This window comes from Grampus griseus, assembly GCF_964374135.1.
Source record: "Grampus griseus genome assembly, chromosome: 20".
In the NCBI taxonomy this organism is placed as follows: Eukaryota; Metazoa; Chordata; class Mammalia; order Artiodactyla; family Delphinidae; genus Grampus; species Grampus griseus.
Genome location: NC_139014.1, coordinates 29,980,504 through 30,124,682, shown reverse-complemented (window position 1 = coordinate 30,124,682; position 144,179 = coordinate 29,980,504). Strand labels below are relative to the sequence as shown.

The 144,179-nt window shown below is 43.7% G+C and overlaps 4 protein-coding genes across 6 annotated transcripts in view; all 4 read right to left on the bottom strand.

Moving 5' to 3' along the window:
• The window catches only part of RNF43 (ring finger protein 43), a gene marked incomplete at its 5' end in the record, with an annotated part of 60,096 nt that extends 12,609 nt beyond the window's left edge, over positions 1 to 47,487 (bottom strand). The window contains 2 exons of the mRNA XM_082679144.1: positions 2,950 to 3,072; positions 47,236 to 47,487. Coding sequence (XP_082535270.1) covers positions 2,950 to 3,072; positions 47,236 to 47,487 — 375 coding nt within the window. The remainder of the gene's footprint in view (positions 1 to 2,949; positions 3,073 to 47,235) is intronic.
• Positions 47,488 to 55,448: 7,961 nt separating this feature from the next.
• On the bottom strand, positions 55,449 to 104,680 carry HSF5 (heat shock transcription factor 5; the record flags this gene model as incomplete). Its single annotated transcript, XM_082679776.1, has 6 exons — positions 55,449 to 55,565; positions 82,743 to 82,920; positions 85,782 to 86,303; positions 88,963 to 89,057; positions 98,675 to 99,049; positions 104,035 to 104,680. The coding sequence occupies 6 exons, from the start codon at positions 104,678 to 104,680 to the stop codon at positions 55,495 to 55,497; spliced, it is 1,887 nt and encodes a 628-aa protein (XP_082535902.1). The 3' UTR covers positions 55,449 to 55,494.
• A 1,006-nt stretch (positions 104,681 to 105,686) lies between these two features.
• On the bottom strand, positions 105,687 to 129,605 carry MTMR4 (myotubularin related protein 4; the record flags this gene model as incomplete). Of its 2 annotated transcripts, XM_082678034.1 has the most annotated exons (19): positions 105,687 to 107,917; positions 108,135 to 108,223; positions 108,443 to 108,553; positions 110,239 to 111,640; positions 116,665 to 116,819; positions 116,970 to 117,140; positions 117,231 to 117,416; positions 117,656 to 117,851; positions 118,350 to 118,461; positions 118,976 to 119,104; positions 119,342 to 119,538; positions 120,745 to 120,858; positions 121,061 to 121,157; positions 121,272 to 121,432; positions 123,424 to 123,506; positions 124,021 to 124,137; positions 124,495 to 124,584; positions 128,280 to 128,318; positions 129,488 to 129,605. In XM_082678034.1, the coding sequence occupies 18 exons, from the start codon at positions 128,280 to 128,282 to the stop codon at positions 107,740 to 107,742; spliced, it is 3,591 nt and encodes a 1,196-aa protein (XP_082534160.1). In that variant the 3' UTR covers positions 105,687 to 107,739. The 2 variants fall into 2 exon arrangements, with proteins under 2 accessions (XP_082534160.1, XP_082534161.1); XM_082678035.1 differs by lacking the exons at positions 128,280 to 128,318; positions 129,488 to 129,605 and adding an exon at positions 126,010 to 126,471.
• A 2,387-nt stretch (positions 129,606 to 131,992) lies between these two features.
• On the bottom strand, positions 131,993 to 143,414 carry SEPTIN4 (septin 4). Of its 2 annotated transcripts, XM_082678835.1 has the most exons (12): positions 143,302 to 143,414; positions 138,071 to 138,364; positions 137,634 to 137,727; positions 137,112 to 137,198; positions 136,485 to 136,608; positions 133,687 to 133,821; positions 133,456 to 133,573; positions 133,266 to 133,367; positions 132,972 to 133,068; positions 132,716 to 132,878; positions 132,457 to 132,556; positions 131,993 to 132,185 (listed from the first exon to the last, which is right to left on the bottom strand). In XM_082678835.1, the coding sequence occupies exons 1-12, from the start codon at positions 143,302 to 143,304 to the stop codon at positions 132,126 to 132,128; spliced, it is 1,377 nt and encodes a 458-aa protein (XP_082534961.1). In that variant the 5' UTR covers positions 143,305 to 143,414; the 3' UTR covers positions 131,993 to 132,125. The 2 variants fall into 2 exon arrangements, with proteins under 2 accessions (XP_082534961.1, XP_082534962.1); XM_082678836.1 differs by lacking the exon at positions 138,071 to 138,364.
• Positions 143,415 to 144,179: the final 765 nt, after the last annotated feature.

The following is a 144,179-nucleotide window of genomic DNA, read 5'->3' as shown; positions in this document are numbered from 1 at the left end:
TCCCACCCAGGACTTCAGCCTTCCAAGTACCTGGTTAGCAGGGAGTGTTCTCTGTGGTAAGAAAGGCAGGCCTTGCACCCAACTTTTTTGCCTCCAGAGCCAGCTCCTTCCACCAGGCAAAAGGCCACTGCTCCAGCCCATGCATGAGGGGCTCAGGGCCTGGGGAATCACAAGGATGGCTGTGGAGTTGCTAATAAAGAAACAGAAACCAATCTGGGTGACTGGGTAGGGGGAGGAAGGTGGTATGCTGACAAGAATGAGAGTCCAGAAGAACTACAGTGAGGGTCAGAGATCAAAAGAGGGAACCATGACAGAAAAAGGCCAACCTTGCTAACTATGAAAGCATAGGATGATGCCAATGACAAGGACAGCAGTGACAGCTGCAGTCATTTATTGAGTGATTGCTGTGCGCTTGGCCTCTGTACTGTCTCCTCAATTCCTCATAACTACTATAAGATATGAGCCCTGTTACTGTTCCCCTTTTACAGATGGGGAAACAGAGGCTCAGAGAGCTGAGCTAAAATGTCCAGATCACACTGAGGGGCCGTGGAGAAGCCAAGCTCCAGACCTGCGGCTGTCTGGCTCAAGAGCCCCAGTTCCGGGGATGGGGACACCACCGCTGACACTAATTGATTGGCCAGAGCAGAGCTGACTGAGGTCAGTGGTTTTTGAATTTCCTCACCAAAGACCCACCTTTCCCCTATGCCTCCCACAAGCCCTATATTTAAATATGTTTTACCAAGCTAACTGCATTTATTATGCACAATTCATTTTCCTATGAGATAACTTGTATTAACACATTGAACTGATAGAATTCAACTGAAAGCAAAAAAAATGAAGAGTTCAGTTAAGCCTGTGGGAAGTCTAAAATATTGGAAGTAGCCCAAAGACCCACATTACTACCTTCACAGACCTCCTTCGGGCCAGGGGATCCCAGGTAGGAGCTACTTGGTGAGGTCACAGGATGAGAGAGCCGAGGGATGCCTTGGACCTGACCCGCGAGAGAGCTTGGGGCCAGAGCAGTTCCGCAGAGTGATGCGGGGAGAAGACGGGCGAGGGGAAGCAGGGTGAGTGTGGTGCAGGGGGAGGGGGTGGGCACGGGAAGCTCAGGCAGTGACCTCAGAAAGAAAAAAGGTCACAGGGCAGCAGCCAAGGTGCTTCCTCTGAACTCCTGACGGGTTTTTGACTTTGTGTTTCATTTAGCTCAGGGACTGTTTGGGCACTTGACGTACACTCTTCTCATCCTCACCATGATCACTGGGGTAGGAAATAAAAGTCCCATTTTATGGTAGAGGAAACAAAGGCCCAACAAGGTTAATCAAGTACCTCAAAGAGCACTGACCATGTTCCTTGTCACCCAGTGTCTGTTCACATGGTTCATTTCTCCTACAGGAGAGTGGTCCTCTAGGGGCGAGAAGAAAACCCCTGTGTGGACACAGCCCGGCGGGTTGCCGAGCGCCCACACGCATGTGAAATCATACGCTGCTTCAGAGGGACAGTAGAGCTCTCGGAACTCGTCCTCCTCCATCTGTCTGTCTCCCTCCCCTCTCTCTAACTCATACTTACCTACCTAACACTGGGCACTCATCTACCAAATGAATAAATGAATGACATTTGCCCATATTTTGTCAAGCCATGGAAATGAAATGGTCAGAGGTAGGGTAGCTTCAGCCTAACAAAATGCTGCTGCCAGTAGGACGCTTACCGTCCTGCGGAGACACCACACCCTCCAGCTGCTCAGGTGTGTCCTGGACCCCATCTCCCACCTCCCCAGGGTCCCTTCTGCATCAGCACCAGGCTGGGAGAATATCTTCCCCTATCCGTGGGCACCACATTCCGAGTCCTGCCCGAGTCCCTGCCCCCTGGGGGATCACGTAAGAACCCAGGCTGTTTCCTTGAGACTCATGGCCCAGGAAACAGCTCTCGGGAGGATCACAAATGCCCTGGGCCAGAGTTCAAGGAGCAGGCGCATAGGGCGGGACTGTCACCCTCCTCTTTCACCACCCCTGGGAGCAGGACCCCCACCCCAAGTCTGCCTGACCGTGCCACCCACAATCTAACCACACTCTGGCTTGGGTCACCATGGGACTCTTTTCACGTATGTTCAGTTTTTCCAGCCAGAATGGGAGGTAACAGAGCGCAGAGGTTAAAAGCTCAGGTTTGAGAAGTGGACAAGGCTCGGTTCAAATCTCAGCTCTGCCCCTTCCTATCTCTGTCAGCCTGGCAAGTTACTTAAGCTTTCTGATCCTCATTTGTCTTATAGGTCAAATAGAGAATAACAATGTCTAGTTTTCCTGATTGTTGTGAAAAGTAAATGAGAATTGATATATAAGAAGTATCTATCCCATGTCCCACCTGGCACATGGTAAGCACAAAGAAAATAGTAACTAATGTTAAAGCAGGGGTCACGAATGCAAACGTTTACAGGCTCTATGAGGTAGCAGGCCAGTGGGGAGCATGGCACACCAGAAAGCCCTTGACAGTGGGAAGGTGGCAGCTGCGGCCGGCTCCAGACAAAGGTGCCCTGAGGAAGTGTGGGGCTGCCGGTCTGCGATCTCGGAGGAAGAGTGTTTTAATGGCCTCTGTTTCCACTCTTCTTGCATGGTGCTCAGTGAATATTTCTGAGAGATGGAAAAGCCCTCCAGCTGACCCCCTCTTTGCTCTGATGCTAGGCAGGGGAAGGGGTGTAGGAATGTCCAGGTGATGGGGGAAGAGCTAGGATGGGGCACGTGCTCTAGATGACAGCCAAAACGTTCTGCTGGCACATGGCCGGTGGGGAGAGGACAGTGGCCTGAATTTCCACGTCTCTCAGACCAGTCATGGGTTATAAAAACCTGAACTGAGCACACCACTCTCAGGAAACAAGCAGACAAAGAGCACAGGACCTCTCGTGGTCCAGAGCTGGGCGCGCAGGGGCTCAGGGTGTGCGGGGGTCAAGTGCGAGTCTACCTTGCTGGCCAGTGACAGGCAGGGGCGGGGGGCCCGCTGGGGGCTCTCCAGCTTGACAATGCTGATGAATCCAGGCTCCAGATTGTCGTCGTCGCTGGCATTGCACAGGTACAGGGGGTGGGACTGCAGAGAGAGAGGGAGAGACAGGTTAGGGGGCTCTAGGGAGCAGAAGCCACAGCTGGGAGAGCCACGCATGTCCCCACTGGTCTCACAGGTACCTGGCGGGTCTCCTGCTGCCACGAAAGAGGGGGCCTTCTTATCAGATGGCCTCATGGTAAGCCAGGAGCCACCAGCTGTCATTTCAGGGGTGCCAGGGCCAAGGACACATGGAGGTGGGGGCAGATGGGAGCAAGGGGTGTATAAATGAAGAGCCTGCTGCAGATCCGTTCCAACAAGCCTCAAGCCCTGCTTTTCCAAACTGGTCAGCTGCAAAGGGCTCTTCCCCTGGCCCCAGCCTCTCTCACCTCCTAATTCTGCTCCAGCAACCCCAGGCTGCGAGCCTATATCAGTGGCTTCAGAGTCCTGCTTCCCTCCTCGCTCCCCCAGGGCGCTGCTGGGTGCTGCTGGGGCCTCCTGTCTCCCCAGCAGCTGTTGTCATGGAGATTCCCATCTCTCCTGCGGCTTGGGTCTTCTCACTTGGTGCCATCTTGCTCCTCTCAACAGCCCCCTTTGCTTATCCTGGGATTAAGCAGGGTGCTGATAGGGAGGAGAACTATTTTGGGATGAGGCTTGGCTAAGCTATTGTGCTATTAAGCCTTGAATAGCACAATTCCTAGGAGTCTGTCCTGTCCTCAGCAATGATGCGGCCCGCTCAGCCCACCTGCTCTGAGGGTATGGCAGGTCCAGTCCGAGACCCTGAGCCTCTAGCCCGGCTGGTGCTGAGCAACGACTGAGGGGAAGTGGGCCTTATACATGCTAACAGAGACCAGAGGGCCCCTCCTCAAAGGGATGAGACTGCCCTTCTATACACACTCTTCTCCTTCAGGGTGATCCTAATACGCCCTTGTATCTAATTTTCCTAGAGTCCTGTTACAAAGGATAATCCTATGGGCCAGGGGTTCCCACATGGTGGAAACCCAGTGTATTCTGGCAAGAAAGGGAACCTCCTACTAGGGAGCTGCCCACGATTCCCTGGCTACTGCTGTTAGACTAAAGGACGTCCAGAAAGAACCATCAGAGGAACCAGAGAGAATTTTGAATTTACGAAGATGTTTACGAACATGATAATGTCAATGATGGACTGAAAAGCACAGTCAGGGCTTCCCTGGTGGCGCAGTGGTTAAGAATCCGCCTGCCAGGACTTCCCTGGTGGCGCGGTGGTTGAGAATCCGCCTGCCAATGCAGGGGACACGGGTTTGAGCCCTGGTCCGGGAGGATCCCACATGCCACGGAGCAACTGAGCCCGTGCTCCACAACTACTGAAGCCCGCGTGCCTCAACTACTGAGGCCTGCATGCCTGCAGCCCGTGCTCCGCAACGGGAGGGGCCACCGCAATGAGAAGCCCGCGTGCACCACAACGCTCCCTGCAACTAGAGAAAGCCTGTGCACAGCAACAAAGACCCGACACAGCCAAAGAAAGAAAGAAAGAAAGAAAGAAAGAAGGAAAGAATCCGCCTGCCAACGCAGGGGACACGGGTTCGAGCCCTGGTCCAGGAAGATCCCACATGCCGTGGAGCAACTAAGCCCATGCGTCACAACTACTGAGCGTGCGCTCTAGAGCCCGCGAGCCACAACTACTGAAGCCCGCGCGCCTAGAGCCCGTGCTCCGCAACAAAAGGAGCCACCACAACGAGAAGTCCGCACACCATAACGAAGAGTGGCCCCTGCTCTCTGCAACTAGAGAAAGCCCGCGCACAGCAACGGAGACCCAACGCAGGCAAAAAAATAAAATAAAATAAATAAAAGCACGGTCACTTTTTGAAAGCACTTTCAGGCTATTTCCTCTCACTGTATCACTGCAGTCCCTTGACCATAGTAGGTTCTCAATACATATGCACTACCTCACTTTGAACTGTATCCTTGTGAATAGAAATCTTTGGGCAGGGGGTGATGAGATGGGAGGAGTGTCCATTCTTGCTCCCAGAAATTAAGGACTATTAGTCTGGTGGTGATCGAGGTTTCGTGTGGGAGAAAGGTTATATATCCCCCTAACCCCCAGAAATGGGCTAGGGCATGAGGTTGGGGGCTCTAGTGAAGCTGTAGCCCCCATCTCAACAAGCTCCATTAGTCTGTCTGTCTGCCCATTCATTTCTTCATTCTACCAACACTGAAGGCCCTCTTGGTGCTAGGCACTGTTCAATGCAACGAGGAGTCAACAATGAATAAGACAGGCTCCTTGCCTTTAAAGCTCAGAAGACAAGCGTGCGAACACTGTGTATTGTGATGTTACAATGCAGGTTCATTCAAGGGCCTGGGGGAGGGCCTGAGGAGGGGGACCAACAATCCCATGCAGGAGGGCAGAGTGACCTCAGTGCTTCCTTGGGGACTAAATAGGTATGTGTTCACCCAGTGGACCCACAACCAGGGGGGAGGGTACGCTCCTGGCAGAGCAAGCGGCCTGCGCTGAGGGTTGGGGGGGGCAGTTAGGTCCGGCATGAAAGGTCGGCAAGAGCAGGGACCACAGATCTGTGTTTGAGAAGGATCTCCCTGGTGACTGCAGAGGACAGGCCGGTGTGGTGAGATGTCAGGAGTCAGCTGCTCCAGCAGAACAAAAGATGTGAGACCTCCCTTCAGCACAGCCACTGCTGTGCGTGCTCCCACACCCTACCCATGGTCCAGCTTTCTCAAGATAACTCCAAGATGCCTCTCGCTAACCAGAGGGTCAGTGGAGATGGGGAAAGTCACTGTGGAGAAGAGTAGTCTTTAGAGAAGGATTTTCAAATACTTCACCACCATGCTGCCCCCAGGCCTTTGCGGGGGAACCAACGTGTACCGTACTGTAGTGCCACATGGTAGGATGCTGAGATAGAGGGGAAAAAACGTGGTGCAGTCACCAGACTTCCGTGGTCCTGAGCTAACTACTATGGAAGAAGGAAGAGGAGGAAATGAACCATTAGTAAATGCCTTTGGCATGCCAGAGCCTGTAGATGTTATCTCATTATGAGGTAGGTGTGCTCATCCCCACTTAAAGAAGAGGAAGAAGCTTGAGGCTCAGAGAAATTAAGGTCACACAAGATTAGAACCCAGCTCTGACTCCACCCTCTGGAGTTATGCAACTCCAAATGAAACACATAGCAAACCCACCACTGTCCATGCTAATGCTGCTGCTGCTGATGAGAGTGTACATTTATTGAGTAAATATGGTGGCCAGTGAGTGTTCCAAGCGCTTTTGTGTATTACCTCTTTTTATCCTCATAACAACCCTATAATTGTCTCCATTTTAAAAAAGGGGAGGGCTTCCCTGGTGGCGCACTAGTTGAGAGTCCGCCTGCCGATGCAGGGGACACAGGTTTGTGCCCCGGTCCGGGAGGATCCCACGTGCCGTGGAGCGGCTGGGCCCGTGAGCCATGGCCGCTGAGCCTGCGCGTCCGGAGCCTGTGCTCCGCAACGGGAGAGGCCACAACAGTGAGAGGCCCGCATACCCCCCCTCCAAAAAAAAAAAGAGGAAACTGAGGCACTGAACAGTTAAGTAACATGCCCAGGATTACACAGCTGAGAGCAGAAGATCAGAGGAAATGGAAAGAAGTAGGATAAAATTAAAAAAATAAAAATTAAGAACAATCTCCATTTGACTTTGAAAACACGATACCTTCCCCCAATTCATAACCAAGAAAATTTGCCTTCCTAATTATACATTCCTAAAGCATACAGGCCCAAACACAAGTCCCCGAAATATTGGTGGTAACTTCCAGGAATGTCTTAGGCCCTCTTCTCTTTTCACTTTCCATGGTCCCCCGGGTGACCCCAGCCAATCCCACGGCTTTGGTTTCCACGTCGAGGTGGTTAATTACGTATGTGCAGCCCAGACCTCTCTTGAGTCCCAGACCCCAGGAGGGGCCTGGATGTTTCTGCCTGAAGAACCTTAAATGAGACACCTCAAACTCAGCATGTTCAAAATTGAACTAATCATTGTATCCCTCAAAACCGTTCCTCCAGTGTTCCCTGTTTGAGGGACCTGAACCACCATCCACCTATTACCCAAGTCAGATGTTATCTTCCTCCTCTCCTCGGATCTCCTTCACGCCCTACCGCTACCACCAACAGCCAATCACCGAATTCTAACAATTCTATCTCCTAAACATTTCTCTTATTTGTCCTCTTTCTGCCATTCCCACCACGGCTACTCTGACACAGGTCACCATCATTGCTATCCCAATTTACTGAAATAACCGCTTAACTAGGGTCAACCCACTCCCCAGCCTCCCCCTGCCCCCAGTTCCCTATACTGAAGCCAGAGGGGTCTAAGATGCTCATTTGGGCGTGTCACTCCGAGGCACTGAAAAAGCTCCTCAGAGCTCTTAGAGTGAAGTCTGCACTTTTGTTTTGGTTTTTTTGTTGTTTTTTGCGGTACGCGGGCCTCTCACTGTTGTGGTCTCTCCCGTTGCGGAGCACAGGCTCCGGACGCGCAGGCTCAGCGGCCATGGCTCACGGGCCCAGCCGCTCCGCGGCATGTGGGATCTTCCTGGACCGGGGCACGAACCCGTGTCGCCTGCATCGGCAGGCGGACTCTCAACCGCTGCGCCACCAGGGAAGCCCGAAGTCTGCACTTTTAAACACAGCTTAAAAGACCCTGCCTGCTCCGGTGCCGTCATGGCCCGCCTCACGGCTTACCATCCCTGTCAGTACCTCTTCCCCCGGCAACCCACGCTCCAGAAACACCTTGTTTCACGTCCCCAAACACTGGTGCTTGCTGCTCTGTCAGGGTGGGTTGGAGGCCCTCAGCTGGGCCACCCTTAGTACACTGTATTTCCCCAGTCCTATACTCACCCCAGCGTGTTTCAGTTGTCTGCGTACATCCCTCCCTCTCTCCCCCAGCTTTGACAGACCTCCACTGCCCCTCCAGTGCCTGCTACACAGGTTTTAAAATTAAATATTGAATGTCTACAACCAAATACCTATAAAGACAGCACAATGCACACCAAATCCTGACAACCGTGGCTTTGGGAGAGGAATTACAGAGGAAATGGTGAAGAGACTTTGGTGTTTTGCTTCGAGTACTTCGATCATAGGCTAATATGTGGAGATATTAACTTGAGTTTCATTTTGTGCTGTTGTGGAAGACTTAAAAAGAATGACAGCTATTTATACGTTGTTCCTGTCTTTTCCCTCCTCCCGTTCCAAGAAGAGAGGCTCGCCTTCTATTTCCTTGCCTCAGGGGCACTGGCCAAAAGCAAATGTTGCTAAAGACCTATCTTCCTGACTTTCCGTGAAAGACTGAACTCATTGAGGAAATGTGAGTGTCCTGAAAGCAGAAAGGAGAGGCTGCTTGGGGGTGGGGGTGGGGAGCGGCGCAGGTGGTCAGAGTTCCTGGAGTCTTGAGGGTGGGGGGGAGGAGCCTGGAGATGTGCCAAGTTGTCGGAAGCTACAGCCTGTGCCCCAGAAGGGGTGGACCCCAGGAGGCTGGACCCTAGCAAAGATGCTGTGCCTACCTGGATTGTGCTCGGACAATGGGCATATTTGTGGAGACCAGAGTGAACAAGTATCAGAGATGTCCCTTAGCTATTTCAGTTTGGCTGCTCTATGAGGGGAGTTCCCATGAAAACAAATTTCCATTGACCTAGCGGGATAGGACCTTGAAGTCAGGTTTAATTCAATTAAAAAAATAATAAAGTACCATGGTATTTCTTGTATAGTCATATCTGTGGCATGAAAATCATGCTCACTATACTTCTGTCTGGTTTCTTTTACAATGAGAGCTTCTCAAGTACATATTCTCAGATTAAAAGCAAAAGCCAAGAAAAGGCCATTGAACCCAGGGTGCTGTGCATCACCTAGCAAGGCAGTGTTAGTCTCCCTGGGGTGTAACACAGGGGCTGTCTTTGCCCCCTCCTCCAGGGAATTTTCAGCTGGGAAGAGGGCTCCTGAGAAGAAAACAGATCGAAATGCATCTGCCTCCTTAGGATGCAAGGTGCCCTAATAACAAAGATGCAAACGTGATTTCTACATCGGCCACCCGTCCTCTCAGTGACACTAGGAGAGGGCCAAGAGAAATGGGCTTGCAGGATTCGGGGTGGGTGTGGCTGGGGAGCGTTCCTGGAAAGTTGGTGAGCTTAAGGATTGGTTATTTGCATATTCCTAAAAGGCCAGGAGATGCGACACCCCGTTCCAGATGCTGCTATGAGAAGCAGATTAAGAGGACTGGCTCACAGTGTCCAGGCCACTCTGGCTGAGAACTCCGCTTTGCACACACGTTAAACAGCTATGTAAAGATGTAGGTCTTTAGTGGTGTGTGTTATATTTCACGCTCTTGTGTCTGTTCTCTCTGTCTCTGTCCTCCTCCTTAAACTTATTGGTTCTGATTTTTCCCTTCCCTCCCCAAACAGACCTTACGTACATTTTCTGACTCCATCATTTACCTGTGTGACCTGGGGCAGGTTGTTACTTAGCTTTTCTGAGCCTCATGCTCCTCATCTTCAGAATGGGATAAAAAAAAAACGCCTCCTGATTATCACGAAGACCGGATTTAATGGCCATAAGCGCCTAGCCCAGAGCCCGACACTCAGTAGGGACTCGTTAAAATGGTAGTTGTTTTTATTATTGCATCTGCAATGGTAAAATCCCTCCTTATTCCTGGAAGGGACAAAGCCCTTTCTGACTACTTCTACCTTGGCAGTCGTCACAGCGCCTCTGAATGCCAGTGTTCCACAAGGCACAGTCTGGGACAGCTCATTATCCACGGTCACTTCCCTCCTGGGCTCAGCCCTCCGAACCCCACTGAACAAGCTCTTCCAGTTCTCAGCCTGCCTCCTTCCCATGAAGGAGGCCATGTGATCTCATTACCTCCTCACAAAGGGCATTCCAGGGCTCAACTGAGCCCCGAACTTAACGCTGGTCTTATTTTATCCGTGGCATCTCCTCCTCTTGGGGTGTGTGCATTTGCAAGCAATTCTTTACTGTCTCCTGTTTCCCAGCCCAGCTCTGCCGCAGTAATCTCTCACTTCTCTGATTCCACTTACAGACCTTCACCCAGGCCTTGGACAGGTAACTTTACTGCCTGCTACAATTTTGCTTTTGTAATCAGGAACATTGGCCAGGCATCAAAGGCACCTTCTGCCCATTTCCTCTTTTCAGATTTTATAATCATCCTGTCCTGTGCAACCTCCATTACCTGAACTTGGAACTACCTGACTTTTATCTCAGGCGGCAGGACACACCAGCTTCATAAAGTCAAGCTCCTGTAGCTGGGGGGTTGGGAAAAGCAGACAGGCCTGGAGTTGCTGCTTCTGGCTCCCAGTACCAGAACAGTCTCTGAGGTCCAGTTTGGTCATCTTGCCCTTTAGTTAAAGAGGTCAACGCTCACATCTACAGGTTGATCCTAATGGCAATTGTTTAGGCTTTGGAAGCTTCTAGACCTCATTCCCATCCATACGTTAGCCTGCATCTCTACCTCTTTGGGATGGCTGAGTTTCTTAATCAATTAAGTTGGGAGGCTGGGGAATTGTCAAGAGAAGTTTCCCTTTATCGATTTTGTTAAAATGCTTTTACAAGGAAAATGTATTCCTGCTTAACTGTGTAACTTTTTTAAGGTACAAAAGAAAATAATGTTGGTGGGGTGAGAGAAGCATAACCCTGATGGAAAGGGACTAGCAAGAGAGAGGATGGATGACAGAGGCCTCCAGTATTTCTAACCTGATCCGGAAAAGCTTCCTGGGGGCAGGGGCACTGGTGAGCAAGACGGCTGTTAACAGAAGACCTGAAAGGACCCGCCAGCTTCCAACAGAAGGCAGGGCAACCGTCTGCGTGGAGGAGCTGAGCCCACCAAGGGTCCCGTCAGGGGGCTTTGCACGTTGTAGGCCCTTAGTATTTGGTGAAAGAATGAATAAGACTCAACTTGCATCCAATTGTCACACAGGTTATAAAAGAGATGTGAATTGCTAACAGCTGAGCCTGGTCCAGACCTGTAAGGGACCTTTAAAACTTGCTTTACGCAGATGAGGAATGCGAGCCTCACCTTGCAGACGGCCCATGGTTACATACGGAGGCGCTCAAAGGAAGCTGAGTCCTCCTAAATTCAATCCCAGCTCCCTGACTACTCCACCACGCCACCTCCAGGTCTACGCGTCGGGAAGTATTCCGTGTGGTACAGCAAACACCAGCCGAGTACTACAATGCCTGAACAGAAGGCTTCAGGGGGGCCTACGTTTCTAGAATTTTCAAACTTGAATCAGTCTTAGCAACAAGACAGGAGCCAAGTCTGTCTGCTCCTTCTCCCTCTGGGCCTAGGCTCTCTCTGCCCAGCATCCTCAGCTTCCTTCCTCTCCCCTAGAGCTTATCTCATCTCTTCTAGCCACAGCAAGGCAGCCAGACCCAGACACTGCTCAGAGGTGCTTTCCCAGTGAATAGTCCGTGTTTGTCTAGAATAAGAAAGGTGTGTCCTAAAATTAGAGGTCACAGAAGCTCAGACCCAGATAATGGACATTCAGCTAGACTGCCATCTCCCTCACTGTCTCCCCCCCACATTAGAGCCTCCATTCTTCAAGTTAAAAATTCACCTCTGCTTGTCTCAGATCGTGTCCAGGCTCCTTGATGGAACTGGGCCTCTTTACCCTACGATGGCCCCGTGGTGGGGCTTTCCTGACCGCACACTCTGCCTGCTGTCTTTGTAAGGGTGGGTCACAGGGTCCTAAGCAGAGCCACAAGCAGGAAGAAGAAAGGGCGGAGAAAGAAGAGAAAGCTAACCATCTGAGCTGCTTTTTTTTTTTTTGCTGTACGCGGGCCTCTCACTGTTGTGGCCTCTCCCGTTGTGGAGCACAGGCTCTGGATGCGCAGGCCCAGCGGCCATGGCTCACGGGCCCAGCCGCTCCGCGGCACGTGGGATCCTCCCGGACCGGGTCACAAACCCGCGTCCCCTGCATCGGCCGGCGGACTCCCAACCACTGCGCCACCAGGGAAGCCCTGAGCTGTTTTTGAAATAAATTGATGTCAGAGAAGAAACCTTATTTGGCAGTAACCAGAGAGAGAGAAAGAGAAAAGTGACAACTACCCAAGAGGTGGACCTTTTGTCCACTATCTTCCCATATAGAAACAGGTTTTGTCCTGACTCAGTCCAGAATGACCTCTAGTTACAGGGGCACCAAGAAGCTACTCATGAAGTTAGGAGCAAAGGAGAGGGAGAAGCCCATCAAATACCATTTTAGTTACGTCAGCACGCTTTGGAGGGAAGGCTGTGAAACAGAATGCCAAGGCTCTGAGGCCCACAGATATCAAGACCTTAGGAGACACGCCAGTCATGTGGTTTGGACTCTTTCCCTCCACCAGGTGAGGCATTTACCTTGCCTCAAACTGCCAGGAATCCTACCAAGAGGTCCTGAAATGTCAGTTGAGTTCTGCACTCCGTGAGCGACCACTGTCGTGGGAGATGCTGACGCCCGCCCTGACTCCATCCTACGGGAGGCACTGCTTTTGAGGCCCCTCATTTAGCCGGGTCTCGTTCAGAGAGGCCCCTGCAGAAAGGCTGAGGTCTTCACACAGGTGGCAGCATGGCGAGGGCTAATTCCTGCCCCTCACGCTTCCAGGGTAAGGGTCTAAGGAGGCTTTGGACAGGGCCCTTCCCAGGCACGGCCTTCACTCTTACCACAGTGAGAGAGTTCACTGAACTCTCACATTTAACCCAATGTGCTGTTTGCAAACAGCCTTGACACAGTTTGCTTTATTATTTTGTTATTCTTGTTCTAGCCAAACTCATGCCAGAGATGGTAGGAATTTAGAAACCTGCTGGAAGCAGGGACTGTTTGTTTTTAAGTAATTATTTAGGTTCAGATTTTAATGCTGAAAAGGCCAAAGACTAAAAGCAGACAGTCCTTGTGAAAAAGACCAAAGAAATGAAACTTGAGGAAATCAGATGATTCATTTAAATACGCCAGAGGTGTACCGGGACTATCAGCAGAGCTACTCAAGCGTTGCTAAGTTTGGTGATTTCAGTGCCAGAGTGTGAAATGGCTACATTAACCTGGTTGTTTCACACACACATTCCATGCCTTTCTGGCCTAGTCTCCTGCTCAGAGGTTGTAGGGATTTCAAGTTGCCCTGCAAACTCTGCTCCATACTGCTGTCTGCCACGACTGGCTTAGAAGCCCTTGGAGGGCAGATACTGTATCCAAACGGGCCAGCACAACCAAAGCGATGCCCAGGTTTTAACTGTCCCATTGTGAGTGGGGATGGGGTGAAGCTATAGAGTTTGCTTGGCTGGTCACAATCCCCAGCTCCTGGGCAGTAACATACTATTCCATTTACATTGCAAAGTGGAAAAAAAAAACATGGAGCACGGGCCTGTGCTTCAATACAGAAACGACGGAGGAAATACAGGGATAGCTGCACTTAGAAATTACATCAGGAGGAGGAGGACAAAATGATGCAAGCCACAGCCAACACAGATGCCCAGAGTGTCTCCTCAAAAGCCACTGGGGTTTGAGATCAGGCCAAGGAGGCTTCTGTTCAGAAGAGGCAACTGTCAGGGGAGGCTTGTGCTGGAGACAGCCCAAGGGCTCCAGCCTGACTGCTGACAGCCCTTTGACCACAGGTCTGAACCCCTGTCCATGGGGTGGCCCTGGGGAAGAGGCCTGCTTTGGGGGGGCTGTTTAATGATTTGCCAGCAAAGAACAAGGCAAACAGACTGCTGGCAGCTGCCTGGATGCAACAGGAGAGTAGATTTTTATTCCCACCCATGGTGCAGCCTTCTAGGCAGGGGATAAAAGAAAAAGTAAGAGTTAGTGTTGTGAGAACCTAGGAGGTACTACCATTTGGGGCTCAGCATTTCACTGGGTCTCTATGGATGGTGCCTGGATATCTTGGCATTTGTGCCATTGCTATTTCCATCCTCTGAATACTTTAGTAACTCCTAATAGCAGCAACTCTTGAGCTCCTAGGAACTAAAAAGTAAGACATCGAAGTGGCCTCCTATGGCAGAGTTCTAGGCATTAAAGAGAATGAGACCAGAAAAACACTGTCTTTGCTCTTAAGAAATCTTTTACAGGAAGTGTATAAGATGGGAAGCTAGTTTGGTTCGCTGCTATATTCCTTTTACTTTCTCTTCCTATGAACCTTTCCCCTATCTCCTTGGCTCTACAGAGAGAAAAGTGGCACCTCCCCTTCCCCTGTGAGCCAGAGACTCCAAGATCTAAGTCCTACAGCTCCCCACCCCTTTTTGCCCTTGACCTCCCAGCCCAGCCCAAACCGGGTCCTTCTCTAATCCTCTCACCAGCCTTCAGTCCCCCAAATTAAATGCTTTCCCCCATGTAGTCTCCTAAAGTGATATATTCAAAAGCCTTAAATGACACTTACCTTTTACAGTTAGTTGTTTCAGTGTTCCACTGTGACCCACTCTCTTACCCATTTCCTTCAGGAGAACGCCTGGTTCTTAATAGATGTTCAACAAAACACTAGTCCTTTCCTCCTTCCTGTAAAGTAGATCCTGAGCTTCTTCAAGTCAGGGACTAGGTATTATTCATCCCTTAGTACACGGTAGATGTTAAGAAAAATATGCATGTTGAATTATCTGTTTTAATAAACAGATCTGAGATAAATAAGTTTGGTGGTTGCCTTGTTATTTGATCAGGATATGAATATTTTCAGATTTCTGCTTTCTCTTCAGAAACCTGTATATTCCCCCTAAGTTTTAAAGTCAGCTTTATAGTATTTTGACCTCTTAGCAAGGGAGAGGTCTCTTCCTTCCCTTTTACATGATGTCTAAATCTTCTCCACAACCCCGAACAAAACTCACTTATTTTAGGAGGAACTTCCTACTTAATAACCCATACCCGGATACTCTTATTTATTGTCTTTCCTCAGTATCAATGTGCAAAGTCGAGCATAATCCTTAACACATTTCCCTGCCAAAAAAAAAAAAAAAGGGAATAGCTCCTGCCCTCAAGAGACTAGAATCTAACAGCAGATCTATAGTCATGCATACACCCGCTCATGTAAAACATGTAAAACAGTCCTAAGACCATCTGTGAAACAAGACATGCGGAATGCAAATTCACAGAGCACAGCACATACATACTAGGAGAACATGGAATGAACGGGTAGACTAACTTACTCTTGCTATGTCGCTTTGGAAGTGCTCTCTTGTCACTTTGGGTCCTTTAGTCTATCTCCTAGCTCTGATGGGGAGCTCCTTCAGGGCAGGAGCCATTTTGATACTATTAAAACAACTTTATTTATTTATCATGCCTATAGAATTGACCCAAAGAAAGTCTTGCTCCCCACTGGCTTTAGGCCATAGTGTCGGCTGAGTGTCTCAGGTGAACTTCAGTCCCTACCAAGATGTTATGAGGACTTGCACCAGTGATCTGCACGGAACAATTCAGAGCTGATTTACTCCCAACAGTATTCCATGCTTTTTCTGAGTGCGTTCTTTTAACTTACCTTTAGTGGAATGAGCGATGAATTATATTTCTTTTCTCCATTCTTTATACCCTAAGAAGTTGATGTGTCTGAAGCCCAGAATTAAAAGACTTCAGTTGAGGGGCCATTTGACGTCATCCCCTTGCCTTTGTTTCAGGTTCCCGGCAGCCTGATCAGCTCGCCAGCCTACCCTGCCCTGAGTAGGATGTAGGGAGGCTACCTCACACCAAATATGACTGTATGCTCAAATATTCCAAACATCCCTTGACTTGTTCTTTGTGAACTATGAGTTCTTTGTTACTTCCTAATTGCCCAAACCCCTTTATTTTTCTTGCTAAGCGCAGATGGTAAGAGATACCAAAAGATAATCAAAGTGCTGATAAATGGAAGAGGAATCTTCTCAGTTACCAAGTTAGTTCTGCTGAATAGAAGTTCCTGTTTGCATTTGTCAGGAGATTCAGGGAGGTACCATCATCAGACTTAGTGGGTGAGGGAAGTACTTAGAGAGTTAGTGAGGGGAGCCAAATTCCTGGGTTGAGAGTTCACAGGGCAGTGAGGATCGATAGCAGCACTCTGTGATTGGTACACTGTTATCAAGGTACAAAGCGACACTACCCTTTGTCCTTTTTATTTTTACTCTGCTAATGGAACCCTTCACCCGAAATTAAGACTATTATTCAGCTTTGATGTTGCAGTTTGTATTAGCAAAGTGCTTTATAATCCTTCATTAGCTATTTTATTCTCCTTTATTAGTACTACCCATATCACAAATTAGGTTGAAGAAACAACACAATGCATATTGGGCTTGCAACCAGGAATCCTGAATTCTGGGTGTGGATTTCGTGTACTAAATATAATGAAAGGAGACTGGATGGATCATAGGAAGAATCACAGAGTCAAAGAACAGAAGCACCAAAATTACAAGAGCCTCCTTGGGAATTAAACCTCCAATGATTTAGTGCAAGTCTTGAAATTTTTTACTTTACTTTGCTAGCACAAAAATTGAGAGCTTTCACTAGCTTCAATTTAAAATGCGACCACCAAACACATCTTTAATAGACAGTTCTCTTGATTTCCTGATTTCCTCCATAACAGAGTTAAAAGCAGGGGGAAAAAAAAAAAGGACATATCTGAACTTAATGGTGCCAGCTGTTTCCTAAGAAAAGGGACTGAGGCTAAAGGAAGACAAATATTCCTAAATTCCTTCTGATTTGTTGAATACCCATTCTTGACACCCTCCTCACCTGCGGTTCATGACATAATGCTACTTCTCTGACTGTCCCTTATCTGTTGCCTCTTTCTTTTTCTTCTCTTCTTCCTCTCATTTAAATATATTCATATTCTCTGATTTCTATTATTTCTCTCTGGTATTCTTAGCACCCCAATATCTTTGATGATAATTCCCAAATTTGTCTCCAAAGTCAAATTCTCCTGCACTTCAAAAGGCCTATTGGACATTATTTCTTTGTCATCTTACTGGTACCTCAAACTCAAATATTGCAAACCTACAGACCATCTTCGCCCTCTACTCTACCCTAAACCAATAAGCCCTCTTACCCTTACCCTTTTTGTTAATGGGGACATCATTTTCCTAAAGATCTAGCCTGAGCATCTCAGAGTCATTATGATTCCTCCTCCCCATATCCAATCACTTAAACTCCTATTTGGAAACCAACCTTCTCTATGTCTCTGGAGTCTGAACAGTTACAATAGGCTTCTAACTAGTCTCCAATCTCTCACTATTCTAAATCTCTGTATATCTCTGCAAGAACAATCTCCTAAAGATAGCACTGATCATATCACTGTCCTGTTCAAATACCATAATGGCTCTCCACTGCCTTCTGAATTAAACTCAGACTCAGCCTATCAAATCAGGGCTTTAGAATCAGACAGCTTGGTTTCACATTTCAACTCTTGTCACGTACAAGATGTGTGTGACTTTGAAGGGTGGCCTAACCTCTTGAGTCTTGGTTTCCTTATGGGTAAAAAAATGAGGGTACCACCATCCACCCAAGAAAATCATTCTACAGATTAAATGAAATAAATGCAATGAAAGTACCAGCCATTCCTGCACATAGTAGGCACTCAAAAAGTACTAACTCCTTTCTCTTCTCCTCTCCCTTTTCAGCTTTATCTCCATTTCCCTCTTAAATGTACTATACTACTTGTCCAACCAAAGTGTATTACTCACTATTCTCTTACATTCTCTTGGAATGCCTCTTAACTCCTATCCTGTCACTTTAAAACGTCCTACTTATCTTTCAAGGACAAGCTTATATGCCACCTCTTTCATGAAGAATCTCTTCTTCAACTGAAATGTCCCAATCGACTTGCTTGTATTTATTGTAAGGCACTTTTCATCTTCTGCTTTATATCCTCATCTAGTACATTGAGGTCAAGGGGTTTCTTTATATCCCACGTAACCCAGTGCCCTACCGTAACAGGCAATCAATAAATGTGTATTGAGTTATTACTTGAGCTTGAGCTTTTGGTCTCCCGAGACTCCATTCATTTGTGATTCATACTTCACACTGAGAACTCTTTAGAAACAATCTCTGGCGGGATATCAGAATTCCAAACAACTTTAACAGAGAAGCTGAGTCAGTCTAGGATTAAGTTCAGCCCTAGTTCAGCCAACAGGAATTGTCTGGACCCTGTTCCTGCTTGAGATATCATAATTTGGCAAACTGTGTGAGCCATAGGGGCTCATTTGAATACATTGAAATGAAAACATACATTTGTCTTAGGAAGAGGCAAGCAAAAACGTGTGATACCTATAAAAAGCAAACACTGTTAGGGTGACAATGACAATCGCTCCACTGGTATAGAAAGGAGTCCCGAAGAGCCATTTGGCTTCATGGGTTTCGAATGTGGTTCGGCTAAGAGATTACTCTACCTTACTCTGGCTTTCATCCAGTCCATTTCCTCTTGGCTCAGTTAGTAACTAGGTAATTCTAAAACATCAGCCACCATGGGGTGGCTGGAGCATAAGGTGGCTTCATGGTGCCATATAATGTGGCACCAAGTTTCTGAATCACTAACCACAGGTGCATCAGCTCCTGCCCCCACCGCCCCCCCATAAAAAACCACCTTATCTGATATTGCTGTTGACACAGTGACTACACTGAGGTCCTGGGCACTTTCCTTTGCTGCTTCTTAGTGTCTGTTCGGGTGGGTACCTCTGGGCAGATGCCTATAAATGAGTTCTTACACTGCAGGAGTCATCGGGCCCCCAGTCATCGGGCCACGCTTTTGCCTTTAGGTAGGTTTACCTCAGAAAGTAGCAGCATATCTAATTGCTAAGCCCACACCTACCCGAAACGCTTCAGACGCTGAACTCCCTTCCTAGCCAAATACCTAACTAGCGGAGTTGCTGTCTGTCACTAAGTTTATTCTTAGCCTGGACATTATCAAGCCTGTTTCTGGAGACATCTTTCTCCCTAAAATATAACAACTGCTACAATTCCCCCCAAAACGCTTTATAACAGGGAAGATCAATAGCTCCCCAATGTTCCTTGTCAAGATATAGAGAGTCACGCGATGTCACTATTGAGTAGGAGGCTAGATGGGGACTCATGGAGATTTTCCCCATGGGCACTTCAGAATGGGCCTGAAATACGGCCTCTTAGTTGGCAAGTATTTGTAAACACCTATCTCCCTCCCAAAATTGTTAGGTCCTTCCCAAGTGTCACAGTTTTCTTGGGGAGATAATACACACATATACACAAACTAAATGGTGGTACAAAATGATTTATCATCAAGTGTCACATGGTGTGGTACAGCCAATAGGTCCTGTGGGCTTTGCGGAGGAGACAGATCTTAAGCCAGCCCTTCGAATAGGAGAAAAATAACTACGTAAGTAAAATAAGCAGGATTCTGGTCCACTGGCATCTGTCAAATGGATTTGGGGAACTTCCCAGCTACAGCCTTGAGAAAAAAACAAGGGTCCAAGTGAGAGGAAAAGTAGGGTCCTTGACCAGTTTTTCTCAAGTCTTCAAGGTACATGACTTGTATGACTAAAAAACAGATCTGCAGAGATGGTTTGGATAGCTGAGGTAGGGTGTCCTTGTGAAGGCCAGTGAGTGACAAGATAGGAGTTAGACCTTTTTGGCCATCTGTGAAAAAGGAATCATCCTAAACTCTGAAGCAAGGGGAGCTCATGATCAAAACAGGATTCTAAGCAGAACAATATAGTATCAGAATAAAAACTACAGTGGAATGAAAGGAAAACTGGGGGTAGGAAAACCAATACGAGAGCTGTTCCAGTAACCTATTACTGGCATGATGAGAGTGTGAACTCTGGTGCTAACAGTTAAAAGGCAAAGGGATGAATCACAGAAATTATGAAGGAAGTGTGGAAAGTACTTGCTGACAGATTGAACTATAGGGATGAAGGAGTTAAAGTTTCTAAACCTGGAGAACTGGGGGGAAATGTTGCATCAACCAAAAGAGGAATATAGGAAAAAGAGGTTCATTTTGAGCAGGGAAAATTTAATTCAGTCTCGGGAAGGCCGAATTCGGGATGAACATGTAAATCCTACAGGCAATTCGAAACAAGAACTGGAGTTTGAGTCAAAAGACGGGGCTGGAGCTACAGATTTGCCAAACACTGTTTATATCTTCAGATATAGTACTATTGACGTAACACATTAAATGTTAAGTGTAATGCATGAAAGTACTTAAGGTTAAAATGGCTGCATAAATGAATCCTATTAAAAGTAGAGTTTGTGGCTGTTGGTTCACTTGAGCAGGTCCCACTACAATAAATCCAGAAGAGAAGGTGCTGTGCAGGCTGCTACACTAGAGTGAAACTCGAATCACTTAGCTTCTGAAATGATCTAATGTACAGCCTAAGGGGTTCTGTAGTTCAGGGAAGTGGAAGGAAGAAAAATGAGAATTCCTAAAGACAAGGCAACCTTGGAATCTTCTCTTTGAGGATGACACAGAAACTAATCAAAAGCACTGGTTTTATTCTCCTCATGTCATATTATTAGTTCTGTAGCCCAGCTAATAGGTTTTCCAAGAGCGAGCTCCCACCTGCTACCTGCTACCTGCTGCTTAAAAGAGTTGGTAAGCCATTTGCCAGGTGCCTGTAGGTAGATGACCTAGTCTTCCGGCCACTTAATCTCTGCAAGTAGGACAAAATCTCTTGTACCTAACTGTCCACTTCCAGACAGTAAAGCCTCAGTCACTTCAGCACAAGTTGGATACTCTGGCCCTGTGAAGATGGTCGGTACCTGTTAAAGTCATCATGGTTATAAAGTAGGCAGTAACCTCAAGCACTGGATCTCAAAATGTGGTCCCGAAGACCCAGCAACATCAACATCACCTGGGAATTTGTTTAAAATGTAAATATTCAGGGCTCACCTCAGTCACACTGTATGAGAAACTCTGGGGACAGGGCCCAGCAATCTGTGTCTTAGGAAGCTTTCTAAAACTGATTCTGATACACATTAAAATTTGTGAACCACTGATCTAGAGGGACCAAAATAATGGTAGGCAGCTTCCTTACTAACATGTACAAGGAAAGGAATGAGGGTGGGGAGCCAGAATTTAAGACTGATCATTTCCCAAAAGACAGGCTGTATTCAGGTGGAAGAGCAGGGCTTCCTCTATTATTCTCCATCATATTAAACCTGTAAACGACCTCAAAATGAACCAAGGCATTGAATTGAGTGGATCAGATAGCAGGCCTCAAAGCTTCCTTGTACAAGTACCTTATAAATTCTGCACTTCTACAATCCTGTTGTATAAATGTGATTTAACACATCCTTTCAAATAACCACTATGTTTACCATGAACAAATAACAATGCTGAGCAATTGGTAAAAAAAACTTGATTTTGTTTGCTCTAGTGACTCTTTTCTTCTAAAGGATTTCATTTCTTGGGGCTTCTCTGGTGGCACAGTGGTTGAGAATCTGCCTGCTAATGCAGGGGACACGGGTTCGAGCCCTGGTCTGGGAGGATCCCACGTGCCGCGGAGCAACCAGGCCCGTGAGCCACAACTACTGAGCCTGCGCGCCTGGAGCCTGTGCTCCGCAACGAGAGAGGCCGCGATAGTGAGAGGCCCGCGCACTGCGATGAAGAGTGGCCCGCGCTTGCCGCAACTGGAGAAAGCCCTCGCGCAGACACAAAGACCCAACACAGCAAAAATAAAATAAATAAACTAAAGGATTTCATTTCTTTCTTTAAGATTGAGCTGCTTTTTTCTATGAAGTATGGGAAAGCACTGTCATCCTAGGTAAAAGAAAGGATTTACTGGAGTTCATCCTCAGCAGACTGGTAAAGCAGACGCAGAACACAGGATGGAGTTCAAGCTTGCACATCCTCAAGCCACGCCTTCTTTTTTATTTTATTCATGCTCTTCCAAAGCTACATTCAGAATCAGCACAGAAAACTCGGATGGCAGGACAGAGGCAAACCCCAAATCCCAAATATGAAAAGGGGATGAAAAGGTGACCCAGAAAGCTGAGCAGAATGGAAAATGAAACAAAGAAAATAAGAGGCGTGAGGTCAGAGCTTTCTAATAAGTCATGAGGACCCCAGTCAAGTTAATTATATAAGACAGCTCCCTCCCACCCCTCAAAACTCCCTTTTTTTCCTGGAAGAATGTCTTACGGCTCTATCATTTTCCTTCAGTTGAAGGAAGTGGGGCAAGTGTTAAGATATTGCTTTGTAGAGGAACAGAATCTAGCTGCTTTATACTTAGGATTCTGGTGTAAGGGGCATAACCTGGGGCTTTGATGCTCACCTTCATTATGGTGAGTATAGGATTTTATTTCACTTGTTTATTTAAAACTACAGCCTAATCTAAATTTTGCTCCAGTGCTATGTGGAACAAACCACTTCAGCAACAGTAGCCTTAAAACTAATCTGAACAACTGTAAATATATTCATCAATAAAGGGTCCTCTGCAATTAAGATGCTTAGAATAAGTTGTGCTTGGTTTTCCTGCACCATCTTCTGGTAATTCTAAAAGACACTTGCTGATTTCATTCACCAAACACCTACAACACCCAGTATGTGCCTAGCAAAATTAGCAATTCAATGAAAAAGGCAAAAGACAATGGATGAGAAACATGAAGGAAAAGAGGTCGATTTTTTAAAAGTTACTGAAAAAAGTTTTCTCACAGAACTGGAAAGGAGTTTCCCTGATCAGCCTTGTCCACACCGCTGTGACCTCCAGTAGAAACTCAGTGTACACCATATTTGGCACTTATAAATGCTCCTGGTGGTACTTATCTCCAGTATATGCCTGGTATTATCTTAAAAGTCTCAATTAGTAAGTACCTTGAGGGCAGGAATGTTTGTAATCTTCACGTTCCTTCGGGCTCAGCATTGTGTCTTGCACTTCGGGTCTAGTAATACGGAATAACTTTAAAGCTGGTTGGAGGCATGAGGTACCCTGAGGACCAATCTTAAAATCAATTTGGAGTAAAGGGACAACAAAAAGGTGAATGGTTAGGTTGTAAAGCTTTCAAAACATGAATGTGGGTAGGAAAATTGAGCTGAAAAATGAAATTTCCGATCCCAGGTGATATAATTCCTTCCCCACTACTTATTCCTGGTCAAGGTTTCTTGGGTTTTCTTCTCTTCTTTTTTTTTTTTTCCTTCCAGCATCTTCCAGGTGCAGAACAAAAGGAAATGAATGATTTAGTTATTGCTCCAATGCTGAAAGTTTGAAAGGCAGTCACTGGAGCAGGTTCCACTGTCCATCCCAGTGTGGCTCAGGCCTTGGTGGCTGTGCAGAGAGCACCGTGGCTCCAGTGGCCCCAGTAGGGGCCAGTGCTGGACGCCTGGCTGCTAAGCAAGAGAGATGAAAGGCTTCTTCTAATATAATAACTGACGGCCTCTCAGTGCCGTTTGAACTGTTTACAGACTGAGTTAACGATTACAGGCAATGTGTGTCTTGGCTAGGTGCCCGAATTTGTTACCCACCCATCAGATATTATCAAAGAGCCCTTCCATGCCTGGTTGGAGTCCTTCCAAATCACCTCACAGAGATGCCGACACAAAAGCAGGAGTGTTCAGAATGTGCTCTCTCTCCTGAGGCCAGAGCAAGAAAGTTAAGAGTATCAGACATGAATTAGGTGCTGAGGGGGCTGAGTTTCCAGGAGTGCTCAGGACTGGGAAAGGGTCAAGGTCAGCTCTGGGGCCAGGAGAAACAGATTCTTTTCTAAGCAGTTTAGGAGGTGTACAGCTGACAGCTAGAGGATAATGGCGTAGGGAAACAAGGCCTTGAGATGAAGCAGAAATCTGCACTACTACACGATACAGAAGCCTCAAAGACAGAAGATCTGTAAGGCTGGATTTATTATTATGGGGTAGCACACAGCGGAGGGAGGACAGTGTATTGTTTTTTTCTGAGAGCAATGTACAACTTGAAAAAGAACATCACCTAGAGACTAAGATAAAATGAGAGACTTCAAAAATGATAGTAAATAAAGTTAGGGGGAGCTAAGGGTGACCCTCTTTATTAGGGTGACTCCCAAGAGACTGGCATCTGTTTGAACATTATCAAAATGTTTTTCACACAAGTACGTATGAGTTTCAATATGAGTATTAATCATGAAATACAGTGGGAAACCAGCTAGCTTATGATAGAGAAATAGACTTAACACCAATAATGCCAGAAAAGCTTTTTAGGGTCAGCATATATTAAAGAGCACTCAAACCAGGGAACATTGAGTCTAATTATTATTTAATTATATGTTAACTTATGGACTCCAAAGGAAGCGAGTAGAAGTTTTGACTACTTCTTTTCTTTTGTTATAAATAAATTTATTTATTTTTGGCTGTGTTGGGTCTTGGTTGCTGTGTGCGGGCTTTCTCTAGTTGTGGTGCATGGGCTTCTCATTGCGGTGGCTTCTCTTGTTGCGGAGCACAGGCTCTAGGCGCGTGGGCTTCAGTAGTTGTGGCACGTGGGCTCAGTAGTTGTGGCTCGCAGGCTCTAGAGCACAGGCCCAGTAGTTGTGGCGCACGGGCTTAGTTGCTCTGCGGCATGTGGGATCTTCCTGAACCAGGGCTCGAAACTGTGTCTCCTGTATTGGCAGGCAGATTCTTAACCACTGCTCCACCAGGGAAGCCCCTTGACTATTTCTTTTTTTTTTCTTTTTTTAATTTATTTATGGCTGTGTTGGGTCTTCGTTGCTGCGTGAGGGCTTTCTCTAGTTGCGGTGAGCAGGGGCTACTCTTCGTTTCTTATTGCGGTGGCTTCTCTTGTTGCGGAGCACAGGCTCTAGGCGCACGGGCTTCAGTAGTTGTGGCACGTGGGCTCAGTAGCTGTGGTTTGTGGGCTCTAGGGCACAGGCTCAGTAGTTGTGGCGCACGGGCTTAGTTGCTCTGCAGCATGTGGGATCTTCCCGGACCAGGGCCTGAACCCATGTCCCCTGCACTGGCAGGCGGATTCTTAACCACTGCGCCACCAGGGAAGTCCCTATTTCTTTATTAAGTACCTGTTGGCCTCTGAATACACTTGAAAGTAGAATAAATGGCAACTAAGACCTATAAGTCTAAAGCCAATATATGATAGTTGCCCATTCACCCCAAAACTATTATCATTACTACAACTCTCTCAAAGAGGAATACCTGTCTTCAAAATCTAAGGAGGGTTATATGGTTTTTTATTTCCATACATGGTCTGACACTGAGGGAACAGACATCATAAAACTTATCACAAAATGCTCTCACAAGAAAATTTGGGGACAGTGGATGCAATTCGTGCTCTTTTATCCATGTATAATATTATATACACATATATACATACACGTATATATATGAAATCATTATTACGTTGTGTTTCCTCGAATTCCTTTGCTGCTTCTGTTGGCTATGGCTGTTTTCTTCTCCTGTCCTAACTTGCTGGTAATGTTGCTATTATGGAGCAACGAGTGACCCACCCTGTGTAGTGGAGGACAGGTCTTCATGTTCAAAGACTACTCTTCAGACTACCTACCTTGAGGTGGAGATAAACTTGACATTACTATTTTGATTATAGTGTAGGTCAGGAAACTGACTGATTGGATTTTTGAGATTCATTGTAATGTTTTACATTTTCTACAAGACCACAACCCATGTGCATTTACTGGCACCATGCCTTGAATAGAAACACAGTTGGATATTGTTGGGTTGCTCCTACCTACTGGGGACACCCTTCTCTCCTAGGGAAAGATTAGAGTTCATTTTGACTTTTGAAATACAAATCGAAATCTTGGTCGCACTGAAATTGTAGAAAGAATATGAGTCAGTGGTAACCTTGAGAGGTAACACTACAAAAGTAAATCCTCTCAATTGATGGTGAATTTTATAAAGAAACTCCAGACAATCCCTTAGAATCTAGCCCCAAACACTTCTAGAAAAATAGCTTCAAGAGGAAAGAAAATATGTCTCTAGCCTCTCTGTATTGATGGTTATCAAAGACTTGACATCAGCTAGAATGAAGAAAAATAATGCATTGGATATTATACAAATGGAGAGAAATCATTTACAAAGTTATTAGAGAAACAGAAGAAATCAAGTGAGCAAGAACTTAGAGTTCTTTGGCAGTTTTGAAATATGCAGAACACGACAGTGCAACAATCCTTCTCACACAGCGTGGGTGAAAGTCTACCTAGAGTGTTTACTATCCCCTGCTTAGAGCCCTTGCTTTGTAAAGGAGATGAATACACAAGAAGTTCAAAGCAGCCAACAAAAGGAAAGAAGGACTTGAGGAGATGATTCACAGTGGAAGGGCAAGGGCCACCTAGATGAACACCTTAGAGGATAACAGCAGGAAGGCTATAGTGCAACAGTTACCTCTCCAGGAACTGGGCTGCTCCAGATGCACTGGCTCCATGGAACCCCAGAGCTGCATCTTTGAACTTTAGGACTCTTTGAGGAAATGGCCCCCTTTCATCTTCCCAATTCCTCTCGCCTTCAGGGTTTTGAAAATCTATGGAGGCTCAATAGTTCAGCTATTTTACAGATATTCCACCTTATCTAGAGAGCTGAAACTCTACCACAGGGTTCTCCAAAGTGGGGTATGGTGAGCTGAGCAGGCAAGTATATCAAGAGGGAAACAATGTTCCTTATCAGGTTTCCATATAGTGGTTTGTTTGGACAGACTGACAATATATGGAAAATAGATAAGAAACACTGATTTCCTTCTTCACGGAGAATACTACTACTACCTCTCTGCCTCAGTACCTAGTAAAACTAGCAAATATTAAACAGGAACTGAAATTCCTTTGGGGAAAAATATAAAGTAACGGCTCTGAGGGAACCAAAGAGTCTGTCATGGCATGACCTACCTATCCAAAGATTATGGAAAGGGTATTGTCAATGTGAGGCAATACGTGATGGTAAGTTCCCTAGCTTTAAACATACACATGACTCAATTATTTCAGAGGTCTGGATCCAGGGTAAGACGCATCCAAACCTACTATCATAGCAAGAGCTATGAAATTATTCCTTCTTTTGAGGGATAGTTTTTTACAGTGTACACTTGAACTCCTACAGATAGTCACAGTTCCCTGATAAGTACATCGACCATGGCAATGAAATCAGAAAGCTACAAAACACAAAAATCTGAGAAACATCCTTTTACAAGGAAGATCATGTAACTTAGTCTCTCACCATAAAGACCAAGTGTTAAACTCAAAAAAAAAAAAGGAAAAAAAAGATGAGTGGTTTTGCAGCTTGAGAAAGAAAAGAAATGTGGTTTCTCTAGCTAAAAGTTTTCTAGGTGATGCGGGAACTGCTGCTTAGAAACTACTTTCTAAACAAACTGCAAAAGGATGACTATAAACATTCCATCAACATATTACAATAAAATCCTCTAGGAAGCTGCCTTGCCATTAAGGATAGAGAAAACCGCAGATGCTGTGATTTCAGTTCTTCTCTTTCCTTTTCTGTATTTTGTAATTTTCTCTAAAAACTAAGCTTTCATTTGATAGGCAGGGAAAAAGGATCATTTTCTGATGGGAAGACACAGCTGTCAGCATGTAATCCGGCACGCAGTTGCCTGTTAATGCAGCCTGCAGAAAACAGATGAACAATGGCAGCAACACACCAACTTGTTCAACAAAATGATGGCTAGTTGATGGCATTCACTGAACACATACAGTGAACCTGGTGCAGTACATGACATAGAAGGGAACAGACCTGGTCATCAAAATCCCAACTGAATAAGACCAACGTAACATGGAGGACACAAAAGTGGTAACCTTTCATAGTGAGAAGAGGCATTTTACCTGACAGTGGGCACAGACTTTTTTGGTGGTCCCAAAATGAAAATGAGAGAAAGAAAACAGAAGGACCATCATGTAGGTTAAAATTCTTAAGGAGAGAGACAGCCAACACAACTGAGGTGAGATGAGTGAGCAGAACAGAAAAGAGAACTCAGCTCCAACATGCTAAATCTGAGACAAGTCTGAAACAGAAAGAGTTTGTGAAGAGATCACAAATAGTAATTTTTTTCTGCTAAGTGATATTAACTAAAATTATAAGTGAAAGAGGAAGCTCCAGGGAAGAGAATACAGAGGGGGGACTGTCCTAAAGTTATCCATTTTGCATGTGACCATCCTCTCAATAGGCAAAATTTCAAAGGCCAGATAATTAATTAATTTGGCTTAAGGGTCTCCAAAGGCAGCTGTTTTCAGAGATTGAGCCAAGGTTTGCTTAAAGGAAGTAGTTTCCCCTAAAGGACTGAAAATGAGTGTTTATGTGTATATCATACAAACATATACATTACCATAGTACTTTCAGGGTGGTTGCTTTTGCATAAAGCTAAACGTGATGTCAATGTCAAATAATTTTGTATTCGTGGTTAACATGATATATACCACCCTCATCTTCAATTTCTGTTGCGTTCCTTTGGTTCTGATGGAAAATTTCAATTTGTTTTCCTACTTTACATTTATTTGGTGACATCTAAGCTGAGAAATAAAAAAATCTGTGCGCCTAAGTAGAGATGCTGAAATTGGGGTAGGAACTGAAAAAAACAAATTCAGTTGAAAGACTAGAGGGGAAAAATACATGTGTGTATGAGCAAATGTGACTGTAGGTTAAGCATTTAAAATCTAAAACAAATAAACAATTCATTAACTAGAGTTATGAAGAATGTGCCCACTTTTTTTTTTTACAAAACAACACAGTAACCCCACAAACTCAAAAAAAAAAAAAAAAAAAAGCAGCAGCATTAAAAAAAAAAAAAAGAGTAATAATTCTACTCAATTCTCAAATAGAACTGCCAGTCAGAGGACAGGATATCCTGATTAGCACAAGTTCTTGAGTATAGAAGGCACAAAATAAAACTTTGTGATTTATTCAGACTTCCAAAGACCAGAAGGAAGTCCTTTTAAATTCAATCTGTACTATTGAAAACCTTTCTAAAATATATTGGTACTGGGAATTCTCTGGTGGTCCAGTGGTTAGGACTCAGTGCTTTCACAGCCAGGGCCCGGGTTCAATCCCTGGTTGGGGAACTAAGAACCTGCAGGCCAAGGTGCAAATAAGTAAAATGGATTGGTACACACTATCACTTAAATACATTATACTGAACATAATTTAGCCTTTATTTAGTATCTTTGGTATCTTGTAACACTACAAGGATATCATTATGGTCATTTTTAGCATGAAATAATTTACATTCTGACATACAAGAAGCTGGAACTTACCGTGTCCCTAGGAAGTACTTATATTATTTCCAGAAGTTCTTACAGTATTTGTTTTTTAGATCCTTTATATCTGCTTCATTCTTTCAATTTATCTCTAATTCATAAGCATAGTACAGAAAAAAATCCTAGTTAATTTGTTATTTATTCTATTTAATGAAAATTTTCCTTTAAAACTCTGGTTCCAAGGTAGGGAATAGAATTGGAAAAAAAAAATCAAATGATCAGATACTAAATTAAGTTTGCCACCAACATTGCCAAACTTGAACAACAGGTATCCAAAGATAGAAACCTTACTGCTCATTTTAAACACATTTTCAGGCATTCCACCCATAAAAAATGGAGGCTAGCAGTCATTCATTCTTAACACCATATTGCTTAGGATCTCAAGACTTTGTCCAACAGCCTCAATAAATGTATAAAGATATCAAGAGGTAAAGGTCAAAAAAGGAACTAAGAACATCAAACAAGACTGCTGGAAGTGACCCAAAACATCACATGCTGGGCTTTCCTTTTTAATGATAATGACAGTGATACTGAATGTTTATCCATGTCTTTATTTCAAAGCGCTTCAAATGCTTTGCAGACATCTCTCACTAATCTTTATTAGGCCTTGAGAAGAAAACAGTTTTCCCCAAGAAGTACCTTCAGAGAAGAAGGATGTTTCCCAAAACCAATAGAAGGGAAAACATTTGCCTCTCTCCATCTTCCCCCATACGCACTTGCCTCCTGACTCCCACTATGTCCCACTGTGATTGAAATGGATTATAATACCATGCAAGCGTTGAAAGGATAATAATGGTAATTGAGTTTGTTTCTAAAAGAGTTATAAGCTATGTGTGTTTAATCATAACAGGGAACAGGTAAGTAGAAAAGATGAGAAAATCCATAATTACCTTTATCCCACTATTTACCTTTTCGGCGGGGAGGATTCAAATTGGTAAAGTTACAGTATGGAATACAGATTTTCCACACAGCATAATATTAGTCCCTGAGACGACTCAATGATCTTTACCTGCAAATGATTCCCAGGCCACAAATATTTCATAGGTGCTATGACTGAAACTACTTATTCTCATTTTGATCTAATACTTCTCAGATGGGGAACTGGGAGTCTCGGGGACTTGTGGGATAATCTCCAAGCAGGCTACAGAACCTCATCTGCTGAGCTTCAAAGAACAACGTGTTGAGACCAGCACAATACAAGTATAATGAACTGGGTGCATTAGCTGCCTTGATAATCCCAAACTCCTTCCCTTCTAGCCCTTGGAAAATTGCTGCAAAGCTGGACAGCTGAAGCTTCAGCATTCTGAGCAATTGTTTCAGGGTAGCAGCCGTTAAAAAAAACACTCCAAAATTTCAAAAAATGAAAATGTAAAAGTGATGTGTAACATGGCTCTAGGATCCCTCTGACTCTGAAAAGTAGAAAGTAGCTGTTTTGCGTTGTGTTGGTGATTACTACCTCATTGACCATGGAAGGAAGGTAATGGCCTTACCAATGTGCAAAGGTCCAGGGAGGGCAAGTGATTCACCAGAGCACAAACAAGGCAGTTACAGAACTTAAGTTCCCACCCTAGAACCTCTACACTATTAGTCATTCTCTAAGTCACCAAGGCTACCTGTTATTACATTATGGTTAATTTAATCAGCTTTTTGGCCCACAAAATTTTTAATCTAAAGCTTTGTCTTCTTAGCTACATAAAAAAACAAATAGTTTTGCTTAGTCATTTTAGGATAATGCCAAATTGAATTCAAACAGGTTAACTGAGCCTAAATCAACAACCCTCAAACTTAATAATATTTCTTACAGCAATTAGGTGAATAAGAAAGAGCTTGGGACTTCCCTGGTGGTACAGTGGTTAAGAATCTGCCTGCCACTGGAGGGGACACGGGTTCGAGCCCTGGTCTGGGAAGATTCCACATGCCGCAGAGCAACTAAGCCCGTGTGTCACGGGCTTAAAGCCAGCGAGCCACAACTACTGAGCCCATGCGCCTAGAGCCCATGCTCCGCAACAAGAGAAGCCACCACAATGAGAAGTCGGCGCACTGAAACGGAGAGTAGCCCCCGCTCACTGCAACTAGAGAAAGCCCGTACGCAGCAACGAAGACCCAAAACAGCCATAAACAAACAAACAAACAAATAAATAAATAAAAAGGAAAGCGCTTAAGGGACTTCCCTGGTGGTCCAGTGGTTAAGACTTCGCCTTCCAATGCAGGGGTGCGGGTTTTATCCCTGGTCAGGGAGCTAAGATCCCACATGCCTCGTGTCCGAAAAACCAAAAGATAAAACAGAAGCAATACTGTAACAAATTCAATAAAGACTTTAAAAGTGGTCCACATCAAAAAAAAAAATCTTTTTTTAAAAAAAAAGAAAGAGCTCAAGTCTAATTACTATTAATAACAATACTACCTTACATTTGCAATTTTCAAAGACAGTTCTCATACATTACACTTCATTTCAGGTAGGCAGACTGTTTATTACTATTATCCCCATTTTACTTATGAGGACACAGACTCAAAGAGGTTAAGCAATTTTCCTTAAGGTCACAAAGCTAAGAAGGATCAGAGCTGAGACGGAAATACAGGACTACTGAGAGCTCTTTTCACTGCAGGATGCTGCCACTCATTTTACAATGCATTTTGTGCCTTATTATCATATCATCATATGTGGATACTGTACAGAGAGCACTATTTGGCGGGCATATTATCTTCAATTACCTGACTGGTGATAAAAATTATGAGCTTAGGCCAGAAGGCCTCCAGCTACATATAAAGTTAGAAGATAATGAAGTAACTCTACCTTAAGGGAACCCAAGAAACACTCTGATAATTCAAAAGGAGAAAAGTCCTCATCAAGGAAGTTAGACTGCTTCCACAACAGCTGCCTAATCAGAGAGCATTCAGCTGGCGGCCCATAGGGTAACTGACATTTCTGGGAAAAGGAAAAAGAAGGAGGAACAATGGTGGCTTCTCACTCCTGGAAACGCTGCCTGGTGTTCTGACTTCAGAGATATGTTCCTGATCTCCTTTAGGTAGATCATACTCTCCTTCATGCATACGAGGTGCATAACTGCACAGGACAATTTCCAAATAATAAAATACCAAATGATTCATCATCATTAACAGAGTCTCACAAAAATCTTGAAAACCAAGTGGACCAGAAAGTTTCATCTCCTCCATTTGATAAACAGTAAAATAATCATTGAATGCGATGCAAAAGACTACCTTTGAAGTCAATGGGAGGGTTTCCCTGGTGGCACAGTGGTTAAGAATCTGCCTGCCAATGCAGGGGACACGGGTTCGAGCCCTGGTCTGGGAAGATCTCACATGTCGCAGAGCAACTAAGCCCGTGTGCCACAGCTACTGAGCCTGTGCTCTAGGGCCCGCGAGCCACAACTACTGAGCCTGCATGCCACAACTACTGAAGCCCGTGCACCTAGAGCCCGCGCTCTGCAACGAGAAGCCACTGCAATGAGAAGTCCGTGCACCGCAACGAAGAGTAGGCCCCGCTCGCCGCAACTAGAGAAAGCCTGCGTGCAGCAACAAAGACCCAAGGCAGCCAAAAATAAATAAATAAATAAATTTATAAATTAAAAAAAAAAAAGTCAATGGCAGAACTAGTACTAGTACTGAACTAGTACTGAACTGGGACATCCAAGTCCCAATTTGGGTTGTATGCACCCACTGTTCGGGTGCCAACTACTATAGTTTCAGGGTAGAGGTTGGCAACAGGAGAAAATCAGATCTTCTGGCAGCACTTACAAGGCAGGTGCAGTCATAAAGAACTTGACTTTGGATTCCATTGTCTCTGCCAGGACAGGTGGTTTGGTAGAAGTATGGAATCCTGCCAGACAGGCTCCAATTCAAAATTCCCTTTAGAAAACAAAACAATAAAAATGGAAGCAAAACGCCAAATCCTGTTCCATACCCTGAAGATTGTTATTGCTTGAAAAACTAGGGCATTTTCTATAATAACGTTAATTTGGTTCAAGAATACACCAACTCAGGAGAAAGGAGATGACTAGAATGAAAGGTCAGTTTCAGGTTGTGCTCTTCCCTTATAGTCCAAGTCCCTATTTATTCCCGTATATAAGTTAAAGGGACATGCTTACATTTCAGTGAATTTTCTCCATATACTCTTAGTGTTCAAACAACCTGAAAATTACAATCTCATATTTGCATAGGAGTAGCACAGGCAAGTTAGTACTACTGAGTGGAATAAAAAACTTTGGCAAATCCTGCCTCCCCCACACAATCCTGCCTTACGTTCCTAGTACTATAAACAAGTGCACTTAAAGTTTTGTGAGCATCATCAGTTGATGAGTCCATCCAAGAGACTGTATTCGTCTAAAAAAAACTATAGCATGTTAGTTCAGAACACAGTAAAATATAAAGGATTGTTTCTGGTGGCAAGGACAGAGAACTGACATTTTTACCAGGTTTGTCTTCAGTACAAGCCTTTGTGATTGATGATGTAGGCTCCTAACCGCAAGGACACCACAAGAAGGCTACGAGGAAGAGTACTCAGAGAATCCTTGCGGGGGCACTATTGAAACTGTGAGCATTTTTGGTGTTCCTGGAATTGTACTTCCAACCACTACTTTGTGGTTGCTATGAAGGGATAGAAAGAGATTGGAAGTCTTCTAGAGCACACACTCTTTTCTGTTCATAACCACAGAGCCAAGATCAAAATAACAAGAATGTTCGTTGCCCAGGGCATAATTCTGCCTAAATCTGCCCTATCCATCACTTTATTTTTCCTAATTCTTGTTCTTGCTGCTGTTAATCTGCCCTAGGAAGGAAAGTTAGATAATGTATAAGTGGATTCCAGAAAAACTTGAAAAAATTCATAGATTCAGAGAAGGATATTTAAGAAGGAGCCATAATCTGAGAACAAGGCCCTATAAATGTCCCGAAGTGCAAGAACCAAAATATCAAGTGAATCATTGTTCTTACCCAGAAAATAATTTTTTAAAGTTACAGTCTTCATTCTCCCTAACTGATAAATTCTTCCTATTCGGGGCCCAGAGGTAAGACTATGAAGCTGGTACTTAACATGGTTGTGCCTTTTTACGCCTGACTCAACCAAACAGTTTAAATCCAGAAGTAAGTTCCTCCTTCATTTACCTGCCAAGACCTGAGTTCAGGCCCTCAGGGTGCTGAGGGTTTCCTTTGTGGGAGAAAATGACACCAACAGCACCTCGGAGACAGTAGGGAATGTAGGGAATGTGACTCTCAACATTGGTTATATATTATCAACTGCCCTGGGAGAAGCCCCAAATTCCCAAGAGTTGAAGTATTGAAGATTAAAAAAGAGGTTTTTTGTTTGTTTCAATAGATTTTGATGTGCCCTAATATCAGGTTTTAAAAGGGTAGGTGGAGTACGGGTACCTCTTCCCTTGGTAAGAACCTCAAGAACCAAATGTAACAGGAGTTAAGTCCAGATAGAGCTGCTCAACTCATTTGTATCTTACCGGGGTATATGCAACCAAGGAAAAATAGAGACTTAGTTATATTAGGCTCTCTCCCAGCTCTGAAATGAGTATATTCTTTGGGGGACTTGCTAATGTTGCAAGTTTGCATTCAAAATAAATTCTAGGCACTCACATAATCCCCCAGTCTCCTCCAAACTTTCTTTGATGTCCAACAACTAAGGACAAGGATCTTTGATTATAAAACAATTTCTTTGGTTGGAAGAAAATTCTTTGCAGGGCGTGAACAGCAGGAGAAAGAAAAGATTTTTCTGAAGTGCAAACTAGTTGGAAACCCCCTGGGGAAAGAATCTGATTCCCAGTCTTTGAGAGGAATGGGCCTGCCTGTACAAGCTGCCTCTGCTGCAGGCCTCTAAGAAGGCGCTTTTGTGTCTACTGTATGGCCCTCAGCAACAGCACGGCAGCCCTTCTCTTTTTTTTGCCAGCGGAAGTTTTCCAACTCTGGGGATACACAATGCAGAAAGTCACGGTTTAATAACAAGGCACAGTTACTAATCAGATGGCCCCGTTTCCACTCCTCCCAGATGCCTCCAGATGCTTACTTACTGAAGCTCCAACCCTCAACTCCACACATGAACACCTATCAGCTTTTCTGAAATCTTATGTCTAATGTAACTATTCAACTTATTTCTAATAATTCCACTTTACAAATGATTTTAGGATCAGATTCATCATCCTCCTTCTACGACTACAGCTCCAGGTTACCTCTGGCTTCTTCAAGCCTTTTCAAAGGTTCAGATTCACTTAGACGTAGGTTCGTGATTGAAGTCAGTGTGGTTTGGTCACTGGGACAGCCTTGATGAAGGATTTAGAATAAGGGTCCTCAATCCACTACACATATTTTGAAATATAAGACTCCAGAGAAAAAGTCCTTTTTGTGTGTGTTAACCGAATGTAAACATAGTATAGGACCGAAGGACTAGAAGTGCGACTGAGTCTGGTGCTTAGTTTTCCTACTAATTTGTTGTGTGACTTTAAGGAATTTGGTCAGATTTTTTGTACCACCTACCAAATCAATTTTATCTCAGGGAAAAGAAATAAATAAGCAAGTTACACGTCCCTTTTGTAAAATAAGACTATTTCTGAAATAAGTATAACCTCTAAATGTCTACAGCTGGAAAGGAACTTAAAGATCATTTACTTACCCCACCAACCCTACCCCAACAGATGAAAGGTTAAGTGACTTGCTTTTACCTTTTAAATGGTCATGAGGCACCTACGGACTTTTCATATATCCAAAGGGAGACAACTAAATTTCAAATAATGTCCAATGACAATAAAAATATATGACGTATACCATACAGTAACTTCACAGCAGGTAATAATCTAATGTTTTTGTCATAGCAGACAGGTATATTCTTCTTGAGTTGGTCTCTATAGCCCTCATATTATACATAACCAACCCAAGAGAATGGGAATAACAGATAATAATGACTAAAGTCAATAATGATAATAAAAATCTTGGTACTGAAATAAGTTTTTAAAATAGAGATGATATTCAAATACTTTTCACCTTCTACATAGTCCTAGTGTTTATTTCTTCCTTTATGCAGTTTACAAAGAATTAAAACGAGCCAGTTAGATTATCAATTAAAACAGAACTCCCAATGTGTTCAATTCTGTTTAAAGCTAAATTTTGTTTTAATTTTACTGCAACTTAACAGAAACTTCTCGTACATTTTAGAAAGTCAGTTTGCAATTTGAAAAGAAAGCCATGGTGTTTAGTTATTTGGACTTCTACAGAAAATGCTACTGATGAGTATTATACATACAGGAATATTTTTACAGGCAATATTATAACCTATACTTAACTGATAGAAGTGAAAATTAGAAGGTATGACTGTTTGGGGTGTAGTTGTCCTCTAGATTTAAGCTCCTTGAAGTTGCCTGGGTTAAAATTTTACGGTTTTTGTTTATTTTTTCTCCAGTCATAGGGGATCTTGAGACAGAATCACCACAGTCATTTGAATGACTCCTGAGAAAATGAAAATTGGCACGCTAACGCATTTGTGCGTGCACTTCTTGTTTGGCATTCATCGCATACTGATTTCCGCTGTCGAAGGTATAACTCCTCAGTTGGACTAGGCTGGGGTGCTGTTCTCTGTATTCCCACAGGACCTGCCACAGCGTCTGGTACACAGTAGGAGACCCACAGTATAAGACATGGGGAGACTCCAGTGCACCCCCAATCTCGGTAAGTTTCCTGGCCTAGACTTTGTAAAGAGCCTCTGTTGCTTTGAGGAGACAATCCAGGACAAAAGGCCACCTGGTGCAGTGAGTCTATGGCGTAAATTACTTTATGCATATGCACCATGTAAAGTAATGCTAAATTGCAGCAAGCTATTTTTTTGTTTGTTCCTTTGTTTTACACTATGCCTTCTAGTTGACTAGGGATCAAAGAGGAAAGAGACCCTACGGCACTCCAGATCTTCCTAATGGAATGTTCAGGGGGAAAATCTCTGCCAACATCTTCTTTTTAATCTTCCTGCAATGACCCAAAAAAGTTTAAAATAAATAAATAAGGTTTGCTAAAAACGCTGGCCAGTAAGATATGGTAGTAGATTGGCAGTTCTTTGACTGGCAAACCACTAATCTCTCTGGGTTTACTTCTTCATCTGTAAAATGAAATGATTGGATTAGGTGTTTTTCCTAGCTTGAAACTTGATGATTATATTTTACAAACGGAACAGCCTGTGCCTCTGCCCTCCCACCCAAAACTGTATTTTACCCCAGGTATGGAAAACTGAAGAGGACCTAATTCCAGTAAAAGGACAACAAAGTCCTTCACAAAATTAAAAAGAACTTGGCCACAAGATTCTTAAAGTCAGATAACCAATATGATTCTAAGTAGAAGATATAAAAGTGAAAGAACATGAAACTTGAACCATGTAAAAGATTTCTTTTTAAGAGTGGATAATTCATAAGACTGTAGAAAATAGTTTAGGTGATAAAAGAATGGAAATCTGTAATCATTTTTTAGGAAATAGCAAGATCAGTAGGCATAAAACATAAGGCCTTCAGTCTCATCCAAATTATTCTACAGAAATAACAATAGCAACAGTGTTTCTCAATGATCATAAATTTATATACGCACAATAGTACCCTTTTGATATAACAGCATGCACAGAATTGATAGGTACATGATAACTGAATATGCTACTTAAAATTACAGTAGTATATGGTTGATTTCCATCATAACAGAAGTACTCTAAATTTTTTAAAAACGAACAGGGGTCTTGAAGATAGATAGGCTGCCATCTTGAACAAGGACCACTGCTTTAGATTTAGGGATCAGAGTATCTAAATAATCTAATTATTATCCAGGAAAAACGTGACACATTGTGTTTACAGTTTTAAAAACCCTAATTTAAATCACTTTGATTATTTTGGTGTTTTTGAATATGCAATTTAAACACAGACTCTAATATATTAAAAAGTATCAAACAAAACAAAATGAACTGTAATGTTTAAAACCCAGATAAAAATAAGAGTATGTAAAGTAGCTTATCTGTTATTTAAAAACAAACAAGCAAGAAACAATAAACTTTTTAAAAGAGATTCAAAGTTTTCCATTATAGCAAATAGAAATTGAAGGGCCCAAGGATTCCTACACCTTAGGAAAAGCAATGGAGTCTAAAGGACAGAAGAGAAACTGATGGTAAGTAACCAAAGTTAGCTCATTTTACAGCCTCTGTTCTCTGACTTCAGTAACCAAATAAACACATAAAGCCACAATTGTTCTACTTATGTCAAAACAAATTAGGAAAATATCTTTTATTCTTGTGGGCCTTTCAGTGAAACCACCATGATGAAGGGCTGTAAGCATTTCTTGAGTTGATGCAGTTTCACCTGATATTTGGAGAGCACAATCCCTTTACTACACTATATTTGAGCAGATCTTTGTCAGATACCAATTTTTATATCTAAGGTCATCTTAGGTCAGGCTAACCTTCTTATAATTGCACTGTAATACTGTTGTCTGTTTGACTTCTAGTAATGTACACAAATACTTTTTAAATTAAGTAAACTGAGGGTAAATTAGTTTTGAGAATTTGGTTTCATTTCTTGAAATAATTGGGATTATTCTAGGATAACAGCTCTTAATCTGGAGTCCTTAGATTACTACATGTGTCTCAGAGATTCTCTCAACTCACTGAGATTTTATGCAAAACTGTACGTTAAGTACATATGGTCAATAACGTTCAGCACATTCTCAAAGGGGCCAGTGACCCCCACTCCCACCCCACCAAATAGTTAAGGGGAAAAAAGAATGGAAAAAAAAAGATTGAAAACCACTGTGTTAGGGTATCTCAAAATTAGAATTGGGAATCACAGGCCTAAGGACTAAGAAGGTGAGGTCCTTTGGATACATGCTAATATCTTATAATCACAGATTTTAAATCAGTACTCCAATCCATTTTTCTTGGAAAATCAGAATTTTCTTTGTTTTGTTTTTTAACATCTTTATTGGAGTATAATTGCTTTACAATGGTGTGTTAGTTTCTGCTGTATAACAAAGTGAATCAGCATATATCCCCATATCTCCCTCTTGTGTCTCCCTCGCACCCTCCCTATCCCACCCCTCTAGGTGGTCACAAAGCACCAAGCTGATGTCCCTGTGCTATGCGGCTGCTTCCCACTAGCTATCTGTTTTACATTTGGTAGTGTATATATGTCAGTGCCACTCTCTCACTTCATCCCAGCTTACCCTTCCCCATCCCTGTGTCCTCAAGTCCATTCTCTATGTCTATGTCTTTAGAATTTTCTAAAAAGTAGGGGTTGGGCTAGTTATTAAACTAAATAAGTGCTGGGTAAAGGAGCTCCTCAAACATACTGATTATAGCCATATTTATAATTTGAAAATGACAATCAAGGAGACACTATGCTGTCAGTAAGTCAGAGAAATAAAGGAATACAGCATGCTCTATCAAACCCAAAGCACTCAAAATAATTGACTTCACAATATACTTTAAAAAATGTGATGAGATATAAATAAATCTGCTTCATCCTAGAGTTATGTCCAACCTATCACAGCCACTCAGCACCACCATAATGTTCCTTATATTCATTCTATAAATATTTACTGAGTACCTACTGTGTCAAAGGCACTATCTAAGTAATACTAAAGCCCTAGTCCCAAAAAGCTCTGAACTAAAGAGACAAAATCCCTGCTTTCACAGAGCTCATAGTCTACTGAGGCGAGGCAGACAACTATAAAAGTATGTCACATGGCAGTAAGTTTATAAAGAAAAATAAAGCAGGGAAGGAGAATATGAGCCCTAGGGGGAATAGGAAGAGTCCTTCGGAATTGGATGGTCTAGGAAGGCCTCACTGAGAAGGTATATCTGACACGGGGTTGACATTTGAGACTGAGAGAAGAAAATACCCAGGTTGTAAGTGGGACTAGTAAGTGGAAAGGCCCTGAGGTGGCAACAGTCTTGGTTTAACTGAAGGACAACAAGGAGGTCAGGGTGACTGGAGTAGAGTGAGCGGGGAGGAGGTAAAAGGTGCAGGTGCCAGGCCAGATCCTGAAGGGCCTTATCGGTCACTGTAAAGACTCTGCTTGCTCTCTAACAATTCTCAAAAGAACAATTAATGCAGGTCAGAGAGTTAGCTCAGAGGGCTTTTTGAGACATAAAGCTGGCCAACTGCTTCACCAATAGCTTTTAAACTGAACTGTCAAACTGAGCAACATCGGTCCAAATAGAGGATATCTCAGCCATGGACAATATTTTAGCTTTTGAGGATTTCCCTGAGAAACCCACATCCTTGGATAACTGAAAAAGTGGATTACTAGTCTATCTCCTGCAAAGCACACTGGGTCCATCTCTATGCAACTTTCTTCTAAGATAATTAACTTGCTTTCTCTCTCCCATTAAGTTTCTTTTTCTATAAAATGGAGTAAGTATCACCTGTATTTGGTTTGCAAGTATTTGTGGATCATTTCAAGCTTCTTGGAAGAAAATTGCTACATAAATTCGATGGAACATCATCAGCACACACTTCTCTGACAATACCCTGCTACCAATTCTGGTTCCTGACAGAACATTTATAATCGTACATTGCTCATTTATAACCTCTTTTTTCCTCTACTGTACTTAGTAATTTGAAGGGAGTAAAAGGAGGGAAAAAAAGCACACGAAAGTTCCAATAAACACTTTCCAGTGAATGAAATGTAAAGTTTTTTTTTTTTTTTTTTTTTTTTTGGTACGCGAGCCTCTCACTGCTGTGGCCTCTCCTGCTGTGGAGCACAGGCTCCGGACGTGCAGGCTCAGTGGCCATGGCTCACGGACCCAGCCGCTCCGCGGCACGTGGGATCTTCCCGGACCGGGGCACGAACCCGCGTCCCCTGCATTGGCAGGCGGACTCTCAACCACTGCGCCACCAGGGAAGCCCTAAAGCTTTTTTATTAAAAACAAAAACAAAACCTTGAGCCCCAGGGATATCTTTAAAACTGTATAAAAAGCTAACTATGGCTAATTTGTAGATAAAGAAAATTACAACACACACAGAGTTTACCACAAAAACCAAGGAAATGCATACCCCTAGAATCCGCTCAAAGGACACTAAATAGCCTGATAGGGGCAGTAACCAAGGGCACAGCTCATTCATTACCTCCGATTAACCACAGAGATTAATGAATTTGAACTTACAACAATTTTGCTGGATTTCCACATGAAGTACGGAACTATTATATATACAAATTTGTCTGATAGGTACTTTTATATAAATGAGATATCTCCTTAACTTGAAAAGTTATCATTAAAAATATTCTGCAGCTTCCTTCTCTCTTCTGGGTGCCATGCTTCTAACAACAAAGCCATATCAAGAAGGCTCTGAGCTGGGATCATAGAAGGCAAGCACCTAAGATTGCTTGTGTGCACAGAGGATTTACATCTGACGGTGTACTTCTGACTACATTCCAAAGTCAATTATAAATTAACTGAATTTTCTGCACCGCCATTAACATAAATAACCAAGAGTTGACTGTACCTTGAATATTTATACTTCTTTTAAAGGCTGGCCTCAAAGCAAAATCACAAAATCTTTGAAATCTCTGCTTCCAAGGAATTCTAACAGTTAGATGCACACTATGACAGTTAGATGCATACTATTTCAAAGTTTATTATTTCAGGTTCCCATGTAAGATAACTTACCACAGACTGTTATAAAATGAAAAGAAAGGTAATGAAAGTTGTTCCACTCAAACGGAAATACTAAGTAAATAAACATTCTGATTTGTAAATATCTTTGTAAATGTGTAAATGAAACACAAATGAGAGAAATAGAAGAAATACAGAGATTATTAGAAGTTAGCAGGATATTATATAGTTTGGATCAATTGCAGAGAATAGTAGTCATCAGTTTCATTCCTTTCTATTCTGGAAATAAATTCATCATTTAGACAAAGCCTACACTGGTATTTTGTTCATCTTTGGCATTTGTAGATGTACAGAATTTTATTTTTTTTAAAGTCTCTATTGAATTTATTACAATATTCCTTCTGTTTTATGTTTTGGTTTTTTTCGCCGTGAGGCATGTGGGATCTTAGCTCCCCGACCAGGGATCAAACCCACACCAACTGCATTGGAAGGTGAAGTCTTAACCACTGGACCACCAGGGAAGTCCCTGTACAGAATTTTAGAGTTAGAAAAGCATGAGCTCTGGGGTTCAAGTTCCAGCTATGCCCCCTACTATTAGATCTTAGCAGATAGCTTTGAGCCTCACTTTGAGCCTCAGTTTCTTTACCTATAATATGTAAAAATAAAAGTACTGTACTTCTACTGTATGATATCACTTGTATGTGGAATCTAAAAAATACAACCAACTAGTGAATATAACAACAAAAAAAGAAGCAGACTCACAGATATAGAGAACAAACTAGTGGCTACCAGTGGGGAGAGGGAAGGGGGGAGGGGCAGACTAGGGGTAGGGGATTAAGAGGTACAAACTGCTATGTATTACAAAATAAGCTACAAGGATATATTGTACAACACAGGGAATATAGCCAATATTTTATAATAACTATAAATGGAGTATAACCTTCAAAAATTGTGAATCACTATATTGTATACCTGTAACTTATATAATACTGTACATTAACTATACTTCAATTAAAAAACATCTGCCCTAATCTCAAAAAAAAAAAAAAGTACTGTATTTCTCTCATGAAGGTATTACAAGGATTCAATGAGTTAACACATGTGAAGTGCACAGCACAAGTTCAGTTCTACAGATGGGAAATCTAAAGCCTAGAAAGGTAAAAAACTATTTTGTCCCAAATCACCCAACTACTTAGTGGCAGAGTCAAAGCTAAAAGTCAAGTCCCTTTAGTCACAGTTTAGGCACTTTGTCAACTACAGTTTGCTATAAAGCATTGTCTCTCTGGCTTTGGCTAACACTTTACTTACAAAGTTTTCTCTTCCTCCCCAAATAATTCACTTCAGGCCCTGACTACAAATAAAGTGAAAATGGAAAGATGGGATAACTATGTGTTGACTAATAGGTAAAATGAAGGGGCAAGCAGAGACATTGTGCAAGGGGGAATTTGTCCAGGAGGTGTTCACTGCTACTGGCCAAATGCTGCACTACCACAGCTCCCATTGTAGGTCTGAAGCCTCAGGGCAGCACATTCTAATCTTGATCATAACTTTAACCTGGAGTCTAAGAAAATCCAGGACAACCAGCTGAGCAGGAAGAGTGTGATAGTTAAAGAATCGGTGACCTCTCCTGCGCTACACAAAGATCCTCTTGCTCTTTTGCTTTGAGAAGAAGGAAGATTAATTTGAGTTGTCCCTCTAAGTAACATTTATTAATAAAGAACAAGAATTGAGAAAGAAAATAGGACTGTAATCATTTTTACAGTGGTAAAATGGTAGCAACATTATCACTTAGAAATAATATAAACAAATGTTGATAAGAGGTAAACAAACCAGAAAACTGGACAATGAGACAATGCATAAGCTCCAGCTCATTTTCCTTCTACAATGGTATAAACCAGGAGAAGAAGAATTAGTCAAATGAACAGTCAAAATAGTAAGAATAATAGTAAAATCACTATCATTTAGTCCTCTTTATCAGTCACTGCCAAGTAATGAGGAGATCCTTGAAAGTTTCCTCGACATGGATTTTTTTGTGTGTGTCTCCCACATTCTCTCTTTTTTTTTCTTATTGAGATATAATTGACATATAACACTGTATTAGTTTTAGATGTATAACATGATTTGATATATATATATACTATATATATATAGTGAAATGATCACCACAATAAGCTTAGTTAACATCCATCATTACTCATAATTACAAAAAAAATTTTTTTGGACATGGATTTTTGAGGGCTAGTTAGGGAAATACTGAGGCAGAATAGTGGTGGAAGGTTATCCTAAATATAAAATTTCAATGGGCAACAAAGATTTAAAAAGTAGAAAGAAATCAGAGGAGAGGGAGAGACAGGATTTTGGCAAATGTAGGGGAAACCTAAGAAGTAGACACTTTAAAGACAATGACAAAGGCGCACAGGGATTTGAAATGATATAGTCGTGCAAAGAAGCAGCTCTTGGGCAAAACAGAAAGGAAAGCAATATAATTTGGTCAGGGCTAAGATGCGGAGTTTTGAAATGGAAAAGAGAAGACTTGAGAAATGAAAGGAATACAGCCAAGGCAACATTTCCTCTTCTATTTTGACTTTCTCCTAGTACTTTAAAGAGAATATTATAATTTAAGACTCTGAACATATCTTGTACAATGGATATAACTGTTGGTAAAGAGAAACCTAAGTACAAAGAGTGAGGAATAAGAATCAGGACAAAAATTCACCAAGGCCTGGCCTTGTACATACAGCCATCAGATGAAGCTGAGACAAGCAAAATTATTTTAGAGACAGTTCTACGGCCTATTTTATTATTAAGCAAATTGGGGGCACATTGTCATGGGATGTTTCTCTTTGTCTAAGGAAAATTAAAATTGTAATACAAATGAAAGTCCAGTTAATTTGGTCCTTATGAAAAAGTACATACCCTGAAATAGTTGAGCAAAATGTAAAGAAATGTCAGATTTTCTGAAACTCTCTGGAAATTCCAGAAACCACAACAAGGTCATTATGATTTTTGTAAATCACTGTTCTCATAACTTTACATCTCCCAATGCATAGCATGCCCAATTTTACAAAGACCTGACTGCATCTTTGAAGATAATCAAACTTAACAGGCAACTAGAATGATTCATAGGTAGAAGGATACACAGAATTATCCCAAATTCTGCAAAGCCAACAGAGAAGATTGCCTTTAGATCTGTGACACCAGGGAACAGATATCCATCAAGAAAGCTAAAGTGCAGCAAAGCACAGCTCTAGGACATTTAAACAGAACTTCAGTTGAGTGGAAGGCTTGGTTAACCACAGTTGAGTAAACCTGTGTTGCAGTGTAATCTGATAAGGAACAAACAGCATGGATTCTGCAAGTGTAAACCATGTGTCCCTAACGTGCTAGACTTCTTTGAAAGAGTTAATCAAATAGTGGATAAAAATGAACTGAGGCATATCATCCAAAAGTTTCTTTTTTTTAATAGTCTCTCATAAGAGGTTATTAAGAAAATTTAGTAATTACTGTAGATTAAAAACTGATTAATAGAAAATAAACCAGGACCAATACTGAAAGTCTCCAGAGACTAATACTAGGCTAGTGTACAAATTTATTAATGACCTAGAAGAAGCTTGTATGGAGAGAAAAGGTGAAGACAGACTGAAAATTGCCAATGATGCAAGCTATCTATTGGAAAGCCCGGAAGGGCCTTGCTAAATAATAGATACAATGAAATTCTCTCTTCACAAAGTAAAGAATCAGTACTTAAAGTACACTGATAGATTCAAAGTTAATAGGTTAAAAAAAAAAAAAAAAGGATTAAGCAACACTTACCAGAGTGAGAAAAAGGGCAAAATAAGAGAAGATAGGATACAGACTGACAAGGTAATAAATGGCAGAGAATGCCAGCTAGTATCTCTCATATACCTTTTCCTTTATGAATACACAGAAACTTTATGTGGAGCTTTATGATAATAGAAGGCAAAACATTCAAAATAAAAGACACTATTTTAAGCAGCATATAATTAACCCATTGAATATGCTGCCACAGGACATTAATAAGACACAAAACTTAGCATGGTTCCCAAAGACCTCAGAGCCTCCAGAATATGGTTCTATAGTAAAATTACTTAGGGCAAAAAATTACAATGGAGCACATACCTCATGCCTCAAGGTATTAACTAGGCAAGGTCAGGATGGAAGTTTCCTTTCCAACTGTTGTATTCAAAATGATTTATGGTTTCAACTTTTAAATATTCCTAATTCTATCCTAAAGTTCAAATTAAGTGAATAGACTCTTATCCAAAAATTCTTACACTCTTTTTTCCAGATATATTCTTTTTGCCTGTTTATTTTTCTAAATAGCACAGCCTTCCTTTTCACCCAATTCTTCTTCCACCTCACTTATCCCAGCTTCAAAATATTGCCTAAGAAGTGATCATGAAGAGCCAATAAGTCATATATGTAAAAATCCGTGTTTGGCAAAGAGAGTTCTATAATTTGTTAAATTTTCTCACCTTTTTCCTCTCAGTGGACAAAAATTTAAATTCATACAATATTTTGGTTCTGTTCATGTTACAAAATAAAAATCTGAGCTTAGATGCTGAGATGAATGATATTTAACATTTTTCACCTGTGACTAAAAGCTACAGTAAGAAATGTCCTTTTATAAAATGAATTTTAATCAATAAGCAACATAATTTTATAGAGTAAGACACTAGAATGCCACATGAAAAAGGTAGGGCCCTCAAGGCTCTATCTTCGCCATGGGGAATGAGCAATTCATCCATGAAATGCTGTGGCTTCAGTCAGTTCATACACTAAGCACATAAAGAGTAGGCTATGAATGAGTTATAGGCAAAATCCACAACCTGAAAGCCTAAGAGACTGTGTCTGAAAAACTTTGTGGGTCGATAAAAAACAAGTTAAATTACAAATTTTTGGAAGTAATAAAATTATGTGTAGACAAGGCCAAAGTGATCAGGAGGCAAGTTTATACCTTGTGTCCATTTTGTAATCCAGTCCTCTCCATTTTGGGCTTAGCAATAGGGTGCCACACGTGGTATAAGGCCAGCCGTAGCATTCAAGCTTGACTGAATTTTAAAAGTGACACGCTGATCAAATCTGCTCCAAGGACATTCTAGAATTTCAGGGTGCTACTGACCATTAAAATCAACCTCCTCGGAGCTCACTTCAAATCGAAACATGATGCAAAGTACAATCCTCAGGTTCATTAAATACAAGCCCATATATTTCATCTATAAAAAAATAGTGTCCAAAATATATCACTTGCAAAGAAAGGACTTATTATGTAATGCAGTGTAGTACGAGAGTTAAAAATAAGCAGATGATCTTATAAAATACAGGATTTATACGTTTCTTCTCGAGTATGAAATAAGAATTCGCTTTAGAAGGCCAGTAAGGTAATATACTTAACAAGATGAAACACAGGAAGCTAAGCAGCAGAGCCCTTGTATGGAATTTGGTTCGGCAGACAAAAGAAGAAAGGCATATTTCAAACAGATGGAAAGTGAAAAAAAATAAAGTCATCCTTACCTGCATTAATTTTCCTTCTGCTGGAGTTATTTCAGCAACACCAGCAAACACACCTTCCAAAGTGAGATTCAGTTTTTCTGTGGGGTCCATTTTCAAGGGGATCACTCTGATAATAGCTTTCTGCTCAGCTGATCTTTCAGACTCCACTGCTGCTGCCAGTACCAGTCCTGTGCGTCCAAAGCCTGCCTGCAGGGTAGCCATCAGCAGCCAGGGCCAGAGGGCAGCCAGCTGTAGCTGGTGGCCACCACTCATGCTACCAGCTGCAGCAATGCACTTCGGCCATACATACTGCTTCCACTAGCTAATACCAAACACAGGTTCCTAGATCCAGACAAACGGAGGAAAAGAAACTTATGCTTCAGCTTCAGAAAGCCGAGTCGTAGTTCTGGTCCTTCCTTTCTCTAAAGTATATTCCCAAGAACAGGTGGTATTCCTGATCTGGCAGGGAAGAAGGTATTTTCAGCCTACTTCTGCTTCAGGTATGTCATTTTCTCCCATCTTCACTATGATTAGTAAAGATATCGCCGCTTCTCTTTGGAATTTTCAATTTTGCTTGAGGTTGAATGTCACATCCTGAATTTTAATTATGTCAGATCACTTGGTGCTGGTCTTCCATATGCATCAAGTTCTCGAGCCACTAAACCCAATGTTAATGAACAAAACAAGGCAAAGTAAATGACTAAGGCCATGCATCAAAGGTGAGAGTGAAAAACTCCAGCTCAGAGAATGAAGAGATGGTCCTTTAAAGCCACAAAATTTGTCAACGGTAAAAGACTAAAGATCACAGGAGAATTTTTTCTTAAAAAATGGGGAAGGAGAGGAAACACTATTTCAGGCCACACCTTGAGAGATGTCCAAAGATGCTACAACATGTATTCATAAAAGTTTCAACATTAAACTGTATTTCATTGTAGCCAAAGTTCCAGGCCCATTGAACTTACAACACTTTTCATGAACTTAAATATACTATGATTTTTAGATTTTCTACCTAGATTTGCCTGTAAACTAGGTGCTAATTTATATGTCTTCACATAGTCACAGGATAAACCTGAGCATCACAAGCTTTTCCAACTTTCACAATTAGAAGAATATTTGAAAAGGTTGGCTTTCCAACTATTCTTCCCAGTTGACATTCATATTTCTATCTTTATTTTCCCTTCTCTCTTAGGGATTCCAGCTTTTATGCTCCTGCTTGAGAATGCCAAGCACTTTGATTTCCCATGAGATGCTTTTGGAAACTACTTTATTATCCAGATCTTATAATCTGTAATTTTCTAGGTTCATAAGTAAAACAAAGGACTATTCCTAACACGTTTTCAAATTCCTTGAGGGGGTGGGGAATAAAAGGGGGAGTAAGGAGGTGATTAGTCTACAGCCTCTAAGTAGAAAACCCTGAAAAAGTAAAAATAAACCTGAGTAGAGTAGATCTGTGCTATTTCTAGGCACACTTGAGAATTTGGGTCTTTGTACAAACAACGTCTTATTCTAAGATTTCAAAATGTGCACCCTTAAGTAAATACAAATGCACTTCAACCACAAAGCCCACTGTGTTCAGAGGTCAAGTTAAAAAATCTTATTAAGTCTTCAGAATAAATGCTGAAAAGCCAAGCAATGGAACATGAACCTGTGATATAGATTCTTTTCTTTTGCTGAGGCAGAGGGAGAAAAAAAAAAGAATTTCGAAAGAAATCTGCAAACCTGTTGTGCTGTCAGGCCCACTGGAATCCACGGGGGTGAAACAAATTCAATTATGCTTTTAAAGATCCTGCTCAAAAAAAAGGTTTCAACTGCTTAACCAAGTACAGCTCATTCTTCCACCTTCTTACTCTGCAACCAAACCAAGTGCCCCACACTGCAGCTAGGTGCCGAGAAATTCCGCAGCCCGAAAAAATAATCCGTGCAGGTCAAAGGCAGAAACTTACTCCAAGGTTAGAGCTACTGTCCCCAAGAACTCTAAAAACACTTCTAGAGGATCCAAAACCATTTCTGAAATCTCCTTTCTAACAAAAGTCCTTTTTCTCCCCGAACAGCATATAAAAATGATCAAATCTTGAAAGAGAAAAGAAGCAAAGTAGCAAATACATCAGCAACAATTCACTACCAGGAACATAGAAAATCCCAGAGGGCAATGTCTCTGCATCATGGATAGACTTGGAAAGTTCGGAAGGATTCGAGTGCTTCCCTTCCAGAAAGACAATTCTGGATCAGCTCCCTAGAGGAGGAAGCCTGTGGTTTGTAACTGGTGTTCTAGCTCTGGCTCCCTCCCCTGGGACTGCAATCACGCTCTCTACCTGCTGACACAAAGTGAGGGTGGAGCAGCTAGAGGCAACCACCCCCATCCCGCCCCTCCTCCTCCTGGCTGGCTGGGGCCTGGTGCGCGCACACTTCACCAGACACGTTCCGGTGCTGAGAAGAGAGCCTCTCTCGGCTCCTCGACTCCCTCTATTGAGCCACAGCCAAACTGCATCCAATTCAATCTTCAATACCTTTCTCTGGGTAAGCAAGCTACCACATGTAAATCAGGGCCACACAAACAGACATGTAAGCAGCTTCTGCCCCCAAGAGACATAGATGGTGGTATAGGAAATAAAGACCAAAAAAAAAAAAGGAAACCCAGAAGATAAAATAATGGACACAAGGTTTTGCAAATATAAATTCAAAGGCACTTCTGCTCTTTCCAGGTTTTAGTGTCTGTAAATGCCACAAAGCCAGAATAAAGTGATCCTGTGCTATAGTTCTTACTGATTTATTGCTGTCTTAAGTCTGCTACCCTGGCAAGAACTCTGTCCATTTTATGCATAGTTTTTCTTCAGCCCTTACAAATTTAAATTCAGTAGCTCTTTTCTAAACTGTGCCTGTACCAAGCTTTTAGATTAGGTGATGTCAGAGGTCTGGAATCTGTTATTTTCTTCTCACATCCCTGGGAGGTGAAATAATACTATGGATCAGACCTGGGCCTTCAATGTGAGACTGCAAGTAAGTCTATATCATAAATACAAACAAAGTGGTAAAATATATATGCTTAATCAGAATGTAGGCAAAAAGAAAACTAATTTTTGGTTAATTACCACACTCATGAACAATAACCCTTCTAGTAGCCCTGTCTTTAGAAATAATGCAGAAGTTTCTAATATATGTTTCTAAAATTTGAATTTTCATGTCGACCAGATTATATTTGACTGTGCCCAGACATTTTATTTTGACCTGCTGCCAACAGTCTTTCCAAATTGTACAAATGAACAATGATGTGAATATGGTTAACGTTGCACTTGAAAATGGTTAAGATTTATGTTACATGCTTATTGTGGTAAAAATCACATTTTAAATTGTGGTAAAAAACACATAAGAAAATTTAAAACAATTTTTAGTTTGTACAAAAAAATTGTACAAATTGATCACTTGTAAAACGTGGAGAATAATAATTGCATTGTAGCTTTGTTGTAAAGATTAAAGGATATAATGCCTCTGAAGGCAAAAAGTATGAGTGACCTAGCCACCTTGAGAATTTCATCCCTAAAGAGGGTCTACAGTCCAATTTGAAAAGATACATGTACCCCAATGTTCACAGCAGCACTATTTACAATAGCCAAGACATGAAAGCAACCTAAACGTCCATCGACAGATGAATGGATAAAGAACATGTGGTACATATATACAACTGAATATCACTCAGCCATAAAAAGGAATGAGGGACTTCCCTGGTGGTCCAGTGGTTAAGACTCCACGCTCCCAATGCAAGGGGCCCAGGTTCAATCCCTGGTCAGGGATCTAGATCCCGCATGTTGCAGCTAAGACCTGGCACAGCCAAATAAATAAATAAATATTTTTACAAAATGAAATAATACAATTTACAGCAACATGGATAGACCTAGAGATTATCATTCTAAGTCAGACAGAGATAGAAAAATATCATATAGTATCACTTATATGTGGAATCTAAAATATGACCCAAATGAACTTATTCATGAAACAGAAAGACTCACAGACATCGAAAACAAATTTATGGTTACCAAGGGGAAAGTGGGTGGCGGAGGAATAAATTAGGAGTATGGGATTAACAGAGACATGCTACTATACGTAAAATAGATAAACGACAAGGACCTACTGCATAGCATAGGGAACTATATTCAGTATCTTGTAATGAACTATAATGGAAAAGAATCTGAAAAAAATATATATGTATATGTATATCTGAATCACTTTGTTGTACACTAAAACTAATACAACATTGTAATTCAGCTATACTTCAGTTTAAAAAAATTAATAAAAAAAATTTTAAAGAGGGTTTATGGGGATAGTTTTGGCATTTTAGGCCTAATAACACCTAGAGCAGAGAGAGAAATTCTAAAGTAAATTCTTAATTTAGCACTTTTTCTTTAGTGGTTGGACCTTAAGAACATAATGCAAGTATAGACCTTTCATAGCTCTTTTCCTAAAGAATAGGAGTAGCTCTAATTCTTCTGGAGAGAATTTTTTAAAAGTCTGCTCTGGTTTTACATTTATTTAAAAATATTTATTTATTTATTTATTGGCTGCATCGGGTCTTAGTTGTGGCACGTGGGATCTTTCATTGCAGCATGCAGGCTCTTCTTTGCAGTGCACAGGCTTCTCTCTAGTTGTGGCGCCCGGGCTCCAGAGCACGTGGGCTCTCTAGTTGTGGTGTGAGCGCTCAGTAGTCGCCACATGCAGGCTTAGTTTCCCGGCGGCACGTGGGATCTTAGTTCCCCGACCAGGGATTGAACCGGCGTCCCCTGCATTGCAAGATGGATTCTTTTTTTCTTTTTAATTAAAGATTTGTTTTAAATTAATTTATTTATTTTTGGCTGCATCAGGTCTTAGTTGCGGCATGCGGGATCTTCATTGTGGTGCACAGGCTTCTCTCTAGTTGTGGCACACAGGCTTCTCTCTAGTTGTGGCACACAGGCTCCAGGGTACATGGGCTCTGTAGTTGTGGCGCTCAGGTTCCAGAGTGCGTGGGCTCTGTAGTTTGCGGCAGGCAGGCTCTAGTTGAGGTGCGCGAGCTCAGTAGTGTGGCACACGGGCTTAGTTGCCCCGCGGCATGTGAGATCTTAGTTCCCTGACCAGGGATCGAACCCATGTCCCCTGCATTACAAGGTGGATTCTTTACCACTGGACCACCAGGGAAGTCCCAGCAAGACGGATTCTTAACCACTGGACCACCAGGGAAGTCCCTGGTTTTACATTTTTATTTTATGTATGCCATGTAAAAGTATAGCATAAAATGTGTAAAATATACATTATTATATATCTGATATATGTAAAAATATCTTTAGTGTTAAACTAAACAAAAAGTAACCTACTAATTGACTTTGCCTCACCTATTACTGCTTGAAACTTGCAAAGGAATTAAGACACACAAACCTGAGACTTAATACAGATACTTAGCTGAAAGGAAAAGAATATAGATGTGGTTGCCCTCTCTTGAGCAAACTCTGAGATCTGAGCATGACGATAATAGGTATCATGAGTCTGGGTACCTTGAGCTACTCAGGATCAAACCAAACAGCTCTATATAGCTTAGTTCACTGATATATTGTGTTTATTTAAACAGTATTGACAAGCAAAGTCACCAGAATAAATAAGCAAGAGAAATTATTCTCTGGCTTCAAAGTTTTGGCGTTATCCCTCAGGGATTGACAGACCACAACTACCATAGAGATGTCATAAAGATGCCATCACTATGGTAATGAATCGCCCATCTCACTGACACCTACTACCTAACTTTACACGAGACAGATCACACCTCAGGATCTACTTTCACATCTGCATTGACTAAAGTTACTGAAGACCTTGATCCTTTTCCAAAAACCTAGGTTTCTATAAACATGTCCAAGAATCGTCCTTATCCTTAATGGCATTTTAAGGATTCAATCTCTATTCAAGTGTAAAAGAAAAAAACTCAGGATTTTTTTTTTAAAGTCAGATTCTTTGGAAAACAGAGCACATTTTCTTCTGAACTTTACTATTATGATTAATAGTTATAATGACTGAGGTTTCTATTGATCACCACACAGTAAAAACAAGCAAGACAACAAGTCTAGTTGAAACACTTTATTGTTGACTGACTGAAATTTATCATGCTTAAGGTGCTGAAATACTTAGGCACTAGTCAGGAGCCTTGTTAGCATGTGTCAGACCCTACTGACTAATTCACACAAAGATTTTATTTTATCTTTCGCCACTTTGTCCAAGACAGTAATGATAGCTTTAGCTGATAGGTAGCAGGCATGTGAGTATAGCAGTAGATCCAGCTCCTTGGTCTGTTGTATTCATATATAAAAAGAGGTTTGGAAAGCTGATAAAGGTATTTCATTAATTAAGCCTTAAAACAATTGAAACCAAATCCATGCCAAGGTTCCTGCTTGACACATGTTCCTCAAAAGATATTATCTCTTTCAACATATACAAAGCCAAGAAAGGCATATTTAAGGGAAGGAATGAATATCACCTACATAGTGTATCAGCTTTTCAACCTGACAGAGAAAAGGCAAAGTTCCTTCATATAGAAACTGGGTCTCCTCTTCACATACTCTGCCAAAATACACAGTCTGACCAAAAGATGTAGGAGTCTTGATAATCTGTTCCTCTTTTAAACCTTGCTAATAAAGATGAATAAATGTTCATCACATGGACATCGTCTAGTCTAATCAGATGGACCAAACAGGTCACTTTTCAGAACCTATTTTCATATCTAAACTGAGTCACTGCAGACCAATATAGAGCTCATCCTTTTCCAAAAAACTACTATCTCTGTAATACTTCTGGGGAAGTACATCATTGGGAAGGCACAATGCAATTTAAGAAATGAATTGCTACATCCACCGTGGCTTGAATAGTACTTATGTCACATCACTAAGGGCCTTTCCTTTTTCACTAGTTTCATATTCCTAGGCTTTCCTTTTGTTTCTGCAGTGCTTATTAGGAAAACTGAGGCAGAATCTAATAAGAAAGTTCTAGTCAATTTAAAAGACTTTAAATCAGAAATTTTCTGCTGTCATTGGATTAGCAAGTGAGGGATCAACCACAGAAAGTGGACATCCAAGATACCTCTCCTAAAAACCAGTCCCATAATCCTACTATTTGAATTTAGGATCCTAAAGAGGGGATAAGATAAAAATGTTATAGTCTATCCCACTACCCAAACTTCTCTCAGAAGCTTAAACCATACATAAACTATTAAAAATATCAGAGGTATAGCTTCTGTTAGGTGACTACTAATCAGCTTCTCCCAAAATTTGCACACTATCTTTTATAGATGAGAATTTATACTTACTGAATGTAAAAATCTAAAATAAGAAAACACTGTGTTAAATCTCTTAATGGTTTTGTTCACACATTGTACATTCCCATTTCAAAATTAAAATATTATATATGCATCCTTTATCCTTCTACCCCTCAATATTAATAAAAATATAAAGCCTTAAAACTTAAAAATCTACCAACATTTTATAAATACAATTATATTAAACAAGCTAAATACTTTTCTTTAGAAGATATATTAAATAAGTGATATATTAACAAAACCTTCTTACCATTTATGATAATGTATCATTAAAATTAAAGAAAGATATGAAAATAGAAGAACGCTCCCGTAAATATAGAAGAATCAGGGGCTGTTAAGTGTGATGGATGGTCCAAGTCCGGACGCCTTGCTTTTGAAACAGAATGCTGGGTTAGGAAGTAAGAGCATTTCCTGGTTAATCACTTAGAAAATTAACTCTTTCCCAGGGTTTCTCCCTGGAATTCCTGACCCATTTAGACCTGTGATCTTGGTTACCTCACAGGCCTTTGTTTCTCACACAATTTTCTCTAAAAGGATCACACTGTGACTTGAAACAGCTAGACTGAACTCCCCACTGGAGTTGTGCTGACTACTTTTGAGAGTGGCGAGACGACAAACCAGCACACCCACACAGATTATTCTCCGGTACCATAGATGCAGCTGTTTTTAGATGCTTTTTGACTGTAACAGAAGACCAGGAACTTTCATTTGAAAGGGATCTGGGCAGCAAAAAAAAAGACTGCTAGATGGTTGGTAGTTTGTCCAGGTAAACAATCTGAACTGAACAGCTGTAGTAAATACCAAATTCCCAATTCTCAATTAACAAAATTCTCAATTAACAAAAAAAAATACTTTTTTTCCTTAAAGAACTGAAAGAGCCCCAACAGTGTGTCATGTGCAAGGCTAGTCTGCCTCCAGCTACAGCCAGTGCACAATGTCACGTTTGTCATCCATTCTCACTCTTTTAATTCTTCCTCCTGTGGAAAGTGCTCCTGTTTGCAGGCCACATCCACCAGCAGATGAAGATCTAGAAAGAAAAAAGATTTGTTTACTCACTCTTAGCTTCTCGAACTGGAGAGTTCAATAGACAAATCTTTAGACAAGAAGAACAAGTTGCTATGTTTCACTTGTAGAATGGGCTCTAAAATCACATTACCTCATCAGATTCTCAATTTGGGGGGCATTCCCGTACCTCTAAAGCACACAGATGCAGCCCAGTTGTTAACCCAAAGAGACTAACAAAGTTTAAAGTTTCTCTCCTTTTAGTGATGTGGATAAGCCTCTTTCCAGCTGACTTGTATTATAAGTGAAAAATTAAGGAAAAGTGCCAAAAAGATCAAAGTGAAATAAACACACACAAATGAAAATTCATTTCTTCGATGCTATAAAAATAGATAGGTGGGTTTTGCGAATATGAAAAAGTAATGCCTTCAGAAATACAATGTTAAAATAAGTAATCACTACCTTTCCAAAGTTGATTGCCTCCAAAAAATTTCCACTTATTGACTAACACAGCTGATTCTCTTATAAAAAGGTCTACCTGAATTGTCTGTTAAAAATAAAGTATACCCTTCAAGGAGGTCAAGAAACAAAGAGTGGTCATTAAGACTGGAAAGAAGTAAAAAAGTGAGCTCTCAGTTCAGGCACTAGGTTCTTTAACATAAAAAGCTAAGACCATGTACAGAAATAGAGTTAAGTGTTGTATGAAAGGAGAGAGAAGGTTAGCACTCCCCTTGACAAGGATGGAAAAGGCCTTCGGGCCTGACAACACGCATGCGGTTAAGGCACTGCCACCTACTTCACGGCATCTAACCACTGTTTTTAGCAACCTAAGTGTCCATCGACAGATGAATGGGTAAAGAAGATGTGGCACATATATACAACGGACTATTACTCAGCCATAAAAAGAAACGAAATTGAGTTATTTGTAGTGAGGTGGATGGACCTAGAGTCTGTCATACAGAGTGAAGTAAGTCAGAAAGAGAAAAACAAATACCATATGCTAACACATATATATGGAATCTTAAGAAAAACAAAAAATGGTCATGAAGAACCTAGGGGCAAGACGGGAATAAAGACGCAGACCTACTAGAGAATAGACTTGAGGATATGGGGAGGGGGAAGGGGAAGCTGGGACAAAGTGAGAGAGTGGCATGGACATATATACACTACCAAACGTAAAATAGATGGCTAGTGGGAAGCAGCCGCATAGCACAGGGAGATCAGCTCGGTGCTTTGTGACCACCTAGAGGGGTGGGATAGGGAGGGTGGGAGGGAGGGAGACGCAAGAGGGAAGAGATATGGGGATATATGTATATGTATAACTGATTCACTTAGTTATAAAGCAGAAACTGACACACCATTGTAAAGCAATTATACTCCAATAAAGATGTTAAAAAAAAAAGATGTGGCACATATATACAACGGAATATTACTCAGCCATAAAAAGAAATGAAATTGAGTTATTTATAGTGAGGTGGATGGACCTACAGTCTGTCATACAGAGTGAAGTAAGTCAGAAAAAGAAAAACAAATACCGTATGCTAACACATATATATGGAATCTTAAAAAAAAAAAAAAAAAGGTTCTGAAGAACCTAGGGGAGGACAGGAATAAAGACCCAGATGTAGAGAATGGACATGAGGACACGGGGATGGGGAAGGGTAAGCTGGGACAAAGTGAGAGAGTGGCACTGACATATATACACTACCAAATGTAAAATAGATGGCTAGTGGGAAGCAGCCACATAGCACGAGGAGATCAGCTCTGTACTTTGCGACCACCTAGAGGGGTGGGAAAGGGAGGGTGGGAGGGGAGGAGATATGGAGATATAGGTATATGTATAGCTGATTCACTTCGTTATAAAGCAGAAACTAACACACCATTGTAAAGCAATTATACTCCAATAAAGATGTTTAAAAAAGAAAAGAAATAGAGTTAAATGGCCTATCTGAATAACATAGTCAGAAATGAAGGAATCCTAATGTGGCTTCTAGATTCAGTCTAATTAGTTTGCAATTTCTAGAGCAACATGACCAGGGAGCCTTTTTTAGGTTGATTTTTAGGTTTACAATTTTGTCCTAGTAGCATTTTGGAGTTAAACTAAATTATACAGAATGAGTCCTTTATTTCCTACTAGACATACAGAGACTTTTGTTACTATATTTGTAGAACACAACCTTTGTAGGATTGATCAACAGCCTGGGCAAGACAGCTGATACAATAAAATAATTCTACCACCAACTATGAGTCAATCTAGAGGGCATTTGGAACAGTATCTAATTTTTTCCATATTTTGTGAAAGGAAGACCAATCACTAGGAGAAGGTACTAGCTCATCTGGTGAACAACACTACAACTTATCCATAAAGAACAAGCAATTTCAGAATTCCCTGGCAGTCCAGTGGTTAGGGCTCCAAGCTTCCACTGCAGGGGGAAGGGGTCAGTCCCTGGTTGGGGAACTAAGATCCTGCATGCCATGCTGTGAGGCCAAAAAAAAATTAAAAACAAACAAACAAACAAAAAACAAGCATCTATCCAGATAAGCATCTTGTAGAGGGAGAACAGACATCAGTTTATCACTTAAAAGTGGCTTCTTGTACATCCATGATCATGGCAGCATTATTTACAATAGCCAAAAAGTGAAAGCAATCCAAGTGTCCATCGATGGATGAATGGAAAAACAAAATGTGGTAGCTACATACAAGGGAATATTATGTAGCGTTAAAAAGGAAGGAAATTCTGACAAATGCTACAACATGAGTGAGCCTTGAAGATACCACGCTAATTGAAATAAGTTAGTCACAAAAGGATAAATACTGTATGATTCTACTCATATGAGGTAGCTAGGGTTGTCAAATTCATAGAGACAGAAAGTAGAATGATGGTTGCCAGGGGCTGCAGGGAAGGACGGAATGGATATGGAGTTTCAGTTTGGGAAGATGAGAAAAGTTCTGGAGATGGAAGGTGGTGGTGGTAGCACATAATGTGAATGTACTTAATGCCACCGAATTGTACACTTAAAAACGGTTAAAAAGGTAAATTTTATGTTATGTATATTTTACCACAAAAATGGCTTCTTTACAGTCTAAAGAACAGTGACAATGATTACAGTAATAATTTATATAACATCTTTTTTTCAAGTAACTAAAATGCATTATTAGAAGGTCATCTAATTAATCCTGAGGAGTGAAGAGATGACTGAAAGAACCTCTACACTATATGGCTAATAAGCAAAGCCAATGGTTTCTAAATCTTGCTGCACATTGGAATCACCTGGGGAGCTTTAAAAAAATACTGAGATCGAGGGCTTCTACCCCCATACATTCTGATTTAATTGGTACAGAGTACAACCTAGGCATCAGGACTTTTAAAAGCTGACCAAAGGATACAGAATGAGTAATACCTAATTATGATCATTCTCTACACACTTCAACTCCATATCAGAATAAGAAGGAAAGGCCATATGGTGACAGAAAATACGAAAATAAGAATTTGGAAAATGAACAGACCCAACTGCAACCCTGCTTTGAAAGCAGAGTAGGAATTCTTGATACTGACAAAGGTAAAGACTATAAAGCACCTACAGAGCTCTTATGGGGAGGCAGACTGAAGAACAACAACAACAAATCCTCTTTTTTTCAGTGAACAAATGTCATTTATTTAATTGACACTTTATTGTATTGAGAGGTTCAAATAATGGACAACAGCACATCACAAATAGGCATGTTTAAAGAAACAATAGTCTGTATGGCTCTGTAATAGTCTCAGAATGAGTTATGTAGTGAGTTATGTATGAGCAACAAATCCTCTTAGCCTTAATGATTGGGCTTTAAAACAGCATTTGTCAGTACTTCCCTGACAAATGGTGGTCAGGGATGTTGGTGGTCCACCATGTTGGTGGTCCAGTGGTTAAGACTCTGCGCTCCCAATGCAGGGGGCCCGGGTTCAATCCCTGGTCAGGGAGCTAGATCCCACAGGCTGCAACAAAGATCCTGTGTGCCACAACTAAGAACCAGGGCAGCCAAATAAATAAATATGTTTTTAAAAAAAGCATTTGGCACACAGCTTCTAAGAACAAGCATCTAAACACAATAATTTTATTAAAGTGAGCTTCCTTCATTAACAAAGCTGCCAATCAAGGAATTAAAGTATAGAAACCAATAAAAATGCAAAAAGACAGAGACTAGCCTGATGTTACTAGAGGTTTATAGGACTTCATTCAGAAGAGAACCATGATCCGCCAGAGGGCAGACAGCAGAAGCAAGAAGAACTACAATCCTGCAGCCTGCAGAATGAAAGCCACAACCACAGAAAGATAGACAAAATGAAAAAGCAGAAGACTACATCCCAGATGAAGTAACAAGATAAAATCCCAGAAAAACAACTAAGTGAAGTGGAGATAGGCAACCTTCCAGAAAAACAATTCAGAATAATGGTAGTGAAGATGATCCAGGACCTCGGAAAAAGAATGGAAGCAAAGATCGAGAAGATGAAAGAAATGTTTAACAAAGACCTAGAAGAATTAAAGAGCAAACAAACAGAGATGACTTATACAATAATTGAAATGAAAAATACACTAGAAGGAATCAATAGCAGAATAACTGAGGCAGAAGAACGGATAAGTGACCTGGAAGACAGAATGGTGGAAATCACTGCTGCAGAACAGAATAAAGAAAAAGGAATGAAAAGAGATGAAGACAGCCTAAGAGACCTCAGGGACAACATTAAACGCACCAACATTCACATTATAGGGGTCCCAGAAGGAGAAGAGAGAGAGAAAGGACCCGAGAAAGTATTTGAAGAGATTATAGTTGAAAACTTCCCTAACATGGGAAAGGAAATAGCCTGCCAAGTCCAGGAAGTGCAGACAGTCCCAGGCAGGATAAACCCAAGGAGAAACACGCCGAGACACACAGTAATCAAACAGACAAAAATTAAAGACAAAGAAAAATTATTAAAAGCAACAAGGGAAAAATGACAAATAACATACAAAGTAATCTCCACGAGGTTAACAGTTGATTTCTCAGCAGAAACTCTGCAAGCCAGAAGGGAGTGGCATGATACATTGAAAGTGATGAAAGGGAAGAATCTACAACCAAGAATACTCTACCCAGCAAGGATCTCATTCAGATTCAACAGAGAAATCAAAAGCTTTACAAACAAGCAAAAGCTAAGAGAATTCAGCACCACCAAACCAGCTCTACAACAAATGCTAAAGGAAATTCTCTAAGTGAGAAACACAAGAGAAGAAAAGCACCTACAAAAACAAACCCATAACAATTAAGAAAATGGTAATAGGAACATACACATCAAGAATTACCTTAAACGTGAATGGATTAAATGCTCCAACCAAAAGACACAGGTTCGCTGAATGGATACAAAAACAAGACCCACATATATGCTGTCTACAAGAGACCCACTTCAGACCTAGGGACACATACAGACTGAAAGTGAGGGGATGGAAAAAGATATTCCATGAAAATGGAAATCAAAAGAAAGCTGGAGTAGCAATACTCATATCAGATAAAACAGACTTTAAAATAATGTTACAAGAGACAAGGAAGGACACTACATAATGATCAAGGGATCAATCCAAGAAGAAGATATAACAATTATAAATATATATGCACCCAACATAGGAGCACCTCAATACATAAGGCAAATGCTAACAGCTATAAAAGAGGAAATCGACAGTAACACAATAATAGCGAGGGACTATAACACCTCACTTACAACAATGGACAGATTATCCAGACAGAAAATTAATAAGGAAACACAAGCTTTAAATGACACAATAGACCAGATAGATTTAATTGATATTTATAGGACATTCCATCCAAAAACAGCAGATTACACTTTCTTCTCAAATGCACATGGAACATTCTCCAGGATAGATCACATCTTGGGTCACAAATCAAGCCTCAGCAAATTTAAGAAAATTGAAATTGTATCAAGCATCTTTTCTGACCACAATGCTATGAGATTAGAAATAAATTACAGGAAAAAAACGTAAAAAACACAAACACATGGAGGCTAATAAACAATACACTACTAAATAACCAAGAGATCACTGAAGAAATCAAAGAGGAAATCAAAAAATACCTACAGACAAATGACAATGAAAACACGATGATCCAAAATGTATGGGATGCAGCAAAAGCAGTTCTAAGAGGGAAGTTTATAGCAATACAATCCTACCTCAAGAAACAAGAAAAATCTCAAACAATCTAACCTTACATCTAAAGGAACTACAGAGAGAACAAACAAAACCCGAAGTTAGTAGAAGGAAAGAAATCATAAAGATCAGAGCAGAAATAAATGAAATAGAAACAAAGAAAACAATAGCAAAAATCAATAAAACTAAAAGCTAGTTCTTTGAGAAGATAAAAAAAATTGATAAACCATTAGCCAGACTCATCAAGAAAAAGAGGGAGAGGACTCAAATCAATAAAATTAGAAATGAAAAAGGAGAAGTTACAACAGACACCGCAGAAATACAAAGTATCCTAAGAGACAAGCAACTCTATGCCAATAAAATGGACAACCTGGAAGAAATGGACAAATTCTTAGAAAGGTATAACCTTCCAAGACTGAACCAGGAAGAAATAGAAAATGTAAACAGACCAATTTCAAGCACTGAAATTGAGACTCTGATTAAAAATCTTCCAACAAACAACAGTCCAGGACCAGATGGTTTCACAGGTGAATTCTACCAAACATTTAGAGAAGAGCTAACAACCATCCTTCTCAAACTCTTCCAAAACATTCCAGAGGAAGGAACACTCCCAAATTCATTCTATGAGGCCACCATCACCCTGATACCAAAACCAGGCAAAGATACTACAAAAAAAGAAAATTATAGACCAATATCACTGATGAAAATACATGCAAAAATCCTCAATAAAACACTAGCAAACAGAATCCAACAACATATTAATAGGATCATACACCATGATCAAGTGGGATTTATCCCAGGGATGTAAGGATTCTACAATATATGCAAGTCAATCAATGTGATACACCGTACTAACAAACTGAAGGATAAAAACCATATGATCGGGCTTCCCTGGTGGCGCAGTGGTTGGGGGTCCGCCTGCCGATGCAGGGGACGCGGGTTCGTGCCCCGGTCTGGGAGGATCCCGCATGCCGTGGAGCAGCTGGGCCCGTGAGCCATGGCCGCTGAGCCTACGCATCCGGAGCCTGTGCTCCGCAACGGGGGAGGCCGCAGCGGTGAGAGGCTCGCATACCGCCAAAAAAAAAAAAAAAAAAAACCATATGATCACCTCAATAGATGCAGAAAGAGCTTTTGACAAAATTCAACACCGATTTATGATAACAACTCTCCAGAAAGTAGGCATAGAGGGAACCTACCTCAACATAATAAAGGCCATATACGAGAAACCCACAGCAAACATCATTCTCAATGATGAAAAACTGAAAGCATTTACTCTAATATTAGGACCAAGACAAGGATGTCCACTCTTGCCACTATTATTCAACATAGTTTTGGAGGTCTTAGCCATGGCAGTCAGAGAAGAAAAAGAAATAAAAGGAATACAAATTGGAAAAGAAGAAGTAAAACTGTCACTGTTTGCAGTTGACATGATACTACACATGGAAAATCCTAAAGATGCTACCAGAAAACTACTAGAGCTAATCAATGAATTTGGTAAAGTTGCAGGATACAAAATTAATGCACAGAAATCTCTTGCATTCCTATACACTAACAATGAAAGATCAGGAAAAGAAACTAAGGAAACAATACCATTCACCATTGCAACAAAAAGAATAAAATACCTAGGAATAAACGTACCTAAGGAGACAAAAGAACTGTACTCAGAAAACTGTAAGACACTGATGAAAGAAATCAAAGATGACACAAACAGATGGAGAGATATCCCATGTTCTTGGATTGGAAGAATCAATATTGTGAAAATGACTATACTACCCAAAGCAATCTACAGATTCAATGCAATCCCTATCAAACTACCAATGGCATTTTTCACAGAACTAGAACAAAAAATTTTACAATTTGTATGGAGACACAAAAGACCCCAAATAGCCAAAGCAACCTTGAGGGAAAAACACGGAGCTGGAGGAATCAGACTCCCTGACTTCAGACTATACTACAAAGCTACAGTAATCAAGACAATATGGTACTGGCACAAAAACAAAAATATAGATCAATGGAACAGGATGGAAAGCCCAGAGATAAACCCACACACCTATGGTCAACTAATCTATGACAAAGGAGTCAAGCATATACAATGGAGAAAAGACAGTCTCTTCAATAACTGGTGCTGGGAAAACTGGATGGCTACACGTAAAGGAATGAAATTAGAACACTCCCTATCACCATACACACAAAAAAACTCAAAATGGATTAAAGACCTAAAGGTAAGACCAGACACTATAAAACTCTTAGAAGAAAACATAGGAAGAACACTATCTGACATAAATCACAACAAGATCCTTTTTGACCCACCTCCTAGAGTAATGGAAATAAAAGCAAAAATAAACAAATGGGACCTAATGAAACTTAAAAACTTTTGCACAGCAAAGGAAACTATAAACAAAACAAAAAGACAAGTCTCAGAATGGGAGAAAATATTTGCAAACGAAGCAACGGACAAAGGATTAATCTCCAAAATATATAAACAGCTCATGCAGCTCAACATCAAAAAATCAAACAAGCCAATCAGAAAATGGGCAGAAGACCTAAATAGATATTTCTCCAAAGAAGACATACAGATGGCCAAGAAGCACATGAAAAGCTGCTCAACATCACTAATTATTAGAGAAATGCACATCAAAACTACAGTGAGGTATCACCTCACACCAGTTAGAATGGGCATCATCAGAAAATCTACAAACAACAAATGCTGGAGAGGGTGTGGAGAAAAGGGAACCCTCTTGCATTGTTGGTGGGAATGTAAACTGATACAGCCACTATGGAGAACAGTGTGGCAGTTCCTTAAAAAACTAAACATAGAATTACCACATGACCCAGCAATCCCACTACTGGGCATATACCCAGAGAACACCATAATTCAAAAAGGCACATGCACCCCAATGTTCATTGCAGCACTATTTACAATAGCCAGGTCATGGAAGCAACCTAAATGTCCATTGACCGACGAATGGATAAAGCAGAGGTGGTACATATACACAATGGAATATTACTCAGCCATAAAAAGGAGCGAAACTGGGTCATTTGTAGAGATGTGGATGGATCTAGAGATGTCATACAGAGTGAAGTAAGTCAGAAAGAGAAAAACAAATATTGTATATTAATGCATATATGTGGATCTAGAAAAATGGTACAGATGAACTGGTTTGCTAGTCAGAAACAGAGACACAGATGTAGATAACAAATGTATGGACACCAAGGGGGGAAAGTCAGCGGGTGTGGAAGAATTGGGAGATTGGGATTGACATATATACACTAATATGTATAAAATAGCTAGCTAATAAGAACCTGCTGTATAGCACAGGGAACTCCACTTTTTGTGCAGTAGAAACTAACAACATTGTAAAACAACTACACCCCAATAAAAAAATAAAATAAAATACATAGAGAGAGGAAAAAAAAAAGAAGAGAAACTTGTATACTCCTCAGAGAAGATAAGTGTTTGAGAATCACAGTGGCTGAGTTGATTTGAGAGCTGAAAGGCCTCCAGGGACAGGAGCATTGCATCTACTCATTTGGGATTGTTTTTTTTGGCCGCACCACACAGCTTGTGGGATTTTAGTCCCCTGCCCAGGGATCGAACCCAGGCCCTTGGCAATGAGAGCACGGAGACCTAAGCACTGGATGGCCAGGAAATTCCCTGGGAATGTTAACTCCTACTAAGAACACTCTCTAGGATTTGGAGGCTATTACCTTAACGAAATCTCATCCATAATCCAATAGCTACAGAATGCGAAGTCCTTTCTTCAGGAGTGGACTGAACTTTGCTCTTAAACATTCAGTTTCCCTTAACTATAAAGTAACCTATCAGAACATAAGAGAGTGTAGCTTGCACAATAAGACTGATATCTGGGTGTTATTAGGGTGATTAATATCTGGCTGATATTACCCTATCTTGGTTTAGGGTAATATCATTGTAGAAATTGGAGCAGCATTATTGAGTCTAATTTTCTGCACCTCTTGATGTTTTTTTATCCAAAAGGTATTTTCTTAAGTCAACACGTGTTCAAAAGGCCTACACACAGCATGCAATGACTGTGATTAACAACCTCCTTCTAACAAAACGCACATCTATTGAAATCAGTACAATCTGGATACTTAACCAATTTGAAGTCTCCTACTTGAAAAAAAATTCAAAGAAAGCTTAAAGTGTAAGAAGATGCCCTAGGGAAGACAAATTTTCAAACCAATTCAGTTACAGAAGGGCACTGATAAGTTCTGGGATACAGGAAACCCCTGTTCAGTGGGATACTGAGCAACATAATAACAGTCCAACAGTTAATGGTGGAATCATAGTACTTCAGAATTTGGGGCCAAAGGACTCTTTAGAGGTGATTTCAAGAAATTCTCTTATTTCTACCATAAATAATGGGAGAGTTGGAACTTTATTGAGGGGAGGTACTGCTAATGATAGCGACAGTTGAAATTTAAGTGATATTTTAGAAATTTTACATTTAGTTCCTACCTTTAATACTTTAAAATTGGATTTAGTATACATCATCTACAAGAACTAAACTGAATACTAGTTCATTTTGAGTCCTCCCACAAGTATCTACTGACTCTTTTTTTTGTGTATGTGCTGAAACCCGGGAACAAACCAGGGACCCCTCCTGACTCTTAATGGCTTCTCTGGCCATCAATGATCAGGACTGTGAAAAATTAGAAGCTAAGAATGAGGACTTTCTAATACAGGGTGTAACAGTCTGCATGTTTATATCTCCTCAAAATTCATGTATTAAAACCTAACCCCCAATGTGATGGTGTTAGAAAGTGGGACTCTGGGGAGGTGATTAGGTCCTGAGGGTGGAGCTCTTATGAATGAAATTAGTGTCCTTATAATAGAGACCCCAGAGAGCTCCTCTGTCCCTTCTGCCATGTGAAGACACAGCAAGAAGACGGCAGTCTATGAGCCAGGAAACTGGCTCTCACCAGACACTGAATCTGCTGGCACCTTGATCCTGGATTTCCCAGCCTCCAGAACTGTGAGAAAAAGTTCTGTCATTTATAAGCCACCTAGTCTATGGTATTTTTGTCATAGCAGTAGAATGAAGTAAGACACAGAGTAGGCAAACTTTTTCTGTAAGGAGCCAGATAGCAAATACTTTAGGCTTTAGGGGCCACATGGCCTCTACTGTAACTACTCAACTCCGCTGATGCAGTATGAAACCACAGATAATATGTAAATGTATGGTATGGTTGTGTGTTCCAATTCAACTTTATTTATGGCTACTGAAATTTGAATCATTTTCATGTGTCATGAAATATTCTTCTTTTGATCCTCCCCCCCCTTCAACCATTTAAAATGTAAAAAATTTACTTAGCTTAGCTACATGCTTAGCTTGCAGGCCATATAAAAACAACCAGTGAGCTAGATTTGGCCCATAGGCCATAGTTTACCAACTTCTGCTCTAATAGCACACACCACAGCTTTAACCAAGAGAAATTTAACCAAAATAGGAGAATATTTCATCAAATCGAATATTATTATACAGTTGTCCAAGAAATTATATTTTCTCCAAAGAAGATCTACAAATGTCCAACAAGCACATGAAAAGATGCTTAACATCATTAGTCATGAGGGAAATGCAATTAAACCCACAATAAGATAGATACCACTTCACACCTACTTAGCATGACTATAGTGATAATAAAAAGCGGAAAATAACAAGTGCTAGGGAGGATGTGGAGAAATGGGGACTCTTGTACACTGCTGGTGGGAATGTAAAACGGTTCAGCCATTATGGAAAATAGCTTGGCAGTTCCTCAACAGTTAAACATAGAATTACCAAATGATCCAGCGATTCCACTCCTAGGTATATCCCCAAAAGAATTGATATCAGATATTCAAATACATGTACAATGTTTATAGCAGCACTATTCACAATAGCCAAAAGGTAGAAACAGCCCAAATGCCCATCAGTAGATGAGTGGATAAAAAATTGTCATATATACATACAACATAATACTATTTAGCCATAAGAAGGAATGAAGTTCTGATATACATGTTACCTTGTGGATGAACTTTGAAAACATCATGCCAAGTGAAATAAACCAGACACAAAAAGGTCACACATTGTATGATTTCATTTATACGAAATATCCAGAATAGGTAAATCCACAGGGACAGAACACAGACTGGTGGTTGCCAAGGGCTTGGGAGAGGACGGAACGGAGAGCAACTGCTTCATGAATATGGGGTTTTCTTTTGGAGTGATGCAAATGTTTTGGAACTAGATAGAGGTTGCACAACATTGTGAATGGCCTAAGTCCCATGGAACTTTTCACTTTAAAGTGGTTAATTTTCTGTTATGTGAATCTCCCCTAAAATGTATACTTTCCTATCAGTTTGAAATGATGGGACAAAAAGAAGGGGAAAGCAGAAAATGGCCATAAAAATAAAACTCATAATCAAATATATCTCAGTTTTCAATGTCAGAGCATAGTAACGAGATATAGGACGGTTATCTTTAGTAAAACATATGCAATTCTTAGTTCCAGCAGAATAAAACTGTACAGGACACTACCTTTGTATCCCTAGTGTACCTAGCACTGTACCAACCCCAGAGTAGTTGTTAATAAGCACTCATTAAAAGGAACCTATGGGTTGAATTTGACTCCCCAGATGTTCAAAACTTATCTTTTGTTGGCTAATTAAAGATTGTTCATTGAGACAGAAAGTAAAATAGGTTTTCCAGGGTCTGGGGAGAGAAGAGGAATAGGAATTGTTTAGTGGGTATAGAGTTTCAGTTTTCCAAGATGAAAAGAGTTCTGGAGATGGATGGTGGTGATGGTAGCAGAACAATGTGAATGTACTTAATGCCACTGAACTATACACTTAAAAATGGTTCAACTTTATGTTATGTGTATTTTACCACAATTTTTTTTTAAGATTGCTTCTTTCCAAGGATCTTTTTTGAAAAGTATATTAGTAAGATAACAGTGTATAAACACTGAGTGCCACAGGTAATACTCCAGGTGCTGGAGATACAGCAATGAACAAAACAAAATCCTTGCCCTCATGGAACTAACCTTCTAGAGGGGGAGAAAAATAATAAATATAAAATGTCAAGTAGCGATGAACATTATAGAAGAAAACCAAGGAAAAAGAATAGGGACTGAAGGAGGGCAGGACATGGAGAATAGGGTGCTATTACAGACAGTAGGATCAGGAAGATTCCTATAATGAGCTGGCATTTGAGTAGAGAATTGAATGAAATGAAGGAGCAAGCCATGTGAATACCTGGGTGAAGAACATTTCCGGCAGAGGGAACAGCAAGTGTGAAGGCAGGACCATGCTTGGTGAGTTCAAACAATAGTGAAGGGGCTGCTATGGCTGGAATAGATGAGAGAGATAGAAGGTGGCAGGAGATAAAGTCAGAGCAGTTACCAGGAGCCAAATCATAGTAAGGATTTTTAGATTTTATTCTAAATGTGATGGAAAACCACTGGAAAAATTTAAACAGGGAAATAATTTTAAAGTATCACTCTGATTGCTGTGTGGAGAAAAAACTGTAGGGGCACACAGTGGAAGCAGAAAGATCTAGGCAAGAGATGTAGTGGCTTGGACCATGGTGATAGCATGTAAAGGTGATAAGAAATGGTCAGATTCTGGATCTACACTGAGATAGAACTGACAGAATTTGCTGATGGGTTGGATGTGAGATGAGAGAGAAGAGAGTCAAGGAAGATTCCAAGACTTTTGGTTGACTAGAGGTGACTAGAAGTATTTCCTGAAATAAGTAAAACTGGGGAAAGGGTGGCATTATAATGCATTTGGGACACTACTGGACATCCAAACAAAGAAGTGGCAAGGGGAAAAAGGTATGCACACCTGGAGTTCAGAGAAGATAGAGGCTTAGATGTAAATTTAGGAGTCATCACCATTTAGACAAAAGCAGTGAGACTTGTTGATATAACCTAGGAAATGAATAGAGAAGGAAAGGGGTCCAAGAATTGCGCTCTGGGACTCATCAATATTTAGAAGTCAGGGAAGATAAAGAAGATTCAGTAAAAGAAACTACGGAGTGGCCAGTGAGGTTGAAGGAAAACCAGGAAAGGGTGATGTTCCAGAAGCCAAGTGAAGAAAGTATTTCAGGAAGGTTGAGGTAGTCTGTTCAAATGCTGCTGAGGTACAGTCAAGTGGGACTGAGAATGGACCACAGGATTTGGCAACATGGCAGTAATTGGAAACCTTGACAAGAGCAGTAATTGGAAACCTTGACATTGAACAGTTTCAGCTGAGTAGCCGGAATGAAAACCTGATTGGAAAACCTGGTTGAGATAAGGATAGGCTTTCAAAGAGCTTTTCTCTAAGGGGAAGAGAAAAACGGAGGAGTAGCTGGATGAAAATATGAATGAAGGGAAGGTGAGAGGAATTTCTTTTAACATAGAACCTATGATGGCATGTTTGTATGCTGATGGGAATTATCTAACATAAAAGGTAAGATGTAATTACTGAAGAGTAAGGGAGGATAACTGTTCAGGGCTAAGTCTGTGAGTACACAAAAGGGGACTGTGTACACATATGGGAGGACTGGCTTTCTTCCATTATAATAGGAAGAAAAGCAGAGTGTAGAGTTACACAAGTGGTAGACTGATAAATTTGTTGGTGGAAAGATATGAAAGTTCTCTTCTAGCTGCTTCTATTTTCTCAGTAAGAAACAAGGTCATAGCTGAGAATGAAAAGAGAGGAGTTGTGTTGGAAGTTGGAGCAGAGAGAAGATATGATAAAGTGGCTTTGGAAAATGGGGAGTGTACTGCCTAGGGAAATATTATAGAACTGCTGGCAACACTAAGAGCCCACATGAATTTAAAGTGAGACCAGTCATTTGAAAAGCATTTGACAGTAATAAACATCAAAATAGTAAGTATTATGAAAATAATAATTTTGCTAAAATTCTGTTGCTACCATGTACTTACTATATGCCAGGCACCATACTAAGCCAGTTACATGTTTTATATAAACATATGTTTTATTATTATCTTCATTTTACAGATGAAGAAACTTGAGGCTCAGGGAAGTTAAGTAAATAGCAGAATCCAGATGTTAATTTAGTTTTTTCTAACACCAGAGGCTTTCTTCCTGTTGACTGTGCTGTACAGCCTCTAATAGATAGTATATAAATTTTATACTGACTTTGGTTAAAATCTTTTAATGTCACAGGACCTTATATGTAGCCATGTTTTCATAGATCAACTGTTTGTTAGGCTAAGTTCTATGAAGGAAGAATAATTTGCAACTTCATGAATTGTATTTCTCCTTACACTTTCATTACAAAAGCTAACTTTTTAGCAAACAGGTTCTAGTTTAAGCATAAGTTATTTGCTCCCTGCCCCTAATAAAATGAAAATGTGATTCGATGTCATAATAATGCCAACATTTCACAACTCCTCTCTTTCACAGCAGGAAGCCAAGGTCAGTTAAGACTCACCTGCCAACACCACTGACCAAAGGATAAGGCTTAATTTAAAAAAAAAAAGGAAGAGTTAAAAAAGATAATTAATGTGCTAACTACTTTATCAGTTACACTTAAAACCATAAGAGAGGTTTTTTTTTTGTTTTTTTTTCTGCGGTACGCGGGCCTCTAGCTGTAGTGGCCTCTCTCCCGTTGCGGAGCACAAGCTCCGGACGCGCAGGCTCAGCGGCCATGGCTCGCGGGCCCAGCCGCTCCGCGGCATGTGGGATCTTCCCGGACCGGGGCACGAACCCGTGTCCCCTCCATTGGCAGGCGGATTCTCATCCACTGTGCCACCAGGGAAGCCCACGAGAGGAAATTATTTTAACAGCAGAAACCAGAGATCCTCTTGGGGACGTAACTGTCTGTTGAGGAATATATCTTGACAGGTTGTTTTGGTTGGGCAAGATAAGGTCTCAAGGCCTCATCAGGAAACAGAAGAGATTCCTAACCTTCTCTGACTAAGACACAAAATTCAGGGCCTGATTAAAGAACATGAAAAAAAAAAAAAGATATCAGAGAAGAGAAGGTATGGTGCTAGTACAAGGAAAGAGGACAACATGACAGGAGGCCACATTGACTACTGACAAGGAAAGGTGAGAAAGCGGTAAACTGACTGAAGGCCCTTTAAAAAGAACAATGGCTAACATTCCATTTTTAATTATTTGCAATATTTTAAATGCAAACACTTTCTACCTCACCAAATCTTCAGAAAAGTGTGCTACACATACAAATACCTAATGTAAATGCTCAGGGGAGGGGAGAAATCAAAGTAAGGGGGCTGAGCTCTGCATCTGGGCTGGCAAGGAGCAGACAGAACACCTACAGGAGGTGAGAAATGGATGAATCTAGAATTAAGCAAAAGCAGAAACTCAAAAATAAAAGCCACTGTAAGCCCTAGAAATTCTCAGAAATCTTAGAAAAGCGTTTTTGGTGTGGGATAAGGTTAGCTTGAGTCAATCATATCTAAATCTCAAGTCAGGTTAATATCTGGGATATAAATTTTTTTTCAAAACATTAAATTGCTCATTCCTGTTATTTTGAGGCTTTTATATTCATACGATAGAAAACTCTTTACAGTATTTAAACTATTTAAAATTTTTTTTCAATTTTAAAAATCTAGACAAATACAAAAAGGGAGATTTCCCCATAATCCCACCATTGTGTACACTCAAACACAAATTAAGAAGCAAAAAAAATACCTCTCTACACCTCCAATTCTACTTGCCCAGAGGTGACCACTGTTATATGTATCAGTTTTATTTACTTCCAGACTTTTTTCTATAATTTTACAGTATATATATATTTTTTGTCCTAGAAAGGGGGTTGTACTAGACACAGTATGCTGCAACTTGCTTCATTCACTTAACATATTACGAACACTTTCTATCTTTCCAAGTAACAACATATCAAGCTACTTTATTTTGTTAAATGGTTGCACAGTGTTTCATTACATGAACTTATCGTAGTTTGTCTAATACTCCACTGTCAGGCATTTATGCTTTTTTTCCAAATGTTTACTATTATAAATAACACACTACACGGAACTCTGTAGGAGAGATTCCTGGGAATGGGATTCCTGAGTCAAAGCATATAAGCATTTTAGTTATTTACAGATCATGCCAAATTGCCCTCCAATTGGCTCTACAAATTTACATTCCAGTTACAGTGTATAGGAGGTTCCTTTTTCCCTACGCCTTTATCAACCTGGATATTATCAATAATTTAAGTTTTGTCAGACTGGCAAAAAACAATTTTTTTTGGTTGATTTGTAACTTGCATTTCTCTGATTACTGATTTATCTGAGTGGTTCAACATCTTTCTATACACTTACTGGTCATGTGTATTTCTTCAATTGAACTGCACATTAATATTATTGTATTTCTTTTTATTGGATTGCTTTATTTCTTAATGATTTGTAGAAGCTTTTATGTATTATGAATACAATGCTTTATATTTTGTGTTGTAAATATTTTCTCTTAGTCCATGTAACAGAGACTGCTAGTTGTCTCCTAATATTTATTCTTCTTTTAAATCATGGTATTGTTTACACAGGCAAATGGACACAGCTACAGACCACATTTCCAAGCTCCCCTGCAGCCTGTTCATGTGACTAAGTTCTAGTCAAACTGATGTGAGCATAAGCAGTGATTATGCTCATAAAAGGAAGGGATATTTATAGCACCCTGCTGGCTGACATGAGGATAGAGTGGTGGGCCATCTTTCACCACGTAACACCTGAGGGCTAGCAGAGAAAAGCGAAGCTGCCACATCAGCTCTGGACTGTTATTATGAGGAAAAAATAAACTTCTAAATTGTTTAAGACACTGGTTTTTATGTTTTGTTTTTTACAGTAGCCTAACTTATATGCGGACTAATATGGAATTTGGAATCTGTAAGTGAGGTGCTGCTGTAATTCAAATTAAAATACGTGGTACTGGCTTAGCAGTCAGACAGCAGGTGGTTAAGGCACATCAGGCTAGAACGTTGGTGATCATTGAAATCTATTTCAAAACATTTGGTAAAATCACTGCCTGTGATACCCTGGAAAGCAGACCACATGCCAAGCGAGCATGTAACCATACGGGGAAAGGCTGACAAAATTCACAATGTGTTGGCTGTTTTCTTGACGATTCAGCAAAGCCCTAAAATAAGAGATGAACTCAGGCTAGAGGTAGCCAGTGTGCAAGCAGAGACGGAAGGGAATATTCCTCTGTCTGTGGTTGAAAACCAACTGACTAGCGTTCAGTAATTTGGGGTGTGCATCGAAGTAATTTACTATCCCAACTTGAAACAGTAGTAAGAGGTACCTCTAATGAGGGCCTCAAGCTTTTCTCAAGTATCTCTGATAGACTATGGCAAAGGTGAGATTAAGGGTGTTATCTTCCCAATCAAACCCTCATTTTCAGATGATCTCAATATAGGTGCCATTAGGTTGAGAGAAGAGGATGGACAAAGTTTAACTTGATTTTATATATTTAACTTAATTTTTAAGAAACTGCCTAACTGTTTCCAGAAGTGGTTATACTATTTTAAGTTCCCACTAGCAGTGTATGAGAGTTCCAGTGCCCTATCAACACCTGGCATGGTCATGGTTTTTTTCCTTTTTTAAAAACTTTAGCCATTCTAATTGGTGTACAGTGATATCTCATTGCAGTTTTAACCTGACTTCTCTGATGATTAAACATCTATTCATGTGCTTACTGGCCATTTGTGTATCTTTTGTGAAATGTCTGTTCATATTGTACCCCATTTCTGAACTGCACTGTAAGAGTTTTTATATTCTAGATATGTCTTTGTTTTGATATTTTAATTTTAATATTGCTGTCAATATTTATTCCTAGGCTTTGGCTTGCCTTTTCATTTTCTGAATGATATCTATTGAAGAGCAGAAGTTTTAAATTTTGATGAAATCCAATTTATCATTTTTTTCTTTATTGATCATACTTTTTGTGTTCTAAGAAATCTTTGCCCGAAGTAGCAAAGTTTGTCTCTTATTTTTTTTTCAAAAAGTTTTAGGTTTTATATTTAGGTCTGTGATTCATTTTCAGTTAATTTTTTTTCCTTTTTTTATCCCTTTTTTAGTTAATTTTATGTATGGTACGAGGTATGGGTCTATTTTTTTTAATTTTAGAATTTCATTTATTTTTTTATACAGCAGGTTCTTATTAGTTATTCATTTTATACATATCAGTGTATAAATGTCAATCCCAATCGCCCAGTTCATCCCCCACCCCTCACCCCTCCTTGGTGTCCATACGTTTGTTCTCTACATCTGTGTCTCTATTTCTGCCCTGCAAACCGGTTCATATGTACCATTTTTCTAGACTCCACATATACGCGTTAATATACGATATTTGTTTTTCTCTTTCTGACTTACTTCACTCTGTATGACAGTCTCTAGATCCATCCACGTCTCTGCAAATGACCCAATTTCGTTCCTTTTTATGGCTGAGTAATATTCCACTGTATATATTTACCACATCTTCTTTATCCATTCGTCTGTCAATGGGCATTTAGGTTGCTTCTATGACCTGGCTATTGTAAATAGTGCTGCAATGAACATTGGGGTGCATGTATCTTTTTGAATTATGGTTTTCTCTGGGTATATGCCCAGTAGTGGGATTGCTGGGTTATACGGTAATTCTATTTTTAGTTTTTTAAGGAACCTCCATACTGTTCTCCATAGTGGCTGTATCAGTTTACATTCCCACCAACAGTGCAAGAGGGTTCCCTTTTCTTCACACCCTCACCAGCATATGTTTGTAGATTTTCTGATGATGCCCATTCTAACTGGTGTGAGGTGATACCTCACTGTAGTTTTGATTTGCATTTGTCTAATAATTAGTGATGTTGAGCAGCTTTTCATGTGCTTCTTGGCCATCTGTATGTCTTCTTTGGAGAAATGTCTATTTAGGTCTTCTGCCCATTTTCTGATTGGGTTGTTTGTTTTTTTAATATCGAGCTGCATGAGCTGTTTATATATTCTGGAGATTAATCCTTTGTCCGCTGATTCGTTTGTAAATATTTTCTCCCATTCTGAGGGCTGTCTTTTCGTCTTGTTTCCTTTGTTTTGCAAAAGATTTTAAGTTTCATTAGGTCCCATTTGTTTATTTTTGTTTTTATTTCCATTACTCTAGGAAGTGGATCAAAAAAAGATCTTGCTGTGATTTATGTCAGAGAGTGTTCTTCCTATGTTTTCCTCTAAGAGTTTTATAGTGTCCGGTCTTACCTTAGGTCTCTAATCCATTTTGAGTTTATTTTTGTGTATGGTGTTAGGGAATGTTCTAATTTCATTCTTTAACAGTAGCCATCCAGTTTTCCCAGCACCAGTTATTGAAGAGACTGTCTTTTCTCCATTGTATATGCTTGACTCCTTTGTCATAGATTAGTTGTCCATAGATGCATGGGTTTATCTTTGGGCTTTCTATCCTGTTCCATTGATCTATATTTTTGTTTTTGTGCCAGTACCATATTGTCTTGATTACTGTAGCTTTGTAGTATAGTCTGAAGTCAGGGAGTCTGATTCCTCCAGCTCCGTGTTTTTCCCTCAAGGTTGCTTTGGCTATTTGGGGTCTTTTGTGTCTCCATACAAATTGTGAAATTTTTTGTTCTAGTTCTGTGAAAAATGCCATTGGTAGTTTGATAGGGATTGCATTGAATCTGTAGATTGCTTTGGGTGATATAGTCATTTTCACAATATTGATTCTTCCAATCCAAGAACATGGGATATCTCTCCATCTGTTTGTATCGTCTTTAATTGCTTTCATCAGTGTCTTATAGTTTTCCGCATACAGGTCTTTTATCTCCCTAGGTAGGTTTACTCCTAGGTACTTTATTCATTTTGTTGCAATGGTAAATGGGAGTGTTTCCTTAATTTCTCTTTCAGATTTTTCATCATTAGTGTATAGGAATGCAAGAGATTTCTGTGCATTAATTTTGTATCCTGCAACTTTACCAAATTCATTGATTAGCTCTAGTAGTTTTCTGGTAGCATCTTTAGGATTTTCCATGTGTAGTATCATGTCATCTGCAAACAGTGACAGTTTTACTTCTTCTTTTCCAATTTGTATTCCTTTTATTTTTTTCTTCTGATTGCCATGGCTAGGACTTCCAAAACTGTGTTGAATAATAGGGGCAAGAGTGGACATCCTCATTTTCTTCCTGATCTTAGAGGAAATGCTTTCAGATTTTCACCATTGAGAATGATGTTTGCTGTGGGTTTGTCATATATGGCCTTTATTATGTTGAGGTAGGTTCCCTCTGTGCCCACTTTCTAGAGAGTTGTTATCATAAATGGGTGTTGAATTTTGTCAAAAGATCATCATTTCTTTTCATTCATTTTTTTTCTTTATTCTGTTCCGTGGCAGTGAATTCCAACATTGTGTCTCCCAGGTCACTTATCTGTTCTTCTGCCTCAGTTATTCTGCTATTGATTCCTTCTATTGTATTTTTCATTTCAGTTATTGTATTGTTCGTCTCCGTTTGTTTGTTCTTTCATTCTTCTAGGTCTTTGTTAAACATTTCTTGCATCTTCTCAATCTTTGCCTCCATTCTTCCGAGGTCCTGGATCATCTTCACTATCATTATTCTGAACTGTTTTTCTGGAAGGTTGCCTATCTCCACTTCATTTAGTTGTTTTTCTGGGGTTTTATCTTGTTCCTTCATCTGGCACATAGCCCTCTGTCTTTTCATCTTGTCTATCTTTCTGTGAATGTGATTTTTGTTCCACAGCCTGCAGGATTGTAGTTCTTCTTGCTTCTGCTGTCTGCCCTCTGGTGGATAAGGCTATCTAAGAGGCCTGTGCAAGTTTCCTGATGGGAGGGACTGGTGGTGGGCAGAGCTCAGTAAAACTTTAATCCGCTTGTCTGCTGATGGGTGGGGCTGGATTCCCTCCCTGTTCGTTGTTTGGCCTGAGGCGACCCAACACTGGAGCCTACCTGGCTCTCTGATGGGGCTAATGGCAGACTCTGGTAAGGCTCATGCCAAGGAGTACTTCCCAGAACTTCTGCTGCCAGTGTCCTTGTCTTCACATTGAGCCACAGCCACCCCCCGCGTCTGCAGGAGACCCTCCAACACTAGCAGGTAGGTCTGGTTCAGTCTCCTATGGGGGTCACTGCTCCTTCCCCTGGGTCCTGATGCACTTACTACTTTGTGTGTGCCCTCCAAGAATGGAGTCTCTGTTTCCCCCAGTCCTGTCGAAGTCCTGCAATCAAATCCCGCTAGCCTTCAAAGTTTGATTCTCTAGGAATTCCTCCTCCCATTGCCAGACGCCCAGGTTGGGAAGCCTGAGGTGGGGCTCAGAACCTTCACTCCAGTGGGTGGACTTCTGTGGTATAAGTGTTCTCCAGTCTGTGAGTCACCCACCCAGAAGTTACGGGATTTGATTTTATTGTGATTGCGCCCCTTCTACCGTCTCACTGTGGCTTCTCCTTTGTCTTTGGATGTGGAGTATCTTTTTTGGTGAGTTCCAACGTCTTCCTGTCGATGACTGTTCAGCAGTTAGTTGTGATTCCGCTGCTCTTGCAAGAAGGAGTGAGCGCACGTCCTTCTACTCTGCCATCTTGCTCCTTCAGGCTGAGGTATGGGTCAATGTTAATTTTTGTTGAAAACACTTTCCTTTCTCCATTGCACTGCCTTAGCACCTTTGTTGAAAATCAATTGACCACATATGTGCGGATCTATTTCTGGACTCTCTATTTTGTTTCATTCATCTATAGGTCCCTCTTTTCACCAATACCAAACGATTTTGATTATTTTAGCTTTATGGTAAGTCTTGAAATCTGGTAAAGTCTCCTCCAATTTTTTATTTTTAAAAATTGCTTTGGTTAATCTCTGTCCTTTGCATTTTCTTTTAAATCTTAGAATCAGCTTGTCATTAAAGAAAAAAAAGTCTACTAGAATTTTGATTAGGATTGCATTGAATTTATAGATCAACTTGGGGAGAACTGTCACTTTAACAATATTGGGTATTCTTATCCATGAACATGGCACATCTTTCCATTTATTTGTCTTCTTTAATTTCTTTCAGCAAAATTTGTAGTTTTCAGCGTAGAGGCCTTAGACATATTTTGTTCAACTTATTCCTAGGTATGTTATGATTTTGGGCCTACCATAAATGTTTTATTTTTTTAAAATTTCATTTTCCAGTTGTGTGCTTTCCAAACTTTACGCCTTTTACTTCTTTTTCTTGCCTATTGCAATGGCTAGGTCCACCAGTACAATAATGAATACAAGTGGTAAAGTGGGCATCCTTGCCTTGTTCCCAGTCTCTGGAGTAAACAGTTTAGTCTTTCACTATTAATCATGATCCTCACTATACATATTTTATAGATATTCTTTATCAGTTTGAGAAATGTTCTACTATTCCTACTTTGCTGAGAGTTTTTATTACAAATGAGTGCTGAAGTCTGTCAAGTGCTCTCCTTGAATCTATTAAAATCATCATAGAGTTTTTTCTCCTTTACTCTGTTAATATGGTGCATAATATTAGCATTTGAAATTCAATCAAGCCTTGCATTCTTGAGACAAACTCTACTTTGTCTATCAGCCTTTTTACATATTGTTGCATTCAATTTACTTACATTTTGTTAATTATTTTTGCATCTACATTCATGAGGATTATTAGTCTGTAGTTTTCTTCCTTCCTTTGAGGAAAATGTTTGATAACCAACTTCTTTAATCTATATAGGGCTATTCACTGGTTCTTCTTGTGTGAATTTTGACAAGGTGTATTTTTTAAGAACTGTGGCTATTCCATTTATGTGGTTGTGTTCATTAACATAAGACTGTTCATAATATTCTCTTACTATCCTTTTACTATTCACAGATTCTGAGGTGTTAATCTCTTTTCATCCTTGGTAGTTACGATTTTTGTTCTCTTTTTCCTGATCAGTGTAGTTAGGAGTTTGTCAATTTTGTTGATCTTTTCAAAAAGCCAGTTTTATATTTGTTGGTCTTCTCAATTGTCTGTTTTCTATATCACTGATGTCTATTTTTATTTTTAGTATTTCCTTTGGGTTTACTTTCCTCCTCTTTCCCTAGTTTCGTATGGTAAAACCTCAGGTCATTGATTTTAGATCTTACTTCTTTTCTAATATTAGCATTTAAAGCTACACACTTCATCCTAACACTGTTTTAGCTGCATCCCGCAAACTGTGATGTTGTATTTTCATGGTCAAAATATTTTCTAATTTTCCTTGTGATTTTGTCTTTGATTCACAAATTATTTAGAAGTATGTCACTTTATTTCCAGATATCTGAGGTTCTCCTAATTACTCTGTTACTGATTTCTCATTTAATCCTGTTATATTCAGAAAGTACACTGTGTATGACTTCAGTTCTTTTAAATGTATTGAGACTTGTTTTATGGCCCGATGAATGACCTATCCTGGTAAATGTACTATATGCACTTGAGAACAATGTATATTCTGCAGTTGTTGGCTGCTCAGTGTACTATAAATGCCAATTAGATCAAGGTGTTTATGTTGTTCAGATCTTCTATGTCTTTACTGATATTTTGTCTAGTTGTTCTATCAATTGCTTAGACAGAAGTATTAAAATATCCTAGTACATTGACGAATTGTGTTTCCCCCTTTAATTTTTGTCAATTTTTGCTTCATGTATTTTGAAACTCTATTACTACAAAAAACACATTTACAGTTGATACACCTCCCTGATGAATTGTTCATCATTATGAAGTGGCCCTCTTTATAACACTCTTTGTCTTAAAGTCTATTTTTTCTGATATTTAAATATAACCATACCAGCCTTCTCGTTCTTCCTGTTTGCATGTTGTATCTTTTTCTATCCACTTACTTTCAACCTACATGTCTCCTGTAGCCAGCCTATAGTAGGAGTTTGCCCTTTTATCTACTCTAGCAATCTCTGTCTTTGAGATTTTAAGACCATTTACATATAATAGTTGTATTGGCTAAATTTGGGTCAACCATTTTACTATTTGTTTTCTCTGTCTTCCTTATTTTTAATTCCTTGCTTCCTCCTTTCCTGCCTTTTTTTTTGGATTATTTCTATACCAATTTTGGTGATTACCCTAGAAGCTACAGTATGTCTCCTTGTTTCCTGCTGCCTGAAGACCACTCTGTAGAATTTCCTTTACTGTTTATCTGCTGTGGCACATGCTCTCTATTTTGTGTTTATCTGAAAATGTCTTCATTTTTGCCATCATTATTGAAGGATCTTTTGGCTGCGTAGAGATTTCCAGGACTGCGGATTTCTTTTCATATATTAAAAATATGATTCTACTCCTTTCTGGCTTCCACTATTGCTTTTCAGAAATAAACTGTTAGTCTAACTCAGGGGTTGGTAAATTATGACCTTTGGGTCAAACTGGGCCCAGCAACTGTTTTTGTAAATAGTTTTACTGAAGTATAGCCACAAACATTCATTTATGTATTATCTATGACTGCTTTTGTGCTACAATGGCAGAATTGATTGGTTAAACAGAGATTATATGGTACTGGCATAACGACAGAAAAATAGACCAGTGGACTGGAATAAAGAAACCAGAAATAAACCCTCACATATATGGTCAGATGACTTTCAACAAGGATGCCAAGGCCACTCAGTGGGGAAAGGTCTCTTCAACAAATGGTTCTAGGAAAACTGGATGTCCACATGCAAAAGAATAAAGTTGGACCCTTACCTTACACTGTCTACAAATATTAACTCAAAATGGACTAAAGACCTAAATATAAGACCTAAAACTATAAAACTCCTGGAAGAAAACATAGTGGAAAAACTTCATGACACTGGACTTGGCAATGCTTTCTTGGATACAACACCGAAAGCACAGGCAACAAAAGGAAAAGTAGACCAATGGAACTACATAAAACTTAAAACTTTTGTGCATCAAAGGACACAGTCAACAGAAGGACTGTGAGTAGAATATTAGCTAAATTAATGTGATCTTGAACAAGTTACTTATCCTCTCCAAGATTAAGTTTCCCGATCTTTAAGACGATAATACCAGTTTCATCAAGTTTGCTGTATGTCATAAAAGTGAGTGTGTAGTAAATATTCATCACTGTCCTTTTCTAAATTGCCTTCAAAGTCTGTGCCATTGCTTTGAACATCTGCAGTGGTAAGAAATCTTAATCTTTGATCGTAGATTGGATCATATACTCAACTAAAAGCAACTGTGCAAGCTAAGTTTAACAAACAAAATGAGTGATCAAGATAGCTTTTAGTCTAAAAGGCGTTTTGCAGAAAGAACCCAATGAGTCTAAACAACATCTCGATCATATTACTATTAGTTTACTTTTTGGAGAAATTCTCACAGAAGTTCCCAAGATTTTTCCAATTTTTATGGGTTAAAATGATTGCTTAACCTGATTCATTAATTCACTGAACTGCATGCCTCTGACATGCATATAATTTGAGAATATTCAAGTTGTCCACTGAAGACTTTGATGACTTGGTTTTGGATCATACAAGAAACATGTTTTATTGGATGTCACCATTTTCTTAAAAAAATGATTCTTTCCAATTTCCCTAGAAAGAGTAGCAGCAACTGTACTAAAACAATCACTCGGGCTCCTACAAACCACAAGAAAAATCCCATTGATACAGAGTCATACTTTAGAGTATCTTTATAATATGCTCAGGATAATGTCTTTAATGTCCATCTAATTTTTTCCTGCCACAGTTTAAGCATATTCCCTCTTGTACTATACTCTGCTAATAAGAGAACAAGTACTTCCGTAATTACAAAGTCTTTGGCATCTGAAGCAGTTATTGAATCACCCTTCATCCTTGCATTCTCCAAGTTAAATAATCCAAATTCCTTTGCTTTTACTTACCATGTTCTCTTTTCAAAAGCTCATACTCTTACATGCAATACTGGAATATAACGTTTACATACTTTAAAAGGATGATTAAGAAAAAATAAAGAGTTAAAATTGCAGTTGTATGAAACAGCAATGTGATTAGTATATTACAATTATGAATAATAAATGAAGACTAGAAAAACTATCATTCATATATTAATTCTACACTATGATTCTACTGCTAGCATTCTAGAGCACAATAATCCTTACCAGGGGACTTTCCTTGCTGTGAGTTGCTTCTTCGCTCGCTGTATCTGGCTGGAGTGGATAAACCTGTGTCTTTACTAGGCTTGCTAGCAGGCCCCATTTCTGAAATAAGGAATCCCATCTGTTCTGAAGGCAAGATATTCTCAGGTGTTTTCATCTGGCATTTTATACTGGCATCCACCTAAAATATTAAACCCACTCATTATTCCAAATTTTCCCCAAATATCTACTAAAAGCTAAGATATTTTATCACAGGAGTTCTACTATAGAAACATGATCCAACAAATAAGACTGTAAGGCTTTTCATCCTTAAGAATGATACCACCCAGGCTTCCCTGGTGACGCAGTGGTTGAGAGTCTGCCTGCCGATGCAGGGGACGCGGGTTCGTGCCCCGGTCCGGGAGGATCCCACATGCCGCGGAGCGGCTGGGCCCATGATCCACGGCCGCTGAGCCTGTGCGTCCAGAGCCTGTGCTCCGCGGCAGGAGAGGCCACAGCAGTGAGAGACCCGCCATTTTCTTACCGCCAAAAAAAAAAAAAAAAAAAAGAATGATACCACCCGATTTTGTTAAGCTAATCTGAATATTCGGTAGTAAGATGTATATTTCCCCATACACAAACTACTGAAATGTCTATGGAGCTACAATATTTACTTACGATCAGAGGAAGATTCACCATGAAGTTTCTTTTTTCTTTTTTGGTAAAATTCACATCACACAAATTCACAATTGGTTAATACCACTATCTTTTCCCACTCTAACATCCCTTCCATCAGATTGCCTGCCCCTCTTGGTGATACTGGAATGGCCATAGGCATTATCCTGTTGGATGATGTCAGAGGGGTTATAAACACTTTATTCTATTAATTTTGTATTCTTTGGCTTAATGAGGACCTCAAATTTGTATAAGCTTCACTCCCTATGAAATCTAGATCTGCTCTGCTTATGACATATGAATTTCTCTCTTGGAGTTCCTATGTTTTCTTTGGAATATCAAATCCCTTTGTCAAGCTGACCAACTTCTCAAATACTCTATTTGTTTATGAATTTATTTTAAAATAAAACAATATAATGAAGTAGAGCTAGGAGTTCAAAATATAGCTTTCAAAAGCTGTGATATCCAAATTAAAAAAAAAATAACTGTGTGAATGCAATTTTAAGGTACAAAATCTAATCTTTTGGATGTGACTACGAAGGAATAAAGGCAAATTTCATGTTCTTTTCACAGGCATATTTGAAACATAATGGGACTATCTTTGGTCTATTGAATTTATAATATTAATACACAGTATACCGGGTCTCAACAGTTGGGCTCAAGAAGGACAATGAGTTGATAAAAACCATAAGATAGGGCTTCCCTGGTGGTGCAGTGGTTAAGAATCCGCCTGCCAATGCAGAGGACCGGGTTCGAGCCCTGGTCCAGGAAGATTCCACATGCCGCGGAGCAACTAAGCCCGTGTACCACAACTACTGGGCCTGCGCTCTAGAGCCCGCGAGCCACAACTACTGAAGCCCGCGCACCTAGAGCCGGTGCTCCACAACAAGAGAAGCCACTGCAATGAGAAGCCCACGCACCACAACGAAGAGTATCCCTCACTTGCCGCAACTAGAGAAAGCCCATGTGCAGCAACGAAGACCCAACACAGCCAAAAATAAATTAAATAAATAAATAAACCCAAAAACCCCATAAGACATTTGGATCTAAAGTTAGAGCTAGAAAAGAATGCATTTTAAAAACTGCCAGAAATTCCCTGGTGGTCCATTGGTTAGGACTCTGCGCTCTCACTGCCGAGGGCCTGGGTTCAACCCCTGGTCAGGAAACTAAAATCCCACAAACCGTGCAGTGCGGCCACAACCCGCCCCCCATACACACACACAAACTGCCAAAAAGTTATCTTGGGAATCTCTAACAATGAAGACATTTTCAGTTCCATTAAAGAAAAAAAATCCAAAATGAAATACATATGTATCAGGCTAAGATCAAGAAAAAAAATTAAGTAGGAAAAAAAATAATCACAAAAGTGATTTTAATTTGGATGTACTTTTATTTTTTGGAATCAAAGTTTATTCATTTCTTGGTCATAAGCTAGCAGCAATAAAGGAATTAGTCTCTACCTTCAGAATATATCTCACAAACTAGAGTCAGAATTCTGCTTTAGGAATGAGAATATTAGTAGGGAAATTTAAACACAGTATGCTGTCAAGTCAAATTAGAATTCTATAGGGACTTCCCTGGTGGTCCAGTGGTAAAGAATCCACCTTACAATGCAGGGGATGCGAGTTCAATCCCTGGTCAGGGAACTAAGATCCCACATGCCATGGGGCAACTAAACCCTCACGCCACAACTACTGAGCCCGCGCGCCTCAACGAGAGAGCCGGCGTGCCACAAACTACAAAGCCCACACGCCTTGGAGCCTGCACACCACAACCAGAGAGAGAAAACCTGCACGCCACAAAGAAAGATCCCCCATGCCTCAACGAAAGATCCCACATGCCTCAACGAAGATCCCGCCTGCTGCAACTAAGACCCGACACAGCCAAAAATAAATTAAGCAAATAAATAAATCTTTAAAAAAAATTTGGAATTCAATGATGCTGTAAGAAAGTATGAAAACACCTCCAACCATCTCCTTACCTCCATGCTACAAATGGCCAGGAAAGTCCTGATATTATCTATGAGATAAACCATCCCTTCTGAGGAGTGGAATTTAATCAGCCAGGCACACCTAGTCCATCCAAACTAAGTTAGGAAGCAAAACTCAAGGGATGCTTTTAACATGCAAATCAGTCATACCACAATGCTCATTCAGACTGCCTCTCTAGAGGCTGACTTCAGACCACAACGTAGTGAGAGGATGCCTGAAGGTTAAGGTTACTTCTGAATCTTTTGTGCAGAACCACTGGGACACGATCCTTCTGAAGAGCATAATGAACTGGTATTAAACCCAAATAAAACCTGGACAAAGTCTCCACTAGAACAGTCTTCAGCAAGAAGCACTAGGTACCTTTGAGCTCTATTAGGATTTTTTCTTTGCCTCTTACCTCGTGTGTGCTGAACGGTAGCCCTTCCTGCACAAATACTACTGAAGACGGAGATGGATTATGACTTAGCTGCTCCTTCGGTTTGACATGAGCTTGCTGACTGGCTGCAGACTCCTGCATTGTAGTGTTTTCAACAGACTGAGCCGTGTGGATGGTATAGTTGTACTCAGGTGACTGTGGTAGAGAGCAGGTAATTGCTTGTTCTGTTCCAGCCACAAAAGACGTAATATCTGAGCCTACAGCAGTAAGTGGCTCCAGCTGGCTAGCCTGACTTGTGGAAGATGGATTGCTGTTGTTTGAATTAGCTAGGATATGTTGGCCTCTGTTAGACTGAGATGTTGAGCACTGATTCTCAACAGGCTCCACCTTTACCATCTCCAATTTAGGGGAGGAATGCAACTCATCTACTATCTGAAAAGCAGCCTCTAGGTTTAATTCTGACTTTTTATTTTCATCAGTAGCACTGCAAGGCCAATCAGAAGGCAGAAATTCAACTGGATAGGAGGATTGCACTGGAGGATTCTGGGAAAAGAGAAAATAGGACTGTTTGGATAGAAAACCAAATATGAGATTAAGGAGGAAAGCAACAACATTTAGGCTGATGAACGCTAAATATAAACAAATTAAACTTAAAGCTCACTAAGAAAACTTGAATGCCAATCAACTTTTCAGCAGTAGTAGCTTCGACTCTATTGTTAACACTTACACAGGAACTATTATGTGTCAACCACTATATTAAGTTTAATACTGGAATGGACCAATAATTCTCAGGGTTAAAGTACACAAAATCAAAAAAGTCATAGTACCCAAAAATCTATTTGTTGATAAAATGTCTATAAACCAAACTCTTCCATAAAGGCTGACAGACAAAAACGTCACTTGTATCTGTAATATACTGGTTTAGGAATGTAGTAAGGAAATGTCAAACACAGGATGCTCACAAGTCCACCATTGCTTCTATAGATTCAGGGGGGAGGTACTGTTATTCTGTTCCAAATGATCTGGGAAAAAATGTACGGAATATCAAATGTCCTTTGGTCCTGAGATTATTTAAATAATAAAACAATAGATTAAAATAGCTGTCACTTTTAGACTGATATCTTCAAGATGTATTCTCTTATACACAGTACTTTGCACAGAGCAGGCATTCAATAAATGTTTGCTGAATATCTCAGGTTATAAACATAAGATACGGAAGAGTTACTATTAAATAAAACCTGTAGTGAGTCAATATTGCCAAACACATTGACAATGATTGCGTCAATGATTTGAAGGCCGTAATGCCAAATAATGTAAATCCGAATGGTTTAAGCACCAAGCTACTTTACTATAGCTGACAGCCCCACTTATTGAGATCTTACTATGTGCCAAGCACATACAAAGTGCTTTACATACATTATTTCATTTAATCCTCACAAGAGGTCTATGAAATGTGATCATCTCTATTTCCAAAGGATGGAACTGAAGTTCAGAGAAACTTCATAATTTATACAAAGTCACAAAGAAGTAACTGACAGAGTCAGGTTTCAAACCTAGGTGTGCCTGACTCCAGAGTTCTTGCTCTTAACCACTGCAATATACTGACTATTCATGCACACTCATATCTGCAGGTCAACAAAACTAACTGCATTTATTTCCAGAACGTTATCTGAAATACTTCCCTTTTTTCCATTTAAAAATTTTATGTCTACTTATCTCTATTTTCCTACAGTGAACATGTATTGTCTTTGTAGTAAGCAAAGGTCTTCAAAGATGTTTTAAATGATTTATTTAAAACATAAATATAATCAAGATATAACACCAACAGAGTATCTCCAGTATGATCCAGGGGAGAGAATGCCTGGATCTACAGACAAGAGCATCTAATTTGTGAGATAGATATGTCCTTCCAGTGAAGATGAATCGGCTAGACTAACATGCTTGATGACAGCTGCCATTAAAAATGTCCAGCTGGGCTTCCCTGGTGGCACAGTTGTTGGGAGTCCGCCTGCCGATGCAGGGGACGCGGGTTCGTGCCCCGGTCCGGGAGGATCCCGCGTGCCGCGGAGCGGCTGGGCCCGTGAGCCATGGCCGCTGGGCCTGCGCGTCCGGAGCCTGAGAGGCTACAACAGTGAGAGGCCCGCGTACCGCAAAAAAAAAAAAAAAAAAAAAAAGTCCAGCTAAGTCTCCTTGATCTGATTCTATACTCCTCAAAGAAAGAAAAGAAACAAAAGACAAAAAAGAAAAAAGGAATGTTCTTTTGAGTACTGTAATGTCAATAGTAAGATATTCTCTAAAGAACAGAAGCTATCATGACTACATGATATCAAAGGAAAACAATTCCAATCTTTAAGCAACTATAGCATAAAAATACAAACATGGGATTTAATCTTATCCTAGAAGTAGTAGTCTACAACATTTAAATCAAAGCAATTGCTTCCTAACAAATAGGAGAAAAAATCGAAGTGCAGTGTTTACAACATGGGGGCTTTCTCATTTTTGACATCATTTTCCTTTCTCCTTTAAAAAAAAAGTAATTGTACCATCTTGGAAGGATCTGTCATTTGGTGATTTATATACTTTTAGAGTTTATCTGGTATTCATTTTACCATGGTAATCAATTTTACCATTGTTGACAGTTAGTTGAACAACATTGTTCCAACTAACTGTCAGCAATGATGAAAATGTTCTCTATCTGTACTATAAAATTTGGTAACCACTAGCCAAACGAAACTATTAAGCACCTGAAATGTGGCTAGTGTGACTGAGGAATGATTTTTTTTTTAACATCTTTATTGGAGTATAATTGGTTACAATGGTGTGTTAGTTTCTGCTTCATAACAAAGTGAATCAGCTCTGCATATACATATATCCCCATATCTCCTCCCTCTTGCACCTCCCTCCCTCCCACCCTCCCTACTGAGGAATGAGTTTTAAATTTTATTTAACTTTAATTCATTTAAATTTAAATAGCTACATGTGGCTAGTGCCTAAGAGTAGGCCAAGAAGATAGTGTAGGCCTAGAAGAATCCTCAGACATCATTTACATCAACTCTTTTTTTTTTAGAATTGAGAAAAACTAAGGCCATAATCCACAGCTTACCTCTGGCTACTCATTAAGATAAAATTACACTTTGGAATTCTGCAAGGCCAATCGTATTGTACCTGACGCAGGGTATGTCCATTGTTCCCAGCATCTTACCTGGAAGTAGTTGCAGTGTGCATAGGAAGGGGCAGTGGGAGTCACACAACTACTGAGCGCATCCATGTGGGTAGGAGAGCAGCACTGCAGCACAGCTGGAACAAATCCAAACACAGAAAAGCCGTCAACCCAAATCAACCTCTACAGCATTCAAGGCACTCCTCTCTTTCAACTTGGAACAAAAAATTCCAAAAGTTTTCCTTTGTGGGTGCAATAAAATATATTTAGTCCAATTAGGTGCCCTTATTTGTTGAAAACAAATGGTAATAAGGCAATATTAAAAGTCATTTAAAAGGGTCATGTCTACTTTTATAAATGATTTCTTTAGCACCTAAACATTTTGTTGCCCTTCTAACCAAACATTTATTCTTACTGAAAGTAGTAATTTCCTTTTACTGAAGATATCAGAACATATTCAGAATTCTAAAATAATTATTTCAATCATTTTAATAGTAACAAACATTTGGAGGAAGGTTTTTAAGGATAAAATAAGTATAAGTACACTCCAAGCACTCCTACTGTTGTACAATGCATCCAGTGGAATCTATGAAAAAAATGTTTTAACAATTTAGACAAGTGGTTAGGAATTCAGATTCTAGAGCCAGACTGCCTGGCTTTGGAGCTGAGCAACGTTAATCCCTTTGGGCCTTAGTTTCTGCATTCTGTTAGAATAGGGATAATAATAGTACCTACCTAACATGTTTGTTGTGAGGAGTGAATGAGTTAATATGCACAAAGCACTAAGAACAGTACTGGCATACAGTAAGCAAGCAATAAGTAAATAGCTAACAATGCTATTATTTTAGCTAAGGAAATACATTTTCCACACTTTCTCTTTATAGTTAGGATACCATGAAAAGACTGAACTCTTTCTACTGGTAAAGTCATACCTACAGATGTAGCCTTAATAATAGGTTGAGTCTCCTCTTTTCCAGAGAGAGGCCCTCCAGAACGACTGAGAATCAGTTATAACATCACATCTTTGGATTAAACAGAGGATGACATTTGTTGAACACCTACCATATTCCAGGCACAGTCCTAGGTCCTTTACATATATGGCCTCATTTAATCCAAACAACAATTGAATGAGGTATTAACATTACTTTACAAAAATAAGGAAACTAAAGCTCAGGGATGTTAAAAAATGTGCCGAAAGTCACAACGCCGATAGTGACAGAGGCAAACTCCAAAGTACATGCTCTTTAATATATCATAATACTTCCCTAATCTTTTCTTCTTCCTAAATGTAATATTTTAATTTTACTAGAACTTCACTTGCTGAATATTTTTAAGGTATCCTTTTTGTAAGGTGGCAACTTTCTCTTTTTTGGTCCATGTTTTTCATATTTTGAGTATGCTAATAATATTACTAAATAATCTTATTCGGTAAACTTTGAAGTGAATTAGCCTAAGGATTGTAAAAATTCATTAAAATGCTTCCCTATTTCTCCATTACTGACTACTGAATTTTTTTTTTTTCTGACTACTGAATTTTTAAATGTCAGAAGTTCATAAAGGTATACAAGAAATAAATATTTTATTTTATCATGTGCATTTTAAGGCATTACATTTTGCACACAGAAGTAAAAAATTAAAATAATGGATAGAATTCTAGTTCAATTACAAACATAAGGGTTGATGTTTTCTGAATTACATAATTTTAACAAGTCCAGTGGTTAAAAAAGCCAGATATTACTAGAATGGTCACATAAAATTCAAGCTGTTGTCATTTCCAATATCCTTGGAGATTATTCAAATACACAATTAAAATGTTTTGGATTTGAACTTGGTTTCCCATAATATTTAAAGGCACAAATATCCTGGGACATAAGTTAAATCCAAAAAGCAAAACAGCAAGGAGGGGTCTGCGGGGTTCGCCAAAACTGAAAAACACTGGGATCTTTAGTTTTAACAGCTGAGGAAAACTTAGCCCCCTAGTGGCAGTAAAGGACTCAGTCAGGGGCTGCAGGTTTTCACCCATCAGGGCACCATAAAAGTGTTTTGTTACAAATAAATCAGTGAACGGTATTAGCTTTATTTTTCTGATATTGCTATGATCTGACTCCATTGTTTACACATTTTGAATAGTTGTTAAAGTGTACTTTAAAATAAATTTCTTGGAGAAATAGAATATATAACAGAATATATTAATAGATAGTTGATAGCTGATTTGGAATCTAAGGAAACATCAAAATAGTGAATATCCTTTAAAGTGTCCAGTTACAAATGGAAAGTAGAAAGGTACCTGCATGAAGAAAGGGAGGACTTGAACAGATAATCCAAAAAGATTCCTCAATGGCTATTTCCTTACCAGTGCAGTGCTACTTCGTATAATCAACAAAATAGAACAAAACAAAGTATTAATAAGTTTACTGAATATGAAAACCTAGCTATAAAACTGCAACTGTGTGCTTAATACATGACAAATTCATTTAGCATGTATTATGAAAGCACTGTGAAAGCACTAACATTTATAAAACTGAGTTTATCGCTATGTCCTAAGACACGTTCATCTGCATAAAGATCTTCCAGTATTTTCCTGAAGGCAGTGTTCACTTAAGGCATTAAATTGCATATAGAATAAAAAACTGGAAATAATGGACAATTTCTATTCCATATATAAATATCAGAGTTGATGACATTTAAAAAAACAATTCTAGGGCTTCCCTGGTGGCGCAGTGGTTGAGAGTCCGCCTGCCGATGCAGGGGACACGGGTTCGCGCCCCGGTCCGGGAAGATCCCACATGCCGCGGAGCGGCTGGGCCCGTGAGCCATGGCCGCTGACCCTGGGCGTCTGGAGCCTGTGCTCCGCAACGGGACAGGCCACAACAGTGAGATGCCCGTGTACCACAAAAAAAACAAAAAAACAAAAAAACAATTCTAGTAATAAAATAAAGCCAGGATTACTAAAAATTTATCTAAAGGTAAAAATTTTCACATCCACTATAGGTTAGGAAAAGAGGTTCATATACTTTATCCTATGGAGGTAATTCAAATCTATAATTAAAATGTTTTGGACGTGAATCTACTCTCGAATAGTACAGTGTCAACAGTAAGGAAATACCCAACATAAATACTCAAAAGGAAAAACATCCTAATAAATAGTAAATTTAATTTCAAGATAAGTTACTACAGCAACTAGAACCCCAACATCTCCTCATCTACAGTGAGGTAAAGATATGGTTTTCTAGGGACTTCCCTGGTGGCACAGTGGTTAAGAATCTGCCTGCCAATGCAGGGGACACGGGCTTGAGCCCTGGTCCAAGAAGATCCCACATGCCGCGGAGCAACTAAGCCCGTGTGCCACAACTACTGAGCCTGCGTGACACAGCTACTGAAGCCCACACGCCTAGAGCCCCGTGCTCCACAACAAGAGAAGCCACCGCAATGAGAAGCCCGCCCACTGCAACGAAGAGTAGCCCCCGCTCGCCACAACTAGAGAAAACCCGCGCACCGCAGCCAAATAAATAAATAAATTTAAGTTAATTTGAAAAGAAATGGTGTTCCAGCCTATACCCAAAAGAAGTGAAAGCAGAACAGATTATTGTACAACCAAGTTCATAGCAGCATTATTCACAGTAGCCAAAGGTGGAAGCAACCCAGTGTCTATCAACAGGTGAACGGATAAACAAAATGTGGTCCATACATATGGAAATGTATAGAAAATTATTCAGCATTAAAAAGGAAGGAGGGACTTCCCTGTTGTCACAGTGGTTAAGAATCCACCTGCCAATGCAGGGGACAGGGGTTCGAGCCCTGGTCCAGGAAGATCCCACATGCCACACAGCAACTAAGCCCGTGAGCCATAACTACTGAGCCTGTGCTCTAGAGCCCGCGAGCCACAACTACCAAGCCCGTGTGCCACAACTACTGAAGCCCGCGTGCCTGGAGCCTGTGCTCCGCAACGAAGAGTAGCCCCCACTCACTGCAACCAGAGAAAGCCCATACACAGCAACAAAGAACCAATGCAGCAGGGAGGGAGATACAAGAGGGAAGAGATACGGGGACATATGTCTATGTATAACTGATTCATTTTGTTATAAAGAGAAACTAACACACCATTGTAAAGCAATTATACTCCAATAAAGATGTTTAAAAAAAAGAACCAATGTAGCCAAAAATAAATAAATTTATAAAAAATAAAAAGGAAGGAAATGTTGACTCATGCCACAGTATCAATGACTCTTGAAATAAGTGAAATAAGCCAATCACAAAAGGACAAATGTATGTCTGCTCTTATACGAAGTCCCTAGAGTTATCAAATTCTTCAAGACAGAAAGTAGAATGGTGGTTGCCAAAAGATGGCGAGAGGGGAATGTGAAGTTAGTGTTTAATGGATACAGATTTCAGCTGGGGGAAGACGAACAAGTTCTGGAAATGGATGGTGGTGATGCTAGTACAATAATGTGAACGTATTTAATGCCACAGAGCTGTACACTTAAAAATGGTTAAAATGGTAAATTCTATGTTACATATATTTTACCTCAATAAAGAGAAAGGAAAATATAATTGTGCTTTTGCTTAGTTTCTTCTGGCAGCTAAAGAAAACCTCCTGGTGTATCTATGCCAAGTCCCTCTTTCCATAAGAACAAAATCAGCCCTTTTCAGAGAAACTGACAATACAGGCTACCTGAGCATCAGAAAGCTCCTATAACTTGAGATTCCATACTTGTTTATGTACATTATGTAGGATCAGAAGCCTAGAGATCAAACCTTTAAAATTTAATGTACATTAAAACAATAATAAGCAACCTTCTTTGCCCAAGAGTCAATTCAGAAAAAATTTTTAATAATGATACAAAATATGTTTTTCAATAAACATATGTACCTTCAGGGGAAGGCTATGTTCTTACAAACCACTTTAGTTAGCCTTTAAAGTATTAATATCTAGGCTCATTTTAAATACAGTTTTTAAAATGTTATCCTTTATATGTAAATAGTGTTTTAAGTTTTATAGTCTATTCACATACACTAATTCATTTAATCCCTGACCCAAAATATTATTGCCACTTTATAGAAAGGGAAACTGAGGCTGAGTGACATGAAATAATCCACAGAATGTCACAATGTCCATCAGATGATTAACTGCAAAGCTGAGACTAGAATTATTTCATTCATTCAATAAATTATTTACTAAGGGCCCATTATGGCCAAGCACTATGGTAGGTGCAGGGGGATACAAAAATGAATTCGACACAGCCCCACTCCTCAGAGGCCCCCAAACTGGACCCCTGACTCCAACAGCTGGAGTATGTTCTCTCTGCTTGAGCAGGGTGAGTCAATAGCCCAGGGCCAGTCCCACTGTCACCGGCAGCACAGAAGGGGAGGTCCCCCCACCAAACTCTGTCATCTACCCTATCTGGAAGTAACTAACTCTGGGTAAGAGATATATCAGGAAAGAGTCTCTCGCAAAAGAAAAACAAAACAAAAGTCCCTCTTTGTATGACAGGCAGGCAGGCAGCAAAGCACAGTGGCCAAAATAATGAACCCTTGAGTCAGTTTGCCCGGATTTGTTCCCCAGTCCTGCTTGTGCCTGGCTGTGCTTCAGTTTCTAATCTATAAAATGAGGATAACTACATTCCCTATCTTATAAGGTTGTTGTGAGGATTAAACTAATTAATATTTGGAAAGTGCTCAGAATAGTACCTGGTCACAGTGATTGTTATACAAGTATTTGTTAATTAAAATATGAGATAAAAGGCAGCTACAAATTGCTGATCACTGCCGTGAGCTTAAAACTTAATGCAGAAAAAAAATCAAAGTTGATTTTGAGTCAATTCAGCATTACAACATGAGTCAAAGGAAAACAATTCCTCAATACAGGACTTTCTATATAAATATGAATATATTAATATTCTTATGTATGTTCAAATATATAGAGAATGAGTAAAATAAAAAGGTCTAAAATGAAGTTTTTCATAAAAAAGGGACATTAAATTATAGCAGCACACTGTGAAAATAGCATTAGAGGAAAAAAACTGAATTCAAGATAGGGTAAGACTAAAAAGAGTCAAATAGCACTGGATCTACAACATTTTGTCTTTGAAGAAGTGATAAGACTGGAAAAAATATAAACGATCTAGGCAAAGAAAACAGATGCTTCAGGACTTCCTCGGTGGTCCAGTGGTAAAGAATCTGCCTTCCACACTGGGGGGCAATTAAGCCTGCATGCCACAACTAGAGAGAGAAAACCTGTACGCCACAACTAGAGAGAAGCCCGTGCGCCAAAATGAAGAGCCCGCACCACAATGAAGACCCCGCGTGCCACAACTAAGACCCTACGCAGCCCCCAAAAATTAAATAAATAAATAAAAAAGAAAACATGCTTCAAGAGCAGAATGACAAATGTAAGAAATAATTCAGGTGAGTCAATTTAGGAGTCAGTCTGATAGCAGTTTTTTAGTCTCAATGTTTCGCTTTACTAGAGAAATTAATAATTTATGAAATATTACAAAATTCAAAATTTACTGGTTATACCATTTGAAGACCAGATCCAAGTTTATTTTCAATATAACTAAGGTTTTTTTTTGTTTGTTTTTTGGGGGGTTTTTTTGCGGCACGCGGGCCTCTCCCCGCTGTGGCCTCTCCCGCCGCAGAGCACAGGCCCCAGATGCGCAGGCCCAGCGGCCATGCCTCACGGGCCCAGCCGCTCCGCGGCATGTGGGATCCTCCCGGACTGGGGCACGAACCCACGTCCCCTGCATCGGCAGGCAGACTCCTAACCACTGCGCCACCAGGGAAGCCCTATAACTAAGTTTTAAATGAAGTTGAGTATTGTTTTTTACTAAAATTTGATCCAAACCTCAAGTCATATAGTTCACTTTGAAAGGATACAAGTATGACCATTATTCCAAAATTAGTTACTTTATTAGGATTTGGAGAGCTGGATTTGGGAGTGATTATCATCCTGCCTCTGAGAATAGTATTTTACTTAACTCTGGGAAAGTCATTTGTAAAACCCTTCATAAACAGGTACTCACTAAATACTGGTTAAATTGCTCACTACTTTTTGCTTCCTTCACCTAAAATTTGGAGGAATTAAGTACTTGTACAGTATTTCTTTAGCACTTTCTTTTCCATAGCAGGTCTTATGTATTTAACAATACAACTTTTTATTTTTTTATTTATATAGTACTTCAGAATGTTCAAAGCAATTCTGCCTACATTGTATCACAGAACTCCTCTATATATTTGAAGTCATCATGAAATCATGAGATTTCTTTTTCTCGTAACCTCAGAACCTTCATAGTCATTTCAATTACCCATATCAAAGAAGACAAAACAAAAAATTCACATAACCCCAGATTCTATTTCATATTCACTCTACATTATCAAAACATCAGCAGCACTTACTTGTTCTTTTAATGTGTCTCTTCCCTAGTCCTTACCTTGGACTCTTGGAGACGATTTCCAGTGTAATTATCAAATTAATAAATTTATTTATAAATTTAAATCCAAGCTAACATAAAATATTTTAAAATAACATATATCCTTAAATCACAATAATTTAACAAACAGTATTTCCATAATGAGGAATAATATTAACAATCTGTAGTGTTTTCTAGTAAATACTATATAACTAGTTCTCATAAAATTTAGAACTAGGAGTTTCCAAGAGGATTGTTTGGAACTTGGAATACATTTTCCCGTAGAAACATCATCATATAGGCTAGTCTGGCTCCTAAGCCAGACTATAACCATCTATACCTTAACAGAAGGACCAACAGTAATACAGAACCTAACCACTATGTCTAATATGTCCATAGGAAAATTTCTCCAAAATTCCAAATTAGAAGGCCAAGAACATTTCTACATCTCTCTGTTGCAGTCCTTCTAAATTTCAACTCCCCAGAAGCTTTTTGAGTCTTTAGTCTTTAGTAGTGTGAGGAGGGGGGTTTGGAGGGAGGTTCGGAAAAGAAAGAGAAACATTTATTGGTAAAAGGAGGGGAAGTAGGGGTATTGTCCAGTTGACAGGCTATAGAACATAAAGCAAGTGTAAGAAAGGCACAGACTGGCTCTCTGTGTGTATGTGTGTATATATATATATATATATTCTATGCATATATGGAAGGCAGCCAAAATTATAATTTAGATAGAAATGCCTAATTTGTTTATTAAAATATTGGATTAAACTCCTCAATAAAAATCTGATACTACTTGTTGCTATACATAAGATATACAACTTATAACATGAAATTAGTCATCTTCTGTTTTTAAAGATCACCCAGATATTTTTGTTCTTCAAAGAAGTAGCTGAAAATCTGGGAAAAAGAACTAGGCCTCAACTTTTTTTTATATAATAAGGTAAAAAAAATTTTTTAAATCTCTAATAGGTAAATGATTAGAAGTGCTATATCATCTTACTCCATATAATTCCTTCCCCTTTTCCTTCTCAACTCCATCCTCCAAAACAGTAGCAGCTCCAAAAATCTATACAACCCAATCTAATTTAAACTCTGGTTTTATTATTTTAATATTATTAAACTTAAGTGCTTTGAGAAAATAAAGCAATCCCTTTTACTGGCCATATTTGGGTAAACCGCAATGAGCCAATAATAAAACAATATGTTGGATGCTACCAGCTAGAAAATAGTGAGTATTATTACAAATGGAACAGTTCCCAAATTTACAACTTTTAAAAGGCAACAAATTATTTACCCCCTTATCTAATTCACATGCCTTCCACTTATTTTAGCTTTTGATTTCGTCCTGCCTGGGAAAAATGGTCTAACAAAATACCTCTAGAAATTGCTTCCAGATGTACTTAATTAATATGCCTAGAACCTTAATTCATAGGGCAAAGGATTGCCCCCTTTCTTCTCTTCCCAGTCGTTTCTGAAAGCCTTGACCCTTGACTTGTTTCTATTGCCCCATTTCATCACTCTGGGTAAACACTACATGAAAACACACATCACCTCTATGGTGCTTCTGCAAAACCATGAAATTGTTCTGAATTAAATGGTAATGCTATCATTTTGCAAAAATGTACCCCCCCCCAAAAAAAAGACACTCCCTAGCCCCAAGAAGCTAAATAGAGGGTCACTATCTTAAGGATTCCCAATGAGTGGCTTGAGATCTACTAGCAGGCCTTCCATGCCCTTGGCTGGGCTCTGGGTCAGTTGTCATTGTCAGGCTCTTCTCTCTGCTACTCCCAGTTCTTCACTGGCTGGGATTAACACTGCAGGGACTGCACTGCCAAACCACACCATCACATTTTTACTACAAGAATATAATTGAGTCTTAAGAGATGGTGAGTTGCTCTTTTATTAAACTTCGTTACTGAGATACTAACATGATTTCGTTATGAGGTAGTCTCACCTACATAACTAAAAAATAAACAATGTAATATGTATATAAGCAGGTTTTCTAAAAAAAAAAAGAAACCCACAAAAAACAAAAAACTACTACACCAAGAGCAGGAGTTATACCAAGGTCTGATGTACTAAGTCTTAATTTTATTACTAGGACATATTTTGAGGATACAACAGTTTCATTAAAACCTATACCTTTACGCACGAACAGAATTTTCACAACTTTTAAGCATCAATGAAATTTTACATTATTGCTAAATAATGTGTACTCATGAGAAATCTTTGACATTTCTTAAGTGCATATGCCTATTTTTGTTTAGGCATACAGAAACACATTAAAAAAATATAAATTCTCATTAAAAGGACCTTAAGAGAAGCCACTGAACTTGAATTTCTCATACCTGTTGGATAGTAGGCTTGGGAGTACTGCGCTGACGGTGTGTAGTTACTATATTTCTGGGAGGAGCTGATCATTGTTTGAGGACCTTGTTGAACATGTACGGATGTGGCACTGGGCTGCAGGGTATATGTAACCTCAGTTGGAAACCTCTGTAGTACAGGAAATGGAACCCCTTTATCTGAAAAAGTGAGAGACGTTTCCACTTGTCCTGGGTGCATTCCAAGAGAGTTCTGCCATGTTCTAGGAGGAATCGGGGTCCGATCTAAACCTTTCAGAGGGAAAGGACCGTGGTTGTGGGATGGAGCTGATACGTAGGAGTAAGGAGACAAACTATCTCGCCGGAACGACCGGTGGAATTGTCCTACAGCCACTGGTCCTGCATAAAAGAGGAGGAGCACATTTACTAATCTTACATTACACCACCAGACGCAGTAAACCAAAAGTCACAAAATATGCGCTTCTCTTCACTTGTGGCTATGTTGAGTTCTCAGCCACTTTTAACACAACAGAAATTTATTGGTAAAAACAAGTTGTTCAGAATCCAGAATATGAGATTACACATATAATGCTGAAAAAATAATCAAATAACTTTTGTCTGGTTCTCAATATGACTGTCATAAGAGACAAAGTAGCCAAACTCTAACATTAAATCAAATGTTAAATGTCATCTTACCTTTCACCTCAACTGACTGACCCAGATTTTTCCAACCTGTAAACTACTTCCTAGAAGTTTTAGAAATTCCAGTCTTTCAAATCATTTAGGAACCTTAATAATAGGCACAAAAATAAGCCCTCAACCATATACGTAAAAGATATAAGTGTGGAAGAAATATAAATTATAACACACACCAAAAAGTAATTTAATGTTCTTTGCTCCCTTTCAATTTTTTCAAATTTTAATAAAAATCTTTGCAGAAAAGTCAAGCTTGAAAACTCTGGCTTGTTCATTCCTTAACTCAATCAATAATTTTCCATGGTCTTTTTTTCTTCAGAGTATCTCTAGTCGAGTCCCTTCCTAGATATCAATGGCTCTCAAACACTGATCTACATTTGAATCACCTGGAGAGTTTGTTAAAAATCCACACACTCAGGCCAAGAGATTCCAGTATTTGCTCTTTCTTACCCAGCAAATTAGAAAGGAATTAAAAAGTGGAGATGAGGAAGAGAGAAAAAGGCCAATACTATGTAATGCGGAAAAGGAAAATATAAATGTTGCAAGCTGAACTTATTTTAAAGACTGTGGTTCTTGAACATATAGCTAGCCTAATTTACTCTTAGGAAGGGCTTTACGCACTAAATTATTTAGTTCACAAGGTTTTTTCAATTTGTTTTATTAAACTAATCCATAAAACAGAAGGAAATCTAATTTATGTGCTACTCATCTGCTAAAGATGGCACTCAGGTACCTACTTTTCCAAATATTTAAACTGTAAAACCATTCTACATGTTACACTTCCTTTGTTCTAGTATTTCTATAGTGTTTAATTTCCTCTAAAGAATAAAGCATTAGGGAGCGCTCTTAACCACTTCTGGTTTGCCGCTGCCTCATTCAAATTGATTTTGGCTCAAATAAACTCTTAAAATAAAATTTAAAAAGAATAAAGCATTAATGCCAAAAATAAACAAATATATGCATACATATATGTAAACAATTCTGGAACCTGGAAATCAAGAGCTCTAAATCTAATGTGGAAAAAAACAAAATCTTAGCTCAGAAGATTAAATGATACACCTCTTAAAAACTACTTTTCCTTTTTTCCTTTAAAATACAAAAATAGTTTTTATGCTACTTGACTAGCAATTCCACATGTATACACACTTTGAACTACCACTGAGAATTCTTTGTTTTAAGACCTAAAGAAACATTTTTTTGCTCTTCACAAACAGGTGTTTCTGAGGTCCCAAACTACCCACCACTTGATTTTTTCTTGGATGCTAAAACTTCATGTTGCTCCAGTGTGCCCTTCTTTACTCTCTTTAGGGTTAAGTTGTTGATGAATTTTCAGACTGTCAATAACTTAAGCAGATAATTAACGAATGCTCTACCTTGATTTCTCAAATTCTGGTTTAGATCTGAATTAAAATATAACTCTGGTTTAGATCTGAATTAAAATATAATTCTACTTCTACTACGATAAATTCTGAGTGCTGGCCAAATATTTATATTCTTTAGATGCTGCTAACATAAGGACACGGTTAGGATTAGAAGGACATTCCTTTCAGTTTGTTTTTTAAAAATAAAGAACTAAAACATGCTCAGCTCTTATTTATTCTTCTGTTAAGGGTTCTATTCTGACCAACTTTATAGAACATCACCTACATGTCTTCAGAACATCTAAGACATATTTGGTAAAGATTAAATCCAGAATCCTGGAACTGTAAGGCAGGCTGAATTTTTGTTCTTAAATTTTCTATTGCATCTATAAAAGTGAATCTGAGCTAATCAATCCCCAGGAAAGAATTTGCCTCCTTCCCAAAACTTGCCTCTTGAGAGCTTGTTATCCCCAGGCAAAAACAGATTATCTAGTGCTCAGACTTGCTGCTTAGTTCAGAAAACTTTAACAAGTAGTGTAAAATAAACTGCCACTAAAAACAAAATAACAACAGTGGGCAAACAAAACAGGGAAAAACATGTGATCCTCACATTTCTTATCAAGTACATTCTCAAAAGGTGAACAGGACAGCTGGCTCAGTGGATCTAGGTAAGACAGCTAGGTCCGAAAACAGAGGACTCTACTGTAAAAGAGAAGTATTTAAACCAGAAGCTGCAGTGGAACACAGAAAACAGAAAGGAAACTGGGAAGGAGCAGTGTAGTCAGGCATATAACCAAGGCAAGAATCAAGCAGAATAAAAATTAGGTGAGGCAAAATAGAAGAGCCAAGGACTTAGAACATGGAATTAAAGCAAAACAAAGTCGGGCCGGTATTCGTGAACTTAAAATTACATTCCACCCAAACCAGTAACACAGTTCCCAGGTGAACCAAGCCTGTGGTGCAGACAACCCACACCTGACACAGCTCCTGCACACACCGACAGGGAGAATGTAAAAAACAGGAAAGGCATGAAAACTACAATAATTCAGGTATATATGGATTGATGTATTATCTACACTGAAAAAGCATGAATTAAATTTATGTTTGTCAACAAATAATCTTTAAAATGCTGACCAACTGAACTGTAAGTGAAGAAAATCAGATCCTATGTAGTCCCTGTATTTCTTCAACTAAAATGAACTCTATCCTTAGAATACAACTGGGTTTAAGATAGGGGAGAGAAAAAGAAAATCAGAGAGGAGTTGGCTTGTATGTATGTATGTTTCTTTCTTTCTTCCTTTGAAGTGGTTATCCTATTTTTCCCACGGACACATTTTCAGTCTTTTCTCCTTATGCCCACCAGACACACAATCTGAAAAACAAATATCCATGTCAGAGATTCTACCAAATGAATGCCAAGGGATTGTCTCCACTGCCTTTTCCCATTCAATTCCCCACCAAACTCAATGACCATTATATGGAAGTAAGCGGCTTAATATTCCTTTAGAACATTCCTATGCCACTGCTGTTTTTCCAACTGGTTACTAGAACTCTAACCTAATCTCTTATCTACTAAACTCCACAGATACACAACCTAATCCCTTATCTTCTAAATTCCAAATGAACATTGCTTCATTCATAACCCTGGGCCTAGGTTAAACTGAACATAGTGTTACTTTTATTCGTATATCTAAAGTTTTTCCATAACTGAGAAGTAACCCAGACACTTCTGTGGTGTGCTCCAAGGACAAAGAACAAGATAAACTCAAAGGGTCAATACTGCCACAACAAAGAGTTACAGGACTCCTATCACTCTGTCACAATGTGACCACTGCGATGTCCCAGAGCCCTCCCAAGCAGCATGCCCTGTCCCTTTCCCATCCCATTTAAGGAAAGACATTAGCCCCATTTTTCTCTCGCTCAGCACACTGAAAGCATAGGTACTCTGCCCAGTCAGCAGATGACTTGCAGGTTCCCTGGCTATAAAAACAGACAAGCAACCCATGCTCATCGTCGACTTTGCCTGGCTACCAGGAAGTCGGCCCACTGTTCTTGCAGCGACCCTTCTCTTCAATAAACTCTACCTTCCTTAACATTCTGCCTTGTGTCTGCAAATTCTTTTCCAACCCGCGCTCGGACCACAACAACTCTTATGTTAAATCCATGTTAACATGATGAAAATGTCTCTATTACTCTTTTAGTTGAAGGTAAAGAATGAATTCTCATTATCATATTCTGTTGCTTTCTTGGTATGCTGCTTCATATCACGGACTCTTTAAACAACGAAAGGGAATACTGCCACCCTCACCTTCCTGGAAGAGGGGGAAGGGCATCAGAAACCAAGTTTATAAAATAAATTTCTATCAGAGAGTTTCTGAACTTGGAGTAAATACAAACTTATACATAGAAAATTTTTTCAAAACTGAAAGACTGAAGGCAACAGTGAAAAATTCAAAGGCTGCAAATGTGAGCTTTCTAAAATCCTGTTTAACTAGAACTTGACAGCTGTAAAGAAAACCATTTGTGCCTTACATTTGTCTAACCATAACACCTAAATAAGCATCAGGTCTAATTAGCTATAATGAAAGAACTGTTTAGCCAATTCATTCTACACAGGAACAGTATCTGGTAAACAACAAAATATATTATTATCTTTTTGCTTTTAAGATATATAAACGCCTATTGTTCTACACCTTACTCCAGAACCTACAATATGATTGTTGTCAGAACACGTCTCCCAAGATTTCTTAGATGTGTCATTGGGTGGAAGATGGCATGTATCTTCAAGAACACCTGCACCTTGTTCACCTTCCCTTGGTTGGCATAAATGTTCTAAGTTCTCTTGGCTGTGACTGTTCCCTCCCACCTTGACCTTTGCCATATCCTCACCCTGTATAGGCACTCTGTTCTGCTTCCCATCAGAACAGAGGAGCCCCTTCTGTGTTTCTTCCAGAACCAGGGCTCCAACAAAGGCCTACTTATTTGAGGTGTTCGCCTTGGAGAGACGGCGTCTCGAGAAGGTAAACGGCTATACAGGTTTGGAGCCCAAAGGGTTCCGGGAGGACTAGAAAGCAAGCCTAACGCAGAGGTTCCTGTGGTCGCTAGTGGACACAGAAGGGCCTCAATGTTCACGGAGGACTCAGCGCAGAGGCGGTGCCGGCGGGGACGGGTGAGGGCGGTGCAGGTGCCGCGGCCAATTCCGGGCAAGCACCGCGGAAGCGGCTCCCGGGGGCATTCCCGACACAGCAAAGGAGAGGATGCGGAAATGCCCTCGGAAGTGGCGGTTGCCCCCTGACGGCAGTGCGCCCGGCGCGGGGCGAGACTCACCGTGCGACTCGGGCTGGGACCCCGCGGGTGGCGGCGGCGGCTCCTGATGTGGCAGCGGGGAGGTGGCGGCCAAGGCCGAGGCTGAGGCGGAGGCTGAGGCGGAGGCTGAGGCCGAGGCCGAGGCCGAGGCCGACGTGATGAGGAGCCTCTGGAAGCGGTTGGGCGGCCGGCAGGGCACCTCCAGGCCGGCCGCCAGTTTGGCCTTGTTGGCGCTGGTGAGCCTCTTGAGGTGCACGAGCAGGTGCGGCTGGTCGCGGCGGAAGTGTGGACTGTGGAAGTGGTGGAGGGGCCCGTCGCCCGCCGGCCCGCCGCCCCCAGGCCCCGGCTCGGGCCCCGCCGCGCCCGGCCCGCCCAGCACCACCTTGCGGAAGCCGTAGAGGTTGAGCTGGCGGATGAAGCTGGTGAAGTTGGTGGTTTTGAAGAGCTCGGGCTCGGCTCTGGCGCCCCGGACGCCGCCGCTGCAGCCGCCGGCCCCCGCCACGGGCGGGCTGAGCAGCTCGGCCTCGAAGAGCGGCTGGTCGATGAGCAGCCCCTCGCCGCGGCCGTCCCAGCGGATCGAGCGGTACCGGGGGCTGTTCACCAGCCGCCACAGTTTGGCGGGGAAGTTGTTGGGGTTGATGGGGGTGGAGAGCAGCGCCTCCTCCATCGCCCCGCCCGGGCCCTGGGCCTCGCCCCGCCGAGCCTGGCTCTCACACCCCGTTCTCGATCCCCCCCAACCCGGGCCTTCGCTTCTCCCTGCCCCCTCCTGCCAGCGCCAGGCCGCCGCCGCCAACCCGGGGACCGTTGGTGCGCGAGCCCCCGCGGCGCCCGCTGGCACAGCCAATGGGGCCTCGAGTTCCCGCTGCGCGGCCGGATGCACCGCGATCGATCCACCCCCTGAGCCCCAGCGGCCTGGCCACGTGCAGTGGCGGGGAAGTCGCGCTTTCTCGGCGTCCTAAACCCGCCGGAAGGGCTGGGAACCGCCGCCCGCCAGGTAGTGTTACGTCCTGCAAAGAGATCGGCCCGGTTAACCCCCGTGGAATGCTGACCCATATTTCCCTGCGGCCGGCGGAGCTGTGGGACTTTAGAATTAAGCAAGTGAGCAGTGGGGCAGTACAAAATCGGACGTTTCTCGACAGAAAAGGGCACAACTCTATAACCTTAGTCCTAACAGTTGAATTGCTTGTCTCTCCAAATAAAAATGGTGATGGTGGTAAGGTATCCTGAATACACAAATTCACCTTTTAGAGAGTAGCATTTTACATGTTATGAAATATACTCTTTTCAGCCAATATTTTTCCCAAGACCGTTTACCCAAAGTGGAAAGAAAACGGAAGGAGCCTGTGAGGAGGGAAGCAGGAAGCAGGGAGACAGGTACAATCCCGTGTGCCTGATCAACCAGCTGGTGAAATTTTAGATATTAAAGAGAAATAAACCTCACATGAGATGGGATAGAACCCTGTAGGATCCATAAGCGTAACTCCCCTATCTGATCAATAACTAAGCTTGTGCTGATAAAAAGAGGGCCATTTAAAAAATGGAAATGGTTGGGAGGAAGGGGTATAATGTTTCAGTCCTTTCTCATGGTCAAAGAAAAAATGAGTATTAAGTTTTCTTAGAAACTGAAAATGAAGAAAAAGACCCAACAAAGCAGCACTAATATAGAGATTTTATTTAAATTGTATCGAGTTTTTACAGCACATTGCATGTTTGTCACAACGCAACTGCACAGTTTGGATTTTTGGCCACATCATGTCACTTACACCCACAAGAGCTCTGAAAGGAGTATTTGATGAATACATCTGAGCTGAGAGCCCAGAGTCTCTCTCCAAGGCCATGCAGTATGTTCACTGATGGGACAGCCCCTCAAAACAGCCACACAAAGTAGACAGATACAGTCTCCTCAAACGTTGCCAATCGAAGTGCAGTGAAAGTCAAGTTAATTAAAAAGCCACTCACAACTGGCAGTAAATTTTAATGACTGAGAAAATGCTTAGAAGAATTTTATTATCAAGACAAGGAATAGTTTGTTATTTTTTCAATGATCTCAGGAATTTCCCGGACACAAAATCTCCATTATTCAACTCCATTTAAACGAAAAAAAGTTCCGCTAGACTGACCTAGTTACGCCAAAACTTTTTAGGTTACATCCATGGCAAGTATAAAAGCACAGATGCTTCTCAGTAGGGCTGAAGAAAAGGTCAGGACAAATAACAGTTCTTGTTCTAAATGCAGATCCTAGTTATTTTCGAATGAAAATTTTTTTTCTAGGAAGAAGCATGAACAAGTAGTAGTTAGACGGCTACCATAATTTTAAAACAGGGTAAGCCTAAGGGTAATTTACCTTCCATACACCAACGAATTAAGTAAAATATATAAGGAAATCCTAGTGGTTTCATTATAGGTCAAGGAGACTGTATCTGTCCCAACCACAGTACATGGCTATATCACTGTATCTTTTGGTTAAGTGCCACTGGTACATATTAAGATGGAAAAACAAAAACAAAAACAAAAAAAAACCCTTTGGTCCAAATGGACACATTTTCTCTCCCAATTTTGGTATCGAGGCTTTATTCTCTTCTGTTTGGGTTCCATTGTTAAGTGCACAGAAATAGACAGCAGCATTTGTACTGAAACCCTCACATACCAAACAGCGTATTCTAGGAGGTAAAAACCAAACACTAGATTCTACCCTCAAGGTGTCAAGTGTTCAGGATAAGAAGCAGTGTGACCCAGAGGAGGCAGCAGCCAAGGGAAGGAGGACATGTGGGAAGAGGGCAATGGAACAACAACCAAAATAAACAGTGTTTTATTTTCATGCCAGGAGAGGATCAGGGTGTAGCTCCTGTGTTAGCACCAGGACAACTAGGAAGAGTCAGGCGCAAAGGGTAGGGCACAATCAGCAAATATTTCACAAGGATAATTTCTGCTTTTCCCTTCTCATTCTTCACAGTGCATACCTCGAGAGCTGCCACTGAGTAACAAAGACTCCTGCCTTCACAGCTCAAAGTAACTGATTTCTGCCAGGACTGAACGTCAGCAGAGTTTTCCTCTGCTCCCAAAAAGGTCTCACTCCCTAAAACTGTCCCCCTAAACTGAATATTCACTGATGCTGGCTGATGAGCCAAGTGAAAAATACAGCAAAACCTCCACTTGCTGAACCAGTCTTTAAACCAAACTCCACAGAAAGACAGAGCTAATGCAACTAGAGGGAGTGCCTCTAAGAACTGAGCCTTCATGCACAGACACAGAGCACAGAGGTACAGGGTATAGTTCATTTCAAATAGGATAGGAATTCCTATCTTATATACTATAATCTGCCTTTTTCAAGGTGGAGGAGAGATGGATCTGGTTATCATTTGGAGTTTGGTTATACATATGCCTTTCTATTGCTGTTTGGGGCACACATCACCAGGCAGTATCTATGAAATCATCATCTTGTGACCCCAGGAGAAAGAAACTGGAGCCACCAACTCAACGTTAAGCTTCCAGACTCTGGGTCTGGATCAGGACCATTACCCCAAGGTAAGGGTCTCACCAGTAGAGGACCTCCTGCCAAATTGGAATTCCTCTGCTCCAGTCTCATGGTACCAAGGAGGATTTCTCAAGACTGTATCTTTGAGCTCTGTGATTTCATGAGCCACACCAAGGAACCTTCAAAACTACACCTGAAGCAGATCCTCCCTTCAAACCTGCTAAAACTGGACAGGTCTTCTCCTCTGGCATTCAACTGGAAGCTGTAGCAATGGGTTTCTTCAGATGTTGGCTCATGAGTTCCCTGGCCCGAGATACTTGGATATGTTCGTAACATGAGTTACAGACGAGAACTGGATCATAGAGTTGTTGATCAGGAATGGGCAACTTCAGGTGGCAGCAGCCAGCACAAAATACATTCCCACAATTTCTGCCAAAGCACAAAGAGGGGAGAGTTCATCAGAAATGCCGATATACTGGGAACGAATGATACTCTGAAAGGCCTTACATGAGTAAAGAAAAAGTTGGGAGAAAACAAAAATAGTTCCTATTAAGATATCTCCATTTTCAGGTTAATTCAGTTTAGTTCATAACTATGTCCCTCAGTAGGCTTTACGAGCCATACTGAATCATAGGCAACATCTTACCTGCAATGGTGTCTGCGTTTGGCCAACCAGAATTCACAGTCACAATTATAGCAATGTGATGCCATATGGTCTGGAACCCAGCGAGTCACCTAACAGAAGGCAAAAGGAAAAATCCCAGGTCCTTGTCAACAGAGTGGAAAAGCAACACTGCAACAAGGAAAGCATCCCAGAAGAAAATGACAAGGCCTAGGCAGCTACTACTGCCCTACAGAGAGACTCGGCTGGGGAAGAACAGGTCAGTCATCTCTGAGAAGTATGAGAACTCACTGGCTTGCAAAAGGACCTGCCACATATTTGCCTGGACATACCTCAGTCTCTTTCTTATCAACAGGTTCCCAGCTTGCTTCTGAAAGGCAGTCTTCACTGTGATCAGAACCAAAATCTTCTGTATCACTGCCATCTGACTCCTTCAAACACGTCTAAAGGAAAAGCAAAGGCATCACCACCATCATCTTCATCAGCGCTAACATTCATTGTTTACTATGCATCAGGCACTGTTTCTAAGTGCATCACATGCGTGACCTTATTTAACTCCTCACAACAATCTTATGATGTATGCTATTATTATCCTCATTTTACAAATAAGGAAACGAAGCCATAGAGAGAGTTAAGGGCTAATAGGTAGTAAACGTGGGATTTGGACCTAGCGTCTGGCTTCAGACCCATGCTCTTTTTTTTTTTTTTTTTTTTTTTTTTGCGGTACGCGGGCCTCTCACTGTTGTGGCCTCTCGCGTTGCGGAGCACAGTCTCCGGACGCGCAGGCTCAGCAACCATGGCCCACGGGCCCAGCCGCTCCGTGGCATGTGGGATCTTCCCGGAGCAGGGCACGAACCCGTGTCCCCTGCATCGGCAGATGGACTCTCAACCACTGCGCCACCTGGGAAGCCCCCAGACCCATGCTCTTAACCAATATGCTCCATCACAGTATGGAAAGAATATTTCTCCTGTTACATTCTAAATCGCAAACTACAGCCCACAGGCCAATTTGGCCCACTGCCTGTTTTTGTAAGTCAAGTTGGAAGACAGCCACGCTCAATTCATTTACACATGGTCATTATGGCTGCTTCTGTGTAAGACAGAAGAGCCTAGTAGCTGCAAAAGAGACTATATGTCTCACAAAGCCTGAAGTATTTACTGTCTGGCTCTTTACCAAACAAATTTGCTGACTCCTGTTCTAAACCATCACCCTGAATAGTAAGAAGTTGTTAGCCCTGACCATCCCACCAGCAGAGGAGTGGGCAGCAGGCAAGGGGGAATGTCCTAGAGCTGGCTTCTAGAAGCTCCCCGAGGGCTGCTGTGCCAGAACCCAAGGCCTCCTGACCCAGTGAAGCCTAGATAGTCCTCATCACCTCTCACCTGGCTTATTCCAAAACATCCTAACCAGCCTCCCCATCTGGGTTTCATCTGCTTGACACGCTGTTGCTAGGGTAGTAGCACTCTTTTTAGTACTCAATTGTTTTTTTTTTTGGCCGTGCCATTCGAAGTCCCTCTAGGGTAGTACTCTTAAATGCAAATCTGATCATGTGACTCACTAGCCAAAACTTTTATTGCCTTGAGGGTAGAATCCACACAACACAGGCACTCAGGCTGACCTTTCTAATCCCTTTCCACTTCCCAAGGTCACCTCCCGCCACACTACCAACTCCCTCCCTCACAGTCCCAGCACAAGTGTGCGCGCATGCACACACGCGTGTGCGAACACACACACACCCCTTTATTCAAGCCATACCGCTGGAGTACCTATTGCCTCCATGCTTCTGCAAATGGTATTTCTTTTTCACTCTCTACATGGCTAAAAGCGACACATTCTTCAGCACTCGGCTCAAGCATTAGCTTCTCAGGAGAGACTTCCCCGAAATTTGACTCCACCCAGGCCCCCAACACCTGATGCTTCCCTCAACACTTAAGAACAGCATTCTAACTGTCTACTTGTCTCTCCCAATAGACTGTGAGCTCCTTGCGAGCAGGGACTACGTCTTTCATCCTACAGCCCAACCCCCTAACTCTGGCACACAGCAAGTACCCAATGAATGGATATGGAATGGGTGAAAGGCTGGACGGAAGGACAGAATGAGTGGCTGCGTGGCAGTAGGCGAGTACTTACAAAATCATCCTCGTAGTCCATGGGGGGCTCTGCTGGAGGGACGCAGCAGTGGCGGATATCCAGCCTCATCTGAAGCTCACGCACCTGTCGACGTAGCTGTTCCACCTCTTGCTTGTACCCCGCTTCAATCTGCCGTAATCTATGCTGGATCACATCCGTGGGAAAGGGGAGTCCATCGTCATCCAGGTAGAGAGGAGGCACTGGAGAAGGGCAGCTTAGGGGAACAGGCTTCGTGCTGGAGACCTGCTTTGGGTGACCAGACAACCACATCTGGTTGTTTTTTCCTCCTGGACCAGTACAGTGTCCATTGGAATGAGTAGAACAGACCGGTGACCTCACCCCTTCTCTCTGAGCCCACTGTCCCCCGAAGCAAGACCCTGTTGCCCGCATCTGCTTACTGCTCGACCTCTTGCTACAACAGCCGTAGGAAAGCAGCCGCCGAGGGGTGGTCTCCCCACTCGGGAATGAAGTCACCATCCCTTGGAAGCTGTCCCAGTTGGACCCTAAGAAAGAGAACTCACTGATCTGGCTCTGAGAAATTGGCTTTCGGGCCAGTTCCAATGGCACCTTTCCAAAGCGAGGGTTTTCCAATAACTGCCCATTCCTATTATTCCCTCTTTTGCCCATGTCTTCTTCCCCCTGAATCAGATCTGGCACAGAACCGGGCTGTTCCTGGTGGGAGACACTTGCCACAGACCCTGGGGGGTCTTGGTTTAGAAAGTCGGTGCTTGGGTCTGGAGGAATTTGGCAGGTAGCACTCAGTGGGTTGCAAAGGGTGCCCAGACCGTGAGTTGCAGCACCTCTGGAGGGCACACCTAGCACAGAGTCTAGCTGGGCCTGCTCGGGGGCACCTGTGAGGGAGTCCTGGGAAGACTCAGGAAAATCACAAGTTCCATCACGCTTGTTGGAAACAACTTTAGAGAGTGCTCGGACAGCTGCTTTTTCAGGACAATGTTCAGGTGGCTCCTCTGTGCCATCTAAAGTCCTACCCAGCTCATCCTGGGCAGGAGGGTCTGGAGCTGGTGCCTTAGTCTCTTCTAGGACTTTGAACTCAGGATCAGAGGTGCTGCTCTTCGTTTCCTGGGGCACTGCAGCATTAAGCAGCCTGTAACTTGGAGAAGAGCTTCTGTGACTCTTGAAAGGTTTACTGCTCAAGTAGTCTTTCTGGCTGCTGGGCAGAGACGGAGGAAGAGCCGTTTCTCCTACAGTCTGCTGAAGACCTCCTAGCCCAGATTCCACGAAGGTTGCCTCTGATCCCTCAGGATTGCCATGCCAGGGCTCCAGGCCTGCTCTGGCCTCCTGACAGCGGTTATTCAGGTTGGGGTCACTGGACGTGCGCGTCAGGGGGCTGCTTGTGTCACAGGCAGAAAGAAGATCATCCACAGATCTCGTTTTAGGTAATCTGGAATGACAACACACCACCTCCAGGTCAGGAGCTGAGCTACCTCCATATACAGGAATTGGGTCATCAAAGCAATCAAAGCCAGAGTTCACAAGAAATAACAACATTTAAGATTACAGATGACCAATGTGCACCGCAAAGAGTCTGCTCTGCAAAGAGTGGAGGACATGAACTCCGGAACCCAGGCTCTGTCCTCAGCTTTCATCAGTCTCACCCCACACAGTCTCCCTGGCAATCTCAACCACTCCTGTGGCTTCAACTGCCTTCTACGCTGATGCCTTCCCAATCTACCCTTCAGGCCAGGACTACATCTCGGCCTCACACCTAATGTCCAACCGCCTCTATCACACATGGCAAGACAGAAAGAAGGTGGGTTCTGGAGCTTGACGATGCTGGCTCTGACGCTGATTAGCTATGTGACTACAAGTAAGCTTTTTAACCTCTCAGACAGTTGGTTTCTCTCCTCCATAAAATGACAGTAAATTACCTTGCAGAGATGCTACGAGGATTCAAAATATAGGCAACCAACCGCAAACTAATTAAGACTACACTCACAGGACTTCCCCAGCGGCCCAGTGGTTAAGACTCCGCGCTTCCACTGCAGGGGGCCCAAGTTCGATCTCTGGTTGGGGAACTAAGATCCCACCCACATGCCGCAGGGTGCGGCCAAAATAAATAAATAAATACATAAAGGCTACACTCACGACTCCTCATTTTTACAGCTTTCCTTATTATAAATTATCCCTCCATCACAGGAGTAACCAGCACAGCTTTTTACAACCACTTAGTGGCCGCGTGCTCCTATGAGTCCCAAGTCAGCACGGAAACTTCCCCTCGTGTACAGCACGCAAAGTTCTAGAGGCATTCTGGCACACCAAAGGGGTAACAGACATTTGCAAGAATGACCGCCCTAATTTTTAAAGTTCTAAAGTCCTTGGAGCAACAAAACTTGAGGGAAATTTGCCAGGAAACAGTGGAGACTTCGCTGGACTCCTATTTTCAGACGCCTCAGTCAGCCCAGCCCACACTGAAAAATCCCTCAAAGGTGCAGTTACAACAGAGCTAGCTGATTTTTTTTAAGTGTTTGGTTTTTGAAACTTATTAATACTTCTTTAAAAGTATTCTTGTGTTTGATTTTACTTTCGTGATCAATGTGTGTTTGTGTGGTAACAAATTCCAGGAAGGCAATGACAACAGTTACAATTACAGTCTCTGGAGTCCCACAGCAAGAGCTTGAATCTCACAGCTTGGCAACTTGTTAATTTTTTTCTTTTTTTTTTTTTTTTTTGTTTTACTTTTTACTATGGAAACTTTCAAACATACAAAATAAGTAGAGAGAAGAGTGTGAAGAAATCCAGTGTACTCTTTATCCAGATTCACCAATAGCAACAGCCTGCAGTCGCCCACAGCTGACGCCTATGTGGACCGAAGGTCTAATTAATAATGCTGGTAGAGACAATCATGCCTGAGGAGTTTGGAACTACGAGAGAGCTCATCCAGCTAATGTGGTCAGGGAAGGCTACACAGACAGAGGAGGATCTGAGCTGGGGAGAGAAGAATGGGTTGTTGCACTTTAATGGAAGAAGAGGAAAGAGAGCAGGACGTTTCTGATCTAGGGAAAGGTAGAACCGAAGGTGAGTCAGGTCAGCTGTTAGAGAAACCATTTCCTTTAAAACCCTTATACAACTACTCCTCTAAATCCAACCCTATCTCGAACTGCCTGCTGCATACCTCCTGTGTGCTGTCAAAATATTTCAGTCCCAACCTGCCGGTATCTCCTCCTTCTCCCTGAACTGACGCATCTTCTCAACTTTTCAGTGTCTATAGGTGGTACTAATATCCTCCTCCTGGTTTCTAAGCTCAGAGACTTGGGACCTTTTTTTTTTTTTTGCGGTACACGGGCCTCTCACTGTTGTGGCCTCTCCCGTTGCGGAGCACAGCCTCCGGACGCGCAGGCTCAGCAGCCATGGCCCACGGGCCCAGCCGCTATGCGGCACGTGGGATCTTCCCGGACCAGGGCACGAACCCGTGTCCCCTGCATCGGCAGGCGGACTCTCAACCACTGTGCCACCGGGGAAGCCCTGGGACCTGTCTTTGACTGACCTCTTTACTCTTCACTTCCACCCTTCAATGTTCAGGCAACTCCACAGAGTGCTAATGACTTCTCAACAACGTCTGAATTTAATCCTTTCTCTTTTCCAAGGACTCTTCCTTTCATATCTGAATTACAACAGTGCTGGCTGGTCTCTGTGCCTCCAACTACATTGCTCACTGATTAATTCTTGAAAAATCCCATTGTTACCAGGTCACAGTGACTTACTATTGACAACTGAATCAAAATAAACTACTCAGGGGCTTCTCTGGTGGCGCAGTGGTTAAGAATCTGCCTGCTAATGCACGGGACACAGCTTCGAGCCCTGGTCCGGGAAGATCGCACATGCCACGGAGCAACTAAGCCCGTATGCCACAACTACTGAGCCTGCGCTCTAGAGCCCACGAGCCACAACTACTGAGCCCGTACGCCACAACTACTGAAACTCACGTGCCTAGAGCCCGTGCTCCTCAACAAGAGAAGCCACCGCAATGAGAAGCCCACGCACCACAACAAAGAATAGCCCCCGCTCACCACAACTAGAGAAAGCCCACACACAGCAACAAAGACCCAATGAAGCCAAAAATAAATAAATAAAATAAATTTATAAAAAACAAAATTAACTCCTCAGTATAAAAGCCCTCAATGAACTATCCTGTTTATTTCTTTCTATTCCTCAAAATACCTCTTCCCAAACCCTGCCAGCTCCAGAGAGGTGGTTCTTCTTTTTAAAAAAATTAGAAACTCTCTCATGCTTCTAATTCTTTTGGACCCCTCTCCACTAACCTTGTTACCAAGCTCATAACTCCCATTATTCCATTCATTTGTTTGTTCATTTAAGCATTTACTAAATCACCTATTATGTGCCAGGCCCTGAGCCAGGCACTAGGGACAGTAAAAAGCCATGGTTCCTGCCTGGTCTTCCACGAAAACGTCTCTGAGTAAACAGTCACCCTATGACCCCTTTCTTACTTCTCATTTCTCTAGTAGCTTTGAACAAGACACATTCTTATTCGCTTAGATGCTAACTTAGAATTGTTCTCTAATTGTCCTATGCCTGATCTTACAGCTTTTTAAAGGTATCTTATAGGATCAATATCTTCTATGTCTTTGGTACAGCCCATAAAACCCAGTACAGTACTAGGCAACTTGTAGGTATTTAAGAGACATTTATTGGTTTGAAAACTTAGGTATTGATTTAAGGCCATGGTTGTTAAATGGGTCACAGAACTTATTAAGAATCTGATAAAAAGTTATGGCCCCTCTCCCTAGAAAAGCAAACTTATGAACCTATACTCAAATTCTGCATAGTTTGTGGAAAGAGAAAAATCACAGAATTCCTGAAGCCTATCCATAGGCCCCTGACAACGGACACAGCTCCAAAGACCCTAAAACTAGTAACTTGGGGGTTGGGGGTTTTTGTTTTCCTTTATAATATTCAACCAATTATGTAAGTTATATTTTAATTTTAAAAACCTTCCACCAGTAAACAAAGATCAAAGTTAGAAATGCACATATGCTTCGAACCAGGCATTTTCATTTCTAAGAATTTATCTGGCAGAAACACCAGCACAAAAGCAAAGGTATACATATACGGTAACACTACTGAACTGTATACTTAAAAATGGTTTAGGGGACTTCCCTGGTGGCGCAGTGGTTAAGAATTCACCTGCCAATGCAGGGGACACGGGTTCGATCCCTGGTCCAGGAAGATCCCACATGCTGCAGAGCAACTAAGCCCATGAGAAACAACTACTGAGCCCATGCGCCACAACTACTGAAGCCTGCACACCTAGAGCCCCGTGCTCCACAACAAGAGAAGCCACCGCAATGAGAAGCCCTCACACCGCAACGAAGAGTAGCCCCCGCTCGCCGCAACTAGAGAAAGCCCGCATGCAGCAATGAAGACCCAACACAGCCAAAAATCAAGAAAATTTTTTTTAAAAAATGGTTTTCATGGTAAATATTGTATGTATTTTACAAAAAAAATTTTTTAAGATATACATATAAGGATGTTAACTAAAACACCCCTTATAATGATTAAAAAATGGGATAAACCTAAATGACCAATCGAAAACTGGTTTTATAAATTTTGATGCACTCTAATTTTGGACTACTATGCAGCCGCTAAAAACAATACAGCAGCTTTATGTGTGCTGTCATGGGTGACATCCTGACACACAGTGGGGAAAACAATTTGCAGAACGGTACGCAAAATATGATTGGTTTTGGATTTTAAAAATGTTTCTACACGAGATTGTGAGAGTGGCTGTATCAGTGTAGAGATCAACATCTGGAAGTGCACGCACCAAAGCGCCAGCTGTAGACACCTGTGGGGACAGGGAACAGGGAGGCAGAACTGCCATTTTCTACTGTTATACTGCTTGGCTCTTTTTAAAAACAAAGAACAGATATTACTCTTATAACTTAACCAATCTCCATTCTACTTCCCCCCAAATATTCAGCCAGAATATAACTTTAACTTTTATGTCTCCCTTTAAATTCTGAGGGAGTAATGTGAAGGCTGTTCTCTTTCTGGGAACCCATTTCTCTGGAAGCTAATGCTGGACATAGCAAAGGTTATTACTAAGATAGCAAGGTTCCCACGCCAGTGAACATCGATCAAGACCATTCCCACAAGTCTTCCTGAAATAGTCCTTTCTGTTCTGTTCTCCTCTCCCCTGGGTCTGTCACAAAGGGTAATAGCAGCTTGGAAAAAAGGTAACCACTCTTATCTTAAGGACGGACCTTGGGAACATACAGAGTGCCCTCCAAGCTAACTACGAGTCTTGGGCCAAGTTTGGCCTTCAACTGGCTCAAGAGGTTGCTTTAAAATATCTCATAAAAGGAAAAGAACAGCATTTAGGCAAGACACAAAGCAGTTGCTGCCTCCCTAGGGGAGAGAGGAGAGAGCAAAAAGGGCTCTTCTTACCTGTCCAGAGAGCGGCCAGAGAACTCCTGGCTCTGAGCCACCGGGGAAAGGTAGAGGTCCATGCTCTCCTCCCCGAGTGTGCATGGAGATGACGCTGGCAAGTAAACAGCTGTCCAGAGGTGCAGCGCCCGGACGTGACACACGGGGTGCAGGACCTAGGGAAGCAGCCCCGTACGTGGGTTCTGTGAGATGTTTCAGGGCCCCCTTCCTTCCTAAGCCTCTGGGCCCGAGTCCTTCCCGCTGACTCGGCCTTTTCTCCCTGTAGGTCCCCAAGACGCACCTACGGGATAAGGGTGCGGACTTACCATTTCTGAGCCTGATGTGTAGAGGAAGTTGTGGAAGTTCTTATTGCCAGCTCGCAGAAGGGCCCACACGGAGCAGGTTCGCTTGTAGATGTTGCGCTTCTCTCGCTCACAGGGGTTGTTGGCCAGGAACGTGCCGTAGAGACAGGAGTACGTGTGCTGCACCAGCTTTACCTAGACGGCCAAGACAGCTTGCACCGGGCCTGGGCTGCCGGCCCCCACCCTGGCCTCAGGCTCACGGACTTACCAGGCTCACGGACTTACCAGGAACGCTTCATTAAACTCAAACAGGCAGGGAAACTGCTTGAGCAACTGGTGAACAGAATCGAGCCACTGGAGGAACACAGGGCACTGCTCGTTCTGGTCCTCTGCGTTCTCCTGGTGGCCGCAGCGGTCTCCAAACTTGTGCCCAAAATCCAGCCAGTCAGATTCTACTAACACTTGGAAACCCTGCAACAAAGAGGAGGTTCAAGTATAGGGTCTCTCTGGGAAGGCTACTGTGCTCCTTCCAGGGATGCCCGAAGCAGGGGGCTGGCAGCTTCAGAGAAGAACATGCCCAAACCTAGAAGAGGACTTAAAGCCACCAGTGTCCTCTATGGAAAGATCCCCCAAACGGATCCAGAGGGCCTAGTACCTTCCCCAAACGCCCCCTTTCCCTCTGCTCTTTCCCACCCAACCCCTCCGAATACCTCCAACGTCCTGTAATACGGGTCCAGTAGTATTTTGGCCAGGGCTACGATCTGCGGCGTCCGGTCCCAGCCATCTGAGCAGTGCACCAGCACAGGCCGGCCCTCCCGGTCTACTGTATTAGCCACGAGCACAGCTGCCTTCAGCATCACCGACAGGTGCTGCAGCCATTTGGTGCTCTCCAGAGCCGACAACCAGCTACAAGAGAGCAGAGGTCACATCTGTCACTAAGGGCGCCAAGGCCACAACAGTCTCTCCGCCACCCACGGCCAGCCACACCTTAACACAGTCCCCAGTGAGAGCTGAAGCTAAGAGGCCCAGCCCATGGCCTTTCTGCCAAGAGGTGTCTAGCAAGAAGGTAGGGAAAATGGGACCTGGGGTGGACAAGACAGTCTTTGGATCAACAGAGGAATTTGGAAGCATCACACGCACATCTAGAAGCCACTTTCTCTCCCCAGTTCTCTGCGTCCTTGAGGACAACTCATCAAAACAAAAGGAACCCAGTGTCCTGTGGCCGTTCCAAAGCGTTGGCTGAGAAGTGGAAGAAGTGTTCTTGGAACTAGCCCATTGCACCTAGGCCCTCGGGTTTCCTGTGTCTCACACTCCCCAACTCCCCACCAGACCTTCCAAGCACGAGAAGTACTGGGTAAGGGATGAAACTGGAGGGTGGATGGAATCAGAACAGGGAACACCTACTTGCTGGGATCGGGCATCTGGCTACACACAGCGCGGAGGTACTGGAAGCTGTTCCGGATGGCATGGATGTTGGCCATTCCCATGAACACGACCTCACAGTTGGGGTAGTACTCTGCACACATAAGAGGAGAGTGGAGCATAAGAGCGTGTTCTGGAAACAGGCATCCAGGACGAGAGCAGCCCAGTGGGCAAAGCTTCCCTGCAGGGCAGAGCACTCCAGGACGGGGACTCGATACACTCTGGAGATCTCAATACCCTTTTCCCTCCGGGTGCTCAAGTGCCGTAAGCTAATAGTGATGACGATAACCTCAATGACAACGATGCTCGAGGACTACTAGTAATGACGACATATAGTAAATCCTCAACAAACAGTAGCTGCCCTGTGCCAGTAACTTTATATATGTAACCTCTCTATCGCCCAACAACTTTGCAAGGCATGTTTCAGCCCCACTTTACAGATGAGAAAGTCAAACTCAGACAGATTAAGCAATTTAAGCATAGTCCTAGCCATTGAGTGGCAGAGTCCTGATCCCAGGCCAGGTTTGTTTGGCTCTTTCCACCACACAAGCTGTCCCCAAAGCCACCAGAGCACAGGCTGGCTGCAGTCACTGAGGTAACAGCAATACCTTCACATTCACAACCTCCACCCTTGGCCCGGTTGGCCACCGCCGCCGTGTAGGATCGGGCGTCCAGAATCAGCAGCTTCTGGGGGGCAGCTGTGCTCTCCACTCCGGAGCATGCAGTCAGGGAGGAATCTAAACACACACACAGCAGGGAGAGGACCCTGGGTCGGCCATCTGCCCAGGCGCACCCCACCCTGGGGCACTCCCTTTGATGAGACCCCTCACACGCCATCACCTTTTCGTCCCCACCGAAAGACAGCGACCCAGACACCTTGTGTGTTGTCGTCTTCATCCCACCCTCTCACTTGGAGCCCAGGAGGCCAAGGTGGGAGCCTAGTCCCCAGGGGGCCGACACCACCCACACCTTACCGAAGTCAGCATCACATGCCTCGCCGGCATCACTATTCCCGGTGCTGACAGAGCCCCCAGTGGTCCTTGTCCCTGGGTCCAGGGCACAGGCTTTAGCAATGGACGTGACTAAGTACTCATCATCGGCATTGCGCCAGCCCCACCAGCTGATCTCGGGCTGGCTGCAGCGGGCGATGGCAGCCCCGTTGCGTAGGTGTCTGACAAAACAGAAGAAACCATCAGGCCCTTGGCCTTCACAGCCCCCAGAGGCCCACTGCTGAGACCCCAGGGGGCCAGACCAAGACCTCCAGAGTGAACAGGGGCCACCAGATCATCCAGGCTATGATAACAGCAACCAAAAGCCCTTAACATCTCAAGACGGCTTTACAGTTTACAAAGCACTGTCACACATATTTCTCAAATGCGCTGTGTATTCCCAAGGTGACCTTGACTCATCAAATTTGCACAGCACCTGCTCCAGGTACAGACACCCAGCAGGAGAACAAGCCTGGGCCCAGAGCATGAACAACTCCAAACCTCATGGCTACTACCTGCCTCACAAATGTTTTTTTGTAAAGAACCAGGCAATAAATTTTCATCTTTGGGAGTCACAGCCAATCTCTGTCGCACATTCTTCTCTCTGTGTTTTCTTTTTTTAAATAACCTTTTAAAAATGTAAAAACCGGGACTTCCCTGGTGGCGCAGTGGTTAAGAATCCGCCTGTCAATGCAGGGGACACAGGTTCGAGCCCTGGTCTGGGAAGATCCCACATGCCACAGAGCAACTAAGCCCGTGCGCCACAACTACTGAGCCTGCGCTCTAGAGCCCACAAGCCACAACTACAGAAGCCCGCGCACCTAGAGCCCGTGCTCTGCAACAAGAGAAGCCACGACAATGAGAAGCCCGTGCACCGCAACAAAGAGTAGCCCCCGCTCGCCACAACTAGAGAAAGCCTGTGCACAGCAACGAAGACCCAATGCAGCCAAAAATAAATAATTTTTTTAAAAAATGTAAAAACCATTCACAGCTCACAGGCTATACACAGAACAGGATACAGGCCGGATTTGGTTCACAGGCCATGGTTTGCCAACCCCTGTTCTAAAGCAATGTTTCACACACACACACACACACACACACACACACACGCAGGTCCTAAAAAGAAAGAAAGAAAAAAGAGAGAGAGAGAGAAAGGAAGGGAGGGAGGGAGGAAGGAAGAAAGGAAGAAAGAAAAATGTGTAAACTCCCCAAAAGCCTCGTCCTCAGGAGAAAGAAAACTGAAGCAGTTTTTCTTTTAAAATTATTTCATAGCCACTTCCCGGAAGAGTGTCAATTCCCAGTCAACCACACTGCCGCAGACCTCCACTTCTGACTCTCCTCACTGCACGAAAAGCATCCCCCCACTTCCCCGGCCCCCACCGCCTCACCTATACACAACCACAGGGACCCGCTTCCAGGAGCGGAAGGAAGCCACATTCTGCAGCTCTTTATCTGTGATCCACACGGGAACCAGCAGCTTCTGGGGGTAACTGGGGCACAATCTGAGAAGAGACCAGATGGGGTCATGGAGCTTGATTAAAGACCTGTGATCACAAGATCCCCAGGGATGGCCCTGTGGGCAGAGGGACCAGGAGCCCTCCTCCCCTCACAGAGCCAGGAGCTGTGCCCACCGTGCTTTATCCACACGGGGAGGAAGTCTGGGTCTGGACAGGTGTTCTGGTTCCCCACCCAAGACCCTCTCACTTGTAGTTGCTGTTGATATGCGAGACTCTCCAGACGTTCTGCAGGTCAAAGCCCATCCTCGCAAGCTCGGCCTCCTGCCGACATCGTATGTGCTCTCCTGCAACACAGCCCCCGTGCCTGTCAGCATCCAAGGGCACGGGGTCCAGGGCGGAGGAGGGGTGAGAAGCAAGAGACAAAAAGAAGTCTCCTAAAGAGAGCAGCCTGGCCTCACCTGGCTGACACAGGTGGGTGTGCTGGTCCTCCTCAGTCAGCCCCAGGCACCAGGCATGGTAGGCAAAGGCAAACAGGTCCTCAGGCTTCGCGGGTCTCGCCGTGGCCCGACTTAGCCGCGAGAGCCACTCTTGGCACTGCTTGAAAGTGGAGAAGTGGCACCTGCCAGGCAAGAAGCCACGAAGTGAGGCAAGAGGTGAGTGAACTCTGGGGCCATAAGGGTCAAAGACCCAGCCACAAAAAGGCTGTGGGGAGGGGAGACTGCAAAGCAGGAGGTAAGGCATGGGGACCCTGGGGAGGACCGGGGAGACTGGGCAACACCCAAGGGACATTGCCTTGCTGTGACAATTCTCTTCCCAAGAACTCTCGTCCTTGAGACGTAAGGATCCCCTCTAGCGGGGCCCGACCATTTCTTGTATCAAATCTGAATGCCATCAAATCTGGCCCTGAATGTCTGCTACCCCTTGTGTCTTCTCCCATGACTCTCCAGCACAAACCTTCTGTTTCAGGGAGGAAGTCCTACCCATGTCATTCCTGTCTCCTTGGTTTTTCACTTCTGCTTAATAATGTCTCCTCTCAGCCTAGCCATGTCCTACTGATACTCTGAAGAAAGTTGCAGTCCCACCTCTTCCTGGAGGCCTTCCGAGCCTAACCCATTCCACAGACCCCTTCCTCTGTTATTCTTAGTATGCTGGGAGTATTAAACAGTAAGTTTTCCCAGAGCATATTGCCACAGGCTAAGTCTTCCTTTAGCAACTAGACTTTAATCTCCTTGAAGGGAAGGGCAATGCGGATTCCTGTTCTTAATGCCTACAGACCCGAGTACATGGCAGGCTCTAAACTGGGCGTCTTTTTTTTTTTAATTAATTTTTATTGGCATATAGTTGATTTACAACATTGTGTTAGTTTCAGGTGTACAGAAAAGTGAATCAGTTATACATATACATATATCCACTTCTTTTTTAGATTCTATTCCCATATAGGTCATTACAGAATATTGAGTAGAGTTCCCTGTGCTATACAGTAGGTTCTTATTAGTCTGGGCATCCTTTCAATAATCCTTGGAGTGATTCCTCTTTCTCTCATATCCAGTCTGTCAGCAAATCCTATCATCTCTACCTTCAAATATCTGACCACTTCTCACCATTTTGATTGCTACGAACCTGGACCAGCCACCATGATTTCTCACCTGGGTAACAGTAATAGCTTCTTAATTAGTCTCCAGTTTCTGCCCTAGCTTTTGTCCCCAACCTTCTTCCATCTTTTCTCAATACAGCAGCCAGAGTGATTCTATAACAGACCACGTCACTCCTTTGCTCAAAACCCTCCAGTGGTTTTCTCACTTCCCTCAAAGTAAAAACCAGTCATTATGACAGCCTGACACCCCTCTTACCTCTCAGATCTTGTATCCCACTATCCTGACCCACTTGCCCTCCACTCCAGCCACACTAGCCTCTTTGCCATTCTTCCATTGTGCCAGGCTCATACCCACCTCAGGGCCTTTGCATGCACTGTCCCCTGTCTGCCACACTCTTCCCCCAAATACCCACATGGTCACTTTCTTCAAGTCTTGACTCAAATGTCACCTTTTCAGTGCAGGCTTCTCTGGTCACTTTGTTTAAACCTACAACCTTCACCCCCATAGCACTCCGTATCCCCTTTCCCTGCTTTATTTTTTAACTTTACATTACCATGATTTAACATATTTTACTTACTATTTACCACTCCTATCTCCCCACTGGAATATAAGCTCCATGAGGGCAGAAAATTGTGTGTTTGTTCCCCGCTGTATCCCCAGTGCTTAGAACAGTCTGGCATAGAGTAGAGTGCTCGATAAATACATGTTAAATGAATAAATAAATGAACCAACAACAATGTGAGTGCTCTGCACCAGACATCACCCTATGTGCTCTCAGATGCATCTTCTCATTTAATCCTTATGAAAACTCCGTGAGCATTATCCCCATTTCTTTAGGTCAAGACACTGTGGATCAGAAAATTGACCCCCCAACCCAGACAAGGTTTTCACTGTTTCTTCCAAATGGGGAAAGGGAGGCAGTATTTTTCCTTTCTTGCTCCAGAGAAACCCTGCAGCAGAGAGGTCTGGACAAGACTGGGGCCAGAGGACCTGAGCGAGGCTCCGTCGTTCTCACCTCACCACTTTGGAGTCCTTGCAGGCGATGTGCAACTGGAACATATCACGGCTCTCCACGCTGTCAATCATCCGGAGGGGGACCTGGAGAGGAAATGCAGACTGGCGCTCACATCCCCCCACTCCACATCACTGCTCATCCCCGCCCCCACCCAGATGCTGATGTATCAATAGAAGGAAGGAAACCAACATTTACTGTGGGCCTCCTAGGTGCCTGGTAACGGTGCTGGGTCCTCTACATATGTGACCCCAATTAATAATCACAAGAAACCACAAGGCAGGTGTTTTCACACCATATTATTAAGGAGGAAATTGCACCTCAGCTGGGTGATTGACCAAGGTCACACAGTTGGTAAGTGGCACTCTTCCAACAAAGCCACTGTGCCCCTAGCAACAGAGTGAGGGAAAGACAGAGAGGGGAAGGGAAAATTAAGTGAGAGAGACAGAAAGATAGACCTGCCGTTAGAGGAAGGACAATAAGAAAAAGAAGGGAACCCCAACTCTTTGGAAACATGATCAAGTAGAGCATTGGAGCAATCCCACCTTGAATTTCACAGGGATTCTGGCTTGGGTGTGGGAGAACAAGACAGAAACTCACGTTGATAACAGAATCCTTGAACTTGATATGCAGCCGGTAGTTGGAGATGGCAATGAGGGCATCGGCTGCGCGGCCCAGGAACTCCACTCCCTCGCCCTGCAGCACTGTGAAGGGCACCTGCCGAGGGGCAGAGGGGCCCTCAGTCCAGAAGTCAGTCACCTCTCCATCCCCTCTCCAACCCCTGATCTGTAGGATCTCCTCTGGAAAAGCTGGGCCAAGGCAGGACAAAAGTTCTCTCCATGGTAACAGCACCAGACAACAGCTATACAGGAAAGCTGCCTTTCCTTCCCTGGGGCCAAAGTCTCCATAATGCACATACAGACAGGCTCCCCTCCCTCCAGAGACCAAGGAGCAGGAAGCCGGAGCTCCCACACTAGATCCCCTTGGAGATATTTGGGGTGCGGGAGGGAAGGGAGGGTGTTTTTTAACCAGGCAGGGAGCTCTACCCACCCTGGGCCCCCAACTCTTCCTTACCTGCAGATTCTCCTCCTCTTTCACTAGTTCCTTGGGGGGGAACAGATCCTTGGCTTGGATGTACTCCAGGCTGGGGGGCCCCTCCTCACCCTGTGGGGAAGGCCTCAGCCCTAAGTCACCAGGCTCCGCCTGGCCCATTAGGCCTCATTCTGCTCCCCTCCCCTCAATAAACCCACATACACCCCATACACACTTATAAAGGTTCTGGTCACCAGAGAATGGAAGAGAGACCTGCTTTGGTGGGAGGGGTGAAGTGGAGGGGGAACTCAATCCTCTCAAGCCTAAGAGAAGAGTAAGGTCCACAGAGTAACTGGGAATCTGCGCTCCTCAAAGAGGGAATCTCCTGTAGAGCCAAATTTCCCAAATGAAGGAGAGAAAATGAAGGAAAAGAAAGGCGAATGTAAGGGCAAGACAGAAGTGGGGATGGAAAGTGCTGCCCTGAGAAACAGGAACCAGGTGTGCAGTTGGCCACAGAGACAGGAGGGGACCCAGGCCCCTGAGGCCACCCCACTGAGGCTTCAATCTGGTGGGTGAAGGAGACAAAGAGGAGTGGGTCATGGGATTCAGTCCCAAGCCTCTAGAGGGCCTTCACGGATGCTTTCAAAAAGAGGATGTGCTTTGGAGCTGAGCTTCTCTTCCAGTTAGGCCCGCACTGCTAACAAGCTCCTGCCACCTGCCAAGCAACCTGCCTGACTGCTGATCTGAGGGGAACTCCTGAGGAATACCCACAGCAAGCAGAAGTAACTCCTTCCCAGCCACCAGGGAGGGAGGGGAGAAGAGGGGATCCACGTGCCCGGGAAGAACCAGGGGACCCAGGACAGCCAGGGGAGAGAGAGAGAGGAGGTCTGGCAGATATTGGGGGGGGGGGGAAGGGGATAGATAGGGATATCTGAGAGGACAGATGGGGGAAGCTGGGAAGGAGCATTAAACCAGAGGGGGAGGGGGGGTGGCCTGGGAATGATGCAGAGGTACGGAGGCCTGCAGAGGCAGAGAGGCAGGGAAGATGGAGAAGAGAGGCTGGCTGGGGGACAGTCAAGGAGAAAAGACAGGCGTGTCAGGTGAGGGATGGAGTGGTGGAAGGGGGAGGGGACTGGAGCCAGGGAAACAGCTCAGACATCCTGTGCTCCCCGACCAGCCCCCTAACATCCCAGACGGCCTACTAGCCACATCCCACATCCCCAAGCAAGGATGCAGCGGGTGGGCCCAAGATGGAGAGGCGGAGGTAAAGGGATGTACCCCTGCAGGGCGGGGCCTGAAGATCTGCAGTCAAGGGCAGCGGCTTCAGGGCTAAAATGATGGGTCACAGAATTCCAATCCCCGGCCTTCCACAATCCCCGGCACCCGAAGATTAAAGCAAGTCCAAGAAAGAAAAGGGATTATGTCCCTTCCCCTGCCAGGGCCCTTGGTAAGGGGGATGGGCTGAAATTCGGGATCTCAAGGGCTGGCCCTGGGAAGGGCGGCGGGTGCAGCCAGCGTCGGGGTCCCCGGCCCGCCGCAGGCGGGGCCGGCACTTACGAAGCAGCTGAGCATGGAGCAGGAGACGCGGGCGGTCAGGCTCATGGTCGCGGGCGGTCTGGGCCAGCGCACATGTCCCCGGAGCCGCTGCGCTGCCCGCCAGTCTCGGGCGTCCGCCGCATCCCGGCTGCGGGGCCGGCCAGGTGCAGCCGCTGCGGCCAGGAGGCGAGCGCGGGCGGCGGTGCTCGGCGCGCGCCTCTCCCCTCCTCTCCACAATGGAGCGAGCCCAGCTCCGCCCAGGCGAGGGGAGCTCCCCGACCTTGCCGCGCCGGGAAGGCGGGGGCGGGGCGGGTCCCCGGGCCCCGCCCACAGCCCCCTACTCCTCCCTCCCCACCACCCCTCCGCGGCGTGGGAGCGCGTCCTCGGCGGGCTCCTAGGGGCTCCCAGGAGTCTGGGCTGCGGGACTGCCCCGCCCCCCCCACGGCGTGGGAGGGGGCGGCAGGACCGCCTACATCTTTTCATTTCCCATCTTCCCACGTGAGCCACCCCACACCACTGTTTCAGACGTCTGTCCCCACGCCCTCCCCTCCTCTTTGAGTCCCCCCAGTGCCTGCTCGGATTCCCAGGATGAGGCTCACCTCCCTCCACCCGAGGCCCTTTCCAGTTTCTAGGCTTCCTCCTTTCCCTCCAAAACCACCACTCACCATTCCCCAGTCCATCAGTGTCCTCCAATCCCCTGACCTCACTAATCCCACTCCCTTTTTGCCCCTTAGAATGGACACTGGTCTAGTGCCAGTTTGGTCATTACACACTCCTGAGAGGGAAATTCTCTGGGTTTTTTATTCCAAGGTCCCTGCCCAGCCCTACTTCTTCAGCTCCTCCTCTCCCCGTGTTTCACATCCTGTGTCTTCTGGGTAAGAAAGTCCTTCTTGGAGAAAGAATTTCTTAGGCTTGGAAAGAGAAGTGCTGGAACTATGGACCACAGAAGCTATGCAAAAACAAAACTCATGGAGGAGGGAGGGAGTTGGGTAGAGGGCCAGAGAATAAGGGGCAGTGATAAGAGGCTCAAAATGTCACCAAGAGTCACAGAAGGAACCGTTTGGAACCCCACACTCCCTGTCCCTGGTAACTTTCAGAAACCAGGGCTTTTGTTTCGGTTTTGGTCTTGGGGGGGGGAGGGAGGAATAGGAGAAAAACCTGACATTTTATTAAGCGCCTACTATGAGCCGGACATGTTTCAAACATTATCTCACTAAAACCATTCAACTCCCAAAGAAATTAGACTTCAGGCTTACAGAGAAAGTATGCAATTCACCTGAAGTACTTAAGTGGTGGTGCTAGAATTCAAAATTAGACCAGGCTGACTTTTCATTGCATCACAGAAGAGAAAAAGGAAAGGGGCTATCAGTTGGTGGGGGTCAGGACCAGCAGGCTTTCTGAGAAGAGACCAGAACAATACTGCACACCCCACACACCCATGTGTCTGTGGAGGAAAAGAGCGAGTCCTCTCACCAACTGAATGCCTTGACCTGTCCCTAAGCACAGGGGACATGTGAAAGAAATAAAGAGATACAGCCAGAGCAAGGACCTGGTCTGGACCCAGGCTTGTAGCTCCCCACTCCCTTCTCATCTCACTGCTTCCTCCCAGCTCTCAGGGCTTAAGGGGTTCCCTGAACTTGGGGTGAAAGAAGGGCAGTTACAGTTAGTGGAAATTTTATGGGATCATTATAACACACACACACATACACACACACACACATACACACACACACACACACACACATACACACACACACCGCCCCCAGTGATATTCTGGGCACCTTGAGGGTGCTCTCCTGCTATATATTCAGTCAGCTGTTGCCTACAGTAGCTTAACAGACAGCAGGACCTTGGAGGTAGAGAAGCCCCACAGTTTTAGTGGAGTCGCTCCTGATACAGCACCCACAATATTCAAGGGACCCAGTAGGAAGTACAAGGATCTTGATATAAAGGAGCCCTTGCTTTTCAGACCAGAACAGAGAGCTTCACCCAGGGACCAGGAGAGGCAAGAGAAGGGCCATTATGAAGAGCTAAGGGAGCCAGTGGTAGTGTGGGGAAAGCATGGCATAGCACATACAGAAAAAGATGTCTAGAGGCTTCCCGTCCCCGTGCTGTATATTGGCTGATGTTTTGCAGCCTAAGGAAGCCCTAATTTATCTCCAGGGCAGATGAACCTGCTTAGTTGCTGAACAGAGTAGCCTGGAGCTCAAGGTCCAGGAGAGGCGGGCAGCTTCATGGAGAAAGACACAAGGATTACAGAAAACACAGTGGTCTGAGGAAAGCGTACTCACCATTCTACCGTGGTGAGGGTCCTGGCTACCTGCTTCTCACTGTAGAGCCCGAGAAACATAAGCATAAAGAGCAACATTAACATCACCATAGAATCAACAAATGCCACACATCTACTCCTGAACTTCCCCACAACTCTTATTTGCCTTCCTCGCAGAGCATCCAGCCTCTCCACAAGTCACCATGCTAGACAGAGGCAATGGGAGCTACGTGAGGAGAAGGCAACAAGCGACTCTGCAGGGCATGAAGGCAGCCATCAAGTTCTGGACCAGGACTCAAGAGTCCTGATTCCCAGTCCCAGAAAGAGAAGTAAAACACTCCAAACCCTGTTCTTTGTGGGAGAGCAAAAGAACTGCCAACTCTGAAGAGAGAGAGGCTGCCCAACCAGGGCTCCCTTCTGGCCCTGGTGGGAACGTGAATCCACAAGAGCGCTCTGCCAGCCTCTGAGTCTGGGAGTAGCACCCACCTGACCTGTTTGCTGGGGGCAGAGTCCAGAGCAGAGGACAAGAGGGAGGGGACCACAACCTATGATCAGACGGCAGCAGGGCTGGACATGCCTTGCTGAGTGTACTTGACACCAAGTGGGGTGCAGGTTAGTGGGAGGAGGCCACACAACGGGGACAGAATCAGGCCAGTGCAGGCCTCAGAGTCAGTACCTGTCAAATGGGCCCAAGCAACAGAAATGTCAGGATGGGCCTCCTTGGCCCACTTAGGGAACCACTTAGGGAACCAGGCCCAGGTTTCACTGACATTTTTCTTTATGCCTGCTATCCGAGCTCAGGGGCAGTCCAGCAGTGCCCCGCAGAAGGCTGTGGGGATAAGAGTCTCCATCTGTGGCCCTACCTGCCTCCGTAATCACAGCCCACCCTCCCCATGGGGGAGCCAGCAGACTGCAAGCCAGAGGTGCTGCCTCACCGCCCACTGGCAAGCAGCCTCAGGGAAACGGAGAGAGGGAGAGACGAGGACAGGCCTGGGAGGCCCAGGGTTCCCGGACCTAGGTGATCTGGCCCCGGGGGGGGGGGGGGGGCGGGTCAGGCTGACAGGGGAGCCCAGGTACCCAGGTTCTAGGGGCGGAGCCTAAAGACTCGGAGGCGGAGCCCCGAATGACAGAAGGCGGGGCTCACGAAAGCCGGTGGGGCCGGGGCGGGGCCGGGCAAGACGCGGTCGTTGTGGCTCCCAAACTGGCAGTGCACGGGGCACGGTGACTCACCCAGGTGGCGTCCGCCCGACCCTCCGAGGCCGCGCTCTCACTACTTCCGTCTCCCGCAGCTGCGGAGGCCGCGCAGCTTCGACCCCACCACGGTGCCCCTCTCCCCAGCCAATCCTATCTCTGGCCTGTGCCCACCCTGGCCAATAGCCACACCAAGTCCCGCCCTGCCCCCCACCACGCAGCCGCCGCCCTCACTCTTCACGCCGCTCATTGGTCAAATTGGGCAGACGCCCTCCCAGCCTTTAGCCTATCGGGTGCCGGAAGACGAGACTGTACCTGGAGGGAGGAGGCGCGGCGCGGGAGAGGAGACGCGACCAATGGGAAATCACAGCGCGTCCCTGCGGTAGCCAATGGGAGAACAGTAAAAGGGGGGCCGCTAGCTAAGGCGCCAGGGGCCGGAAGTGGGGGCGGTCTGTCGCCTACTGGTAGCGCAATTGAAGGCGGGGCCTTGTAGGGACAGAGGCCTTACAGTCACTTCCGGTGACCACCCCGCCCCCGGGTTACTTCTCAAGTAGATCTCCGGTGGCACCTTAGTTTATTCATTTTCCGTTTTGGTTTCGCCGCGGTCATCCGTCCCAAAGCTGGAAGGGAGAGAAAGACCCCGAACGCTAAGAGAGGAGGGAGGGCTGGGCCTGAGGCTCCGTCTGGGTCTTCGACTGGCGCGGGGTGGGGGAGGGTTTCCCTTCTTCCGCACCTTGACGTGTTCCTCCAACCTTCACTTTTCATCCGCGAACCGACCCTGCTCTCCGTGACCTGAATGAACGGTGCCTTCAGTTTTGAGAAGACCTCTCACCTGAGAAATAGGACTGAGACTGCCACGAGCTAGCTGCGACCTTCTGGTCTGTAAAGGGTGTGGGGAATAGGACTCTCCCGACGATCTAGCTCTTCGCTCCTCCCTTCCTCTCTCCCACGGGGAGCCAGAGCAGGCAGCAGGGCGGTGGGTGGCCGCTGGAGGTCGCCGTAGCCCCGAGATACCACCAACCCGACAGAAATGGAGAACAGTTGATTCAGATTCTCAACCGATAGCTTCAGTTCAGGAGTGGGCCTGAATGCTTTAATAGCAGGTCCCAGGGCCATTATGTCCTCACATGTCTCTTTCTTATAGGACACTGGGACTTTTACTACATTTAGTAAATTCCAGGAAAACTGGAACCTTACCTGTGTTCAGTGCTTTAACTCCAAGGTTTAAAACAGTGTTTGTTGGGACGTCCCTGGTGGTGCAGTGGTTAAGAATCTGCCTGCCAATGCAGGGGACACGGTTCGATCCCTGGTCTGGGAAGATCCCGCATGCCGCGGAGCAGCTCAGCCTGTGCACCACAACTACTGGGCCTGCGCTCTAGAGCCTGCAAGCCACAACCACTGAGCCCATGTGCCACAACTACTGAAGCCCACGCGCCTAGAGCCTGTGCTCTGCAACAAGAGAAGCCACTGCAATAAGAAGCCCACGCACCGCAATGAAGAGCAGCCCCCTCTTGCTTCAACTAGAGAAAGCCCGCATGCAGCAACGAAGACCCAACGCAGCCAAAAATAAAATTAAATAATTAAATAATATAAAAATTAAAAAAGAAATAAAAGTGTCTGCAAACTAGCAGATGCTTAATAAATATTTGTTAAGTGAATTCTTCCAGGACGATGATTGTGCTCTATCCATTCCCAGCACTTACTATAGTGTTTGGTGATTACAGGGGTTTCAGCATTTGTTCAGTGCTCTATCACAGGCTTCCTAGAGTACAGAGCTTAATTCGTACTACATATCCCTTTTCCCAAATCAGGGGAAATACGAAGGCTGCATGCAATTAATGCGATGTTTTCTCGGGGGAGATATCAAAACCTAAACTTCTATGGGGTTGTCAGTACTGTATGTGATAAAGATGAGAGGGGCTCCATATAACAGAGGCAGGAGAGATACAGTCAGGAGGATGAACAGGCCAGGCTGGATTCTGGGCACGGACTGAACCCTGTCATGAGAGGGGGAAGTTTTCCCCACTCTCCCTTCCCTACTAAAAGTCAGAAGCCAGCACCCTCCTCCAGCAACCTTTCAAAACGGGGTCCTAGGATCTTCTTGGTTTCCCTGAGATGGTAAAGATACAGACAGTGGGCTTCGCTGGTGGCACAGTGGTTAAGAATCTGCCTGCCAATGCAGGGGACACGGGTTCGAGTCCTGGTCCGGGAAGATCCCACATGCCGTGAAGCAACCAGGCCAGTGCGCCACAACTACTGAGCCTGCACTTTAGAGCCCACGAGCCACAACTACTGAGCCCCCATGCCACAACTACTGAAGCCCGCGTGCCTAGAGCCTGTGCTCCACAACAAGAGAAGCCACTGCAACGAGAAGCCCGTGCACCGCAACGAAGGGTAGCCCCCACTCGCCGCAACTAGAGAAAGCCCGTGCACAGCAACGAAGACCCAACGCAGCCAAAAATAAATAAAATAAATAAATTTATAAAGATACAGACAGTGACACCAGAAGCCACCTACAGATTTGTTAAACTTTATTTCCTCTGAGTCTCTGGGGAGGCAGCAGGGATGTAAGGCGAAGTGGCAGTAGCTGCAGGGGCCTGAGCAGAGCTGGTGCTGGGAGGGGCTGGCATAGGCAGGACGAAGAGGCGGCGTTTAAATATTCAAGGCTGAAAGCCAGCTAATGGGTCTCCTTCATCTGTCTTTGGATTTTGTGCAGCATCTCCTGCATCCGTCGCAGCTGGAACAGGCACATGAATCAAAGTGGGGCCTTTCAGAGAGTCCTATAGATTTAGAGAGGTGCCCCCAACCTCTAATCCCTTCAGCCAGGGCCTTGGTAGCCCCGAGGTGTGATGGAGTCTCTGGGTAGAACCACTAAGCCACCAATCCAGGATCCAGATATGTACCAGGGCCAGGGATATTCCTATTCCCAAACCAAGAGATACTGAGGGTTGTGATTAAGCAGGGGTCCTCTCAGGCTGGCAACCCCTACTGCCCCACCCAACTCTCACCTCCTCATCTTTCTCTCGGATCAGCCTCTCGGTTTCTGGATCTGCCACTGATGGGACAGCAGGAATGGGGAAGTCGGTACCACTCTCTCGAGTCAGTTTGCTGAGGGGGAGGGGAAAGGGGGGTTGGTAAGGCTAGGGAGACCCCAGCACCCGCTTGGATTGAGCCCAGAGCCTATAGAACAAAGGAAGGGCTTTGTCTCACCCAAGGCTGTGTCCCAAACCCCACCCCTGCCAGCTCTGTCCTGGCCTTTGGCCATACTTGCGATTCCGTTCTTTCACCACCAGGCGGGTCATGCTCTGGATGCACTGTGCCCGGTAGTTCTCATAATGTGTCTCCCGGGTCACGTCCTTCAGGTCCTGCATGTGAGTACGCACCAGCATTGTCCGCAGTTTCACAAAGTCGCAGTGCCCTGGGTTTTCCACTGCACAGCAAGGCTAGGGGTCAGCCAGGCGCATGGGTACAGGAGAACCATTGAGGGCAAGGAGATACCCTGGTCACAAGCTCATTGCTTTACCTTCCACAATGCCCCAGGGGTAGAGCCGGCCCCGAACTCGCCGCCCTCTGGCCTCTACCACAGTGTTGCTGCCAATTACAGCAAATGGGATGCTTTCCTGGAAGAAGTTAGGGGTGTCTGTCAACACCGCCATTCTCACCTGTTCCTTTCCACCTTTATCTTCATCTTCTCTGGTTCATGCTAGGAAACCAGGGTCCTCTTCCACCCCAGTAGCCCACCCTTATATAGAATTCTACTTCTCTTTTCTGCCCAGAAGAAACAAGATGGGAAAGGGATGCCCTGGGGTGGCCCCACCTTTAGGGCTTGGTCCTGTAATTTGAAGTCCTCATCCTCGTCAGAGTCACAGTCTGGGAACTGGTAGACCTTGATTCCAAAGTGCTCAATCTCCTCCCGGATCTGGCAAACACATGAGGGGCCCATAGTTCTGGGGACCCCATCCTTTGCAGAAGCCCACCTGCTCCCCTCCCCCACCAGCTTCCCTCACTTTGCGTTTCTTGCGCTCCACTTCCGGAGGTGTCAGTGTGTCCGCCTTTGCCAAGATAGGCACGATGTTGACCCGCTGATGCAGGGCCTTCATAAATTCAACATCCAGTGGCCGGAGCCTGGGGAACAGGAAACTGTGACCACCTGCTAGTGGCAGCCCTGCCCCTGGTGCTCTTGGCCTGTTCCCTTGGCAACACCCGGTGATGCCAGGAGCCTCAGGCTCAGACCATACCCGTGGCCGAAGGGCGAGATGAAGTACAGGCAGCAGTGCACCCTGTTGTCTTGGATGTTCTTGCGGTTCAGGCCACTCTCATCTCGGAAATACTGCTCAAACTGCTGGTCGATGTATTCTGCCACAGGCTTCCAGCTGGGGCAGGGACAGACAAGCAGAGAAACTGGAAGTGAGGGCTGCCTAGTGAGCTCTGGGCCTGCAAGGAGCCCACGCCCCGAGCAGTCTTTTCAAGACTTTGCTATTCCCCGACTTGCTTGATTACATCATCGGGGAGGTACCTGGGTGGGTCAGGGGTGCATCTCAAACACCCTGACAGAAAATCAGACTAAGCACACAGACAGAGGTCAATAAATACTAGCTTGATGAAAGGAAAAGAGCCCAGATGACCAAAGAAAGCAATAAGACTAGCAAGGTGCCGGCAGGTGAAAACCAACTGGAGGCCAGGGCAGCCCTAAGTCAGGTTCGCAGTTCAGCCTCAGAGCCTTTGTTCGTGTGGTTCCATCCTCTCCTCCACCTCTCCAAGCCCACTCCATCCTTCAAAGCCATATCCAAGAACCATCTCTCCCATGAAGGGTCCTGTGACTATAGCAATGCACACTGCTCTCCCCTTCCCGTCACCACACACAGAGGTTTTATATATATATATATATTCAACAACCTCAATTTTCAAGTCTCTTGCTCTTCTGTTCTTGAGTTTCATCCTCACTGATAGGTGCCCTGATGGGTGGCCATTATGAGCATCATTATTCTCATTTTATACGTGAAGAAGCTAAATCCAGAGCTGCGAAGAGACTTAATCCAGATCACTTTAGCTAGCAAACTCTCTACCCACTCAGGCTCCTGGCCTTCTGACTCCTAGTTCAGTGTGTCTGCCACCACAATGCCCAACCCACTTACTAGGCTAAGTTTTTACCTGATTGACACGTTAGAGACCTGCTGCGCCCCCCACTCCCCCACTCCCATTGCCACTAGACTGTAAGCCTCCCAGTGACAAGGATTATTTACACTTGTTCTGCATCCCTTAAAATGTCCAGCACAGGCTGGACACCTCATCTGCTGCTTCACTAAATGAGAACACGTGGTGGTGCCCTGCAAACTGTGAGGTGCCAGGCAGGTGAAATTATTATTATTATGAAAGGCAAGAGGAGGTAAGTAGACTGATTGAAGGAGGGAATGATACTTGCTACAGTAGGAGGCAGGTGCTGGTTGGGGCTCGAGTTTCAGGGCGAGCCCAGTTTGCTGAGACGTAGTCCCCGATCCGGAAGGGTGGTGATGACTGGAGACCACCTCAATCCAGCAGGACTATTTACAGAGACCATGCACCATGTACCAGCACAGTGTGTGGCAAGAATATAAGAAGTGGCCCTCCCCTCAAGGCTTAGATCATGAAGTTGAAGATGAACCAATGTGCTGAGCCGAAAGTCACATGTTGTGATGATCAAGCACAAATGGAGGGGACAGTGGTTCAGAGCACAGAAAGGTCCATAAGGGTCTGATCAGTCTGTGAGGCAATTATCCAGGGTCAGCTTCCTGGGCGTGTGACCCGTGCAGTCATACCGGGGCCCTGCGCTCAGAGAGGCCCACGTTTGGTTTATTCTCTGCTGTGGCCATGCTGAAATTCTTAATCATTTCGAACAGGGGACCCCACACTTTTATGTTTCACTGATCCTGAAATTATCATCTTAATATTCATGAGTATAATGTACACAGCCCTGTAAAAACTGTATGCTTTTTTGTTGTTGTTGTTGTTTTTGCGGTACGCGGGCCTCTCACTGCTGTGGCCTCTCCCGTTGTGGAGCACAGGCTCCGGACGCGCAGGCTCAGCGGCCATGGCTCACGGGCCCAGCCGCTCCGCGGCATGTGGGATCCTCCCGGACCGGGGCATGAACCCGCGTCCCCTGCATCGGCAGGCGGACTCTCAACCACTGCGCCACCAGGGAAGCCCAAAACTGTATGTTTTTAATGCATATTCACATGCATCTTTCTGGGTTGATTTTCAGATCAACTGGGTGAGGTGGTAAGGCCAGCATTTTTCAGTTGAAGAAATGGGAATGTGGTCATTTGCTCAAGATCACGCAGTTCCTAAATGCTGCATCAAGATCTGAACTCTCAGTCTAGGTGTCTCAGCACCACCCTGCCTAACTCCCTCATCAAAGGCATCACCATTTCTCCTGTCCTTATCACCCATTCTCCTCCTCATCTACTCAGGTCGGTTTGACTGACCATTATCTAAGCATCCTTCTAGTTCCTGAAAAAAATGTCAGGGATGATTGCGGTGGGGCTGGTAAGCCACCTTTTATTTTGGCAGGTGGCCTAGAGGGTCCCGGGAGTTTAAACAAAGTTCCACCCATGCTCTCCCTTTGCCTCTTATTTCTCCCCTCACCCCTCCCTCCACGCACTCTCACGTCTTTAATAACTTGCTTGTAACACCTAAAATGTTGCTGGTGAAAGGAATGGAAGGAGGGAGGGTGACAACTACTGACCACCTACTATGTGTCAGGCACTGTGCTACACGTTTTCACATGTGTTTGCTTTCTTGAGGCTCTTCTTTCCTATCTGTGTCCTCAACCCCATTCTAGAATTGTGGGTCAAATCAACGGAACATTAGAGATCATCTGTTCCAAGGCCTTCCCTCTCACTTTACAGAGACAGCTGTCCGGTAAAGGGCAGTGGCACGCTCGAGGGCACAAACCCCTTCTTCTTGACAATTGTGGGTGTGTCTGAGCCTATGTGCGCCCCTGTGTGTGTGTACGGAGTTGGTGGGGGTCGGGGCAGGGGCTGTGCTTGGTCAGACATACCACTCTGTGTTGTTGACCGCATCCCCAAAACCCGGTGTGTCCACAATGGTGAGCCGCAGCTTCACACCCTTCTCTTCTATGTCCACTGCATGTTTAGTGATCTCCACTGTCTGCATGATCCGCTCTGGAGAAGGGGGAAACTGAGGCCAGGGCAAGGGCAAGGGCCTGCCCAGTCAGGACACACCACCCACCCCAGCCAGTGCTGCCCAGACTGCCTCACCCACACTGCCCCCCTTCCCGCCCCCGGGGGCTGCCTGGGGGCCTGTTCTCTGGGAACCAGCAAGGAGCACATTTCCCAACACAGGAAATGCCGGTGGCTGTTGGCTCTGGCCCCAGCCTCTTCTCTGCTCCCGGCTCTTTTCTCGGATTCCTGGAATCCTTTGGGGGTCAGAGACTCACTCCAAGAGCAGGACTCTGGTCCCTGCCCTGCTTCGGCACCCAAATCTTTAGGGAGCCGGCTGGTGGGCTTCCAGGCCAAATAGGCCTACAGAGAGATGCCAGCAGTCTCTCTAGGAAGCCATGGCTTCCTGCGTGCTGGGGAAGGTCCCATCCCTCAGAGCCTGCAGTCAGTTCGATTTCCCAAGTCAGCTCTGCCTGCCTGTCTCCACGCTCCTCTCCTTTCCTCACCTTCAGCACTGAGGAGTTTCCGGTCCCGGTACAGATCAGTGAGGAAGAGGCTATTGACGAGAGTGGATTTCCCCAGACCAGACTCTCCTGACAGGGGAGAGAGGACAGAGGCACCAAATCAGATCTGTAACCAAGAGGCAACCCCGCCGGACCAAGATGGCGGGGTTGCGGGGGCAGCTGCTCTCTCATCTAATTGGGAAGAGACTAAACTACAGCAGAGCTGGAAGAGCTCGTCCAGCCTTCTCATTTGGATGAGGCCCAGAGAGGATAAGAGATTGCCCAAGGTCACACAGAGAAAGGCAACTACTAGAAAGCTGAGGGTTAAATATTCTTTGTACCTCGTCACCACCCCCTCTCCTGCAACATATACATACTTTTGGCCACCCGCGTCTCCCAACTATTTTGCAAAAAGGCACAGCCCCTGGCTTTCTCCTGCCCTACCCATGCCCACTCCCCACATATAGACCATCCCCACTTGAGACACCTCTTGCCCAGCCCTGCCCTGCCCCACCCCTCCTCTACCTGCCACCATGAGGGTAAAGTCAAAGCCTTTCTTCACGGACTTTCGGTGGACTTGATTGGGAAGGGTCGCAAAGCCCACATACTCCTTGTCATCCTAGTGGACGAGAAGGCAGAGTGCATCAGGGTATAGGCAGAAGAACCCCAGGACCCAACGCCAGCCTTAAAAAGCAGAGTCAGCCTCCTTTGAGGCCCCACCTGGGGCTACCAGCTGGGCTCCCGTCCCTGCTGGTATTGTCAGTTTCCAACATACCTGGGGGGTGACACCACAGAGTTGGGGCCAACACAGGACAGAGAGGGGCTCCAGCTCAGCACGCACATGCGTGCGCACGCACACACACACACGTGCACGTACACACACGCTCGGGCTCCCTCTCCTCCCTCCCTGGGTCCTCCTGCACCAGCCCACTGAGAGGCAAAGGCAGGGCTGGACGCTCTACCTCAGAGGAGTCATAGGGATCGAGCTTGCCCCACGGGCTGCGGGGCCGAGCTGAGGGGCTGAGAGGGGCTGAGGCAGAGATGTACTGCTGGCTGTCAGAGGGCTGGGGCCACGAAGGGGGTCTGAACTCCAGGTCATCCTGGCAGAGGTCTGAGGCCTGGGGCCTCGGCTCCAGGATTTGGGGCCTGGACACCCAGGTCTTGGCCTCTGGTTGGTGGTAGGTCTCGCTTCCTGGGAAATCCTTCACGAACTTGTTCAGTTCTGCATCATCCGCGTCCTCCAGAAAGCGCTTGATCTGAGGGTTCGGGGTGGGGGGAGGTAGGCGGGCAGGTGGCAGGAAGGGAAGAATGAAGGAGGAAGACAGGAGAAGGCGAGAGGGAGAAAGGAAAGCACTTATGGTTACAAGGGAAAGAAACTGCACAGGCGGCCAAGCCAGAGGAAGCGCTCACCATCCCTCCCGCAACTGCTCACATGCCTCCCTGGTGCAAGGGTCCAAGACGTCAGGAAAGGCCCTGGGGTCCAGCAGCAGCCCTGGGCAGCCCCCAGAGCCCTTGCAAACTGCTCCAGTTTGGGAACTGAGTAGCTCCAGTCCCAATGGTCCCTCTCAGCAGGGCACTTGTTGAGGCTGCCCTTCCAAGCCAGGACCAGGGACTGCCCCAAAGGCCAGGAAGTCAGGCTGAATGAGCGGGAGCGGACAGAGGCATCAGAGCCGAGAGGAGACTGTGGCTCAGGACTCAAGGAGCGTGCAGACAGCCAGAATGGGGTAGGGGCAGGAGGGAGCGAGGGAGGGGAGAAGGGAGCTCCCAGCCCCAGGAAAATCAAGGGTCTCTTCGCCTCCTGTCACTGCAGGCGCTGAGCTCTGGGACTGAGGTGCGGACTCTACTGCAGGTGCTCACTCCCCAGGACTCACTGCCCAGAACTCAGTACAGCTGACCTGACCCCCCTTATTCCAGACACTGAGCCACACAGAGCCTGAGCCTGGGCCCCAGGAGCGAAGGGGAAACCTGCCAGTGGATGCTGAGTGTGGGTGAAGGGGAGCTGGGAGGGACCAGGTGAGGGAGGACGGCAGGACACTTCTGACAGCCCCCAACGGTGAGGGATGTATAGGGGGAAGCACCCGCAGCTGCCCCTTGCCCCCTGTGCCCAGAGATAGGCTTTAGCCTGCAGTGCGGGAGGGGGTCTGGTCTCAACTGTGAACCGCACGGGTGGTAGGCAGCGAGGGGCTGGCTCCTCTGTGGAGACCTGCTCCACTCCATCTCCAGCTGGGAAGGCAGGTCACTGCCCCCCCGCCAACTCTGACCCTCAGCTCCAGACCCTAAAGCTTCCTCTCTCTCCTTTGGGGCCAGCCCCCTTTGCGGAGTGCCTGGCGGTGCTGGGCTCAGCTCGGCCTCACAAAACCCACGTGCCTCCCCCAGACAACGGACAAGGGCCGGCTTCACAGGCTGACTCACCCTCTGGGAATCAGCCAAGCCAGCGGGGGCTACCCCAGACCACTGTGGAGTCCCAGCCAGGGTGAGGGGAGATAACACGGCCGCGGTCTTCCTGCAGGCCCCCGTTTTACAAAGGGAAGAACTGAGGGATGCAGTCACGCCGCCAGGTTTATGCAGAGGGAAGGGACTAGAGGGGGAGGCTAGAGGGGAAAGTCCCCTAGGAGCTACTTCCAGGCGGTCGCCTCTCAAGTCCCCATACCTGCTTATAGCCATAGTCTCCAGGGCTTGCCTAGACAGGAAAAGGGGCCTTTTAGACGGAAACTGGAAACAGCAGGTAGGGGCCAAGTGGCCAGACGAGACAGTCCTGAGGCAAGCCTGACCCAACAGGCTTTTTCTTACCCACAGTATTTGTGGGGGCCGATGGGGTGACCACACATCCCAGTTTATGTTTGTTGTTCTGGCATAACTGCCCCTTTTCACTCTGCAAAGTGTCCCAGCCTGGACGATTAATTATATGGCAACAGAGAAGGGATGGGGCTGAGGATGGCAGCTGAAGAGTCTGGGGAATTCGGGGAAATCCTGCCCCTCTGCACAACCCCACAGTGACGCAGCAGTCGGTCTGGGGGTCAGGCTGAGGGTGGGAGAGAGAGGACTGCACTCCGCCTGGTTTCCCCAGGGGCACTGAGCGGCGGGGCTGCAAGGAAGGGAGAAAGGAAGGCACTGATGGAGACCCCCAGCCCTTGCAATCTTCAAGTAGAGTCGCCAGGAACCCAGTACCACTCTCCATGCCAGGGAGCTGCTCATCAGCACGGAGGGGCCCACAGGGGCTCTAGACAAGGAGTTAGGACACGAGGGGCCTCACCTCCTGTCTGTCCTTCCCTGCCCCCGGCTCCGCCAGTGACCAAATCATTTTCTGACTTTGAGCCCCAATCCCAGACAATGCAGGGGGAAGACAGGGCGGGTCCACCCATCTCCCAGAGCAGCACCTTACCCCAGCTTCAGTTCTGTCCTCAGGGACAGAACTGCCTTGCCATCCCAGTGAACGGTCCATGTCCCACGCTTCAGACTCCCTGTCAGCAAGCTCTAGGTCTAATTTTATCTCCCAAGAAAAGTTCCTCACACACAGAAACAGCCTGGTCTTGATGCTCTTGTTGGAATCCAGCGTCCTGACTTGCTCCTTTCCCTTTCTCTCTGACCCCCCTGTGTCTGTCAGGGGCCAAAAAAGCCTGTGGAATGTCCTTCTCCAACCCCTCCTCCTCCCTTCCCGTGGCTCCCACCCTCCAAGGACAGCTCAGCTGCAGCAGGATCACTCGTTTTTTCTGCAGTCCCCTCCTCCTCTGATTGGCTGCTCCGTGATGCCTGCCCGCTGCCTACCCCGATGGGCAGAGCACCAGCCTCCCAAGTCTGTCTGCAACACAGGCTCTTGATCCACTTGGCCTCTCCTGTAACCCCCAAGGACACTGAGGCCTGTCAGAGGGTTGAGACCTGTCCCCAAGGTGACCTGGTCCATCAGTACGTGGGGCAGCTACCCAGGAGACTCCAGTCCCAAAGGATTCCAATCTCTTTCACCTTAACTTCAAGCAGTGCTGAAGTAGTGTGGGGTGTCCTATAATCCCCTGGGTGTATGTTCTCTTAGGAATGGCCCCACTTTTCTTCCCAGTGTCCCTCTGTGTTCTCTCAGTGGAGAACCGCACTGCCTTCAGAAATCCGCCCCTAGATTTCCCTGCAGAAAGTCCCAGCCACAGAGAGGCCTTTGCTGCAGGGATTCCTTCCATACTAGGATACCTGACCTCTGACTCATGGGGACCTGTATCACTTTCATCACCCCATCACTTTCAGAGAGTCAGCAGGGGAGCTGCTAACACTTGGTCTCTGAGGGGCATGAGTTCAGGTCAAGGAGAGGCTGGGATCCCAGAGGCTTCCAAGTTGCCGATTAGGTGGGAGACAAACTGAGGGACCTAACTGGGAGCAGATGGAGCACTTGACTAGGAGTCAGGAGGCCAGTGTTTCTGGTTTGGCTAGAAATACCCTTTGTGATTTTGAATAGTGTCTTAATTTCAGGGCCCTAATGTCCAATTATGAATGGCCCTTCCTTGCCTCCCAGGAAGGCTGGGGAAAGAAAGCACTCCCAGATGACAGATACCTCAAGCTGCTTTGAACCTGGGGAGAGAAGGTACATCTCAAGTCACAGGATGGTTATTCATGTTAGCCAAGTCCTTCTTTTTGCATGCCAATTCAAAACCCCTGGGGCTCCTGGGCTGGGGAGCTCTCCCCACTGATCTCTGAAGCAGCTGGATGCCTGATCTCCTTTCACAAAGTGACCCTCATAGAGAAGTCTGGCTTGACATGAACCCCGTCAGCTTAAGGACTGGGCTGGCTTGAGGCAGGGGCCTGAGGCTGAGGACCCTGGTGCTGACAGGGTGCCTTTAAATACAGAGGAACAGGGTGGCCTCAGCCAAGCTGAAGCACCGAGACCTCAGCTGAACTGAACTTAGTGTGTGGCAGAAAAAGCCCCTCTCGGCCCCTGCACTAGGGACACTTGGCACTAAGAACAATCAGTGCTCCCCCAGGCTTCCATCCCTGGGACAATCAGTCTGTCCGTCCCCATGTGAGGAGAAGGATGGGGGCAGGGATAAAGACAGGCACCACTTGGCCTCTCCCAGGAAACCCCCCTTTGGGGAAGGTCACAGTGTCACCAAGACTTCCTGGCCAAGACTTGGGCCTCGGCCTGGACACAGCTTGAGAGAGAAGAGCCCAAAAGGCTGGCCTTTCTAGACCTGGAAGCTTCTGATTCCACAGGGCCCGGGGAGTTCCTCTCTGGAGGCTGCCCACAGCCAACATCCTGCCCCACAGGCTGGTCACGGATCTCCTCCTGTTGTAAACAGCCTGTGCTTCCCAATGCAGAGGGCAAAGGCTAGGGGGCTTCCAGACTGGGAGGAGAAGCTGGCATAGGGCCTGGAGGCCCTGACACTCAGCATAATGTGCTTGTGGCAGGCTCTGGCAATGATGGCAGGAAAAGAGCTTACACTCTCACGGCCAAACATCAAAACTTCCTACCTGGGGGGTCTTCAGGGTGGTTGGCTGGGGTTACTGTTTCTCCTCCCACCACAGGCAGGTGGCAGGAATGAGTTCCCTCCACCCTCCATCACTGCAGAGGGACCTGGTTTGGGGGGAGGGGGGAGGATGCAGCAGGAGGAAGATTCCCCATGGTTCCTGTCTCAGAGGCAGAGGGATATAGCTGATTCCACGGGGTAGGATGGTGGCTGGGCCTCCCTCTCTCTGAGGTCCCTGGGCAGATGGTGCTGTGGGAAGGGAGGGCCCAAACGTCTCACCATCCCTCTTGGCGAGGCAGGCAGTGTTTGCGGGCCTCCTGTGTGTGTTTTCCAAGGAAGTTGGTGCTGGTCCCTGAGCCTAGGGTAGGTGGGCGAGGAAGAGTCACCCAGGTAACAGCTGATCTAGGCAAGGGTGGGGACCCTCACCTCCGCCCCTGCCTGACTCACTCACCCCAGCCCACCAGCGCATCTCGGCCGGCGCCCCCTCCCCACCCAGCACGGACCCACCCCTCCGTCTAAGAACGGGGCAGCACCCCGGTGGCCGGGGCCCACTCCGTGTCCGCTCGCATCAGAAGAAGAAACTTGGGAGCAGCGACGCAGCGCCGTCCGCCAGCCTGCCTGTGCCCGCGGCAGGCGACAGCGCCTCCCGCCCCGCACAGCCTGGACTGCGGCGCCGCGGGTCTCGGCGAAGCCGCCCGGGAGCGGCGGGCCCTGCGCGCCCGGCCCCGCCCCGCGCCCGCCAGCCTTACCATGGCTGCAGCCCGGGCCGGGCCGGCTCCGCCTGGACAGCGCCCGAGCGACCCGCGGCCGGAGCTGCGTGCCGACCTCACCACACCGCCTGCCCCCGCCCGCCGCCCAGAGAGCGGACCGGCCGGGGGCGGGGCCCGGCGGCGGGGCCCGGCGGCGGGGGGCGGGGCGGGGCGGGGCGGCCCCGGGGCGGGGCCTGCACCTCCGCGGCGCGGGGAGCCGGCGCAGGCTGGGCAAGGGGTGGCCGGCCCGCCGTGGGGCTTTGCAGCTCTCGACCCCCGGAGACAGAGTGCGGAGAGGCGTTCGAGACAGGGCTTCTCTGGTCACTTGGCTCTTCCTCACTCAGGCCCTAAAGAGTGGCCTGCCCAGGCAGCGCAGCACCGTGGGGGCTTGAGCCAGTCCCCAAAGAAAAAGGAAGGGCCCACCTGGTGTCCCCAGGAGAAGAAACCTTTGGAAAGAGAGGGGGGTTTGCCTCACAGGTTGGGGAGAAACGATCAGTTACCCCGGAGAGTCCACAAGGTTTGTGGGAATTGAACCCAGCTGATGTCCAAGTTACTGATTGTCCATACCGTCTGTACACCTCCTAAGGTGGAATGTCAGACAATCTCCACCTCCAGCCAAGCTGTGAGGAAGAGACAGGAGGTTCCCTTCGTGCAAGAGCCTACATTAAAGATTAAAGAGGATTTGCTGCATAAGTTATCCCGGATCATCTGTTGGAAGAATGGAAGGGAGAGGCTGAGTGGCCTTTCCGGGGAAGTGAAGCCTTGCCTGTGGCTGTGGAAGGCGGTGAGGGCCTCAGGAGAGGCCATGCTGGGCAAGCAGGTGAGATGCTGTGGGAACAGAATCCCCAGCAGCTTTAGAGGCATTAGAGGCTCAGAAG

What these genes read in the sequence shown, in the direction of transcription:
- SEPTIN4 (XM_082678835.1), bottom strand. An exon ending in GAAACTCCTCAGTGCTGAAG is followed by an intron (nt 136,609 to 137,111) that starts GTGAGGAAAGGA and finishes CCCCTTCTCCAG; the next exon opens with AGCGGATCATGCAGACAGTG. An exon ending in CCCCTGGGGCATTGTGGAAG is followed by an intron (nt 132,879 to 132,971) that starts GTAAAGCAATGA and finishes CTTGCTGTGCAG; the next exon opens with TGGAAAACCCAGGGCACTGC.